The following is a 144,179-nucleotide window of genomic DNA, read 5'->3' as shown; positions in this document are numbered from 1 at the left end:
TCAGGTTATCGATTTCTCCTTGAGTGAGCTTTGATAGCTTTTGTTTTTCAATGATTTTATTCATTTCATCAAATCTACCAATCTTAGCCACCAAATGATTTATGCTATTTCCTCACTATCTTTTTAATGTTTTGTATAGTATAGGATGATGTCAGTTCTCTCATTCTGAATATTGGTATTTTTTGTCTTCACCCTTTTTTTCTGAAATTTTACTGAAATTCATCAATTTTATTGATTTCTCAAGGAACGATTTTTAGTTTAACTGATTTTCTCTATTATCTTCTGTTTTGATTTCCCTGATTTCCATTCTGAACTTTATTATTCCTTTCTTATGTTATATTTGAGTTTAACCTACTCTTTCCTTTCTGGTTTCTTATGGTGAAAGCTTGGGTCGTTAACTCAAGAACTTTCAGTGTTTTCTTAAGGGGAAGATGAGGTTATCAGTTTGAGGGTTTGTTTTTTTATCTTTTCAGTGTAGGAATTCAGTGTTATAAGTTTCCCTTTTGGTACGACTTTCGCTACATCCCACACTCTTTGATATGTTGTGCTTTATTTTCATTCACTTTGAAATACTTTCTAATTTTCTTTTTGATTTCTTCTTTGATCCATCGGTTATTTGGAAGGTTATCATTCAGTGTATATTTGGGGATTGTTCTAGACGCCTTTTTGATAATGATTTCTAATTTGATTTTATTTTAGTCAGAAAGCAACCTTTATATGATTCATGTTGACAGATTCACTCCTTGGTTAGTAATATATAACTTCTCTATCAAAATTATGAGGCACAACTCTATCCTTCCATATGCTAAATTACATGGACTTATTCTCTTTTTATTGATATATAATTGATGTATAACATTTTTTTTTTGTTTTTTTAGTTTCAGATGTGCAACATAATGATTCAGTATTTGTATCAATTGTGAAATGCTCACCACAATAAGTCCAGTTAACCTCCATTCATGGACTCATTCTGATAAACAGTTACACTGAGAATTTTTAAAAATCTGCAATAAAGTAATACTACCCTAGTATCTTTTTGTATTTAAGGTATGGAAACTCTTTCTAGTTTTTTCTATGACTGGAACATGAAGAAATGTTGAATGAGGGTCTAGGATTATTGTAAGTGAGATTATATACACAAATCTAGGTCAGATGATTGTTAGTTATGGAGACTATAGACATAGGACAATGTTTTCTAAACTCTTCAGATATATATTTATTCAGGAATTGGCTACCTGTCATTTGTTTTTAAAAATTAAATGTCTGATTATGAATTTGGCTAATAGGTTAGTCATTTTCCCTCTTTCATGCAAGCTTTTTGGACACAAATTTAATTATGCTTTCTTACACTAATTTAAAATTTTCCTTTCTAGGTTTCCTATAAGCCTTTGTGGTCTTAGTAGTGTTGTGTTGATGTCTTAGAGCCCAGACTTTTGCCAAAATGACATTTAATTTTTTCAAAATGGGCTACACTGATATACTTTTCTCAACTGCTATTTTAAATGCAACTGAGATAGTATTTGTAAGACCTCATATAAAAAACTGCAAAAAATAGGGGCGTCTGGGTGGCTCAGTTGTTAAGCATCTGCCTTTGGCTCAGGTCATGATCCCAGTGTTCTGGGATTGAGCCCCACATCGGGCTCCCTGCTCAGCGGGAAGCCTGCTTCTCCCTCTCCCCACTCTCCCTGCTGATGTTCCCTCTCTCGCTGTGTCTCTCTCTGTCAAATAAATAAATAAAATCTTAAAACTGCAAAAAGTTAATTAATAAAATTTGCTTAAAACTCTACATTTGCAACCATACAACAAAGTTAAATTAATTTAATATTTAATTGAATCCCTTTTCTATCATTTGCATTCTGAGGGAAAGAATGTTTCAGGAAACCAAGACCATGGCCAGAGTAGGTACTGTGTTAACTGTTAACCATTAAGGTCAACTAAAAACAACCCCCCCCCCAAAAAAAGAAAGACAAATCAAAAAACAAAAAGAGATGGTACGACCCAGTCTGAAGTTATATGCTGAGGTCAATATAAGATTTTATGTATGGTTTTATACTCTTCCAGAGGTTGTGAAAATGCTGTATAAGTTTGTGATAGATGTAACACAATAGAACTCTTCGTAGAAAGAATTTGAGGTTGTTCTTTTGAGAATACACTAGCAGCGGTTAGTTCTCTGCAGGGCTATGCTGCGGGTAGCTGTCTAATCCTTGACGCACGTTTTTCATTTCCTCAGAATTATCAGTGGAGACTGATTTTCCATTTGTGCTTAGTGGTCATACACAGTACAAATTTGTATGATTATTCAAAACACGAGGAGACTGGGGGCACAACATTACGGATTGTATCTGTTTGCCCAATTGTTTTTAACAAATCAAAATGCTCAAGAATGCCCAGGACATGATCATTCTGTTATTAAACCATAGGCTTTGTGAACCCTGAAGCTGTAAGCTGGTGCTTGCACTGCATTCATTGATTCATTCATTCAATGGACATTTACTGAGCATCTAGAACTTGCTGGACACTATCCGGATGAGCCGCAGTCGCGCCTCGGATAAACCTCATTGGCTACGATACTGCCTCTGCGCAAAGCTACTGCTGAGCACTAGTCCAGAGGCTGCAACAACAGAAAGTGATAGATGAAGTCTCTGTCCTTAGAACTCCTTGAACAAGCTTCCGGCCAGTTTCAGCCCCTCTCATCCTCTGCTGGGCGCTGTGTAGGAAGCAGGCGGCGGAGGAGCCGGAGCGGGGCTGGAGGCTAGGGGCCAGAGGGCACATCATTGACTCTGGCCATTTTAGCTGCGACCTGAAGGGTGTCCAAATCGTCTCTGCTCGCTTCAGTCTGGAGCACCGAGCTTCCTCTGCCTACTCTTCCCTGCTCCCTGCTCTTGCCACTTTATCTTATGCACCCTTTAAGGTGCAACTAATTGGTTTTCTTCTTCTGGAAGCTTTCTGGGATCTCACAGTCAGGCTGTGTCTGCTGTCTTAGAGCAACTGTGTATTTTCTTAAAAATCACAGTGTTTGTCACATAGTATCTGCATCACTGTCTCTCTCAGTAGATTGTGAGCCATCACTTGTGCCCCAAGGCCATTTTTATCTTGCAGGCTACTTTAAAAAACTACTTTAATTTGGACGCCTGGGTGGCTCAGCCAGGGAAGTAGCCGAATCTTGGTTTTGGCTCAGGTTGTGGTCTCAGGGTCCAGAGATGGAGCCCCGCTGGAGTTTCTCTCTCCCGTCTCCGCCTGCCCCTCCCCTCAGGCTCTTGCTCTCTCTCTCTCTCTTAAATACACTTGAGAGTATTGCCTGGTGTTATTTATTCCATGACTATCTCACACTTTTCTTTGAGCCCTAGTTATTCTAGTCCTACTGACAAATGGCCTGGAGTCCAGATCAGATCTGCTTTGGTCAAGTTCGTCAAACCCCATGGCTGTGCCTGCAGTAAAACGGCTGACCCCAAGTTGTGCGTTGCTTTCAGCAAATGCAACTGTGCACTGAGATAGAAGGTAAAGGAAATCATTCCCTTAGAAATTTCTCTTTCCAAGGCAAGCCATCTGAATCGCGACTGTAAAACCTGGCTGTCCTCCTGGGTGTGTAGACATGTGTACAAGAGTGAGGAAAATGAGAACCTTCTGCATGGGATCTGTAGTAGGAGGTCATGTACAGTGAGTGGAACTCAGGGCACCCAAAACATCCCATCCACCAGCACAGCCCTAGGGGCAACGCCAGCACCTGTAAGTGTTTTGCTGTGGCTGTTGTGGTGGCAGTGGTGGTGGTGGTGGTTGTTATTTTGACAAACCTCGTTTTCGCCTTTTCTACTCTTCTTGCTCTTCGATGGAGTGATGCCTTTCTTGTCCTTCCCACCCTGGTGTGGGATGCACCGTAGGTCAGAGTTCTCTGGGCAGAGACATAGTCAGCAGGAATGCCTTAATGATATTTAACTTCTGTCATATTCAGAATTTGGTTAGTTTCTTTGGCTTCCGACTTTCGGTGTTGAATCTTTAAATCCTAGCACACGCATGCTTGACGCTGTGCCATGTGACTCGCGTCTGGGCTTTGTAGTTGATCCCCTGCATCTAAGAACCTGGAGATAGTGCCTTGGAGTTGGGCAAGTGTTGATTCTCTTGATGAAGTTCTCTTTCATCCAGTTGCAAGATTTGGACCAACTATGTTTATATTAGATGATTTTAAATTAGAAGGAATCAGCATCTAATCAAACTCTCTATAAGTTAATGGGAAGACTTCTCTAAATTCTTTCCATAGCAACTATCTTGGCTGGACCTAGACTTGGTTATTTCTAGAATATCCTTTTGTAGTTCCAGTCTGAAAACCAAATGAACAAAGGAACACACACACACACACACAAACCCCAACCATGGGATTTCTTCTGTTTATTATCACATCATCCATTTTCAAGTTGAAATCTCTGTCTCTGTCTCTCTCTCTCTGCCAATCAGCTAGGCCCTTTAAAGCCACCTCCAGCATTCCCCTTGTGTAATGCAGAGCAGAGATCTTGGAGCTGATCTCTCTTTGGAACTGGATTTTGAATGTTATCAACAAGAGACTGGCTTAGTTGGATTATCTTTTCCAAGTCATGCTGGTTGTTATTGTTTGTTGTTTTCAGTATAACAGAGTGGTTCTAAATGCAGACTTTGGAGTCTGAATGTTTGGGTTCAGATCTCAGCTCTTCCACTTACTGTGTGAACATAGGCAGAGTATTAACTTCTGTGTTCAGTTTCCTCATCTGTCAGATGAGGATAACAATAGCACCTACCTTATAGGATTGTTGGGAGGACCGAGTCCGTGAATATAATCAAAGCCTTCGGATGAGTGCCTGCTACATCATCTAGCATGATACGTGTTGACTGTTACTATTTTCCCCCAACAATATCCTCAGTATTTTTGTCTTCACCTGAAGGGGAATTGGGATAAAGAAGAGAGCTCCTGGACCTGCTGAATTTTCACCTTCTGATACTGATCTGGTATTTCGTTAATTTTCCTGTCCACAACTCCTATTTACTAACTCTTTTTGTTCGCTTTAGTGTCTAGCACCAAAGCCTGACACACAATAGGCAGCTCATCAACATTTGTTTAATGAATGAATGGATTCTTTCTGACTGTACTCTCTGACCTTGGCTACCACTGTCCCGGGTCTGTCACGCATTGTTTCGGCCTCCCTGGATCTGGTCTGGGTTGACATGTCCTCTTCTTAATTCAGGGCTCTTATCACAGGGCAGTCCAATGCGATGCTTGCAAATCCTGCAAACCAGGCCTTTACCAGAACATTCCGTGTCTGCAGCTCTTCTGTGCTTAATCAGGGAAGCCCCCTTGACAAGAAGGATCTCTTCCTTCCTACGCAGGGTCTGACCCGAAAGCAGAGTCCCCATTTGGGCAGTTGTGACACCATCACCACCTTCACACCCCGTAACAGCATTCGGGATATAGCTGTCAAATCATCTCAGTTATCTCCTCTTGATGAGGAAAGGAGCCTGTATGCTGCCCATTCTTCCTGCTCTCCTCCTCCTAATGTTCTGGCCTCAGGGGACCTGCTGGTTGATGTTGGCCATGTTTTGATGGTTTCAATTAATGTTGTCATTTAGCTGCTTCCATTTCGTGAGTTTTAATTGTTATCTTTGTTGATGTGCCCGACCCTATTTTATCACTAAGATAGGACCTCCCGTGACACTTTCTGCAAGTGACTTAAGCACTTAGGTCTTGGCTTCCTTTTCTGTAAATGGAGAAAACTGGCCTATACAATATCCTTGGTCTATTCCAGCACTAAGCTTCTATGAGTAAAAACTAAAGAGATAAATTAGACATTTTCACCATTTTCTTGCATTTTCTCTATTGAACCCTATGAAAATGTGTGGGTGAATAGAGGACAAAGTTAATGTCCTCCCACTTGATTTCTAAGCAATTTCTGTGCTCAGATAGGGACTGGAAATTCACCTCCATAAAGCAGACTGGCAGGTTCTCCTGGCCTGGCTACTGGCCATCTTCTCAAAATGCCGACCTGCTACTTCTCCTTTTGTAGAAACTAATTTCCTGGTCCCTTCTCCTGGCAATCAACACCTGAATATTGCACTACGCAATACACAGAGCGGACAGGGTGATTTTTCAAAAAGGGAATTTTTTCTTGTCGATTCCCACATCTTCCATGTTTCCTACATGTCCCTGCTTGGATTGCCCGAGCCATGCTGTCATTCTTTTAGTTTCTAGGAAGCACTAAATCTTTCTGCCTCAGGGCGTTTCATGCCTTCCCCTCTACCTGGGTTATTCTCTCCTGTGCATCCTCCCTGAAACCCTCTTTCCTTTCTTCACTTCCTCATACAACTGGTTCCTTCTCATTTTTCAGATCTCAATTTAAATGCCATTCTTCCAAAGAGTCTTCTCTGACCACCCGTCGAAAGTAGGTCATTCCCGTAAATCCCTATCGCAGAGCCCTTGGCAATACCAACACCGATTTCATTGTAGTTTGTAATTTGTAACTTTTTGTTTTTAAATGAATTACCTGCTTCTCCTGTGAAACTGTAAGCTCTGTGATGACAGAAACCAGCTATTATTTACCTGCCAGTGCACACCTAAGCCCAGGACATTATACCTGCTCGATAAATGTTTATTGAATGGATGGAAAAGTATTATTAGAAGCGTTTCCAATAACATAATCTGTGTTTTCCGTTGATTTATTAGATTTCCTGCGCTTCCTCAGCTAGGGAGATGAAAGCTATTACCAGGATGAAAAGAACATTTTATGGGGTAAGTATTTCAAGTCATTGTTTTTGAATACTCTGTTTCTTAAAATGTGAGAAATTTCTGCTTTTCTGTCTCCACTTTGTCTGCAGATTGGAAACAAAGGAATCTACAAAGCCATCCGTGAACTGGATATTCTTCTTTGTTGGATTAAACAATTCCTGGAAAGCATCCAGTAACTTAAGGAGCCAAGTACATGGATTGAACTGTTATTTTGAAATATAATGCAAACCACCAGAAATACATTTGTAAGAATCTATTTCTTTAAAAAAGTTTTTGTACAAGTTAGATGATGCAGAACAGGCTATGAGAATTTAACATAATAAAGTTCTGGAGATATGTAAATTGTCACTAATATGTACATTTTCTTTATTTTCAAAGAATGCTTTCATCCTGAGCATGTTTTATTATTCCTAAGTACATTGTATAAATTTAATTTAAAGCTGTATAATCAGAATTAACTCACGTAATATTGGTAGGGGGAAAATGACAGCTTTCTGGGATACGTTATAACATTATTGTGACTTACATAGATGCTATGTATATGATTATTACCTACTTAAGGATTTGATGATTATTAATTATGCCTGGTATGAACTTAGCTCCTAATAGATTTTTATTTTAATTAAATTAACTGTGGTTCTTTCTCCTGGATGTCCTTTCTATGAAAACATGCTAGAATTTCATCGAGTACCATGGGTGACAACCAGATCAGATCACATAGGACAGACATGTAAATGAACTGCTTGGAATCGTTTACCAGGAAGGCCTCTGACAGATAACTCAAGCCACAAAGACCACAAGTTACCAAGCTGAGATGATGTGGAGCTTGATAACGCTCTTTCCAGAGGCTGTGTAGTTAGGAAAGTCAATAGGGGCCAAATCAAAGCCTGAGTGCCGCTCAGATGCCTCCTACAGGAAACCTGTCCGTGCTTAAAAGCCTTCCTTGCCCAGCTAGCCCTTCAGTTAAATGAATAACATGGCCTGACCTTTGTTTTTGCATTACATGGACTCGGCTTCTCAACCACGGCATGCAAGGCCTGGGCCATTGAAGTGAGCAGTGTATGTGATGGCCAGTTCGCTTCCGCAAAGCATTCCTCGTGCCCCCGCGGCACACAGACAACATCATGATTTGGTGTTTTTTTTTTTTAAAGATTTTTTAAATTTATTTGACAGAGATAGAGACAGCCAGCGAGAGAGGGAACACAAGCAGGGGGGAGTGGGAGAGGAAGAAGCAGGTTCATAGCAGAGGAGCCTGATGTGGGGCTTGATCCCATAACACCAGGATCACGCCCTGAGCCGAAGGCAGGCGCTTAACCACTGTGCCACCCAGGCGCCCTGATTCGGTGTTTTGTGATATGAATAGGCAGGGCTTCCTCCAGGCCTGTGTGGATTTTGGCACCTCTTCTTTTTTTTAATCTAACGAAATTTAAATTTAATTTAATTAGAAAAAAATGTTTTAAAGATTTTATTTATTTGAGACAGAGCATGAGAGAGAGAACACGAGCAGTAGGGAGAGGCAGAGAGAGAAGCAGACTCCATGCTGTGCAGGAAGCCCGATGCAGGGCTCGATTTGGGGTTCGATCCCAGGATCCTGGGATCATGACCTGAGCTGAAGGCAGACGCTTAACCGACTGAGCCAACCAGGCGCCCCTGGCACCTCTTCTTTATTGCTTTCCCACCATCCATTTCTTCTTCTCAATCATACGGTGATTATTCTATTCACTACGGATACCCTCTCTTGGATTATCTTATATTCCGAAATTACTTCTTTGTTCCCTGCTCCTTATCTCTGCCTTCCCCAGCAACACCCTGTGGTCCCATGTTTTATCTCTATTCGGGACTCCATTATTAGACAAATCCACAGGGAAGGAGAGGTGTGGAGAGCAGAGGGGAATGGCGAGCAGGAGACTGGAGGACTCTCTTCATCTCATACTATTGATTAGGGCTTCCCAGTGCAGCTCCTAGGTTATCAGTTATGGGAAGCCTACTTTGTGTATTTATTTATATAGAAGTGTAGTTGACACACAATATTACCTTAGTTTCAGGTGATTGACAAGCCTATACTTTATGCTATGCTCGTCACAAGTGTAACTACCATCTGTATCACCACACACCATAACAATACCATTGACTCTATTCCCTATGTTGTACCTTTCATTCCCATGACTTACTCATTTCATAACTGGAAACCTGTACCTTCTACTTCCCTTCACCCATTTTGCCCAACCCCCAACCCCTCTCCTCTAGCAACCATCAGTTTGTTCTCTGTATTTAGTTATGGTTCTGTTTTGGGCACTTTCTTTCTTTTTTTCTTTCTTTCTTTTTAAGATTTATTTATTTATTTGAGAGAGAGAGAGAGAGCACACAGGTGTGAGCAGGGGGCGGGGCAGAAGGGGAGAGAGAGAATCTCAAGCACACCCTCTGCTGAGTGTGGAGCCTGATGCAGGGCTGGATCTCACAACACTGAGATCACGGCCTGAACCAAAACCAAGAGTCAGATGCTTAACTGACTGGGCCACCCAGGCGCCCCTGGGTACCCTACTTTCTTGGGGAACCTTTGGAAGAGCTGGGATCCTGGGGATCAGGAATATACACCCTGGTTTTGCCATGGACTTGAGAGAAGGTGGTGTCCCCGTGGCCTTATTGTCTCACTTTTAGGGCACCTGTGTCTTCTAGAGAAGCCTTCATGGCTCAGTTTGACTATGCTGCACTTCCACAGAGCCCAGGTCTCCAGTCTGGGTTGCAAACCATTCCTAAGCTGCCACGTTACTTAGGGACTTCAATCATAGGAGGGGCTGTGAAATATTCATTTGCTGGTCAGCAAATTTTAGGTCCTTAGGGATAAAATTTCATTTGTGCCCCCCAGTATTTTTGGTGAATGAATTCAATGTTTTTGTGTATTTATTTCCCCAAATCTCTGGTTTTTTTTTTTTGTTTGTTTGTTTTTTAAAAGATTTTATTTATTTATTCGACAGAGATAGAGACAGCCAGCGAGAGAGGGAACACAAGCAGGGAAAGTGGGAGAGGAAGAAGCAGGCTCATAGTGGAGGAGCCATGTGGGGCTCGATCCCATAACGCCGGGATCACGCCCTGAGCCGAAGGCAGACGCCTAACCGCTGTGCCACCCAGACGCCCCCCAAATCTCTGGTTTGCCCAGAACAGTCAAAGGGTGCTAAACTCAGTCAGAAGCACTCTAGGAATGTGATGGTCATCACCCAGTAAGAAACAAATATCCACAGGGTAGTGCCTATTCACAGACTTTTTAAGTACCAAGGAAAAAGTGTGGTTTTAGTGTGTTTGAGTAAAGGCTGGTATATTGAAAAGGCAGCTAAGAAGAGAGAAGCTGGTATTCTTATGCACAGTGAGAAAAAGTGTTTGATGGGGTCACTGAGTTCTGGAGGAAGACTTCTCTTCAGTTTACAATTCTTACTCTGGACTTTATCAGAACCAGAGATGGTTACAATTTGGGAAATGGCCACTACCCCCCAAACACCCACAAGGTGCTCTGTGATCCCTAAAGCCATTTAGCATTTATAGGTGGAGATTTCTTCCAATAGATCCTTCCTTGATCATACCTGGGAGACTAAATTTCCTATGAAAATATGTATGCCAGCATATGATTAGAGCTAAAGGAGTTGCATCTGCTCTTAGCACGGGTACAGCAGAAGGAGCCTGAATACCAGTGTGGAGTGGTGGGTAGAGCCCTCAGTGAGGTTAAGAGACCCAACTAGTCCCAACTTCCTTCAGGCCTCTGCCCACATCATCAGAAGGTCACCCATAGGAAGTATCGACCCCCTCCTAAGCCATCCCCTCACCCCTCATCACTGATCTAAACCACTTCTCTCCCATTGACACACTTGTATTGACTTGTTTATAGGCTGTCTCCACCATATCAGAATATAGGCTCTGTTTTGTCCCCTGGAGGATCCCCAGCACCCAGAACAGGACCCAGATACAGGACTCTACCTAAGCATGTGGTAAATGTATGGACCCAGGAAAGACTGGACTAAGGTCTTGGTCCCACTGCTGTTAGGATGTGTGCCAATGCCAGGTCACTTTGCCTCTTGGGCCTCCATTTCTGGATTGATCCTGACTGAAATTAACTACCACAGGTGATCTGTACCAATGTTTGCATAATGAGGAACTGAGATTGTCCCTTACTCCAGTTCCACTGCTCCCTCTGGGTCTCACACACCCTCTTCTCTTCCTGCCACCTGCTTCCAGTACCACCCCCAAGCCCCAGGTAGCCTGGTTAATTTATTCTGATCCTTTAAGATTTCATTCAAATGTTATTCAGCTGTTAATGGTTTCATTCATGCTTTACTTCTTCACAGAACCTATCATAATTACAATTCCTCTGTATATCTGCTTCTCTCAGTAGACTCTCTCTGATTCACTGCAGTTCTACCCAGACCCTAACACATAGCAAGTGCCCAATAAATATTTGTTGAATGAATATTCAGTGAATGAAGTATTGAATTGAATTAGATAGCCTCCAAGTTTTCTTCTGGTTCTGGCATATCTCCTGCCTTAATTTTTACTGGTCAGTGTGAATCTTGAGAAATATAACAGTGCTTCTTAACTTGAGTCCTCTAAGAGTACCTATACTATTATTTGCATAACAATGGATTTAAATCAACTTACTTTTTTACCTGCCCCCAATAAAAGGTGTAGCTGTAAATTTACTCTTAAAATAGGTTGCTAAACTTAAACAGATACATTAAAAATTTTTTTTTACCTATTTATTTGAGAGAGAGTGAGCGCGAGCAAGGCGAGGGGCAGAGGCAGAGGGAGAAGCCCACTCCCCGCTGAGCAGGGAGCCCAGATGCTGGGCCCAATCCCAGGACCCCGGGATCATGACCCAAGCGGCAGGCAGATGCTTAACCGCCTGAGCCACCCAGGTGCCCCTTAAACAGATACATTCTTAACTACAAATGTTCATTTGCATACCATGTAGAATCATCTTGCAAAACCCAGGTGGAATGTGTCTTACACATTGGGAAACACTGCATTATAATGAATTTCCACTGCCTCATTCTGGTCCAACTTAGAAATTAGAACTTGATCATTTCAACCTGCCCACAGATACCAGTGTAGAAAAAGTCAAGCCACGACGTTCAGGTTTCAAACTGGTTTCAGAGTTTCTGTCATTGTTTCCAGAGAGAGAGGTACGAAAGCACACTGACCCAGTCAGTCATTCCGCGGGGCTTATGACTGAGGCTCTCGGCAGAGGATGCTGGGATAGCAGTATGGCCGCCCTGCCTTCCGCAGGCTCCTGGGAGAGCCGCGTCCGCCCAGGGAGCTCTGGTGGATGCCCTGGGGGATGCAGCTTCCCAGGGAGGAAAGCCACTGTCCTTCCTCTTAAGGAGGCTTCTGGAGCGCTCAGATGTACACACGGTGGTAGGAACAAAAAGTGAAAGCGCAGTCAGGCTGAGCAGAGCATCTCAAAAGCAGACGTGGAATGTGCTGTGAATTACTACCCATCAGAAGAATTCACAAGAACGGAGTCCTTCACCGGGGCTGTGAGTTATTTAACTACAATGAAAACCAATCAATTCCATGAACGCTGATTGAATGCATACTCTCTGCTTGTCACACGGTCATGGCTGAGGTAATAAAGATAAATAAAACTCAGTTTCTCTGGCAAGTTAGGACCTAGGAAGGGAGATAGGTAGGAAGGTAATCACATGAGGAAATACAAGCAAAATGGAGAAATACACGAAGTGCAGTGGGGTGGAGGGCAGGACATGCTGCACTGAGGAGGTGAAGTCTGAGGTGATTTATCCTTTGAGACTCAGCTCAGGTGTCCCCTCTTCCAGCAAGCCTTCGTTGCTTGATTCCCTCCTCCGAGTCCCCACTCCCAGGCTGTGCCCCTTTACGCAGCATATTTTCAGAGTAGCATTTAGCACATCAGATTATAACTTTTGTTTGCTTGCTTATTTCTTTTTTGAAGGCACAGACTGAGTCTTATTCAGTGTTGTGTCCCCATGCTTAACATGGTGCTTGTCACAGAACATTCTGGAATTATTTTTGGAATGAAACATTGGGGAAAAAACAATGACTGCGAGGCTGGAGGAGAGGAAATGGCTTGGGAGATATTTAGGAGGTAAAATGGATAGAACTTGGAGATCAATTGGTTGAGGGGGGATCAGTACTGAGGAAGGAGTCTAGGATGACTCTGGGCTTTACATTTTCTACTGATTTGTAGTAAATGAGGACTCAGAAAAATGCATTGTAATGAGCTTCTAGCATTGCTTTTTGGCCAAACACAGAAATGCTTTGAAATTTGGACTTCATAGGAGTACAGAATCTCATCATTTGAAAGGACCAATCAGACCACATTGTCCAATTTTGCATCTTATACCAAAGCCTTCTTTATAACAGTGTTCTCATCTAGTATGTGCTTGAGCACTTGCTCTTAAGAAAGACAAAATACTTCCCTGGAAAAGCCCTCTCTATCTCTAAACAATCCTGCCTATTAGAAATGTGTTTAGATCGGTCTGAAATCCTCTTAAAACTTTTCATCTATTTTCCTAGTTCCCAAATTTGCAGTTTCCAGTACTTCTGTCCCATCTTCCATGGTACAGGTGGATTACTTAGGAGTTTTGTTTTTTTTTTTTAAGATTTTATTTATTTGAGAGCAAGAGAGAGAGAGTGGGAGAGCACAGAAGGAGAAGCAGGGTCCCCGCTGAGCAGAGAGCCCAGTGCGGGACTCAATCCTAGCACCCTGAGATCATGACCTGAGCCAAAGGCAGACGCTTAACTGACTGAGCCACCCAGGCACCCAGGTAGGTGATATGTTGGGGAAGAGGAGGCTCTGCCCCTTTCTTTTAAAGGTTCAGTCTGGACGTTACATGCAGCCTGTGTGTGAACAGATGAGGGCCAGAACTTACAGAGTCAGACCCAACTCCAAGGGAGGTGGAAAATGCCGTCTGCATTTGGGGCAGCCAGGCAGCCAGCTAAAAATCGAGCGTTCTGTCCTGTGAGAGGGTGGGGGAAAATGGACATGGGGTGACATACCCACATACGAAACACTTGCAAACAGCAATCATTTCCTCCTGTTTCCACTTGAGCTTCATCATCTCTTTCCACGTAATCTCTTTTCCTGGCAATATGGCTTCACATTTCCCCACCGGTTTTCCAGTGGCATGGTTTTGGGTGCTTTCAATATCTGAGACTTATTCTCTTCCAAAAGCTTTCCCAACTGTTCTTAAAGAATCCCTGTTGGGTTCTTGGGACATGTTTTCTCACAATCATTCCCTTGCTTTTTTCTTTTATACTTTGTAACAGTTTTAAAAAATTATAAAAATACTGTATGTTGTTGTAGAATTGAAATAATATCTAGCAAGGCATATAAAGAAAATCATCATCTTTCTCTGCCTCTCTACCTCCACCTTCCCGGTGAGCCAATGATGGTGGTTTGCGAGCTTTTGCCTTTTTTTTTCTTCTTCTATTTTTGTCAACAACAACAATGAAAAATATATATCTTTCCTTTTTTAAGAACCACAAATTAAGTATCACATTGTTTATTGTACCCTTCAACTTTTTCCACTCAACACATCATGGTCATGTATGTGTGTATGTGTGTGTGTGTGTATATATATATATATATAAAATTTGGAAAGGTATTCATTTTAATAACTATAGAATATTCTATAGAATGAGTACAGAATAACTTATTCAGACATTCCAGTTTGCTATTTCGGTTTTTAGTCCATACATAACAGGCTGTAATGAGTGTTCTTGTATGTTTATCCTATGTTTTTATTTTTATAGGAATGCTTTCTAGAAGCAGGATTGCAGGGTCATAAGATATGCTAAATATTGCCAAATTATTTCTTATAATTCTTATATTGTTAATTTCCCCCAAATTCTTGCTAGCACTGGGTATTATCAGTATTTTTCCATTTTTGCCAGCCTGATGGTGAAAACAGCAGCACACTGTTACAGCTCGCATTTCCCTGACAACTTATCAGATTGAGCATCTTTTCATAAGTACACTCCATTTACATTTTCTTTTTGTGAGACATGTACCTCAAAACATCCTATGGGCCATTTATTTAATAATAAGTTTGAAATCTTATCCAAGTCTAACTATAAATGGTACACTGTAATTGATTTTAACATTTCAAATAATTTAATAGGGAGAAGCATGCCCTGGGTAATACGTTGTGCTTTCTTATACCCATCCAAAGTCCCCTCTGCTCAGCAAGAATTGCTGAGCAGTGGCTTCTCCCCATGCCCCCAGGCGAGACTGGGGGGAGGGTGCTGTACCCCAGCTGCCTGCTGGTCTGGGTGTTCCAGGGAGAGGGAGAAGCCCAACTCTTAACTCGGGTGCTTGCATCTGCTGTGGGAAGTAGAGATAGGGACTGAGAATCCTTCAGGGGAAGGAGACCCTATTTGCCTATCCAGATCCTATACAAAGCTTCCTCCAAGTCCTTCTGCTCCCCGCCCTTCAAAAATAGACAACCTGTATCCCAGGTGATTTAGGATGAATCATGCTTGTTCCACTTTCTCAAGAAGGAACTCTGATCCATGCACTCTCAGCAGCCTTTGAGGACCAGGGATTGTACATTGATGTCCCCTGGAACCCCACTTCTCCCCTTGCATTAAATGCCTTCATGCATCACTGGTTGGAAAAATTCTTCACTAATAAAGATAACTAGCATTGAAAAAAGTGTCTAAGAGAAGTGGCCATCCTCTTTAAAATTGCACACCTCCTAGCACAGCACTCCACATCCCCTTTCCCCCTCTCCATAGTATGTATCACCTTTAACATACTATACAAATGACTTCCATATTATTTCTATTTAGTGTTGCCTGCCTCTCTCTACTAGAATTTAAGTTTCATGACAGGAGGGATTTTTGTATGATTCTTTTACTATCGTGTCTCCAGTACCTAACCAGTGCCTTATCCAAGTAGGTGCTCAATACACTGCGTTGAATGAATAAATGAGTGAGTGAATGGTGTATTCAGAGATAAGGGCAAAGAGCCAAAGTAGCCCTGTTGCCGAGAAAGCTGGAAATCCTAACCATGGCTGATTCCTAACCTTACCCTCTCTGACAAGATAGGAACCTCAGCAAGAGAGTGGGTGAAATGGCTTCCCAACCATGTGGTTGCATTTCTTTTAAACAGAACTGTGTTTCCAAAGCAGTTTATCTGAAATGAGGCACTGGTGATTTTCTACTTTCCATTTACCCATATCATGTATGATCGAGTCCTGCCCTGTTCAGATCACGCTTAGAGTAGCTTAGACAGAGAAGGAAGATTTGGCGCTTAGATATGGACAGCCACGAGTGCCAGTGGCTTTTGCAGAGTAAGGTAATCTTTTGACTCTTCGGCACTGGTGAGAAGGTACTCTCTTTGTAGAAATCAGGTCCCTGTAGTACTTTCTAGCCACGGTGATTTTGAAGTTCTGGTGAGAATGTCATGCAAAATACAGGCTATAGTGGATGATGGAGTCCCAGCTTTTCATCCATGTATTAGGGCTCCCTAGTCACCATGATTGATAGAGAATTCTGGAATAAGCCCATGATCCGAGAAGGTCCGGTCAGAGTGAATTCCAGGATTCTCTCCCTGGGCTTGGGGGTGGGGGGAGAGTCTCTCTCTTCTTTATGAGCCTTAAGCTTGAAAGGATATAGGCTGAACTACAGCAGCCAAGTTGCCACCATGAGGTCAGAGCCTAGCTGATAATCAAACTAACACTTCAATCTCCTAGATTCTGGAAATCCACACTCCCCTGGCATTCTTTCCACCTCATTTGGATACTGCTTCTCAGGCCCTCAGTGAGTTTCTATCTGCAAATAACAAATTGAAGGACCCAGGACTTGGCTTTGGGCCTCTGCTAATCCTTGTTAGAGATTGCTATGAGATACGGCCAATTCCAACCCATCGCTTGAAATACTGTCTGTGTGCTGAGGACTCCATCGATGTCTCCAGGCTGACCTATCCCCTGAATTCCATACTCACACATCTAGCTGTGTACTTGACATTTCCATGTAAGGCATCTCAAACAGAATGTCAAAAGCAAAAATTTTGTTTCCACTTCTAGTATCAGTTCATCCTTTAGTCTTCAGCAGCCTGGAAGTACCAGACAGAATGACATCATCGTTAGGCACACAAACTCTGAAGCCAGCAGCGCCTGCATTCAAATGTTGGCTGGAATTTAACAGCTGAGGGAGCTTCATCTCTCTATCCCTCCCTTCCCTCATCTGTATGGTAGGGATGATGGAAATAGTATCTATTTTGAGTGTTGTTTGTGAGGATTAAATGAGGTAATATATGTAATATAGCTAGAGCCACGACTGGCACATAATAAAAACTATAAAGCATGAGTTCTTGTTATTATATGACGAATCATTACCTACTCCATTGCTAAAGCCCACAGTCTAGGGTTATCCTTGGCCTCTCTCCTCATACCCCAAACCAAATTCATCAGCATGTCCTTTTAGTTTTACCTCTGTAACATACCCCAAATCCCCCATTAGCACACCCTGGCCCATGTCACTGGCATCTCTGCAAAAGCCCCCCATCTGACTGGTATCATTGTCTCCACTCATCTTCTGCACCCAAATCCAGCCTTGTCATAGCCTTCAGAGAGAACTTAAAAAGCGTAAGCCAAAACATATGCCTTCCTGTGTGATACCTTTTGGTGGCTTCCCTAGCATTTGGAACAAATTGTATCATCTGGCCTAGAAAGTCCTATGTGAATTGCCTGGACTTTCTCACTGACCTCATCTCTTGACTGACCTGTCTGTTTTTGAAGCATTCAAGGTCACTGTCTGGGACCCTTCTTGCTCCCTCCTCTCCCTGGAGTACTCTCCTCCCGGTGTCTGCACAGCTGGCTCCTTTCATTCGGGTCTCAGCACAAGGGTCCCTTCTGTCCGGATTCATTCCTGACAATCTCCACAAGAACAGAGGTCTTGTCCAGATAGTTTAGGACTCTACCTATCTACTCATTGTTGGCCCTTCTCATTTTTACCTCTATCCCTGGACTAGTTAGATTCCTCCTCTGGATTCTTCGTGCTGCTGCGATACTTACTCTGTGTCACTTAACACACCATATTGTGACTTTTGACTCCCTTGTCCAGCTCTCTTACCCCACCAAGAGCTCAGTAAGAGCAGGGATTATAAACAACAACAACAAAACCGCCCCAAAACACAATGAAATAAAAAGAGTAGGGATTATGCCTTGTTAGTCTTTGTACTGCCAACATCTAATGAGAGCCTAGAACATAGTTGGGGCTCAAAAATTCATAGGAATGAATAAACGAGGCATTATTTATGGGGCAAAGGTTTTGACAAGTTCATCAGAATGAAAAGAGACGTGGTCAGTTCTCTGAGGATAAAAATAATAATCCTCATAATAAAAGATGTTTTATGGAAAATGATTCTTGCTGTTAAACTGTTAAACTGGTCCATTTGAGCAGAATGACTGAAGGACATAGCGACATGCCATAGGTTTGCTTTGTCTATATTTTTCGAGTAGATGGTGGATCTTTTAGACAGCTATTTCCTTAAGTCACTTGTGGTTCTCCACTCAGCAACTTCCAAATGAAGTAATAGAAGAATGTTTCAGGTCCAATCTGGGAAATCTGGGAAAGACTGTCACTTATTTCTAGCAGTTTCTGTTCTTAAAGTACGAAACAGGTCTGTTTCTTGATGGTATCTAATCTATTTTATAGCTTCTCGACTTTCCCCACAATGATGCTTTCTAAATTCTGATGCACTGGGTAATCTTCAGAAATATATTGTTTGTGGCCACCTGGTTTGACGCATGGTCTAACATGAGGCTTTCATCAGATCAGTCTGCAGCTGGGTGATGATACAGATGTATCTCACCAGGGGGTATAGTGGCTTACAGAGCACTCTGACTACAGTATTTTGTTAATCCTAAAAATACCCATGGCATAGCAGGAGCATTTTCCGAATTGTTAGCCTCACATTCAGAGTCCATCATCAAGCCCTCTCCTCTCACCAGTCCTAACGCTAAGTTCAGCACGCAGTAGGTGTTCAATAAGCATTTGTTGAATAGGTGACCGAAGGAGTTTACAAATCCATCACCCACAATTCCTTGACATGTATGCTTCCCTTGAAATTGGTCCATTTTTCAAAAAATTCCCCCGTGTAAGACAAGCTTTTTCTGCTTTTAGGATCTTGTATATTCTGCTTTGTCTACCTGCTATGCCCTCTTGACCCTTCCATTTCCAGCCAAATTCTACGTTTTCTTCATGATCCTCTCCGATCTACAAAGTCTTCTGTGGCTACCTTAGCCCACAGTGACTATTCTCTACCGATTAATTTCCTGATGTTATCAACAATTGGCTATAAATATTTATTGAACTTTCATATGTACCTGATTTTACTGATATTATTTCCAATTCTGCCGATTTATTCTAATGTCACTTTCCAAGGGTTTACATAAATATGACTACATTGCTTTTTTTTAATTCCACTGAAGATTGATTTGTTTTATTTGTTATATTTCAATCTGTTTTACAAGTTAAACAGGTGAAAATACCATTCTGGTTGGGGGAATACAAACAATAAACAAAGAAGTAAATATAGAGGTAACTTATAGAATGGGAGAAAATATTTGCAAAGAGCATATATGTTAAGGGGTTAATATCCAAAATACATAAAGAATTCACACAACTCAGTAACAAAAAAACCAAATAATCCACTTTAAAAATTGGCAAAGCAGTTGAATAGATATTTTTCCAAAGAAGACATACAAATGGCCAATAAGTACATGAAACGGTGCTCAACATCAGCAACCATAGGAAAATGCAAATCCAAACCACAATCAGATATCACCTCACAACTGTGAGGATGGTTATTATCAAAAAACCAAAAGATCGCAAGTGCTGGGGAGGATGTGGAGAAATTGGAAGCTTTGCATCCTATTGGTGGAAATGCAAAATGTGCAGCAGCTATGGAAACTAATATGGAAGCTCCTCAGAAAATGATAAATCTGACTACCATATGATGCAGGATTTCCCATCTGCGTATATATGCAAAAGAACTTAAATCAGGATCTCAGAGAGACAACACTCCTGTGTTCATTGCTGCATTGTTCATGATAGCCAAGATATGGAAACAATCTGAATGTCCATCAACAGATGAATGCATAAAGAAAATGTGGTATATCCATACAATGGAACATTATTCAGCCATGGTATAGAAGAAAATTCTGCCATATGCAACAACATGGGTGAGTTTGGAGGACATTATGTTAAGTGAGATAAGCCAGTCACAGGAGGACAAATACTGCATGATTCCACTTACATGAGATATCTAAAACAGTCAAATTTATGGTAGCAGGAAGTAGAATGTGGTTGCCAGGGACTGAAGGAAGGGAAGAAATGGAAGTTGCTGTCCTGAGCATATAGTTTCAGTTATACAAGGTGAATAAATTCTAGAGATCTGCTGTATAACAGTGTGCCTATAGTTTACAAACTATATTGTACACTTCAATGTTTGAGAGTAAATCTCATGTTAGATATTCTTGCTACAAAAAAAGTAAAAATAGAGTATGTCAGATGATGACAAATGTTAAGAACAATCAAGGTGGGAAGGGGATCAGGGATGGAGGCAAGGGGGAGGTTGGTTCTTCTAAAAGAGTATTGTCAGGAAAAGGCTCACTGATGAGTTAACATTTTTGCACAGGCTTGAAGGATCCTTCCAATGACAAGTAGACAGCAAAGGTATTACTGATTTTGTGTTTTTGTGGATATAGAAACGGAGGCTTGAATATTTTCAATAAGATCATATATTATTATGAAATGGACTAAAACCATAACCCAAAGACTTCACACTTTTCTGAGCTGTCTTTTGTACATTAGTTTCTCTCAGGTTATCTAACGAATTATAATAAACAGCAGAAGGAATTTCTTGAAAACTACATTGTCTTGATTGACCAAACTGTTTTTCTATGTATGTCATAGTGAATGTGTTTTCTGAATCAAAACTTGAAAACAAATTCTGAAAAGTTCTAAAATGCTTAGAGGGACTATGGGACCAAGTAACTAAAGTTGACACCAAATGAAGAATACGTGGCCGCCGTAATAATACAGATCCTTTGGACCTAACAGCATTAAACACAAAGGTGTTCCTTGCTACCAAGAAAAGAGCAAATGTGACAGACACCTGTATTTCTCACTCTGTTCCATGGAGTATTAGCATTTCCTCAACATGTTAATGTACATATTTTTTTAACTTACAAAAGTGTTTTCTTATTTAGCAAGTTTGGGAAAATGATGCAAACTGTATTTTCTATCTGAGGAATTCTATCTTACAATGGAATATTAAAGACTTGGAGGGGTTCTACATTAAAACAACTCCTTAACTTTGTTTCACCTGTTTCCAGAAGTTGTTTGATCCAAGAATATGTTAGCTTTATCACTCAGTAACAGTTTGTGTCTTTGTTTCATAGAAAATAATTTGAGAAACACTGATCCACACAAATGATATCTTGAGATGAGGCAGAGCTAGAAAAGATTTAGTTCTTCTGATCTAACTCTAGATGTCACTCAAAGAAAACAAAATAAGGGTTAAAACTGATTTGCTTTGTTTCTTAAATAATAGAAGTCAATTTGTTTTTTCCAGTTACATTACATTAGGAAAAGGGTGTGCAGTTCACACTTCAAACTATCTTTCTGGATCTCTTTCCTTAGCATGTGATTATGTAGAAAGCTCTCTTCTTACAAAAAGAAACCTTGCCCCATGCTGTCTACCTCAAGCCACAGCCCTATCATTTTTTTTTCCACTTATAGCTAACTTTCCTGCAAAAGCGATCTATGGCTGTCCTCTTGTTCTTCAATAGCCATTCACCATACACACTTCTACAAACATCCATCAGTCATCCATCCATCCAACAAATAGTTATTAATGCCAGACACATTTCTAGGTACAAGCAACAAAACAAAGTCTCTACCATCATGGGGCTTATATTCTTTTAATGGGAAATTGGTAACAAGTAAACACAAGTGTATAACAAGTTGAAAATAAAGCAAGGAAGGAAGATGGGGAGTGAGGAAGGATGAAGATAAATGTTGGTCAATGTCTTTGCCACAGTGAATGGTCCAATCAACACAGGACCAGTGGAATTAACCCGGCTATAGAAATTCATTCAGAGAGAGTCCAATCATTCTGAAGCTCTTAAATTTTGATCAATAACTGAAAGGAGGAATAGTATCCCTTCCTGATGTGAATGATAAGATTGTAACACCAGTTACTATTGTAGGCATCTCATTAACCATGAAGAAATTTAGCCTAAGAATGGAACCAATATGAAGAGGCCAAAGTTTAAAGAATCACGAAGAAATGGAGCTGGCTTCTAAATTAAATGATGCCCCAAACCTGCTCTATGTTTTAGTCAAGTGTTATATAATTAATCCCCTCCATTGTTTTAGGTCAATTTGAATAGAATAGTTTGTTACTTGCAACCCAAATCTTCCCAACTCTACAGTTTAGATTTCAACCCTCTGTGGGATCTGTGGGCCTGGACACAATTTTTGGGATTCTAAGTTATTCTTAGAGATTCCTTTGTTGTCCCTATTTCCATATTACTGCCCTCTCTTTTGACAGCGATGCCGTCAATGTCCAGGTGCTGGGACCAGTTTCTAAGGCCCTCTGGCTGCTTACAACTGTTCTTGGCTTAGGTGCTGGTGCCCAGGCAGCCATGGATCCTGGGCTATGTATGTCCGAGGAGACAGCTTTTGAAGCCTGAATGGCCCCATAGCTAGCCCTTACCACCCATTCAACCTCATCTTGCAACACTCTTTCCCTGAAATGTCCTTACTTTTAGTCCGTTAGATTCTCAATTCCCTCTTGTCACGAACATTTGCAAGGGTCAGAGTTGAAACATAGAACTTGAGCATCAGTCCATCAGAATGGATGGTGGCTTGAAAACAGCTGGCATGCCTCCATTAATGTGTGAAAGCATTAGCCCCAGGAGTCAGAACATTCTCTTCCCTCTCTGCAGAACACATTTTTTTCTCCTTCAATTTTCTTTTTTTTTAATTTTTATTTTTAATTAATCAATTAATTAATTTTTGGTAAAAATCCTTCCGTGGTGCATCCTAGGGGCCAGGCACTATGTTAAACATTTTATGAATATCAAGCTATATAATTTCCATAATAATACCATTATTGTACCCATTTTATAGATGAAGAAACTGAAGCACAGAGAGTGTAAGTAAAGTACACAAGGTCACAGAGTGACTGGCCAGCAGCAGTTACTGGCATCTTGGCGTTCTATCTTCAGGTCCATGCTCTTCACCCCTCTCCTAAGCCTTTGCAACCTCTCACTTTGATCAGAAAAGAGTAGATCAGAATACTAAGTTTCTAGGCAAGGCCTTTGTCCTTTAAGAAGCTGTGTCACTAGAAAGGCCAGAACAGAAACATAATGAATGAAAAGGAAAATTCATGTAACTTCACAAATAACTAAAGAATTTTTACTTGTTCTCAGGACTCCTAATTCAAAATTTCTTCCACCTAATCTTGTATTTTATTAATATCTTGGCTGGATAGAACATGACCCATGGATTATACCTCTGTGTCCTCATATACAAGACCTAAAAAATACAGATACTCCAAAAGAAAAGCTTCTCTGCCCTTCTGGGAATGGTAGCAATACACAAAGGCATAACTGCAGATAACTTTCCAAATGTATATAAAGGACCTGAATATGTAACTAAGTATCTTCCAGTCAAAGTGGAGGTAATTAACTGATCCAAGGTTGATGACCAATTTTGTAAATACAAAGATAAGCAACATCATAAAGAATGATCAGTGGGTCTTATTAAATCAAATTTTAAAAATTGTACTCAAAAAACTCCGTTTAGTGAATTTAAAAGATAAAAGCCATATTGGAAAAAGATTCTTTTAGAGATCATGACAAAGATTTAATATCTTAAATATTTAAAAATGTCTTATCAACAAGTAGGTATAAACAGTGGTATAGATAAATGACATAATTCAATTCAATTAGCCAACATATAGTACATCATTAGTTTCAGCTGTAGTGTTCAATGATTCATCAGTTGTATATAATTGAATTAAAATTTTAAAAAATCACCAAAAATATTTGTGTTGTTTTAAGCCACTAAATTTGTTTTAATTTGTTATTCGGCAATAAAAAACTAATACAATGGCCTTTCCAAAAAAAAAAAAAAAAAGATAAATGACATAAGCTTAGAAGGATTTTTTTTTTCCTAAAAATGTCAGGTAAGGATGCGTATCAGTTTTTTATGGTCACAAAATCCTGTGTAACAAACATCCACCAAATCACAGCATCATACGTGAACACTCATTTGGATCGCAGATCTACAAACTGTCTGGAGTCCATTGACCAAGGTTTGGCTTAGCTAGATGGCATTGCTGTTGTTGGCTTGGCTCTGCTTTCAGTACCTCTCTGTTTGTCTGAGGATCTAAGAGAGGGAGTGTAAAAATGTGAGGTCTCTTAAGGTCTAAGCTGTTAAGGTTCAGGCTCAGAACTGCCAAACTGGCATGTCCTCTTTATGTGATTGACCACTGCAAGTCAAATCCAAAGACAAGTGACAGGACAATATTTCTGCCCCTTTAGTGGGAAGAATGGTAAAGTTCCATGGCAAAGGGTGTTGAAAGATAGGATGAAGAATTGGGGCCAATAACATCTGCAATAAGAAGTTACAGTTTGGAAGCTACATCTAAGAAGTAATCTGTGAAGTAAGAGTAGGTATCAATGACTTGCCTCCATTGGCAAGGGCTGCAAGAGCGTTGTGCTGGAAGAGGGTACTGGAGAGCGTGGATGGCATGGATGGCTTGCATTCTGAGTAATAGTCAAATTCAACATGAATACAAAGTATCAACTCACTATAGGGTTCTTAAGAGAACTTTAATGCAACATTGCTTTGAAGTTATTGGAGTATCAGTGAGAACTTGTTCTGAGACCACCAAAATAAATTCTTGATCAGGTGAATCAGGGATAGGATAGGTTAATTTTCCAGACTCTTCCCCCATGTGAAAATAAGAGTAACTCCCAGAGGAAAAAGGACACAAGTGTCTCTTGACAGAGTTTTATAACCTGCATTTGTTATAGTTGGATAATTGGGGAACTTTCATTGACTGAGCCCTGGTTCATCATACCATGGGCTGCTGGCTTGGCCAAAACCTTCCTCAATTATGCAAATAACAATGACAAGTTCAATGATGAAGAAGACAGAGGGAATAATTTCACTGAGCTTTGATTTTTGAAGTTCTATGTGAGGATTTTCTTATGGTAATGCTGTATAACACTGCCCAAATCTCAGTGTCTTAAAACAGTGTCTTACTCATGGGCCTCTGGGTCAGCTACAGGCTGCTGGTCTAGTTTCAGATATACTCCACACATTTCATTCTGCAACCAACGGGCATGTCCTTCTCATGGCGGGTGACGGAAGTGCAAGAGGACAAACCATATCATGTAAGCATATTTTAAGCTTCTGTTTGCATAATGTCTGTTAAGGTTCTATTGGCCAAACCCAGTTATATGGCCAATCCCAACAACACTAGTGCAGGAAAATAAATTCCATTTTATCTGGTAGTCATGATATAGCAAAGAGGCATAGAAGCATAATTCTAATGTAATGACAAAGTGAAGAATGAGAGTAATAATCTAATCTACTTCAAGGGCTTTACTGAGCGTTAGAGTTTATATCCACTTGTTCTCATTTTATCTGATGAGACTAGCCCATGATATGTAATCCTTTGGTGACTTGGGTGATAGTTCTTACTTTGATTTCTTGTTCTAGCGCCATCTGTGAATGCTGCTATGGTTGTCCTGTCTGTCACGAATGTGCCAGAATTGTCCAGCCAGTTGTGACCTTGGGAAAGGCATTCTTGGAGCAGGAAGCCAGGGAACTGTCATCTTATCAAGACTGACTCTGTCATCATCCTCAAGTCAGTGATTCAAGTCCCAGGTAAGAAGATATTCTCAATTTTAGAACAGAGACCAATTTGGGGGAATGAATCATTAAGAAGTTGTGATTCACCTTCCCTTAAATTTTACCCAGTATTATTTGTAAGGATAAAAATAACAGGAATTATTGCCATGGTAATGTGTTGACACTTTCTCTTGTACCTTCCTATCCTGAAATAGCATTGAGTGGAGGAGTGCATGTGTCTGTGAATCTTTATCTCTTAGAGACCTGCAATTTCACTCACCTCTACGAGGAGCAGAGATTTGGGGAAGGAGAAATATTGTGAGGTCAGCTATGCTCTGCCTTCTGTAGCACCTTTGGAAGTGGTGAAGTTCTGGGTTAGCATTTATATGTTTAGATACCATCTGCTGCTCAGATCTGGCCACATGATGACCCTGGTATTCTGGAAACTCTAGATTTCTCTAGACAACAATCATCTCTGAGACAACTAAGAGGAATATCTTTGAATGCTCTGAGGTAATGCTCCTGCATCATTTCCATCCAGGGAATCTGGGTCATAACTCCACTTCTGTCTAATTTTTAGTTTGAAGAGGTCCTCAATTGATTAGCTAGCTCAAGGTCTCTGATATTGGTTCATTCCCCCCAAATTTCAATATGTTTATGCAATATATATTTATTGAGTGCTTATTAAGTGCTAGATATTATTCTAATACTGGGGAACAGCCATGAAAAGAGACAATACCACTTCGTCAGGGGCTTACAATATACTGGGGAAGCAGAAAACAAACTCGCAAACAAACAACAGCAATAACAACAACAACAGCAACAAAAGAGATGATTTCAGAATGTGGTAACAATGTGATAAAAAAGGGAATTACCAGGGTAATACGATAAACATAACTGGCTGGGGTGGGTGGGTATGCAGAGGGTTATTTTAGAAAGGGTGCTCAGGACAGATTTCCGGAACAAAATGACGTTGATATTTAGGCTGAGACTTGGAAGATCAAAGTTAAGACAGCCATGTGAGTTGCTGGGCGGAGAGACTCCAGGTAGAGGGAGCACGAAGTGCAAGGGCTTTGAAGAGGGAAAGACTGTGGAGTGTTCAAGAAGCAGGACAGGGGTGAGGGCAGCTGGAGCATAATAAGCAACTAGAATGGGACAAATGGTGTTGGAGGAGCATGCAGGAATTAGATCATGTATGACCGGGAGGATAGACTCAGGAGTTTAAATTTTATTTGGAGAGTAAAAGGATATCTCTGAATGGTTTTCTTTCTATGAATATTTTCATCTCTTTATTATAAAATCTTGAAACTTACAAAAAAGGTAGAGAGACTACTGTAAAAAGTACAAAAACAGACAAACTTTAATATACCTAGCCTTCAGCTTTAAAAAGTTTCAACATCTGGCCGTCTTGGTTCACTTGTATTTCCCACTCTCCAACCAGATTATTTTAAAGAAAATTCCAGATATCATCATTTAATGCATAAATGTTTCAGTCAGCCTAAGAAATATGGATTCTGAAAAAAAACCACAACTGGGATACCATTATTCCATAAAAAATTGACATCAATTTATTAATATCATCAAAATAGAAAATCTCACCAATTTTTTTTAAAGATGGTTTGTTTGAATCAGAATCCAAAACAAATGGACAGATATATTTCCTTGATCTATAATGATACCCACATTCTTCTCTCTCTCTCTCTCTCAACATTTATTTGGTGAAGAAACCAGCTCATTTGTCCTATAGAATTTTCTACCTTTTCATTTTGCTGCTGGTATCCCCGTGGTGACATTTAACTGCCTACCTTCCCCCAGAATTTCCTGTAAACCAGTCATTAGATGTGGGGGCATAATCAGATTCAGTTTCATGTTTTTGGCAAGAATACTTGGTGGTGGTGCCGTCAACGGCCTCTTGCATCACTCAGAAAGCACGTAATGTCTGATTGTTTCTCTTTCTCGATGTTAAGTTAAATCAGTGGTTTCAGGTGTTGTCATCCAGATAAAATCATTATGATCAGAGGAGTAGAACACCATGATTTATGCTATAGGGATCACTTTGGCTATTAGGAGGCAAAGGACTGTGGGCAAGGATGGCAATACAAATATTTCACAGCCTGTATGGCATGGGTTTTGACCAGCCACCGTGGCTGCAGACATCTTCTCAGCCTTCCTTGTAAGACTGGAAGCTTGGGAAGCAATCGGAAGGCACTTGCAGTGGTGCATGTGAGAGACGGTGGCAACATGGACCAGAGAGGAGGTAGTGGAGATGGAGAGAAGGTTGGATTCAGGGAGCTCTGGGAAGATCTAGGGGTGCCCGATGTGCAGGCTGTCATTTCTTCCTCCGAGCCATGTACTTACGGGACTCCTGATTTGAACCCCATGCAGCTTATTGTTACTGAGTTTTCTGTCACTGCCCCAGAGCAAAGCCTGGTTCTAGAAACAAAAATGTTCGTCCTTATAGTCTTGTTGAGGTAGATACCTGCTGAGTAGAAAAACAGAAGAATCAGTGTACCATTGATGGAGAGAAAAAAACAATCGATTGGATTTCTCTTCAAAGAAAAAGGAAAACACTTAAGAAAGCAACAGAAGGAGAAAATGTAATAAGTACACAGAAACTCACTTTTATGTTTGCTAATTTGTATTATTAAGCAAAGCGAATATCATAAATGTAAAATTCACTGATGACAAGCCTCAGCTTGCTGCTTCCTGCTTAGCTCATCTCCTAATGAAAAAATGGTGTGTGTCACCACAGTGACTTTAACCACAAGTGAAGAACTAAGTTCTATTTCCTAGACAAAAGTCTAAGAGCCTATGTTATTCACTTTTTTTCTGTTCATGTGTAACATCTTGGGAATGGCCAATGACACTTTCCTACTGAGAAAGAAAATTTTCACGGTAGTGGCAACCACAGGTTCGGATGATTCCTCACATTATTACACTGGTAACATCTTTTGTTCTGCACTCCGCACAAGGGAAAAAAGTGCTGAAAGCAAAACCACAACCTCAGCTGTCGGTGGAAATGATAGTTAATGGCACCTCGCTGCTGCATCAGAGGGCCAATTCTTGGTAGAGAAGTTTCTCTTGAATGAGGTTTCCAAATCCATGGATAAGAGCGAGCTGTGGCAAAAGTTCAGTGATCCATTTGCTTATCACACTTGAAATACAGATTGATCTTCCTGAGGGGTATGATAAATCTGGTTATAAATAAGCATATACACATAAATTATAGAAATTAACATATATGTAAATTATAAATAACTCAAAAAAGCCCAAGGTATGGAATCAGTTGTGCTTTCCAAAAATTATTTCAAAAATTTCCTTATTATTTGGTGGGGCATTCCATCTTTATACGTTTACACATGGTCCAAGCTTTTTCCGGGAACACAGCAAGTTTGCCATCAGCACAGAGAAGCACATTTATTTCTTAGCAGGTGGCTCTCGGGGTGGACACGCAGCCAGCGCTGGACCTGGTGTGACCTGGCCAAGAACACATAACTGAGTCACACCTGGGGTGTGAACAAGTTATGGTGGAAACAATTTGGGGCCTTCAGGTATCAATTTGGAAATCTAAAAGCCTGCATTGGAGAGTTAAGATTATCAAAGTAGCCAAATCAAGTCCTAAGAAATAATAACGTTTAGATAGGAGCCTTCAGGAAAATCTGGATTTATGAAATGGTTTGTCAAATTTCACAGACATCACTGAAACAAAATATGTTTGAGAATCATACACATTTTCTGTAACTATTTTTATACTGGTTAAGTATAATTTCTAAAAATCTTAGGATATGTCTTTTTTTCTGAAACATTGCTAAAACAAAGCTTTTAAGCATATGTTCCACTTGGATTTTTAATTTATCAATAGTTTTTCAAAGAATATTCTCTGAGAATGTTGTAATAGTAAGCACCAAAGTTTATTATTTTAAATTTGTCATGTAAAAGAACATTTTACTTCAGGGCCCATAATTAGTGACTATAGTACCAAATGTACAAGAAAAATCAATTACTACTATCCCGTAATGAGAATTTATTGGTGGCACCATTGAAGCAGCTGCTAATAATAATGCAGTCAACAGAAATTTTAAGTGGATTATGATAAACTTTTTTTTCAAGTAGGCGCCACACCCAGCATGCAAACCCAACATGCGGCTTGAATTAACAAACCTGAGATTAAGACCTAAGCTGAGATCAAGAGATGGATGCTTAAGTGACCCAGGTGCCGCTATGACAAACATTTTAAAACAAGTTTTGCCTATTTCCGATTAATGAATTCCCCAAATAATAAATCAATACTCTATCATTTTCTTTTTGGATAATTATTTTTGAAGTGAGTTTCCCAAGATATATTACATAGGTCCCTACTTATAGTTGGTTTGCTCTACTTTTCTGGACTCTAGTGTCCTCCTCACTGAAAAGAAAACATTCGTTCAGACACTCCTAAGTTCCTTCCGAGCTTCGATATCTCTTCCTGGTTCCAGGCACACTGTCCTTCCTGTATGTCTGTCCTTAGGTGGCCTCTCTTTCTGTGATCCATGACTTCATCTGTAGGTATTAATGAGATGTGACATCCTCTTCCCCAGGTGGTCCAAAAGGAGCCCAGAGCTCCTGTCCCTCTGGGAAATAAGACCATGGCTTCCTCAACTTCCACATAATCATTGGCAGGAGTGAAGAGGGGACGCATATCTCTGTGTTCCTGGTAGAATGCTCAACATTCCCAGCCTCTCTGCCACTCTGGGCTGTGAGACCACCAGAGATGACCCCACGGTGCACTTTATCCCTGCTTAAGACTGATGCCACAAGAAGCCAGGACTCCCAGGTCACCTCTCATCCTCAGACCTTCATGCCTACCATGCTCTACTTCCTTTCCTCTGACCTCATCTCCAACTTTCGAAACCCTTTCATTGTGTCCTCTGAACTCACTGTCTATCACCAAAAAAATCCCTTGTATCTTTAACACTGTCCCTGAACTTCACCTTCTTGCTGTGACTGACCTGACTCTCCCCTGGTTACCTGGCTTCCTTGCAGCCCTCTCTAAAAGTGGCTGCTTTCTCTCCTTTTCCTCTCAGACCCTGAGGCATGGAGGTGGAAGGAGTTTCGGTGCCCTTTTGTGTTTCATCACAAACATCCACACCATTCTTCCACACTTCATCCCAAATTCATTAGCTTCCTCCTGCTTTAAGTATCATGTCATCAGACTATGTCACTCACTAGTCCTCTGGTGGTCATCATATACTGTTCTTTCAGTCACTCCTCCTCATTCTAGAAAGATTTTTCCTATAGGTTCACTGTCATTCTCTCCAGCTCCCCTCCTAACACAAACTCCATTACATAACAACAGCCCTCACTCCCACATTATCACAATTTCACGAATCCTATTCTCTGACTTCCCCTCTAGTTCCCACTCCAGCAATTGCTCAGCTTCAATGAGATTGAAAACCCACTAATACTAGCATCTTTTCATTGTCCTTCACCTCCTTCATTTATTTACTTCTCTCATGTTTCTTGGTCTGTCATTTGCTCTTCTCTTCATCAGATTCTCCTGGCAAAACCTCAGGTTATAGGGGAATTATTTATCTTTTTGATAGAACTTGCATTAGAAACTAAAGCTGTCAAGCTAGCAAGGGCCATTAATAATGATCACCATCATCATCATCAACAACATCTTAGTTCACTCTGTGCCTGGCAGAGCTCTAAATCCTTTAAAAACATCAATATGTTTGTTCTTATAGGTGCTATTAACTTCCCTATTTTCTTTTTTTTTTAAAAGATTTTATTTATTTATTCGACAGAGATAGAGACAGCCAGCGAGAGAGGGAACACAAGCAGGGGGAATGGGGAGAGGAAGAAGCAGGCTCATAGCGGAGGAGCCTGATGTGGGGCTCGATCCCATAACGCCAGGATCATGCCCTGAGCCAAAGGCAGACGCTTAACTGCTGTGCCACCCAGGCGCCCCTAACTTCCCTATTTTCAAATTGAAGAAAGGAGGGTCCTGAGAGGCTAAGTAACTTACCCAAAGTCACATAATGAATGAGTAATGGAGTTAGGACCTAAACCACTGTTTACTGGCTCTACTGTCTGGGCTCTTAATTGCTATCCCGTATTGCCTCCCAACTTAGGATTCACTTGGTAAAAAACATAAATCAAACCAAAACCAAAAAGAAAAGAAAAAGTAGATGTGTTTATGTAGGAATGTTAAGTGCAATCCATGTAGGGAGCCAGCACTCCGAGTACTTTTAGCAGGCTTTGAAGATGGCTTTTTACAGTCACCTTAATGTGTAGCCAGCATGAAATGCTCTACAAACTCACAGTGCAGATCTTATGATGGTTTTTCTACTCTATTTTCCCCCATTATAGGGATGGAACTTTTCTTCTCATGCTTGGTGGGGGATCTCCATGAGTATAACACTCCTTCTCGCTCTCTGTCCTCTCACTCTCTCTGCCCTGGAGGGTGGAGTGTCTCATCTGGCTGCCCTGTTCAGGAGAACAAAGAGAGCAAACATATCCCCAATTCTTTCTCTTCTCTCTTCTTTTCCTCCTGTGAGTGACCTCCTGTGGGGAACACAAGTTCTGTTCTGCTTCCCTGGAGGTTTGGAGGGGGTGTCCATCCTGTGTAGCAATGCTGGCTGGGTAAGTCTCTAACTCTGATGTTCAGTTTCAGGATTCCCCCTTGCCTAGAGATTTAAGCCACATTCACTAATATTGGTTCAATCAGTAAAAAGATAACATTTTGCTTTTCCATTTGTTCCCTCTTTTGTCTTATTTTTTAAAAAATTTATTTATTTATTTTAGAGCAAGAGTGAGAGAGATAGTGGGGAGGGGCTGAGGGAGAGAGAGAAAGAAACTCCAAGCAGACTCCCTGCGGAGCACGGAGCAGATGTGGGGCTCGATCTCACACCCCTGAGATCACCACCTGAGCCAAAACCAAGAGTCAGATGCTTTAATGACTGCTCTACCCAGGGGCCCCACTTTTGTTTTATTTTTTAACTGACACAGAGCCAGGAAGAAAAGAAGGATGCTATTTATTGGGTGTTATTGAACTCTAAAATTCACTCATCTTACAGCAAGAAATCTAGCATTTCCTTCTTACAGGTTCTTCAAACTTCCCTTTACAAAAGCCCTACGGGCTTAAATCCAAAAAGGTCGTTGTACAATGAAGTGGTTCTGAATGGTGATTTCCTTTGCTGCCACTTGGTGTCATTGATGAAGAGTGACCCTACACCGCATGAAGGGCAAGGCCACTGAAGGAGTCCAAGGCAGGCAGGTGATTTCAGTCTCCCTATGATGAACTACCCAAGATGCCCCAACTTCAGCTCCCAACCTTGCTGCCCTTAAAGCTGTTGCTCTCTTCTATTGCTCTCTCCGTTCTCCTTGCTCTCTTAAAGCTCACCGGGCCACCTCTCAGGTTCCCCCAGGCCCAGGAGCACTTCCTCAGAACTGGTTCTAGCATCTGTGCCTTCCGGCGCTCAACCACCCTCCTCTGCCCTGAGATCTGTTTCAGGGCTATGGAAGCTTTCCCTTGTTAAGTTATCAAAATGCAAAGGATCTTAATTTTTTCTCTTAATTTTTGTTTTCCTATGTGATGGCGATATTTGCCTTATCTTGTTTCTCTATGACTGTTTGATCATCTGCAAAGTGGGATAAAAATAGTACCTACTTCATAGAATTGTCAGAGGATTAATGATTTAGTACATGTAGCTGGTATATAGTAAGCATTCATTAAATAATGTGACAATGTCATGACAATTTCTTTTTAGAGAAGAGCTGGTGTTCTTACTACTTTATAATAGGTAATTGGCAGGGGACTGTAATTGACTATCATTGACTGTCCTTTTGGGGGACTGAGTAGAGATGATGCCAGCACCATAGAAAGAGATCACAGAGGAGGAGGCTTGGATGGATCAGTTAATTACATTGGAAATCCTGATTTATGATTCAGAGACAGTCAAGTCTCTGCCTCTGGCTGGAACCACAGGACAAGTAGAAACTCCAGAGCTGTGAGATGGCCACCATTTGTCCTGTGGGGGGAGAAGCAGACAAAATCCATTTTGTGGAAGAGAAAGAATGAAGTAAATGTGCACAGAAAGGGAGAGGTGAAAACTCATGTAGCCTCTAGTCGGAGAAAGCGAGAATGAGTTAAAGGTCTCTTGAACTATGAATGAATCTTCTGCCTTGGATTCTCTGAGCAAAACCTGGGTCCTTAGAATAAATTATCTTTTTTTTGTAATGTTTAATTTTATTTTTATCCTGTTGCTTAAGGTAGCTCAGGATGGTTTTCTAATCCTTCTAAATAAGAGTCTTAAGCAAAATAGCATCCTATCAGTGAAGTCCACATGGAAGTAGGATGGGTGGATCAGAGATTCAGGAAAGAGTTCTTTGCTGGAGGTAGATTGAGGGACCCTGAGCATAAAGAAGTAACAAAACTCTAAGAATAGAGGAGCTCAGACAATGGTTTCTTTATTCAAAGGTGAATGACATTGTGGATATTAAAAGAGTTATAAATGGAGCTTTAAAATATTTTAGTGCTAGTACAAAAAAAAAGATAGTCTGTGTTCTATGAACAAATGAATAAAACTGTAGTGTGAGATGAAGTTGGAAGAATGGCTAATACAGACAAGTATATGAATAAACAAATAGGTTTTACTTGATAAATGCTAAGAGTAAAGAATGTTTACCTGCAAGAGTGCTTTTCAAGCCTTGATTTTTGACATGCACTTGATAATGAATGAAAAAGTCTAATTTCAGACTTTTTTCCCCAGTATAACTCATCATAGCTTTGAACTTAGTGCTTTTATTTATTTATTTTTGTTCTGAGAATGCTGTGCATTTTTATGGTCCTAGGATATAAAAAAAATTAACAGTTAAATTTTAACATGTACACCTACAGGATAATGGTAGTATCTTGAAAGCGATGTTCTATGTATTTTTTATTTTAGGAAGAAGATACATTCTTATGTTCAAAAAACAGAAATTTCAAAGCTGTAATAACTTATTTTGTTTACATGCTAATGCTAAAATATAATCCTGAGTTAACAGGATGTAAGTATCTCATTTTATTTATTTATTGCACAGAGAGAAAGTGAGAGAGCACAAGGAGGGGGAACAGCAGAGTCAGAGGGAGAAGCAGGCTCCCTGCTGAGCAGGGAGCCCAATGAGGGACTCGATCCCTGGACCCTGGGATCATGACCTGAGCCAAAGGCAGACACTTAACCGACTGAGCCACCCAGGTGCCCTGTAAGTTTAAAATAACCACTTTTTTTGAGGTAATTTGGAAACTGAATGTATGTGATAGGCACGTCTTATTTGTCTATCATCTTGTCTTCCTCCATGGAACCTGGCTTATGTTATATACATGATCTACTGAGGATCGCCATATATTTTTTAAAAGATTTATGTATTTGTCTGAAGAGAGAATGCATGCACACACATGAGTTGGGGGGAGGGGCAGAGGGAGAGGGAGAATTTCAAGCAGATTCCCCGCTGAGCATGGAGCCCAATGTGGCCTGGTCCCAGGACCCTGAGATCATGACCTGAGCTGAAGTCAAGAGCCAGATGTTTAACCAACTGAGCCATCCAGGTGCCCAGAGGATCACCATATTTTTAGATGACTCCACAGTTAATTGTTTCTGGGGTGGGCATCTGACTCAGGTTCAACTCAAGCTTCCCACTTGGATTTTTCTGGATGACTTCAGTAGCCTCTTAATTGGTCTCTCAGTTTCTATTTTCATTTCACTGGAGCCAAATTTCCTGACCATGTTAAAAACATAGGTTATATCATTTCACTCTCTTGCTCAAAACCCAACAGAGACTATCCCATTACCTCTAGAATAAAATCCAAAATTCTTGCCATGGCTGTGTGATCCGACCCCTGGCTATTTCCCTTCAGGTCCAGCCACACCACTCATGTGATATAACTCAACTCTGGCTAAAAGGGTTGTCCTCAACCCTGGAGGATATTATGTCAAGTGAAATAACGCAGACACAGAAAGACCAATGTTGCATGATCTCACCTATATGTGGAATAATACATTTTTAAAAAGGCAAATGCAAAAGAAAAAAAAGTATAAATAAATAAATAAATAAAAATAAAAAACCAAACTTTTAATGACAGAGTAGAACGGTGATTAATTGAAATGGGAGTATGGGGAGGAGGGGGAAAGGTGGGGGAAAAAAAAAGGAAAGTATAAGGGTGGTTGCCAGGAGCTGGTGGGTAGCAGGTCATGGGGAGTTATTGTCTAATGAGTACAGAGTTTTAGTTTTGCAAGATGAAGAGTTCTGGAGATGGATAGTGGTGATGGCTTCACAACAATATGGATGTAGTGCTGCTATTAAGCATTTACACGTAAAAATGCTTAGGATAGTAAATTTTATGTCGTGCGTTTTGCCATAATAAAAAAACAAATAAGACAGCACTACCTCCTTCTCCTACTTTAGTTTTTCAGACAATAATCCCTACCTGACATTATTTTGCTCAACCGTGTGTTTAGGTAGTGTCAGTCTCCTCCACCAGAATGCGGGATCCATGGGACAGGGGTTTTGTCTCTTTCCTTATCACTGCTGCATCCCCAGTGCTCGAATGATTAGACATCAATGAGTATTTGATGAATTTGTTTCAGTGTTTCGAACTGGAATTAAAAAAGAAAGTCTATTTGGGGGGGACAAAAATCTGTGAAATATGAAGCTTTGGAAGAATGTCCTGACAGCCAAGTGAAGGATGGTGCTCTGTGTAGGCAAGATTAAAATGATCTCATCAAGGGAAACAGAGATGAGAGCCAGAGAGACAAGTCCTGTCAGCAGCGGAGTCCCTGGTTCCAGCTGTCCCTGAGGTTCTCCCTCTGTTACTCATGATAAACACTCCTCTTGGATTAAAATAGTGTAGCTGGAATTTCCATCGCTTGCTATGCAGGCAGCCCTGAAAAATGCAACTTGTCAGTGTACTATCACTACTACCCAAAAATAAAGGACATAATGAAAATGAAAAAAAAAAAACTATTAGGGATTAAATTTAAAGAGTGTTCACAGAATTCACCATTGTAGATGTGGCCTGTGCCTTGCCCCCATCTTCTCAGGAGGCTCCCTTGCTGTCCTTACCCACTGCATTGAATTGTAACAAGTTACTGCTCCTGAGGGTTTCTTTGGAAGTGCAAGGAAGGCAATGTCCCTGGGTAAGAGGAAGAGAGTTGGAAAATAAATACCCACAGTTCCTCGCCCATTGGGTAGGACATCTTTGAGGTGTGTTCTATGCCATCGTCTAGAGGTCTATTGTGGGGTGAATCCCAGGTGCCCACAGTGGCTCCTTTTTGTAACCCCCTCCCTCCACAGACTTCCTCCCGCTCCTGAGTCACCCTGCTGCTCCCCGTCCCTGCTTCCAGGCATCAGCACCCAAATGATCCTTGGCTCGGCTCTGCCTCCGATGTCACTCAACCTAAGATAGTTTCCTATAGAGAAAAATTCCCATTGAACATGAACAAATAAATAAAAAATGAAGAAATGTATGAATATAACTTATTGTAAATCAGTTTACAAATGAAAAAACATGAAACTAAAATAAAAACAGTGAACACACATCGTTCTTATTGTAGGCCAAGTATTGTTCCGAGAGCTTCACGTGTATCTTTTTGATTGTCACAAAAACCCTGTGAGGTAGATGCCATTATTTTCAGCTAAATTCAGAGAAATTTTTTTTAAAAGATTTTGTTTATTTATTCGACAGAGATAGAGACAGCCAGCGAGAGAGGGAACACAAGCAGGGGGAGTGGGAGAGGAAGAAGCAGGCTCATAGCTGAGAAGCCTGACATGGGGCTCGATCCCATAACGCTGGGATCACGCCCTGAGCCGAAGGCAGATGCTTAACTGCTGTGCCACCCAGGCACCCCCCTAAATTCAGAGAATTTAAGGAACTTTCCCACTTTTACAAAAGCTGGTAAAAGATGGAGCCAGGATTCACATGCTGTCTGGTTTCTGTGTCTGTGCTGTTAGCCATGACACTATATTGAAAAGTAATTTTTTAAAACAGATGTTCATAAATGCCATGCTATCATGCAAGTATTATGCACAATTAAATTCCTTATATATATAAGCATACATATATGTTTCTGTTATTTATATATACTTATATATACGTATATATAACGTATATATAAATAACATAGAAAATTAATGACATTCGTGGTCACTATAATCTCAAGGAAGAGAGGGTCCTCATATAAATAGGAGCAGTTATGACATGAGCACTTTCCTGAAACCCATGCGAGTTAACCAGTTGTCCTGAGAGTGGCTTGTCGTTAGCATGTGACTGAGTGGACGTGAGCAGCAGCCTCGGTGCCTGGGGTAGTGGAGCTCTTTAGGAAAACAGCGCTCAGGCATAGTATAAAGCTAAAAATCAGCACGCGTCGTGAGGTATCCCCCTGTTACCCAGATGGATTTGGCGCTGAGCTGCCGCTAAAAAATCGAGATGTCTTCAGGCTTGCAGCCCTGGCTCGGTGGCCTTGCTGGCTTCGTCCTCCAGGCTTGGGGGTCAAGACTCATCGGACACTGAACGTAGCACTGAGCGGGCCGCCCTGCGACAGACGAGGAGGCTAAGATGTAGAGTGTGGCTTCTAGGGCCTTAACGTCTAGTGAGCGAGGCAGGCATATAAGGATAACTTGGATTTTTTTTTTCTTTTTTACGAGAGAAACTCCAGGTGCCGCTGTTCGGAGCGTTCGAGTTCACGTGGATTTAGGCGCGTCCGCACGGCGTGTCTTCCTTGGCTTGAGCTCTTGCAGCCGTGGCGGTCGGTGTGACTACCTCACAGGACGGGAGATGCAAAACAAACTCTGGCAGCCCTGGGAGCTCTGCAGGTGTTTTTCTTAACGTTCTTCAACTAAGAGGAAGTCAAACAGCCTCCTGACTCGGTGACAGAGAATGCGGCCCTGCCACGCTGTCACTAAAAGGCTTTGTCCTCTTGCAGAAGCTGACGCGGCTGTGAGTGGGCCAGACCCTGTGCTGGAGAGGGAGAGGAAGTGGAGGGGGATAAGAGCGATTTCCTTCTTTCTTGGGGGACCCACAGGAAACAGAGGGGAAGTCAGGTCAAACTGGCTTGACACCTCTGTCCTGGGAAATCCTATCAGGTGACTGAAAAGAAAACTTACCTCGCCAAGTCACCGCTCTTTGCCAAGAGATGGAAGGCAGCTTGGGGGAAACCCCCGACCACAGGCCTATAAAACCAAGGGGCGCTAGCATTGCTGAAAAAAAGACTAGAAAAGTATTTCTTCAACTTCAGCCTGGAGTGACAAATATTTCCATCTTGACTCTTTTCACTTTCCTAATGGAAGTATAGACTGAATGCTTTGTAATATGTGATTTAGATTTCCCCTCTTTCGGCTGTTTGGGTTTCTTTGTGTTTTGTTGTTTTTTTTTTTTTCATTTTAGGAAGAAAATAATCTGAGAGAATGCAGGGCATTTGTGTGTGTGTGTGTGTGTGTGTGTGTGTGTGTGTGTGTGTAAAAGGTTTCCTAATGAAAGTACAAATGCGACCAGCATACAAGTCATGAACAATGACTCCAATTAACAAATGATGTCTCTAATTTTCAAGAAGGGCAAATCATATATCATTCAGTTTGAGGATGCTGAACCTTAATTAAAGACATTGACAAATGCTCAGAGCTGTCTGGAGTAATGAATCTGCTATAATTGGAAAAGAAGCAAGTTTACCAGGGGCGCCTGGGTGGCACAGCGGTTAAGCGTCTGCGTTCGGCTCAGGGCGTGATCCCAGTGTTATGGGATCGAGCCCCACATCAGGCTCCTCCGCTATGAGCCTGCTTCTTCTCCCACTCCCCCTGCTTGTTCCCTCTCTCACTGGCTGTCTCTATCTCTGTCAAATAAATAAATAAAATCTTAAAAAAAAAAAAGAAGCAAGTTTACCTGAAGAAGAAGAAAGATGAGGACTTAGTTTTCTTGACGTTTCTTTCAAAATTAAAAGGATGGGCAAAACCTTTAAATGTCAATCCCTTCAAATTCTTTGTGGAGTGAGGGAAACTAAAGTTAAAATGAGCAAGCAAACAAACAAAATACAGGAAGAAAACAAGAAAAATATTGAAAGTAAAGACAAAATTTAAAAGTTCAGTGAGTAGCAAATAAGCAGAATGGCCTTACAGACTTCTCCAACTGAAGAAGTCTTGGGGCACCTGAGTGGCCCAGGTGGTTGGGCATCTGACTTTTGATTTTGGCTCAGGTCCTGATCTCTGGGTGGTGAGATCAAACCCCAGTTCTGGGCTCTGCACTCAGCATGGAATTTGCTTGAGATTCTCTCTCTCCTTCTCCGTTTATCCCTCCCTCTGCTTGCTTTCTCTCTCTTTAAATAAATTTTTAAAAAAGTCTTTAAAAATAAGAAGTCTTAAGAGGTAATCCTCAGAGGAAAGTATATGAACAAACATACTTTAACATCAAGAGTAAATATGAAGAGAATGGGTTTTAGGAACAATATAATCTGAGTATGTAGTGACAGTATTTGCTTTAAAGCCTTTAAAATGCATTTAAAATTTTACTTTAAAATACTAAATACACATTCATCTTTATTTAGGTAAAAGCTGGAGTCAAGGTATGGGGTTTGGTAGCTGTATTAGTTAAGGTAATGTGAATGCCTCCAAAATGTATTAATGGCCAAAACCTAATAGAAGTTCATTTCTTTGTCATGCAAAGTCCAAAATGGATATATCAGAGCAGTGGGTATCTTTCCTCTTAGGAGCCCAGGCCCCTTTCGTTCTGTGGTTCCACCATCTTCAATACTTAGACTGTGAGGTCACTGTGCACATTTGTATCAAGCTGGGAAACAGATAAGAAGCAAGGAAGATTGCACATGGAAGGGGGCAAACATCACTTCCACTCACGCTCCAGGGCCTAGAACTCAGCTCTCTCTGTGTCTACACATAACTGCAAGGAAAGCTGGAAATTTGAGCTCTGTGCCAGGAAGAACTGGCTTGGTGAACGTCAAGCCAGTTTCTGTCCCAAAGTCTTCTCAAGTGGAATGTACATAAGCTGTTTCAGTGCTGACCAGTTACTGCAGGGATGAGCCTCTTCTGTTCATTCAAGTGTCAAAAGGTTCAAGGATTGTCCTAGAATGGTAAAAGGAAAGGCATTCCAAAATTCCACTGAAGGTCTTGCCATTCCATGAGGTCCTCCGAAGGTCCCTGGAGAGGTCATTTTTCCTCTTGTGGCCACCAAACATCTTCCCCCTTCCTAATGGCACTCTTGTTTCCTTTTGGAGAGTCTCATCACCTCATCATAGGTGTAGTCAGCCTGGTAAATCTGGTTTCCTATAACCTCATCATGAAATCCAAAGGGGTACCTGGAAGATCCTTCTACCAGATTTTCTCCCCCCGCCCATCACTGTAGGATCGACTGTCAAGGGGCAATCAACTGACCCAAGATGAGCCAATATGACCCACTTGCTCAGGGTTAGTTAGGGTTTGATGCAAGGATAGGAACAAAAGCTTTGGTTTCCTGATTCATTCCTTCAAGGTGCCCTGAAGAAGCGTGGAGTCGTTTTTGAGGCTGAGACGTGGGCTCGCCAGGTACGGCTTACCTGTTTTACACATGGTCCTTCAGCTTTGTGGTCCATCGGGGAGCTTCTCCATATGCCTTCAATACGTGCTCTCTTTTAGCTAAAATTAGGCAGGTTTGTTTTTTAATAGGTGTAAACAAAGAACCTGAAATGATATACTATAGAGCGCGTCAGGCTTTCAGGACCTCGTGAGGGATCAGCGAGCCTTAGGTTTTCTGTGATCGAGGGCTGGCTCGGCCACACAGGGTGGTTAACAGCAACGCAGAGGACTCAGCCACACAGCTTCGTCGCTTAGTAACTCGGCCACCTCGGACGAGCTGTTTAACCTCTCTGAAAGCCTCCATTTTCTCCTCTATAGAACGAAAATCAGTTTGTCTTTCTTAGACAGTTGTCACCATTAACACGAGATGACGGACATAAAGTACGAGCCGCGGGTAGCTGTTACTCACATTAGGTGCCATCACCTTCCCTGGCAGAGATATTTGGCAGCACAAGCTCTTCTCGCTTGTTTCAGTTCCCTGAGGCTAAATACAGATTTACTGAGATTTTCTTGCACTTTGCTGTCTTCACACTGAGGTTAGAAGCCTTCAATTTATATACTGTTTTGACTTACAATGGCCTCAGCTAATCTGAGAAATACTGTAACATACACAGGAGGCTCACCCTAAGTAACCACAACAAAGTACCAATAATGACTACATGTATCACTTAAACAACATTTTAAAAATAATTTCTATTTTTATCAAAGTAATACATGTAGAGGCATTGCTGGCTTAACACATCATATTTTGAAAACTTCGTGTTCTGCAAAATCTCTAAAAATAACAGGGTTTGGGGGGACACGTAGGTTTGGGACAATCTATATAATACCTCTCCAGCTTTACACTCAGAGCATTAACAAAAACAACAAAAATTCTTTTTTTTTTAAAAAAAAGATTCTATTTATTTATTTGACAGAGATAGAGACAGCCAGCGAGAGAGGGAACACAAGCAGGGGGAGTGGGAGAAGGAAGAAGCAGGCTCCCAGCGGAGGAGCCTGATGTGGGGCTCGATCCCAGAACACCAGGATCACGCCCTGAGCCCAAGGCAGACGCTTAATGATTGAGCCCCCCAGGCTCCCCAAAAACAACAAAAAATTCTAATCAACACGCAAAGATTGTTAAATCTCCAGAGAAGTTTCCACCTAGCATTACAGTCCTTTGTAGCCTTAATAATCTGGCTGCAGCTTCCGCTTTTGAGATGTAGGGCCCGAGGACATTTGCCTTTGATAGGAAACATTTTTGCTCCAAGTAAAAACCTATCTGGGGTGCAAACATTTTAATTTATCCATTGTTTGTAAATAGGAGGAACATCTTTTCAGTTTCTTCATCTGTACTCCCTGCTTTCCAGAGAGTGGAAAGTTAACAATTCTTGAATCCATGAAACCAATCACCACCTGCCCTAACGTAAAACACATCTGTAACTTTTTGACTTCTTTTTCCTTAAGGTCTTCAAAAATCACAAAGGTTTTCTTGCGTAATGGTGAGAGAAGTTGTACTTAATTGCCTTTTCCCTTAAAACTGGGAAAAATCCAGGATGAACCAAAGTGAATTCCATATTTTATCAACATCATTTTCTTACCAATTGGGTATAAGGTAATCATAAATATTATACATTTACATATGATTATATTATACATATTATATATGATATATAATGTTATAGCAGAACAAACTGTATAAAGAGAAAAAAAAATCCCAAATCGTATTACCCAGTAATGGATTAACCTTGTCCAAAGACAGAGGTGGCCTTTGCCCTCTGCAGCTGGGTGGTAACCTCTAAGCCCTCTTTGATGAGTTTACCTGGGGCCTTGGGCCATGTCAAATAGTCTATGCTAACAATGTGATTTATGTTGGGGGCCTTGGGCCACAAGGTATCAGCTTGACCTCTGGAAGGGCTGTGATAGAAGGTCAGTCATGCAGGTAGTCAACTAAGTCTACAAAAGCCCCAATATAAGTGTTGACACTAAGGCTGGAGTGCCTTCCCTAGTTGACAAAACTCCATGCATACTGTCACTCTCACGACTAGGAAAAGTTTGCACTGATCACGGCTCCACTAGGAGAGGACAAATGAAGCTCTGAACATGGAACTTTTCTGGACTCTGCCCTTTGTGCCTCTTCCCTCTGCTGATTCTAATCTGTATTAAAATTTTGCTTATAAGAAACCTAACCTTTTGCATAATAAACTGTGGATATGATGCCTTTTCTGTGCTCTGTGAGTCATTTTAACAAACTGTTGAAACTGAGGGTGGTCTGGGGACCCCTGAACTTGCAGTTGGTGTCAGAAATGAGGCTGGTCTTGGGGACTCTAAAACTTAGCAAATACTTATAAAGCTTATAACAAAGCTTATAATACTATAAGCTCCCTGATCCATGCATTTCCATTTCTGAAACACACTTCTCTAAGGCAATCAGTTTCAGTTCATTTAGCTTCAGTTCTCAGCTATTTCACTAACCATTTCTTATATTGCATTTTCCCATTTTTAGATAGCATCAATATCCTTCCTTCTATGAAAAATTATGATTTACTTATTTTACTGTATATGCATATATTTAGCCTCCCCTCTCTCCTATCTTCCCTTTATAGCTATTTTACATTTTTTGGAGTAAAGTTTGCATTATTATGATTAGGTAAATATTGTTCGCGTTATTTGTTGTATGTTTTTGCATTTATTTCTTGTACGATATTTGTTTTTCCTGGAGTCTGCTGTTATTTGGTTGGTTTTCTCAGTTTTCCGCACGCACCTTATTAATTCACCATCTCCCAGCCCCAGTCTCTCACAGGGATGAAACTTCTATGTAGTAGAGGCAAATACATATTCATTACTTTTTTAAAATATTATTTATTTATTTGTTTATTTGAGAGAGAGAGAGAGTGAGACAGTGAACAAGAGAGTACAAGCAGAGGGAGCGGCAGAGTGAGAAGCAGACAGGGAGCCCGACGTGGGTCTCTATCCTAAGACCCCAGGATCATGACCTGAGCTGAAGGCAGACACTTAACCCATTGAGCCACCTAGGGGCCCCTTAATTACTTTTTTCTTGGAAATGTCCTCTGGTTCTCCTCAGTCCTTTGGTTCCAACCACTGCTGGTTATTCAGTAGCCCTGCTACACAACTGTCTTCTTGGGACTACCTTCATAACTTGCTGGAAAATCTTGAGGCTTCTTCCCTGTGTTGGATTCTCTGTTTCTTGGAGTCCAGGTCTTCTTCCTTAATTGATTTTTCATTTTAGTTAAACATTTTCTCAACTTTCTTAAAATCCTTCATGAGAAAGGGTACATGGGAAATAAAGCTATGAGATCTGAAACGAATTTTAAAAAGTCCTTAACCTAACAGTTGATTGATAGTTTGGCTGAATATGAAATTCTAGTCTGGACATTACTTATTCAGATTTAATCATGTATTTGAAGGTACTGCTCCTGCTCTAGCTTCCAGAATTGCTGTTGAGAAGTTAGATGGCATTCTATTTCCTCATCCTTTGTATGTGATCTGTTTTTCTTTCTTGAGCCGTGAGGATCTTCTCTGAATCCAGGATTCTCTGAAATTTAATAACGTAGCCTGGATCCGTCTGTTTTTACTCACTTTGCTGGGAATTCATTAGGCTTTTCATTTTGGAAGCTAATGTTTTTTAGTTATGGAGAAATTTTTTAAGTAATGTCCTTGATAATTTTTTTCCTTTGATGTTTTCCTGTCTCTTTCTGGAGCTCCTATTACTTAGGTGTTGAACTTCCTGAATCAACTCCTCAGTTTTCGTAATTTTCTTAGTATTTTTCCAGTTCTCAGTCATTTTGCCCTTTCTTGAGGAATTCTTCAACTTTATCTTACAGCCTTTCTATTGCTTTTTAAACTTCTGTTTCTGTATTTGTAAGTTCTAAGAGGTTATTAGTCTATAAATGTTCTTGTTTCATGAATCTTCTCTTACTTTTTGATCTTTTTCTCATTTTTTTTTAAACTCTGCTTTGTCTCTTTTTCCTTGACTTTATTATTTTTTTCTATTTGTTTTTTGGAACTTTGTCTTTATCCTACAGTGTTTTCTGAAGTGCTTTATGGTCATTTGTGTTTTTGTGTTTAATAATAAGTTCCCAGTTATTGGAATAGGTACCTTATTTGCATAGATAGAGCTTCCTGACTTACAAGTATCCTAGCAGGTGATGCTTGAAACTGTCATATTTCATTAGAGGAGACCCTAGCTGTCAGTATGTCTTTTCCTTTGGGCTAATCAATCTTCTTAAAGACAAATCTTTTAATCACTTGCCTGGCAGTTATAAGCTTGACAGTAAGCATTTTGGAACTCTGTCTTACTGTTCAGTGTAATGGCTTTCAATTAAATCTTAATCTTATCAAGACAATTCCTTCTCAGCTCTGCTAGATATCTAGGACCTTTCTGGAAAGCAAATGTTCAGTTTTCAAACAAGGGGTAGCAGGGGTAGTGGCTTGACTGAGTGGGCTGGAAGGGATCTAACTACATCTTACATGTATTTCAACTAGTTGTCCTGTTTTCAATACTACCCTGAACTTCCTGTTTCAAAGATTGTTGATAGACCAATTCTTGAATCTTCTGCACTTTTACAATGTGAACTGATTTTCATCTTGTTCAATTCCTCCGCTCAGTTGTTTGTCACAGTGGAGAAACCTTAAGTTGAAGGCAATTATCACATGCTCAACCTCTGTCCATCTTTTATAACTTTATTGGCACTTCTCATCTGCTGGTGTCTTGTTCTTTCTGTCTTTTAGGCTTTATAAACTTTTTATTCCTTTATATTATTATTATTATTATTGTTATTATAGGCATTCTGAAAGAAAGTAGAAGTAACATATGTATTTGATCTTCTGTGTTTCATCTCCATAAAACATATGATTTCTACCATAGCGAGGGAAGAGAGAACTAGAAGTCTTCCCAGGGGCTCAGCCTTTGGCCCAGAAATAACACACATAGACTTAAAACAGACTGTCCAGGAAAAGTCACAAGATTGCATTTAACGGCAAGAGGCTGTGAAGTGTCCCATGTTGTCAGGAAGAAGACTAGATCAGGGTATTGGAAGATGTAAGTGAGGTTGACTAACATTTATCCAGCTCTTACTGTATGTCGGGTATTGTACCCTTACACATATTAATTTATACTCGTGAAATCCTTTGAGACAGCTACAATTTGAATCACCTTTTTATATATGAGGAAACAAAGCACAGAGAAATTAAGTAAATCACTTCAACTTAATAGAGAGTGAGGAGCAAAGTCATGACTGAACCCAACAGCCTGACTCTGGAGCCTTCGGGCTTAAACACTGTGTTATTTTTCTTCATATTGAATTAATCCACATTAGTTTATTGAGGAATAATTTTGTGCCAGACACAGTGATAAGTATATAGAAAAAAATATGAAATAATCTGTACCAAAGTGCTAACAGTATTTGCTTATGGGTAGTAAAGTCATAGATGATTTTTTCTTTTCTTGTGCTCTTCTGGGTTGTCTGGTTTTTTATTTAAAAGATCCCACTTAATTTTATAAGGATGGAAAACTTTGGGGCACCTGAGTGGCACAGGCATTGAACGTCTGCCTTCAGCTCAGGGCGTGATCCCGGTGCTCTAGGATCGAGCCCCACATCAGGCTCCTCCACTGGGAGCCTGCTTCTTCCTCTCCCACTCCCCCTGCTTGTGCTCCCTCTCTCGCTGGCTGTCTCTCTGTCAAATAAATAAATAAAATCTTTAAAAACAAAACAAAACAAAAAAACACAACTTTCCATTGAAAAACATATAGATAGGAATGTGGTTCAGGTACTTCAAGAATTGGTTCATGGAATAAGGATACAGTAATAATGACTTATCAAACCCTAATTTAAAATACTTATTTATCGAATGGTTATGGATGCAGAATTCCTCCTGCACATAGCCTGGGGAAAATCTAAATGTACTTTATGGAACTTTTATGATGAGAGATAGAAAGGTATGTCTCCTTTGGAAAAATGCACATGTTTTCAAAGCTTACTGCCATTTTTAGGGACCATCTGGAGGACAACTCGATTTGTGGGATCATTGGGAAAAGAAGCACATGGCCTTTAGGATTAACCACAAACTGTGAAGAGTTATTCCTTATCCGACCTTACAAATTCTATATATCTTTCAAGGCTCAGTTCAAATTCAAAGCTCAAATTCACCTTAAATTCAGAACATGAGCCACTGATGAAATTCCTCAACTTTTCCATTATTCAGACAATTATTTCTCTTTGAATTCTTAAGTTTGTTGGAGTTTGTACCTCATTTACCTTAGTTGTTAGTAATGTCTTACATTGTTTGTAAATCATAGTCATAGAAAAATAGAATGTTAGAAATGGAAGAAAACACAGTTCATTGGATCCAACTCTTCTTTCAAAGATGATATAGCTGACATGTAAGGCACAGGCAAAGTCTTTGCTTAAAATTCCACATCATACCAGTAGCATATCTAGGACCAGAACTTGAGACTCCTTCCTGTTAGGCCAAAGATCTTTACCCGATATTACTTCATGAGTTGTAATAATTTTCTCTAATACTAATGTTCTCAGAGCAAGAGATAATGTCTTTTACTTCTTTGTAATTTGAAAGAATTCATCTAGCAAATCTAGGTAAGAAGCATAGCAACAAGTAATTCTTAGCCCCTAGAAGGAAAATAGATAATGAAACATTCATGAATTGGCAGTACCTACATAGACCTCAGTGTTGAAGAGGATTCAGAGGTTAAAGTTAAGCTTTGACATAGAAAAGAATGCCATGATTGACTAGTGACACCTGCCATAGATACAGGAGGAGAGAACGCAATGCATATGTGAGGCATGGCACAATGACCAATCCTCTTCTAGTGTATGAACCATCCCCTCCCAGAAAGGATACACGTGGAGAAAAGAAGGAGAATACGGATACGTACTCCGTATCCGGAATGGAGGAATCAGTCCTAGTTACCAATGCAGTGACATATGCTCCTGCTAGATTGTCTCACTGTTAACTTCTTTGTAATTCCTAAAACTATAGGCATGTAGTAGGTGCTCAATAAGGACTTACTGATTGATTGAAATTAGGATATAGCATACTTTCACAACAGAGCTCTCCGATCTTTCTTTGATTTCCCATGCCAATCATAGTCCTTAACACTTAATAAGTGCTTTAAAATTCCTTGTGGAATAAAAACATGACCTTCCAAGCATGGCCTTAATCTCTAGTTTATCAATACTCAGTCCCATCTCATTTACAACTGAGAATATTGCGAGCCGATGACTGTTACATTAGTGTCTTCTATATTCTTTGAACCACCTCTCAAAGTTGCCTAGATGGCATGAAAAAGTCTAACATATGGGATTTTATGAGTCAAATTGCGGGGAAAATCTGACTCCGCATGGACTTCCATTCTGTATGTCATTCTTCTTCCGTAGGCTCACTTTGCGTGATGTCAGGAGTTCCGGGAGTCAAAATAGCGTGGGGGCATAGATCCAATATTGACTCATACTCGGTGGAAGAAATCTACACCAAAGTCTGGATGAGATAATTTGGTTGTGAGCACTAGGGATATGACTGCTGATCACAGAGGAAAAAGGGTAACCAAGGTGTAAATTTTGTCTTACGATTACCTACTCAGTAAAGAATGAGGATAGCATGAGATACGATCAAAAATCTTGCTGACGCCTAATGCATAACCATAGCCAGTTTTCAGAAAGAAAGTCTAGCTGAAAAGAAAAAAGAAAGTTTTCAGCCCCTTTGTTTTAGTAATATGGTCACACTTGGGCTTCTGGTGGGTTTGTAAAACTTTTTAAAGGATATCTTGGTGGCGAATTATTCTGCAGTCTCAGTGTTGGCTGAACAAACAAGGTGTGAAACCTCTAGTTTGCATGTGTAACATAAGGTGTTTTACAGGCAGAAAAGAGAGAGAAATGTCTTCTTTGGTAAAGTTGACAAGACAGGAAAAGATCACAAAAGGAAATACTATTGTAGTGACAACATTCTGAACCAAGGAATCATATGTCGAAAGATAAAAGTCTAATTAAATGTGATTCAATTCTAGCCTGGGACACAGGACCAGTTACATAATTTATAGAAACCAGTGTGAAATGAAAATGGAGCCCCTTGTTAAAAAATTATTAGGAATTTTAAAAAAGTAACAAAGGAGCATTTAAAACTAAATGTAGGCTGTTTCAAGTGCAGAATCTTGATAGATTGTGTCTCATGTCCATGTGGTCTCATGTCCATGACGTTGGACCTGACGGAATGTCTAACTGAGAATTTTAAAACGTTTATTTACAGTCTTACTATCTTTTAAGAAATTAAAGAATGACTATCATCTCAAAAATTCTACAAAAAAAAAAACAATCCCAGAAACCAAAGCCTGATAGGATGTAATTATTTGAATTCACATACCTAACACAGTTATAGACATATGCAATAATCTTAATGGATATTGACTGATTGGGGGACAGGTAGATTAGGGAAAAGATCTTGGTTCTAGACTTGGCTCTACATTATCCAGTTGAATGAATTTAAGCACATCACTTTGTTTTTCGGGATCTTGATTTACAAATCTAAAAAGTGAGGGAATAGACCATAGATAATCTCTCTAATTCCATAATTCTGTGCTGTGCTTGGTCATGTTATCAAGTTATTAGAACTTGGATTTTAGTCATGTAGTTACTAATACCAAACACCTGACCATATTGTAAACATATTCTTAATATATATCTGTAATTTTGAATAGGCATACCGAATTTACAAACACCCAGATAATATATAATTCCCAATTATGGCCCCTACTGCTCTTAACTCCTCACCCCCAATGCCATATTTCAGTGGATTAATCAAGGGATGGGCAAGACCAATCCTTTCTCCTTTTGAGAAAGTTGGGAATATTCCTTCCAGTACCTAGATCTAGAAGTTTGGCCATTGGTTTCCTAGATGGTGGTGAGTGCCTACAGAGTGTCTCAAGGTTCTGATAAGGCTTTCTTGCCACTATGTCACCCTGTGAGCACATTATCTGTATTTTTTTTTCTTGAGGAGAGCTACAATGGAGCTTTACGGCCAGCACTGTAATTTCTATACTTTTTACTTGTTTAACATGAGGCTTTTTTCCCACAGATAGGTTTCGATCTTGTTTATTCTCTGGGAAGATAGCCCCTCAAAGAGTTTTCTAGCCTTTTGCACGTAAAAGAATACATGGGATTATCCCAGTAAGCAAGAGTTGGCTAAAGAGGCATAGCATCGTGTTTCCAACATTGACCATAAATCCCATTTAATTAAAAACCAGTTTCCTACAGGTTAGGTCTGACAGCGTTATGATGAGAACTTGAGGGAAAAGAACTCAGAGTAGATCTTCAGATAAGCATTCAGATTCACATTTATTCAGAGCTGTCTATGGGTACATCTCCATGTTGAAATGCTTTTAGGGAACAAAAGAAGGTTACATAAGCAATACAACAATTTCTGGTTTTAAGGAACTCGGTCTAGCAGGGGAGATAATACCTGAGTAACCTGAGAACGAGGGGCCAGGGCTCTTAAAAAAGTATGAAGGAAGTGCTAGGCCTGAAGGGAGGATATGGTGTTAATTTTAATAAGGAAATTTGGGGAGAACTTATGGAGATAATGGTTTTTAGCCTGGGCTTGAATGGATGGGTACCACTCCGAGGGGCAGATGACGGGGAAGGTAACTCAAGGCCAAAGGAATAGCATAAGCAAAGGTTCAGGGTGTGTTCTTTTTAGGAACGACTGGTCATCTAACCCGCCTAAATAACAACAGATAACTTATTGGGTGTTTACTGCGTGTCCGGCAAAATTCTTAGCACTTCATGCGTATCAAGTGGTTTAACTTTCAACTGAAGTCTGGAAGAAGAACTAATATTAGTCCCATTTTAAAGACAAGGAAACTGAGTCATAGAAGAGTTAAGATGCTTCCTCAAAATCACATAGCCAGATAGTCATGGAGCCAGGATTCAAGTTTGCGCCCATAACACAACACTCCAGTGTGTACAGAGTGCGGGTTGAAGAGCAACGGGGGTTGGAACCAAAGAGGGGAGAGCCTTCTGTGCCATCCTGAAGTGTTCTACTTCGTAAATGAATACTGGGGGAGGAGAAAGAATCCTACGTTTTTATTTTTTGGTATGTGGAAGGAAAAGAAATAAAAAAGAAAAGAAAAAGACTCTCCATTATTAATGGTTATTTGGAACAATTGATCATCCGAGCTACCCTTTTCAATAGGGTAGCCTCTGGCCACATGTGGTTATCGAGCATTTGAAATATGACTAGTCCAAATCGAGATGTGCTGTAGGTATAAAATCCATGCTGGATTTCTAGGATTTGGTATGACAAAGAAAGGTAAAATATCTTACTAATAATTTTGTGTGTTTGATACATATTAAAATGATATTTTGGATATATTGGATTAAATACAACATATTTTAAAAATTATTTTTACCTGTTTCTTTCTACTTTTCTTCTTCTTTCTTCTTCTTCTTCTTACCTATTTAGCTTACATTATATTTCTATTGGACAGTATTTGTCCAGGACAATGCAAAGTTGTGGTAGACATTTTACTAACCAACTTTGATGAAGGACTTCCTTACCACCTTGGTCTTTTAACCACAGTCTTTCCTTGCTTTCTGGTCATTTGCAAGAAAAATTTTAAAAGGCACCCCCCTTTGTAAAGGTTCGAGCTCCCCTAGAATTTCCTTTTTTACCTGCTCCTGACCACAAACAAATGATCGATGCGCTCTCTGTGGATAACGACTCAACAATTTACAAGGGTAAAGGATGGAGGTGCAAAAAAGTTTCCAATCCCTGAATGGTGTGAAGTAAAAGTGCTTTCAAAGGATCCCACAAGAATGGCACAGGTGGGCATAATGGGTCTGTCTCATCGTCAAAAGACCCAAGGAGTTGAAAGGAAACTCTAACTACAACACCAAAATGCCACAAAACCATAGTTATTAATACAAACTAGCATCTCCGCCTATCTGTCACCATCTCATCTAAAAAAAAAACTTGTGAAAATACGTAATCCTGAGGACTTCAGCTGGGTATAAATACCAGCAGCAGAAGGAGATGCAGTACATTTTTCTGATTGCCTGTAGGTCGGCTATTAGAAAAGAAAGATCAGCTAAGTCCTTTGGACCTGATCAACTTAACCCGGCAGCTACTGATTTCAACTACTTCGGCCGAACTACGAAACGATGAATTATACAAGCTATATCTTAGCTTTCCAGCTTTGCGTGATTTTGTGTTCTTCAGGCTATTACTGTCAGGCCATGTTTTTTAAAGAAATAGAAAACCTGAAGGAATATTTTGTAAGTATGACCTTTTAATAACACTTGCTGTGGTTGAAATGACTGAATGTTGACTGGGAGTTGTCTTTCTGATACGCTGCCATCTCTAGGCCACAGTCATCTTGAGAAGACTTGGTGTTATTTTGACTGTTTACGAGATGTATTTTTTAACTAAATGATCTGATATTGCTTTTACCTTCTGCTCAACTTGCTATAGAGACCTAGGGGGCTTTTGCGTATCTTCCAAAAGATGGGAATAATATGGGTATAAAGCACGATGATGTTGACAATTTTGTGGTGAGAATCCATTCAACTGTGATGTCAAGTAGTATGCATATTGAAACAATGACTAGCTATTAGTTTTTGACTTCTTAGAGTACTACGGGGGTGACAATAAAAGGTCAAGATTAGCATTAAATATGGTAATCTGAAATGATCAATTAAACAGTGGGAGGTCCTTCGAGTTTTGGCTTAAAAAATTATAGGTGTTTTTCCAAAAAGTGGTTTTAAAGTTCTACTGCCCCATCTGTGTTGTCTATGAATTACTCTCGAACTCAGTCACTTGCCGAGATTTTGTAGTCAGGCCTAAATTAAAATTTTTGTTTGTTTCCTTTGTGTCACGAGCTTTAAAAATGTTATTTGTGGTTAATTAAAATCATTTTTTTCATTTTAAATATTTTATCATTTGTCCAAAATGTAGCTATTATAATTGGAGCTATTATATTCAAGCATTCACAAGTTATTTTATTCTCACATCGTCAAAACTGTCTCTCACACGCACACATTTGGAACTGTCTGTTAAAGCTGATAATACCATATAGGAGGTCACGAGTAGATGTTATGGAGACCAGTACCATAGGGGGGCAGTATTTTATAGTGAGATGATTTTGCTGATTTTTTTACTAGGCTTGAAGATACTTCCTTTTCCTTACTATAGTTATTTGGGACAATCGAAGTATCCCTGGGCTTGTTGAGTTCTTTTGTAATATTGCAACTTAAGGGATATCCTAGAAAATAAGAAGTTAAAATGGCATGATAGTCTTTGGTTATAATCAACATACCAGCTTTACTAAATAGCGTTGAAAAGAAAATCAGTGGATATTGCCAACAATAAAACTTTAAGTACATTTTTAGGGAAATTAATGGACTAATTGAAAACCATTTTTCTTTCATTTTTTTAAGAATGCAAGTAATCCAGATGTAGCGGATGGTGGCCCTCTTTTCTTAGATATTTTGAAGAACTGGAGAGAGGTAAGCTGAATATTTCCATTTGGCTGATTTTCCTGTTGCTTATTTTCTGATGCATAAATTCATAGAAACTTTCTTTGCGCTCTTTTCTTCCAAGGAGAGTGACAAAACGATCATTCAAAGCCAAATCGTCTCCTTCTACTTGAAACTGTTTGAAAACTTTAAAGATAACCAGATCATTCAAAGGAGCATGGATACCATCAAGGAAGACATGCTTTTCAAGTTCTTCAACAGCAGTACCAGTAAGCGGAGTGACTTCCTTAAGCTGATTCAAATTCCCGTGAGTTGATCTTAATTCTTTCTTTGGTTCATTGCAGAGGCTCTTGTAAAATACTGATTTTCCAGAAAGTCGATCAGCTGCTGGGTACAGTTGTTAAAACTATGAAATGAACCCATGGCCAAAACTCCTCCTTAGTAATTCCATTTGTGCTTTTGGGTGACTTTGCCAAGTCAGTATGGAAATCATTTAATTTTGTGATTTGGGGGGAAATGCTGGTGTTATGTTTATTGTGCAGAGACAGGTGAATGGACAGATCCAGTGAGGAGGAAGTAGTGAAGGAGCCCGGGGGGGGGTACTGAGAAGCATTTCTCTCATCGTTCCTTGTTTGTGTGTTGGAAATTCTCCTGCTTCCACAGGAGACTGCAGGTCTTAATGGAAAGAGCAGGGGTGGGTGGGAATGGAGAGGATTTGTGCCCTCCTCCCACCTTGGCCACCAAGGAACCTTGTGACCCCAGATGAATCAAAGGCTTGGCTAGGGCTCAGTTTCCTCATCCTGAAAGGAGGCTTTTGGGGTCACTCTAATTTCTATGGTCTCCTTTGCTCTAAAATTGTACAGTGCCATGGATAGAAAGAGAGAATGAGATAGCAAAGGCTCTGGCCTTTGAAAAGGCGCCAGGCGCATTCTCTTGCCTGGCTCTGGTCAACCTCTCATATGGTACTGCCTAAGTAGCAGCAAGAGTGTTTGTTCTTAGAGAAGAAAATAGAATTTATATCTTATGAAGAAATTGTTCTATCAACTTTTGCATCCTTCCCTATCTTAGCTGGAGAAATCCTTAGGTTCTCAAGCCTTATCTCATGAAACTGCCTTGCATGTTTAAAGTTATGGCTTCTAGAACCTGAAAGTTAACTTTGAAGCATAAAGATAAATCGCATTTTCCAAAATTTTATCTAGGAGACAAGGGCCACTGATTCCTTTGGGTTTGGCTTTGACGTACAAAATTTGAATGAGAAAGGGTGGGGTCCTGTGATGACTTGTCCTCTCAGGATGTGTGGCAGCTATCATTTTTCCCTGCCCTGCCTCTCACCCCTCTCAGATCAGATAAGTGCTTGTTCTTCAGGATTTCTCTAGTCTTGAGTATGTTAGATGGTACAAAAGTGGTTTGGAAAATTATTAAAACCATTACCATGATCCACTGATAGTGTTTTCCAATGGTCAGCGGATCCCCTCTGGCCCCAGGCTAGACACCGAAAAAGCACTTGTTCCTGACCCAGGGCTGCCCCTGGCTTGCCGTACAGTCCTAGATGAGTCTCTTGGTTTCTTGGTGATACCCAGCACACTGGAAAGTAGAATTTATCACTGGCAAACACAGCTGGTAGAAACTTTTTCTGACTCTGCTGTAACTGGGCCGTGAAAAAAATCTGTGGTCCCATCCTTCTGGAAGCTCCAAGCCTGCTGCTTCATGATGGGTGATTTTGAGTGAGCTCTCAACCATTGTCCCTTCCCCTTTGGCTCACTTGCTAATATATAAGAATGTTATGCTTTTTAATAATTAGTCCTGAAGCCTAGAATCCCTCTAGTTATTCAGAAGTGTGGCAAGGTGGTCACAGTGTTTCCAGTATTAGAAAGAAACATAGTGGCAGAGCCAAGATGAAAGTAAATGGTACCCATTTTATTAAACGTGAATTCACCTAAATGGTCCTGTGAGTTAGAGTGAGGAAATATTCCAATTTGCTGGGATGGAAAGGTGCTGGGAAATTTGCTGCAATTCCTGATTTTAAAAGTTAATGGCAGTAATTGCTTATTGCCATATGAATATGATTAGTGTTTTTTTTAAATCCCATTGTGGAAATGATGAAACTGACCAAATTGGGGGGAAATGAGACATGACAGTATTCATCTGTCTTAGGCTTGGTGTTTACAAAGTACTGAACCTATATTGGTGATTCTCAAACTTTGGTGAGTAACAATCACCTGTAGAGCTTAGTGACCATACGACCGCCTGGGTCTTCTCTCGCTTCATGCATCTGGGTCTCTGAGTTCCTCATTAGGTCTCCAGGTTATTCTGCTACACACCAAAGGTGAGAACCATTGACCTATAGCAACTCATCTTATACTTACATCAGTTGAAGTACAAGGTGGGTAGGATTGGTAGGGAGTCTAGAGATGATTGAAATAATCTCCTCATTGTTTCGATGAGAAAACAGATGTTCAGAGAGGTCGAGTGACTGGTTCAAAGTCAGAGTTATTACACACAGGATTCAAACCTACCTTTTTTTGTCACTCCACTTCAAGGCTCTTTCCACTATATAATTTTGAGGATTCTATGGCAGTAAACTTAGGGATATATCATGCACCCCATCTTATTACAGCACAACTAGCAATTTAATTATAATTTTAGTCTTAATAAGTGAAGAAACCACCATTGTATATTAAGGTAATATATTGCCAATGAAAATCATTTGTTTTGAAGGAATACTTCCATTTTCATGATATTAACAGCGTAATATCCTGATGGCTTGTATGCCTGGAATTAATTTTGCTGCTTTCCTTCCCAATAGGTGAATGATATGCAGGTTCAGCGCAAAGCGATAAATGAACTCATCAAAGTGATGAATGATCTCTCACCAAGATCTAACCTGAGGAAGCGGAAAAGGAGTCAGAATCTGTTTCGAGGCCGCAGAGCATCGAAATAATGTTCATCCTGCCTGCAATATTTGAATTTTTAAATCTAAATCTATTTATTAATATTTAATATTTTACATTATTTATATGAAGAATATATTTTTAGACTCATCAATCAAAGTATTTATAATAGCAACTTTTATGTAATGAAAATGACTATTAATATATGTATTATTTATAATTCCTGTATCCTGTGACTATTTCACTCAATCCCCTCCCTTTTTTTTTCCTGACCGACTAGGCAAGACTGTGATTTCAAGGCTTAATCTCAGGGACCAAGTAGGCAGCCAACTTAAGTAAGACCCTGTGGGTTGTGCATTTATGTCACTTAATGCCATGAGCACTTATAAAGGAAACAATGCCATCCAGTCCCTGCCTATTTGGGAACATGCCTGTGTAATGAGCCACTGCTCTAATGGCATGTTAGACACCACTTGAATGTGTCAGGTGATACAACTTGTCTCCTGATTAAGAACATAGCACTTCTTCTCATGCCTGGTGCTTCAGAATACCACTGACAACTATGACTGTACCCAAATGGAAAGTAATTAATTTGTTTAGTTTATCAATATTTAATATATATGAATAAAGCAAAATTTCATAATGACTTGTGCTGTGTCAGACTTTTTCCAAGTGAGGACTGGGGTAAATGAACTACATTCTAATGAGTTAATAGGAAGAAAGTTATTTTTTAGCTGTGGAAATCTTAGAATTGAATGAAGCCCCAAATGTGGTGTTTCTCTCCACTGGCCATTTGTTGCCTCCCCCACTCCATCTGACAGCTGTTTGAGTTATCTTTCCAAAATATAAATTTAATAATGTTACCATTTACTTCAGAGATTCTGCCATGGAAAATAGTCCAAATTGTTTAGCTTGACCCTCAAAGATTTATTTCTACCACTCCCTCAACTCCCTATCGCATCCTTTACCTAGGTATCCCCCATCTCTTCTGTCTACCTTGGGCAAACACCATTGGGTATGAAATAGTGAGTGTGAGCTCTAAAGAGAGAGGCCTGGATTGGAATCTTGGTCCTGCCATTACAGGTAGTGTAACTTTTAATGAATTCCAAGTTCTAGTTTCCTCATGTGATAAAAAAGAATAATTGTGCCTTCCTCTTAATATTGTGGTAAAAGTTCATTCTTTCACTCAAGAAATATTTATTGGAGCAACTATGCCTGGTGATGTTCTAGGCACTGAGATACCATCATGAACAAAACAGACAAAAGTCCCTGTCCTTGGAAAACTTGAAAATTAGCAAGGGGGAGACAGATAATAAACCAAATGTGTAAAATGTTAGTAAATTGCATGCATGTTAGAAGGTGTTAGGTGCTATGCAAAACAAAGAAAGCAAGATGGGGAAATTGGGAAAACAATAAGTAAGACCAAGTGAGTGGTCTAGAGGTTTAAATGGAGTGATTAGAGTTGACTTCATTGAAGAGATGACATTTGAGGAAGAACTTATAAGAGGTAAGAGAGATAGCCATTTGGATTCTAGGCAAGGGAAAGAGCCTTGTAAAGGCTCTAAAGTGGAGATTTGCCTTGGGTGGTAAAAGAAAAGCCAGAAGACCAGTGTATTGGAGCAGAATGAGTCAAGAATAATTCAATTTTTTTAGCTGAGCAACTAAAAAAATGAAGCTGTCATCAACTGAGATGGGAAGCTGGAGTGAGCAGGTTTGGGGAGGAAAGTCAGTTCAATTTTGAATATAAAGTTTCAGCTGTCCATTAGGATTCTAAGTGGAGCTGCTGAGGAAGCGACTGGCTAGATCAGTCTGGAGTTGGGAGAAAAGACTGGACAATTGACATAAATTTGGGAGTTGAGGCATAGAGAGGGCCATTTAAAGACCTGATACCATGTGAACTCATGAAGATCTTGAGTTTACAGAGTGACGAAGAGTGCAAGGATTGAGTCTGCAGGCATGTGATCATTAAGAGGCTAATGAGAAGCCAATGAAGGAGACTGAAAAGAAATGGCCAGTGAAATAAGAGGACAACTGAAAAAGTGAGACATCCTGAAAGCCAAGTGAAGAAAGTGTTTCAGGAATAAATTTTGTCAAGTGCAGATAGGTCTAGTCAGATGATGACTGAGGACTGACCCCTGGATTCAGCAACACAGAGGCCATTGTTGATCTTGGACAAGAGCAATTCTGATGTAGGGTGAGGTCAAAAGCCTGATTGCAAGGAAATTAAGAAAGACATTAGAGACAACAAACATAAATACTCTTCTTAGAAGTTTTGCTGCAAAGGAGAGCAAAGGAAAGGGTAGCTGTCAAGAAACGAACAGTTAAAAGAAGTTTTAAATTTTTTGGTTGTTGCTTTTTGATGGGAGAAGAAACTGCATGTTTATGCATTGATGGAAATGATCTAAATAAGGAAAAAATAATAGATGATGTAGGACAGAGAGGGGAGACCTGCAGAGTGATTCCATGACTAAGTAAGAAAGGTAACTGAGGACACAGGAGGAACTGGCTTTAGGCAGATGCATAGAAAGTTTATTGTTATTAATAGGTGAGAAGGCAGATTATGTCAATTCTGATTTTGGCAGGTGGCTAAATGTGATGGTGAGAAGTTTTGGAAATTTTAGCTAGTTGTTTAAAGTTTTCTTAGTGAAATAGGAGGCTGAAGTTTACAGAGGACGTATTGGAGACTTGGAAGGAGGGGAAGAATGAACAGATCAAGGGAGTGCAATGTGGACTGTCAGCCAGCTTTAAGGGCCCACTTGAGGTCCACAGTTCATGAAGTTAAGGGACATCAGTTGGTGTAACTGAGTGTTCTTCTCCATCTGTATAGTGCTGTGGGTGAAGATACAAAGATAGTTACATTTAGCAGACTTGGCTAAGGAAGTAGGACAGAGAAAGAGAAGACAAGGAGGTCATGGGAATAGTAAATTGGTGATAAACTCTGAGCTGCTTAAAGAAGGGAAAGAATATATCCACATTGCTGAAGGAGGGTGAAGAAATGATTAGAAGAAAGGATATCTGTCACACCTCCAGGGTCAAAAGATAAGAGAAAGAAAACCAGCCATCCTTTGAAGGAGATGAGGGGGAAGCAGTGTCTTTGGGGGAGAATTGGCTTATCTTTTGAATACGAGAAAGTTGAGGTATGATGGATTTGGTTGGTGCTAGACTGTGAATTCCAAAAGACCCAGTGACTATGGGTAGGAGGGGAGGTTATAGAAGGGAAGGTACATAAGGGTGTGTTGTGAGTCTTGGACTTCTTATGATCACTAACATAAACAACGATAATGGATATAATGAGATTAGTTTTGCTGGCTTTAGTGGCAAGGTTGTGAGTGTCAAGAACAGAAAGGGGTAGGTGCCTGGGGCTTTCTTCTCAACTATTTCACTTAACCCTTTCACAATAGTAGGTAATAGTGATGAATTAAGTGAAATAGTTGGTTTAAAGGAGTCACTTTAGTCCTTGACAATAGTCACTGGTCATTATTTTAATTATTGGGTAGCTAAGTAACAGTGGATGAGACTTGATTCAAAATTTTCAATCTTGATGAGGCAAGGTTGAAAAGAAATTGGGCTGCTCTTGGCACAGCTGCAACTGATATGAATTGCTGTTGGTGTCTCCACCCATTAGTACTTAAGATTGATTGATGCAGAATTTTTGACATCTACAGATGGAGGACTACTGTGAAATTATCTTGTTTGGACCATAGAAGCAGACCATACTTCTGTGGAAAGGGAGAGATTCCAACTGTCCATTGTCTTGAGAAGTGATTATGATGAAATGGAAAATGAAGCCCCAGGAGGTGGGCCTTGGTTTAGGGCTACATAAACCATTCTCCTCTCTGAGGTTGGTGTGAGTTTGGTGCAGCTTTGAGACATGGAGTGATACAGACTGTATTAGGCGATGTGATGAAGACTGGGAATGAGACAGAGAAGATGCTATAAGAGAACTTGAATGGGCTTATGCCATAGTTATACATTATTCTCTATATTGTATGTTTTCTCCATTATGTGCATACCTAGTCTAAGAAGTACTATGGGGCTTAGAGAAAGGGTAGCCTGTGCTTTAGACTAAGGGACCTAGGGAACACCACTGATTCCTGGTTCAATGCCAGTAGGGGCAGTCATCTCCTTTGGCTCATGAGCAGCAGGGGCAGCAGCCTAGGCCTGGAATGGGAGAACCCTCTTATATAAAATCCCACCCTTAGTGACTCCCCAAAATAGCTGGTATACCCTTGCTGGCAGGGTACTTTTGGGAATTAAGCAATTGGAAGTCAAATTTTAAGCAAGCTGAGAAGAGTGTACATGTAAGGAAAAAATCTGGTGTAGATGATATTAGAGACTAGAAGAATGTGGAGAACGTTCAAGAAGGGATGAGAAGTATATTAGTTCTGTTGCTGTCGTGATAAATGATTATAAACTTAGTTGCTTAAAATAACACACATTTGTTCTCATCATTTTGGATTGCTTAGCTAGTGGCCTCCTCTTCCTTCTTCAAAGCCTGCAGCTTAGCATCTTCTAATCTCTTTTTCTCTCTCATTCTGACACTCCCACCTCCCTAAGGACCCTTGTGATGACATTTGGACCACTTGGATCATTCAGGATAATGTCTCCATCTCAAGATTTTTCCTTAATCATATCTGAAAAGTTCCTTTTTGTATGTAAAGTAACATTCAAGAATTCCAGGAATTAGGATGTAGACATCTTTGTGTGTGGTGCGGGGTGGTAATTATTCAGCCTACCAAGGGAGGCAACATGAACTACAGCACAGCAAATATCATTAATAATGGGATAAATGAAAGGTGTTGCTACATGATAGGATGCAGTGAAATGAATGCAGCCTATCTTGTGTGGTATCTCTGTGAAAGATGCATAACCTGTTCTAATCATGAGAAAACATTTTACAAACACAAATTGAGGAATAATCTACAAAATAACCGGTCTGCAGTCTTCAGAGTATCAAAGTTATGTTAGTTAAGGAACTATCAAGGACTGAGAAACCATTTTATGCTGAAAGGGATTATAGAGATATGACAGCTAAATGCAATGCACATTCTAGACTGGATCATTTAGCTATAAAAAGCATTTTTAGAACAACTGGTGAGCTCGAATGGGGTCTGAGGAGGTAATGGTAGTAATACATCACTTTTAAAATCCCTGATTTGCATGGTTGCATCATGGTTATGTAGGAAATGTCTTTGTAGGGGAAATGCACACTAAAGTATTCAGGGGTGATAGGGCATCAGGTCAGGAACTTACTCTGACACAATTTAGGGAATAGAAAGCTTTTCTAACTCTTCTGTAAGTTGGTGATTGTTTCAAAATAAAAAATACGAAAAAGCCACTGTGAGATTATTTCAGAGTCACAAGCTGGTGAGGTATAAATTCTTAACTTATTTTGTTCCCATCACACTAGATAACTTAGAATTCCCATATACACGTGACAAATTGAATTTTCCAAAGATGACCACATCTATATATTTACTCCATCCCCACGCTATTCTTACAAGGGGACTGACATTTTTCCCACTGAGAGGTGAGGTGTATGTCCCTGCCCTAAATGCTAGGGCATGAGCTTGCGACTTACTCTATTAGTGGAGTGTATGTAAGTGATGTTCTGTGACTTCCAAGTCGAGGATGCAGCTTTTGCCTGGCTTCCCCCCACACTCCCCACCACCTCTCAAGACATTCACTCTTGGAACCCAGTATCATGTTGAGAAATTCAGGCTGCATGGGGAAGCCACGTGAAGATGTTCTAGCCATCAGTCTTGGTGAAGCTTCCAGCCAACACCAACATTAACCACCAGACGTGTGTGAACAAGCCTTCAAATGATTCTAGCTCTAAACATTTGAATATTCTAGCTGAGTCCTCAGCCACCAAGCTGCTTGTGATAAAAAAAAGAAGAAAGAAAAGAAAGGAAAGAAAGAAAGAAAGAAAGAAAGAAAGAAAGAAAGACAGAAAAGAAAAGAAAAGAAAGGAAGAAAGAAGAAAGAGAGAAAATCATGGCAGGCTTCCAGTTTCAGTTCTGACATATAAAGAGCTTGGAAGTTGTTATTCCAGTCCTTAGAATAAGAAAAATCTGGGCAAATTGAAAATTGATGACTTTTCTTGGTCCCATCAGAAAACTGAGTTTGAAGGACAAATTGCCACCACAAAATCTGGAGGGACAGGCAAATTCAGAGAGCCACAGCTAGTATCTGCTTATAGGAAGCAGAAAACCCTGGAACTAAATGTGTCCAGAAATAATGGCCTTCTCTCCAGGGGAAAAGACCTTACCAGATTCTTCTAAGAGAGCCATGGGGGATGCACCTCCAACTCCAGACTCCTCTAGTCTTCCTGTCTCACCTATAAGAAGAAACATGTGTGAGGATCACAGCCCTAAGACACAGGCCTGCTAAAACATTGAGATTTAATGGGAATATCATAGAACACCCTTCCATTTCGCCATATCTCACTGCATACTACTAGGGCTCTGGCATAATATTAATGGATTACAATGAAAGAGCTTGCATGACACAGACTCGCTCCGAGGGTTGGTACTTAGGGAAGCACAGACATAAAGAAAAGAGACACAAGCAAAGACACTAGAGGCATCTGAAGGCTTTGGCATGCTAAGAGGTAAGAAAAAACACAAGCTGAAGAGATAAAGCAAGCATCAGAACCAGACTCAGATACGAGATATGACACAGATGTTGAAATTATCAGGCAGGAAATTTAAAACAACTACAATTAATATGTTAAGAGCTCTAGTGAATGAAGTAGACAGTATGCAAGAACAGATTGGTAATGTCAGCAGAGAGATGAAAATTCTAAGAAAAAATCAAAAGGAAATGCTATAAATAAAAAGCACAGAAACAGAAATGAAGAAAGCCTTTGATGGGCTCATTAGTAGATTCAACCCAGCCAAAGAAAGAATCAGTGAGCTTGGAGATGAGTAAATAGAAATTTCCCGACCCAAAATGCAAAGAGAAAAAAAAGTGGGAAAAAAAAGTCACTCCAGAATGAAGCATCCAAGAGCTGGGGGACAAGTTCAAGAGATGTGACAAACTTACAGATCCTCAAGAACACGAAGCAAATTCTCATAAAGCTGTCAGCAGGAATATCATACTTAAGCCACAGAAAGATAAAGACAAATAGAAAATCTTTTTTTTTTTTGAAAGAGCATGTGAGTGGGGGTGTGTGCAGAGGGAGAGAAAGATAATCTTAAGCAGGCTGTACACCCTGGGTGGTGTGGAGCCTGACATGGGGCTTGATCTCATGACCCTGATACCATGATGTAACCCAAAACCAAGAGTTGGACACTTAGATGACTGAGTCACCCAGGCGCCCTGACAAATAGAAAATCTTGAAAGAGGCAAAGGGAAATAGAAACTCCTTACCTAGGGAAGAACAAAGATAAGCACTAAAACAGTGTTCTTGTCAGAAACCATGTGTATTAGTTTTCTACTGCTGCTATAAAAAATTATCACAAATTAACTTGCTTAAAACAACACAAATTTATCATTTTACAGTTCTGGAGACCAGAAGTCAAAAATTGGTCTCAGAGAGCTAACATTAAGGTGTTAGCAGGGCTGTGTTTTTTCTGGAAATTCTGGGAAAGAATCTATTTCTTTGCTTTTTGTAACATTCTAGAGGCTGCCTACGTTGCTTGGCTTGTGGCGCCTTTCCTTCATCTTCACAGCTGGAAGCATAAGGCTGAGGCCATCCCCCTAGTTCTGTTTCTTCTGCACCCCTTTTCTACTTATAAGAACCCTTGTGACTAAAATGGGCCACCCAATAATCCAGGGTAATTTCTCCATCTCAAGGTCAGGTGATTACCTTAGTTCCATCTACAATCGTAATTCTTATCTTCCATTGAAACTAACAAATTCACAGAAGAAAACAAAAGGTATACGGATGAGAAAAAAAGAAATAAAACTTCACAGATGACATAATTGTCTCTGCAGAAAATCCCAACGAACAATTCAAATTTGAAGAGCACAGAAACAGACTCTCACAAATAGAGTCAACTGATCCTTGACAACAGAGTAAAAGCACTTCAATGGAGAAAGGATGGTCTTTTCAACAGTTGGTGCTGGAACAATTGAATGTCCGTATGCAAAACAGTTAAGTTGGAAATAACATGGAATCATGACCTTTTTTAAAGGGTCATTCCTTGAGGTCACTCTGTCCTACCCTGATTGTTCATGTAAAAACAATTCATCAGGCACCTCCAGTATCTAAGATTTTGGTCTTCTTCACTAAAAAACAAGGGCTCCTTGAAGAGATATTGAGACCATATTTGGAATGGAAAAATTCAAGTTGAGCTCAGGATATTTTGTAGCCTGTTGTTTGTTGCTTAACATTTTGTTGATATTCCTGTCATTTTTGTAACAACTATGCAAGTTGACTTTATGTTGCCTTATTTATTATATACTTGATACATGCTAGGCTCTGCACTATACCCTTTATTGTTACTGTGAGCTCTTGACTCCTTTAAAAAAAAAAAAAAGCCCCTGTTGACTAACCAAAGCTAACGTTATTAAACCCTCTGCATAATGGAAAGAAACCTTGAAAAAGTCTAACTAATGTTGCAGAAAGGGGAGGTCAATGATAGATATTAATAGGGCTTGGGGAGTATGGGCTCAAGTGACTTGAGAAGACTCAATGAAAGGGGATTGAGTTCGGGGAATTTTGTGTTATAATAGTTGAGGTCTAGTGGAAAGAGTGAGGCAAGTTTCCATCAAATAACAAAAATATACCTGAGTAAATTTTAAAGATCTAATTGGCTTTATTAATCACTTCATGAATTGGGCGCACCCAATCTAGCAAGTAGAGGGGAGCTCCAAAGGGCTATAGAAAGGTCTTTAAAAGCAAATGAGGAAGTCATACAGAGAAAAAGGTTTTTTTTCAGGTGAGATCACTTCTGTTTGGAGAGAAAATGGTCTCAGTAGGTAGATTATTTTGTCTTCTTTTGGGAGATGAAGTGGACCCCTGTGACAGATTACCTTAGTGGTGCTGACCAGATAATTCCTGAAGACTATATTTTTAGGGGTTGAAACTGTAGTTAGGTTAGGTATTAAGTCTCGGTTTACTGACTTGAGGCCTTAACCTAAGTGATGCCATTTTGAGCCTGTGGTTTCTTTAGTAGTTCTTGAAGGAAGTCTTGATATGTGAGCAGTTATTTGATTATCTGTTTACTCAGGTGAGCAATCTATTTTCCTGAGAAGAAGATTGTTTGTCCTAAATTGATTTTTGATAATTTCCTGAAGGAAACAATGAAATTATTTACTGGTTTATAGTCTTATTTTCCTGGGAAAGAATTTCCTAGAAGAAATAGTTAAGTCACCTGACTCAGGTGGTTTCAGTCTCATTCCTGCTAGTTAAGCTATGTGGATGCAGGAGGTCTCAGTTCTCACTATGACATAGATGTCATGGATGTCCTAGGACCTCTGACTCTTTTATCGATGTGTGGGGATATTTTTGACATGTTCTAACCCAGACCTAGAGCTTGGCTCCTCAAACTAACACACTTGCACAAATGCATTAATACTCATTAATTCAGGATGCATTCTAAAGGTTTCATAAGGCACTGAAAGCAAGAACAACTATACATATTCAGGAGATTTCTTGTTTTCCAATTTTTCTTTAACTGTACAATCACAGGGGATAGGGATTTTCCTCTTTTCTCCACACAGAACCCAGGTTTTTTGTTTTTTTTTTCCCCCATCAGCATTTCCTTGGAGGAACTTTCAGTTCCTCACCCTTTTATTATGGAGAGTTTTTTTTTCCTCTTTCTTAAAGTTTGACTGGCATGGAATCCATTCTCTGGGGCTCAGCTTCCAGTCTAAGGTTTATCAATCATTTCCAACAAGATCAGATTTCCCCATTAAAAAAGTCATTGTGCCAACTACTAAAAAGAATGTGGTTTTCCTTTCCAGTTTTATTATCTTCTTTTATTTTTAATGATAATTTTATGTGCTAGACATCATCCATAATTACTCTGAATGGATAGCTGTTGGAAGAATTAAAGAGAATTGAGGTAATCTTACCTTATCTGGAATGTAATTGGAATCTGAGACCTTGTAAGGATGGAAAAACGTCTTTTTTCTTTACCCTTCTAAATTGTTGACTCCTTGTTCCTCTTGTAACAAAAGACAGATTAACAAGAGAAAAGCATATTGTTCTGGTTCTAGATGGTGAGGTAGGAAGAACTTGAACTCACCCATCCACAGAACACACCAAATTACACCTATTAACAGAACAGTTCCTCCTGAGGAAGAACTGAGGCCTGGCTGAACAGCTACCGAACAACCAAAGATAGAACAGCAAGAGAGCGGGAAAGACGGTAACAAAGGGAATGGCCAGCAGTAGGGAGGGATAGTGCTGAGGGACTGGGAGAAGATCTCTCAGTCCTGGGGCACAGGAAAAAAAAAAAAGCTATGATTTAATAGAGCAACTAACATCCTTTGAACTCTGTCAAGTGCTGGAGGAGCCGTGGGAAAGCTCTCCTGGTCAGAGGGACTGGAGAATGATATAGTTTCTATTCTCATCCCACCTTAAAAGCCTAGACCAGAGCAGGGTCTGTATAATGTAACGGGTGGGTCCAGTCAGCTCAGTGAGCTTGTGACTTTGGCCAGCTGAGGGTCCTCAAGCCCACACCAGCTCTAGTTATGTTGAAGTTCACCAATACAAAACTGACAAACCCTTAGCCAGACTTATCAAGATAAAAAGAGAAAGGACCCAAGTAAATAAAATCAGAAATAAGAGAGGAACAGTAACAGCTGACACCACAGAAGTACAAAGGAATATGGGAATACTGTGAAAAATTATGTGCCAACAAACCAGGCAACCTAGAAGAAATGAATACATTCCTAGAAACATATAAACTTCCAAAACTGAATCAGGAAGAAATAGAAAATCTGAACAAATTCATTACAAGTGATGAAATTGAATTGGCAGTAAAAAAAATAATATATATATATACCCCAAAATAAATGTCCAGGAATTCTACCAGACATTTAAAGAAGAGTTAAAAACAACAACAAAGCAAGAAGACAAGCCACTGAATGGGAGAAGATATTTGCAAATGACATATCTGATAAAGGGTTAGTACCCGAAATATATAAAGATCTTACACAACTCAACATCCAAAAACCAAATAATCCAATTAAAAAATGGGTAGAAGACATGAACAGACATTTCTCCAAAGAAGACACTTTTCATCAGGGAAATGCAAATCATAACTACAATGAGATATCATCTCACACTTGACAGAATGGCTAAAATCAAAAACACAAGAAACAACAAGTACTGGCAAGGATGTGGGGAAAAAGGAATCCTCGTGCACTGTTGGTGGGAATGTAAGTTGGTAAAACCACTATGGAAGACAGCATGGAGGTCCTCAAAAAATTAAAAATAGAAATACCGTATGATCCAATAATTCCACTATCAGGTATTTACTCAGGGTAAATGAAAACACTAATTCAAAAAGATATAGGCACCCCTATATTTACGTTAGCATTATTTACAGTAGCCAAGATGTGGGAGCAACCTAACTTATGAGGAATGGTTGAATGGATAAGGAAAATGTGGTATATACACAAAATGGAACATTACACAGCCACAAAAAGGATGAGATTTTGCCATCTGAGATAACATGGATGGACCTAGAGGGTATTATGCTAAGTTGAAATAAGTCAGTCTGAGAAAGACAAATACCATATGACTTTACTCATAAATGAAATCTTATCTATGGAACATAAGAACTAGGAAGATCGGTAGGAGAAGAAAGGGATAAAGAAAGGGGGGTTAATCAGAAGGGGGAATGAAGCATGAGAGACTATGGACTCTGAGAAACAAACTGAGGACTTCAGAGGGGAGGGGGGTGGGGGAATGGGATAGGCTGGTGATGGGTAGTAAGGAGGGCACGTGTTGCATGGTGCACTGGGTGTTATACACAACTAGTGAATCATCGAACTTTACATCAAAAACCAGGGATGTACTGTATGGTGACTAACATAATATAATAAAAAAATATTATTAGAAAAAAAAAAGAAAATTGAGGAGGGACAGCCACCACAGATTCATTGAAGAAATCTTTCTTAAGCCCATTTATTAAGCTGGGCATTATGGTGAGCCCTGAGACAGAGAAGTGAATGGATTTCTGAACCAAAAAAAAAAAAAAAAATCAAAATCAAAGTATTTTTCTAGGGAGAGATCAGAATGTGAGTATCCTGTATTGTTGAAGAGATTCACATGCTATGGCTACAACCTGAAAGGAGTAATATAACACTTTGCTGTGGAAAGTAAAAAAAAAAAAAAAGAAATCTTAAAAAAAATGAATAAAGAAACAAAAAACCAGAATCAGAACTACAAATACAGAGAACAAACTGATAGTTGCCAGAAGTGGGGCTGGTGGGCAAAATGGGTGAAGGGGAGAGGAAGATAGAGGCCTCTAGTTATGGAATGAGTAAGCCAGGCAAATAAAAAGAAGTGCATAGGGGCACCTGGGTGGCTCAGTCCATTAAGCTTCTGCCTTCGGCTCAGGTCCTGATCCTGGGGTCCTGGGATGGAGCCTCACATTGGGCTCCCTGCTCAGCGGGAAGCCTGCTTCTCCCTCTGCCCCTCCCCCTGCTCCTGCTTTCCTGTGCTCTCTCTTCTCTCTCTCTCCGAAATAAACAAATATTTTTTTAAAAAGTGCATAAGGAATATAGTCAATGCTATTGTGATGTAACGGGACAGACGGCAGCTATACTTGTGGAACACAGCATAATGTAGAAACTTGTCAAATCACTAAGTCGTATGCCTCAAACTAATGTAACATGGCGTGTCAACCGTACTCAAATAAAGAAAAGAAAAAACTAGAACATTTAAAAAACAAAGCATGGAGCTTTCTCAAATTCCATACAAACTTCTCAAATTCCTTTGGCTTGAAATATTCAATACATTAAGGTGCCATATTTTGGGGTGGTGTGTACTGAACCCTGTCTTGCTCATAAAAGAAAATACAATGGGAAGAGTTTCTGATCCTGCTCTTTACCTGGAATAAGAATCTGGCAGCTCCATGACAAGGCTTCTTTTGGGCATATAGTGATAAGGGATCGCAGGTGAAAGTGACACCAGCATCTGAGTGGCAGACGTAAAGTCATATCAGAGGACCACAGGCATCCTGGGTATGGCCACCTCCTGGGCTGTGTGCTAGGCTGGCATAAAATAATACTAAGGAGCAACTAGTGAATGTGTGCTGTAGTTAAGAGACCTTGTGCAGGATTCAGTAGACTAGATTTCATCAGGTGCAAAACTTCAGGAATGGTATTTATTGCATTCAAGACTCATTTTTTTCATCGGTAAAATGCGTCTCATAAGACCATGGTGAGGATTACATTTTAAAAACTGCATGGAACATGCCTGGAAGAGAGACAATGCTGTGTCAATAGTAAATAAATATTATTGCTACTTTTGTTGATATCAGTGAATCATTGGTAATCACCTTTCCCACTGTGACAAGTGCTCTTTAGTTTTTCTTGATCTGAATAAATTTTTACTTCTACAAGAAGAAAAGAGAAAGAAAGCAAGTAGTCAAAGAAAGCAGTCAAGAGCCATTGATTTTGTTTTAATTGTGTTTTCATTGACAACATGTATTATTACTTAGGCTAATATGTAAGTTGTGAGGCCTCCTGTCTTGGTGTTATCAGGGAGAAGTGGGCCTGGGGCGTATAAGGCTTAAAAAACTGACCTGGCTTCAGAGACTTGGGTGCGGAGCATTTTGGAAGTTAGTGAGAGGCTGTGACATAGCAGTTTGAGGAGGGAGAGTGGGGGGCATCTGGACCGTAATTCAAACCTGGAGACAGGTGTGGCGAGTGTGATTTTTAGAGGTCTCTGCATAAAAGGCTGGACCCCTGACTGTTGACCTGGGTCTCCATGGCAACATCTTGTCCTGAGCAGGGAGCTTGCACGGGTGAGGGGTTGAAGTGCGGACCTGAATATCTGGTCAATTGCACTGCAACAAAGCAGGACGATGAAGGGACGGGGAGTCTTGGGACTTGAGAAGTCAAAAGAGTGTCAGAGCTTCTCTATTGTATCAGATCCCTGCTAAGCTTCTGGGGCTGTAAAAATGACAGGACAATTATGTCCTGCCCATATCTGTATTGGCTATTGGCGCAGGCCCGGGGCTATGGACGGGCTGAGATTGAACCCACAGCAAGCTGGGAAAGGCCAAGATAGGGACCTGACAGCACTCTTTAGATGGGAAAAAAAAAAAAACATGAATTTTTTTTTAAAAGATTTTATTTATTTGTTTTTGAGAGAAAGAGCAGGGGGGAGGAGCAAAGGAGAGAGTAAAGCAAACTCCCTGCTGAGCCCGGAGCAGGGCTCAATCCCAGGACCCCAGCATCATGACCTGAGCCAAAGGCAGATGCTTAACTGCCTGAGCCACGTAAGCACCTAAGAAACATGAATTATAAAGAGCTTTGTAAGAAGTCCAAATGAATCAGCAGCCATATTAGGATAAAAACTCTATATAACTGAGGTTATGACTCTTCTTGGAGTACTCACTTTTCAGAAATACCGATTATTTTTTAACATCTGGCACCATTAGGCATCACCTGTGTGACCTTGACTAACTCAAAAGATATTGGGGGGATGAAATGATGTAACGTTTGTGACTGTCGAGTACAAAGTTCTGTGTTAAATGTGAGGTAGTGGGATGCTAACACAATTCCTGGGAGGAGCTCTATCATACTTTGGGGGCCAAGACTCATGAACCATATGAGATGAGGAAATACAGCAAGTTTTTTGCATTTTGGGCCTTAATCACTTAAAGTCTAATTCCTTAACACTTGTCAGCTCGTACTTATAAAACTAGTCTTAAAAAAGGTATTGTGGTTCATGTTTAAAGAACGTATTGTATAATTGTTTTGAATCTTTAACTCACTTGTTTTCTTTGTATTTGTTTGACCTTGAACCTTCCCTCCCATTGAAAAAGATCATTCTGTGCTTGTCACAGAGAAGAGATGTAACCATGGAAAATGGAGAAAAACCAGTCTCCACTTGAGTTTCAAAAGTCTAGGATGTTAAAAAGTGAAAAAAAAAAAAGAAAAAGAAAAAAAAAAGATTTATGATATAGACAACTCAGGAGAGAAAACATCACGAGCTAGAACAAGGCTGACCCCAACCCTGAGATCAACCCAGGATCCCCTTGGCTAGAAGGCAAAGGGAAGACTAGAAATAAAGTGGTGGGGGAGAAGTGGTGAGCTCTGGGATAACAAAGAACCTGAGAAAATCATTGGACCGGAACCGAGTTTCTACCTACAGGTCAGCCAGCTTCTGTTTGAGCAAAGTAACCGTACATCACCTAGACTCAAATAGCACTTTTCTAAGGGACATTTTCCTTGATTTTCACAAAGAATTCTGGGAAACCCACTCAATGTCAGGCTAGAAAAATCTGTTGATGTCTCACCAAACCCTAGTATATGATTTTGTTTCCTAATAAACAATTATGGTTGATCTTTTTCTTATTCCTTGTCATTGCAGCAGTTAAGGACTAGTGCAATGGATGCAAGCATGCCAGAATAGGAGTAATAGACTTGTTCTTTGACCCTGAGAAAAAATAGTGATTAATGGAAATAAATGTCTCTGTTCATATAATTTGCACATACTGCTGTGGTTGCATCAAAACATTTATTAGTATAGATAGAAAAAAAAAGGATAGTAAACAACAGCAAAATTATGGATAGAAATATGGTCATTCCTATGCTTGGAGAGGCTTTTGTGGGCTGGAGTATGTTTTTGGTAGAATCCAACAGCAATGTTTATAAGTCTGTCTCTTCTCATCCACCCTGCTTGGGGACACCCACTAGCAGATACTTAGACTTACTGTTATTGTTTGCACATCATCAGCATTAAGAAGGTGAGCTTGTTGACTCTAGCAAGTGCTAGGTATTAGCATACTCGCTGGGGCCTAGACTGCCTCCGCATGCAACTTATTACTTCTGAGTTTTTACAAATGGGTGGACCCACTGCTGCTCAGGTGTTCTGAGGACTTGGCCTAGACTGCTGGAAATCTTTCTAAAAATTAAGGCACCCCTTGGTGAGCTAATAGAGACCTAGAACATAATGATCTATAATTTAGGCCTTCGGGTGCAGTGACAATGAGCCAATATTTATATTATGGAAACTTTTTTTAATGCTAAATAAATATAAAGGAACAGGTAGGGTTACATGATTGCGTGGGTGGTCCTACTTTATCTCAGATTGGTGAGGTAAGAGTTGTCCTCTGCTTTGAAGAGCAGATGACATAAAATCAACAAAGAAGCCTCAGCAGAATAGACTTCAAACATGGGAAAGCGAAGTAAGCTGACTCAAGGGAAAAGTAAACTCGTTTGTCTCTAAGGTGAGAGTGTCCAATCAAGCTCACACCTCATGAGAGGGGTAAGTAGAGGACCAATCAATTCAATGGGAGTCTTTCACTAATTGCTAATAAAGGTATTGCCCAGTGCAGTTTAGTTACAATGTTTAGTCATTAAGATTATGTGGGAAAGCAGATTCCATTTTTATTCCTTTCTGCAGCTTATGTAGTTTTACAACACTTCTACTTGACCATAGGGATTAATTAAACACCTTGACCCTGTGCTGCTTCCAAAAACCCAGGAAAGGAGAAAATTCTTCCTTTGGAATCCATTCAAAGACTGCAATATTTCTTGCTTGAACCAAATAGAACTCAATATTTGTCCTAATATATATCCTCTTAGGAAAACAATTTACCTTCAGGTCCATTACTTATTTGAAGCTTATTTGCCAAGCACAGAAAGCCTACTAAGACATAGCCTACTGTTCAAGTACACTTGCAGTAAAGAAAATAGAAATGTTTCAATTTGTGGAGGAAACATAAATGAATCTTTTGTATCTCATGAGATTTTACCTTGTGATTTAAAAAGAAGTGGGAAGTGGAAACAATATTCCTAGAGTGTCATAAAGGCATACTTGGTGTACCCCAATAGGATAATGACTCAAAACTATCTGAACACAATTGTGAGCTTTACATGAACTTTCAAGGGATTTTCTTAGATTTTATGAATGTTTTTCTTTCCATTTGAAAATAGCATGAGTAATTAATCTTTGAGCCTTTCTAGGAGAATTTTGGTTTCCAAAATGATTGCTCACTACCTTACCTGGTGACTTCTCTTTGATGTTGCAGTGAAGGTCTCTAGAGAGGCTCTTTATGTGCCCCATGGGGATGTGAACAAGCCAAAGAAATTGAAAGAGGAGTACTATCTGGATATGTTGAAACAGAATAATTAATTCTACAGGTAGAGTTAAAAGCAATTAGGAAGAATGAATCCTTCTCATTAACCTCCAGAATAATTTGTTAGATGAGGATTAAAGTAGTATCTATAGGATCATTGCATAAATTAGGGGAGATAATATATATAAGTTGCATGGGAAATGGGGCAATTCTTCATTGCACAGAACTGTTTCATGCATTGCAAGACTTCTAACATCCTTGGCTTCTTCACCCGTGAAATGCCAGTAAAACCTCTGGAATCATTGTGACAATCAAAGTTGTCCATGCACATTTCCAAAATTACTTTGGCAGGGGTGGGTTGGTATCAGTCATTTAGCCCTAAAAGCACTGAACTAATTGAATTTTAAAGAGCCTTCTAGATCTGTACATGTGTGAAACCATAACTTCGCAGCTTTGGCTTTCTCTTGTTTCTAATCAATGGTATATGATTAATTCCCCAGTGGGTTTGACAAGATCATTTCAAATATTTTCCATTCAGTTTTTTCATTCACTGACAGTACTGTGCACTGAGCAATACACATCGAGGGCACAAGACACTGAAAACATCAGGGGGAATAGGAATCACAATTGCAAGTAACTGTTCTTAGGTGAGTTGAGGGATACCAGAAATCTTGGGTAACTGAGTCTTAGCTATTTTTGTTTTTGTCATTAAGTTGAGGAACTATGACCCAAGTAGAAAATGCTGCATAATTGGAAAATGACATGCTGGAAACTCTGGTTCAGGAGTTAGGAAATCCCCACTGTCAGTTTCTTTGGGCTACCACACTGGGGCTGAAGTGGGCCTAGCTGAAGGAGCCAGACCCCAGAGCCTTATCAGTCTGCAAGTGTGCCCATGTATATATGACAATGGGACCATATGGCACCCATCAGTTTATGGAATAACATCAGTGAAGACGGCTTGTCATAATGTAGTTAAAAGCAATGATTGTTTCCCTGAGTTTGTTTTCTACTCAATTTTAATTCCTGACTCAAAACTACTGTGAATGAATCAGAAAAGCAGAAAAGATGGAGAAGGCAGCAACCAGTAGGAATCACACCATGAACAACCGGAATCCTCCAAAACGTCCACACAACTTTCAAATGGTGGTTGCAACACCTGGAATCTGGCATTTTTCCAAGGACATCAAGTTCTTAGATTTTTAACCTATGTGCATATCTGAGAGAAATGACCCATCTCATGTAATTCGGGTTTGACTTCTGTTTCTGTCATATTTCAGCTTTTACAGCTGAGTCTGTGACCGCTTTTGCTCCAACAATGCTGTTTCCTGCCCATTTCCCGAGAGCTCACATTGCAGGGCACAGAGAAAGCCAGACAATTTGTTATTGACCCGTCACTACTATTTCCATGCTGGGCCAGTGACCCAGAGTCCCTCTGGGAGTGGGAAGAGGAGACAAGAGGCGTGAGGAGCAGCTCTGAGGGCACAGACAAGGGAGACGGGCTTCACAGGTCTCCATTTCTGAAGTGAGAAAGATTTCTGAGTTGGGAAACAAGACTTTACTCTTATGATTTTTTTTTTCCCTGCCAAATATCTTAAAGGTCACATAGCTATTAGTATAAGAATGTTTTTAACCACACAAGTTTCAGTAAAATCAAAATCAAGCGCTATGAAGGAAACCAGGGCTTTTTTGTTTTTTTTTGTTTTTTTTGAAGACCGGGTTAACAAATAAGGAAAATCGCAGCCTAGAGGGCTGGATGACTTGAGGTTCTGAATGGCATGACAGCACCAGGGAAACCGCAGACTGGGTTTTCTACCCCAAAATGTGGAAACATACTTACCTTCATCTTTTTCCTATTTCAAAGACTAGACCAGGATATTGGTGTCAAAACCCTATTTTCATACTGCTCACCAAACCAGTAACACCCCAAAATGGCAAAACACAAAGGCACTTGCTCCTGGCGGTACAGGGACTTCAGGTGTGACTGGGGGAGGAGCTGTTTCCGGATTCTGCTGACAAGGAGGGCTACGTGTTTGCTTTCTGCTCCTCATTAGAGACAGTCAGTGGGAAAGAGGTAGTCTTTGAAGAGATGACAGGAAACGGCTTCTCAGAAATGAAATGAGAGGCCGTATTTAGATTTATTAGATGGGAGTGGGAGGGGAGACAGGAAGGCAGTCTGGTAGAAGATTCGAGACTAAATGAAGGAGGGCTAGCGGTGCTTGGTTGGATGGTGGAAGGCAGGGGCAGGACAACGTGGTTGGATGAAATAGGCACTCACAATTGAAAGTCATGATTTTACCATTACCATTTTTCGTTTTAGTGGAGTGTTTTATTCCCAGCCTATTGGAAGGCACAAAGTAGCTTCTTAATTTATACTTGCTGCTTGGATGATTAATTAGAGTAGCTGCAGGGGTAATAACGGTAGCAAAAATTTATTTTGTGCTTACTGTGTGTGCATATACTTACCATGTGCTAGAAGTGGTACTAAACCCTTCCCATGTAACTCTTCACGTGGAGGTCTATGAGAGGAGTGTTATTACTATTCCGTTTTTCACAGATGAGGAAACTGAGGCCCAAGATCCCTCAGCTAGGAAGTGGCAGAGCCAGGGCTCAAGCGTTGGGAGCCTGGATCCGGAAATCACGCTCTCCAGTAGGACACACTGCCCACGCCGCAGGAGAGAAAGGGAAGCTAGTCAGGAGGAGGATTCTGGCACCTGCTGAGGGCTTGTGTCTGGGCTGAAAATCCTGGAAATATACTTAACAAAGATGAAGTGGGCCTCCCTTGCATTGCAGAGAAGCCCTTAGCCCAGACAGCAGCTGGGAGCGGAGGAGGTCTACAGGGCCAGAGCCAGAGAAGTAGGGCCAGTAGCTTTTTATTCTCTCTCTCTCTCTCTCTCTTTTTTTTTAGATTTTATTTATTTATTTGTCAGAGAGAGAGAGAGCGCGCGCGCGCGCCCAAGCAGGGGGAGTGGCAGGCAGAGGGAAAAGCAGGCTTCTTGCTCAGCAAGGAGCCTGATCAGGGACTCGATCCCAGGACCTCAGGACCATGACCTGAGCAGAAGGCAGACACTTAACCGACTGAGCCATCCAGGCGTCCCAGCAATATCTGTTTATTCTGCCGTGATGTGACCTCTGCGTAACCTGCCCCACCTGCCCCCGCATTCCTGGGGCCCGCAGCTCCTTGTCACAGCCTCTGAAGCGAAAAGAGGAAGCAGCGTGAATAGATGTTGCAGCAACTACAGCAGCAGGAGGGCGAGTAATGCAATCCATGCGGAAGCAATAATTGCAAGGTCTTAAGCAGGGCTTCATGGGCCTGGACATAGAGGAAAGGTGAATCTAGGTGGGAAAGAAAATGCCTTGGGGAGGGGTGCCTGGGTGGCGTCTGCCTTTGGCTCAGGGCTTGATCCCAGTGTTCTGGGATAGAGCCCCATGTCAGGCTCCTCCCGCTGGGAGCCTGCTTCTTCCTCTCCCACTCCCCCTGCTTGTGTTCCCTCTCTCACTGGCTGTCTTTTTCTGTCAAATAAGTAAATAAAATCTTTAAAAAAAAATGCCTTGGGGAATTTGCAATGTAGGAAACATGCATCTTGTGCCCACTCACTTCCTCTTTGTGAGTCTCCTTCCTGACACCTCAACCCGTTCTGGACCTCAAAGCCCTTTGTTTATCTAGGATTCCACAGTGCCATAGTTCACTTGGGTCTGCTCTCCTCCATCTACAAGACCTCATGCCTAGCGTGCAGTCTTCTTGTTTTTCCTATCACACCTTTTACTTGCTCTCTAAATCTCCTACCTGCTGCCCCGGTGGGAAGAAGTTTGAGAGGCACTTTTATTCCGTAAGGAGCTGGATTAAATGCAGGTCTTTGAGTGTCTTATCCTAAAGGATGTTAATGTTTTCAAAGAATATTCCTGAGTGTCAATGGCTTTCTAAAATAACCAAATTCTAAGGGAGAGCTTCAGGCCCTATAGCAGGGGGCGGGAGCATTATTGCACATCCCATAAATTACAAGGCACCAGTGATGGAATCAGTTCGCTCATCTGCAAAGCTGGAAGCTCTCAATGGGAAGTATTTTAAATGAGATGCATGGTCTAAAATGCATTGGATTTTAGGCTCTCTGTGCTATTCTGTATTTTTTTCTAGTAATTTTTTATTATGCTATGTTAGTCACCATACAGTACATCCCTAGTTTTTGACGTAAGGTTCCATGATTCATTACTTGCGTATAACACCCAGTGCACCATGCAATATTCTGTATTTTATCTCTCAAACGAATTATCAGGTTTTGGGGGACAGGAACAGTTTCTCATACATTTCTTGTACTGTGTAAGGAAGATATTCAACAAACAAATGTCCCTCTGTGTATCAAGTGGGAGTAAGGTAAGCTCCGCAGGAGGATTCATTTTAGGATAGACAAGCTTAAGAGGGCTATAGCCCAGGGCAGTTCCATCACAAAGATGTAGCCCTTTGTGAACTCCAACAAATTGAATTCAATCAAATCCAAATACTGCCACCATCACCTACAACTAGATTTAACCCTCTAAAAAACTGAACGAGGTTTTCCTCTATTCCAAAGTTTACTGAGCACCTCCATAACCAAGCACTGTTACCTGCACTGGGGTTATTGATGCTTGTGAGAGGTGATTCCTGCTCTGAAGGAAATCCCAGTTTAATGGAAAGGCAGACAAGCAAATGTATAATGTAAGTTTCCTACAAAATCACAGATAGTCCAAGTGTTACAGAGTAACATTGTCTTGGGAGAGCTGTATTTTATTTTATTTTATTTTATTTTATTTTATTTTATTTTATTTTATTTTATTATTTTATTTGAACTGCATGTTAATAGCAGCCTCTTTAATTCACCAATTATTGAGATCCCATTGTCTCCACGAATCTTTTTTTCCTGAGGAATCTTTTTCCTCCCCATCACTAGAAGAGGGGGTGGTGCTGATAAGACCCTGTGTGATTCAGTTTCTGGTAAAAGATAACAAAGACCTGCCAGAGTGACAGAGATGCCATATAGTCGTATGACAAAAATAGTTGTTCAAGTTCTCTTTTATGAACTTGCCTCTTCCTAACCAATTCTTCCTTGTAAAATAGTAATTTATCACTAACCTCATCTTCCTAATACAGTTCTGGAAAAAAAAAAGGTTTGATGTTAATCAGAGTATTATCTTTTTCAGCACATACCTCAGGACCACTTGAAAGAACTTCACTCTCAGGGCATCTCGGAGGCACAGTTGGTTAAACATCTGACTCTTGGTTTCGGCTCGGGTCATGATCTCAGGGTCATGAGCTCAAGCCCCGCATCAGGCTCAGGGTGGAGTCTGCTTGAGATTCTCTCTCTCTCCCTCTCCCTCTGTCCCTCCAGCTCTTGCTCTCTCTCTCTCTCTCAAATAGATAAATAAATAAATCTTAAAAAAAAAATAAAAGAACTTTACTCCTAAATTCAATTTCTGCCACCATAATCCTGCAAGTAGATTTTGACTTCTCTGGAAATGAACTAGGTTTTTACGTATTCAACAAAAATTTCTAGAGCACCTCCATAACGGAGCATTGCAGCATGCACTGGTGATATGGATACTTCTAAAAGACCATCTGTGCCCTGAAAGAACTCCTAAGCTAATGTCAAGGCAGGCAAGTAAACATAATTGCAAGACCATAGGGAGGTCTGTTGGAGATGCCAGGGGAAGATGGGCCACTGGAAGAGTTAATGAGGTGAGACAGAAGAGGAAGAAACTTCCAGGTACAAGACAATAGATTTTGTTTTCCTCTCTTCCTGAAATCTGGCATATCCCAAATTTGGGATAATGAAAGAGCATTTTTATGGCATTCAAGATGAGGATAGAGATGGAGATTCTTGTAGTATGATAACTTTCAAGAGAGTACACCAAAGAAGAAGTGGTTATAGACTGAATGCTTGTGTTCCTCCAAAATTCATATGTGGAAATCCTAACCTGCAGTGTGATAGTATTTCGAGGTAGGGCCATTGGGCGGTGACTAATTGTAAGTGTGAAGCCCTCCTGACTGGATTAGAACCTTCGTAAAAAAGACCTGAGAGTTCCCTAACACCTTCTGCCATGTGAGATTATAGCAAAAGGACGGCTGTCTCTGATTCAGGAAGCGGGTTCTCACCAGACTCTGAATCTGCTGGTGCTTGATCTTGGTCTTCCCAGCCTCCAGAACTGTGAGAAAGAAATTTCTGTTGTTTATATGCCACTCAGTCTATGTAGTTTGCTATATCAGTTCAAACAGACCAAGACAGACATTGATTTTGGCAGTATGGAAAGTCTGGTTATACTCCTGAAGCCCCTTCAAAGACTCTCCCCATTCCCCATTTGGGAAGGACCAGGAGGGAAATGAATAACAGGGAGGGCTCAGAGGGAAGAGAAGAGAGCGTTCAAAAAGAGGAGGATAGACTGCAGGAGGGGCAGCCATGTAAAGTGCCTTTAAAAGTTGAGATTGAAGAATCCCATCTTGTAGATTGTGGAGGATGCTAAGTAAATTGGAAGCTAATGACTCAATAGGAAGTTTTGCTTATTTTTTTACAGCTCATGTGGTGGGTGTTTAATGAGAAAGTATTACATCTCCATTCTGCTGCTGCTGGGGTTATGCAGCCAGGTAGAGCAGCATGTACAAAGGTAAAAAGGAAAAGAGAGAAATGATGTGTTTCTGGCTTCTCAGTACATCCTTTATCCCTCAAGCTATGATCCCTGAAAGGCTCTGGGAACTGCCCCCTCCATCTTCTTTCTTACCCTGTGTACCATCCTTCCTCATCTCCTCAAAGCCTTTCTCTGTGTCCTATGGAACCTGAGGTGTATCCTCAAAAACATCCTCTATACCTTCAGCTTCTTCTATGAGTGTTTCTCGCTTTCTACCTGAAACCTGTCTTCCTGCTGATACTACCTCTTCTGTGAAACTGTCTCAAAGGTGACTGTTTTCTCTCTCACAGCCCTCTTACCTCTGAGCCTGGAGGAGGGGTTGCTAGGGATCCTCTTTGTTTCTCACTGCCTCATTTCCTTAACTTCCTCTCTTCTGATGTTCTTGTCTGTCATGCTACCTCAGTCACTTACTCCCTAGTCATAACTTAGACCTTGTCCTTGCAAGCAGTTGGGACGTTTTCCTAATAAGGTCAAACATTCTGTTTTCTGACCATTGTGTCTTCTGTGTTGATGACTCTAGATTTATTTCTCTAGGCTCATGTTTCTTATGAGTCCTAGATTCAATAGTTGTTAGCTTACTTAACTTCTCTACTTAGATGTCTAACAGACATTTCAGATTTGCAGTGTCTAAAACAGAATCCTTGAACCGCCTCTCCTCCCCCATCTATTACTCTTTGTATCACCCTCATTCTAGCAAGGGGCACCATTCTCTGTTCATCTAGACACAACTCTAGCCATCATTCTCAATGTGTCCTTTTTACTAAATACTATTATCCTGTCCATTAGCAAGTCTGGCTCTTTCTACGCACAAAATGCATTCTTAAATCTGTCCACTTCTCTCTGTCTTCATGACTACCCTCTAGTCTAAGTCACCATCATCTTTTCCCTGGACTTTGGCCCCAATTGCCCCTCCTTCCACACCCACTTCCTGCTCACCCAGTCATCCCACTCCCCCGGTCTAACACTTAAATTTCCATTGCACTTAAAGTCGAAATTCTTTATCATGGTTACATGGGTCTTCAAGCCTCTGACCCTCTCTGCCTCTCAGCATCTGCTATTGCCCTCTCTTTTGTTCACTGGGTCCCAGACACCAGCCTCCTTTCATTTACTTCTGTACATCATGCCTTCCTACAGCATGAAATCTGTGTTTGAGTTTGATATTTCTCTGTCTGGAAATCTTGTCCTTCTCTCTGTTCCAAAGATAGCTTCTTGTTATCCTTCAGGTTTTCTTTTGTACATCAGCCTTTCTGATTTGCCCTCCTAGATCACACTCCTTAAAAACAAGCCACCCAAAGTACTCTCTTTTACTTCCATTTCTCTATTTCCTTCATGGCATGTCTCATTTCTCTGGTTGATTATTAAACCACATTGTTATGTTGTGACTTTCTGTTCCACACGAAGTGCAGTCTCAGGATTTTATGGACCCTGTTGTCTGCCTGTTATATTTGCTTAATCTAATAGATTACTTAACAGGACTCTCGGGACAATCTGCTCCAGATTCTGTTTTAAAGATAACGAAGTCTAAATCTCTGCTGAGCTTCTTCATTTCAGTATTGCTAGGATGCTATACAAATCTCTCAGTTTATCTCTTATATTCTGACTGATGTTGATGGAGTTATTAGCTTCAGCAATCTTCATTCTGAACTCTTGCCAGTTAAAATTATATTGTTCTCTTCTTCCTGCAGCTAAGAAGTAGATTAAGTTACTTGACAATGGGAGGGGTTCTGTTTTACACATGTGTGCTCTTTCTTTCACTGAAAATTTAGAATGTGAGCTTGTATTTTTCTGAGTTACCTGGTACCATTATCCTAATTCAGTTTCGCTGCTACACATGGAAGAAAGATATTTGGGCTTTTGGTTTTGACCAACCTCTACATCTACCATCTTGCCCTATCAGAACAACAGTGAATGTATTCATGAAAACTGATAAAGTGTTGAAAAGACATGATGAAAGATATCAGAAGATGTGAGATTTTGACAAATTTCTTATAGTAAGAAGTAAACAGAATCATAATGAGATAAAACAGTGCTAAGTAGGCACAGCCCAGAACACATGAAAGGCCACAGTGTAGGTGGTAGAAATTCACCCCTACCACATACAAAGAACAGGAATGGGAAGTAGATGAGAAATCAAAAAATATAATTGAGGGCTGTGAAGAGAATACAGCACGTATCAGCCTCCATCCATTACGGATGCAGTTGGAGGGTTTATCCCTTTGTTGAATCTGGGGAATACTCTTTCAAAAAATCTGTCAGCTGTGGGCCACTCCTGCCCTCATACAAAGCACTTGGAATTGGCAAATTCTACAGAAAAGATGGATGACTAGATAATGTGTTGGCATCTACAGAGGAACACATGCCAGCTACTTAGAGTAATCAACCTGTTCCCTCAAGTGTACATTTGAAAATACACAAAGAAGTGCCAGTTATTTCAGGAAATCAGGAGTACAAATAAAGACCAAGGTAATCAAACAGAAAAACTGACTCCAGGGACCAGAAAAGAGCTTTAAACAGTTTAAATGAGTGCCCTCAGAACAATTTGAGAAGGTATTATATTTATAAAATTTTCAAAGTTAACAAAATTGTATTTATAAAATTTAATACATGTAAATGCTAAAATTAAAAATAAAATCAAAGGAATGCCAGAAGAAAACTTTGAGGAAATCTCTTATAAAACAAAATGATGAAGAAGATGGAAAAGATGAAATAAAATTAAAAAAACTTGAAGGGCAATCTAGGAAGTCCACCATAAATTTAACAGGACTTCCGGAAAAGTGAAAAGAGAAATTAGAGAGAAAACAATCAACAGAGAGACAATATAAGAAAGTTGCCTATATCTAATCAATAATATGGCTTTGCATTAAAATAACCCACTGAGTTGCCAGCATTTTGAATTTTAGGAATTCTACATCCAGACACACATGAAATTCCAGGAAACCTGAGGTAAAAGATAGGTTGCATCATCTTCCAGAGATTTAAAAAAAAAAAAAAGTCACTACAGAGGAATGAGAATCAGATTGGCGTGAGACTGCTCACCAACTGGCAGACATGAAGTTCTGAAAAATAATTTTTAAGTATGGAATTATGTGCCTAGTCAAACAATGAATGAATGTGGAGACAGAGTAATGATATTCTGGAATATACTAGATTTCAGAAAGTTTGCTTTCTATACATCTTTTCTGAAGAACATTATTTGAGATGGACCCTGGCAAAGCAAAACAGAAATCCAGGAAAAAAGGTAGGGATGGGATCCAATAAATTGGGGATTTAATCAAGAGTGCCATGAAAAAAATAAAATTCCAAAATCACAGTTACATAGATAAATTAGTTCATATATGAACAAATAGTCATAGGCTACGAAAGAACGACTTTGAGAAGAAAGTGAATTTTCTATAACAGTAAAATTAAGAAACTAGAGTAAAAAGATCATTAGAAATCCCAACACAAATCAAAGCGTAATATGAAAAAAAATCATTGCCTAATGTAAAGAAAATCAAACAGAGTAATTATAGAGCTGTAAGAAATGAGAACAAATTTGTGCATGATCCATCAAGCAGCTCATTTTTAGTGACATAGGGTTACATCTTTTTTTCTTTGGGATCGATCCCATTATTTGTTGACTAATAGATGACTATAATAATTATAATATTTTGAACATGAATTGGAATCAATCTGTGACAAACCTCTGAAAAACTCACTTCCTTGTAACAGATTGTAAACATTATAAGCCTTGACAATGTGAAAAGTAGAGTTACAGATAACAGGTTGGATAGTGAAGTGAAGTAAGGCAAGTAAATTATCTTATTTTACAAACGGGAATCAAATGTTGCGTCAAGAAATATCTATATTGTTACAAATAAGAATATGACCATTAAAGAAGTAAAAAGAAGCATTGCTAAGAAAAACTGGGAGGAAGAAGCAAAGGTAGGTAAACATCTTTCTCTTTCATATAAAGGAGTCCAAACACCTGTTTAAAGTCGGTCAACCAATGAGATAACTCAAAATAACAAGCATTTATTTAGAATTATAAAAAAAATTAGAACTAAAAAAACAAATAATTAAAATGGTTTTCTTTGGGGAGTGAAACTAGGTAGAAACTAGGGGAACAAGGAAAGGATGACTTTAGCTTCACGTTTTGTATTTTGGTATCGTTGGATCTTTTACTTCCATATGAACATACTACTTTAAAGCACATTAAAAATTAGACTAGAAAATCGTTTCCAAGAGAAGGAGTGAGTTTAACGGTAATACACTAAATTAGAAAGTTTAAAACATTCCTTCAGGTCAGCACAGTGTGTCTGTTCTAGCACGGCAGATGGTTTTCCAATGCGGGTGGGGTGTGGGGCAGCAAGGTTAGTGTTGCGTGTACGTCGCGCCGGGGGTTGCGCACCTCTAATCCGGGACGTGCGTGTTCTCCCCGCCGGAGCGGAGCGGCGGAGCGGGAAGCTTCCGCACCACCTGGCCCGGCGCCATCTTGCGAGCGCCCGTGAGGCTCCGAGCCCCTCACCGTCCGGCAGCCACGGCCTCCCTCCACTCCCGCGCGCAGATTTCTTCTCATTATGTTCAAAGGTAAGGCTTTTGTGTTTACCTCGGTATTTCTTTATTACACATTTTACATTGAAAAAATGGTATTGCTGCCTTTATTAGGATTGTTATTATTTCTCTCGGCGCTTTGGTTTCGAGGTGGCATGGTTCTAAGTGGTCTCCACCTCCACCTTTCCTCCACAAATACGGTAGTTTTTGGAGTGTGATTTGAGGTTTCTATGATATCCCTTCCATTGAATTATAGTAGAAAAATCTGTATTTCTTTCTAAACGCTTTTTTATTATGAAAACTTTCACACATGTACGGAAGGAGACACAATAGTATATTGAACACTTATGAACTCGTTATCCTAGTCAAACAATAATCAGCTCCTAGCCTATCTTGTTTCATCTATAGTCTTTTATCTTCTCTCTCACAGTATTTTGACTTAATCCCAGAAACTTTATCATTTTATTTGTAAATATGTATCTCTAAAATGTAAGGATTCTTTCTGTAACATAACCATAATTCCATTGTGATACCTAAAAAGATTAAAATAATTTCTTCAGCCAGTCAATACCTGTATTTGTAATATGTGTATGTATTCGACATAAATTAACATAAAATTATTACTGTCCTAGTATTAGAAAACAAACTATGTTTGAATTGAAACTTTAAGTTGTGACTCCTCTTTCACGTCCAAATTGAGCTATTATTTCTATTAAGTCTAACTCAGAAGGGCATCTTCTTACTCTGAAGATACTGGGCAAGAAACATTCTATCAAGACAGCAACTTATGCCAAGGGTAGCTCAGAGGCTGGTATAGTCAGTGATAACTGTGGCTCCAGTGGCCAAACTTCCCAGAGACCTTGGGAGAATGGAGGTGAGCCTCCAAAGGGCAGTTTGCTTCTCAGCAGTTTCACCATTCCAGACTTCTGTGATACTTCAAATTTTCCAAAAGGGATGACCGCCTTCAAGAATAGTTGGATTTCTCTGCCAGGTAAAAACCATCCTTGCTCCTCTCACTTTTGTAAGAAACTTAGTTTTCAATTTTTCATTTTTTCTCACATCACCTCACTGGTCTCATCATTTTCTCAATCCAAAAATAAATAAATAAATTAATTAATAAAGACAAAACACCAGGCAGATGTGATGCCCCAATATTTCCTTGTTCTCCTTAGCACTTCAGTACCCTGATGTTTTGTTTGTGGGATTGATTTTACTTTGACTCTAGTTTGAAATAAGCAAATACATATAGATATATTTTCTCTCTCTCTCTCATATGTATAATATCTGACATCTATCATCTATCTAAGATCTGTTTATCTGTTGGGAGAGTTCTGGTTTTAAATTACAGACACATCATTTCCTAACCACGTTAAGTTTGGGAAAGTTATCTAATCTCCTTCTCATTTGTCAAATTGGATAGGGTTGCTGGGAAGATTACATGAGTTAACGTGTAAAGTGGTTCGTACAGTGACTAGAATATAGTATGTATTCAAGGAAAGTTCCTAATATTATTAATTATTTGCCCAATAAAAGTAGTGTACTGCTTTTATTGTAGCTGCTTAAAACTTTAAAAGTTGTCAGTATTGATTTTTCTTCATGTTAAAACTACCAATCATGGAGTAGTTTCATGATTTACTTATTTTAGCTTCTATCAGTGGATGTTGCCTATGATAATTATTATTGTGATGTTCTAATGATGCTTAATTTCCCTTATTCCTTCTATGTTTATTAATTGTTTATTAATTAAATTTCTTTCTACAGAAGAGTTGTCCCTTCTCCCCCATTTATTTACTAATTTAAATTATATATTAATATCAGTATAGATTCATGGATGCTTAGTTTATTGTTTGGGTTATAATCCAATAGTATCATCATTTATTTTGTTATTTTTCTAACTTTGGTCATTAGGAGCTGTTGTCTCCTGCTGTGCCCTTTCAATATGTTTTGTTGGTTTTTTTGTTTGTTTTGTTTTGCCACTTTCTTACTTTCTGGCAACACAAGATGCTCCAGTATCCTTTACATTTTCTCTACCCCAGCACTGGAGTCAGCCAGGAAAATACCATCTTGAAGAATGATATTTAGAAACCAAGGTCTGGGTGCTAGGTATGCTAAGTATCACTGTTTCTGGTTTCCTTCAGTGAATGGAAGTAGGAAATATAAGTAGGTACACTTACTCATGCGTGTACATACATATATATTTCTGTTTCTCTCTCTCTGCATACATAAAAATAATACTATGTGTTATATTCTTGCCTTGACACTTATTTCTTTTTTCTCCAACAGTGAGAAATCTTCCTTCCATTATCTGCAGTGTGTTTGTGTTTTTGTTCACCTAATATACAAATAAAGTAGTTTTAGAATTGCAAATCTATACTCTTGGAAGAAACAAAGTTGTCAATTAGAGTACAGTGTTTAAATTATTTTTGTTTTGAGTCTTACAGTATCTAGCAGTACACTGTTTTCCAAAGTTACATCAGCAACTTTTTACTCCGTTCTCCTTCATTGTGGTTATGTTATTCATTTGTAATACTCACAGTCTGCATTGCATCTTTCCCACATCCTCACCGATTGGTTTTAATTTATGGAAAGCAAAATTTACTCAGTGATGTACAGTTCAGTGGATTTTTGCCAAATTCATAGAGTTATATATCCTTCACCACATTTCCATTCTATTCCATTAGCCCCCCCCAATTCCCTGTTCTGTTCCTTTGTAGTCAACCCCTCACAGTGCCTGGTGTCTACTTATTTGTTTCCCATCCATGTAATTCCAGAGCATTATACAAATGGAATTATATGAAGCCTTTTCATCCTGGCTTCTTTCACTTAGTAAAATGCATTTAAGATTTATTCGTGTTGTTATGAACAGTTCATTGTTTTTTATTGCTAAATGGCATTTCATTGAATGTGTGTACCACATAGTTTGTCCATTCATCAGTAAAGAACCTCTGGATTATTTCCAGTTTTGGGTGCTTATTAATAAAGCTGGTATAAATATTTACATGCAGATTTTGTGGGAACATAAGTTTTAATTTTTTCTGAATAGATACCTAAAAGTGGATTGTTGGATGAAACGATTGGTGTGTGTTAATTTTTTTTTTAAAGATTTTATTTATTTATTTGAGGGAGAGAGTGAGCACGAGCAGGGGGGAGGGGCAGAGGGAGAAGCAGACTCCTTGCTGAGCAGGGAGCCCAACTCGGGGCTCATCTGAGGACACTGGGATCATGACCTGAACTGAAGGCAGATGCTTAACTGACTGAACCACCCAGGTGCCCCAGTGTGTGTTTAAATTTATAAGAAACTGGCTGTACTTTTCATTCTCAAGAGCAATGTATGAAAGTTCTACAATGTACCTTTTTGTCTTTCCTGTGAATACCCATTGGTCTTCAGGAAGAAAGAGCCTTCCAGAGGGTTCACAGTTCTTCAACTTCTGGGACTCCCAGGGGCTTCACACTGTTCCACTACCCCTCATTTGACCTTCACCAGTTTGTCAGTTATTCTGCTTCAACTCTTCTTCCATTTGAGAAAAAGAATATAAAAAATGAAGACAAGAATGAAAAAGCACATGGAATAACAAACATCAAATTAAAAGTAGTGATTATATTTGCTAGAAAGGAAGAAGTGCAAGTGGAGATGGAAATGTGAAAAGCTTCGTTATATTGCTAATGTTCCATTTCTTGAGTTGGGTGATGATATAATTATTATATTATCCTTAATGCCCTCAGGCATGTTTAAAATCACATGAAATTAAATAATAAACAAATACAGCAAAATAAAACTAAATTGTAAACCCCAAGTAGAAACCAATTTAAAAAATAGATTCATGGGACATTTTTTCTCCCTTATGTATGTCTATATTACCTTAATTTAAATATTCACATATTATTTTTGTACTTGGAAAACACAAATATATTTTTTAAAAAGTACGAACCCTAGACTTACTTTTGTAACCCTTGGGCTTCCCATGTTTCACACATTTCAGTGACTTCGTTGATAAGAGAGGTGTCATAAAAGCCTTCCTTGTTTATAAAAAGATCAGGGGAAATCAGTTATCACTATGATAAAGAGTTGAAATTGGGGCAGAGTTTGGGGCTAGACTGATGTGGAAATTTTCCAGAATGTCACAAATCTTGGGTTTACTTGAATCGTCCCCTATACGAAAGCAACATGTTTTGGAATCAGAGATACCACAAAGAAAAATCTGGTCTTCCTTTCTCACTGCATGAAGTTAAATTTTCTTAACTTCCATTTCCTTAGCTTTTAAGTGGTAATAATAAAAACTCCCCTGTACAATTATTTTGAAGTTTATGGATATCTGACATGTGACCCAGTTGTGCCCCTTGCTCACGGAGTTCCAACCATAGCTGCCTTCTCTTTATTTCTCCAGCGCCCAGCTTTTTTCTGCCTCAGGACCTTTACACAAAAGTTTTCTTGGCATGCAGTGCTTTTTCTCCTGATCCTCCCATGGCTGCCTCCTTTTTACCATTCAGGTCTCAGTTTACATGGCATTCCCTTAGAGAGACCTTGCCTGACTGTTTAGTCTAAAGTAGCTTCCACGTCATTCTCTGTTAAACTCTGCATAACACTTACTACTGTGATATTTTCTCATTTATTGAGTTCTTCATCATCTGTTACCGACCCTACCCCGTCTCGACCATCTTGCATTCAGAAGAACACCTAGCACGAAATGAAGAGTCAGTGAATATTTGTGGAAAGAAAGAATGAATAAATAGTGGTCATTCTTTTGTTACCGAGTTCTTAATATTGGTTGGTTCCTACAAGATGCCTTAAGATCGAGGAATAGAAGTTATTCCTTATTCTTTCCCTATCTGCATTAGTCCCACATTCTTTAAAACATTGTTTTGATCAAAGTTTTTTTCTAAAGTATATAGAACATTGAGCTTTTTCAGGAGAAGAAACATTGAATGATGTAGTTTGAGGCAGGCAACATAAGAGATGATCTTCATAGACCCCAGAGGTTAAGAACCACAGAATTCTCCTTCTCTCATATAAATCAAAAGTGAAGGAGGAGAGGAAGAGGTAAATAGAAAACAAGCTAAGGAGCAGAATTTTTATCACTGATTCAGTGTAGTAGGTAAAGGATTGAGAGAATCTGAAGAGGTCTTGAGGTTTCTGATTTAGGCCACTGGATGGATGGTGGTGCTCTTTGTTAGGATAAGAGTATGGGAACAGGAAGAAAAGGAGAACCAAGGGCTGGAGAAGTAGCAAGAACCAGGTGTGGTTCTCCAGGATGCAGGTGGATATATCAAGTGCTCAGGGTCTGGTCTAGACTGATAGATCTGGGGTTTCTTATCCTCCTGGTGATGGCTGAAGTGGGGGTAGCTGAGATCACTAGGTGGTGTGTGTAGAGAACAGGGACAAGGACTGAACCTTCAGTTACAGGTAGCATTGAAGGACAGAAGGACAAGGGGGCTAAAAAGAGGTGGCCAGGGTGTCAGGAGGAACAACAGAACAGCTTCAGAGAAGCCAAAGGAAGAAAGTGAGGCGTGGTCAACAATGTCAAATACCGAAAGGGGGCAGGTTCTAAGACTGGAAACAAGTCCACTGATTTGCCAATTTGTGGTCACTGGTGACTTTTGGCAGTCACAATTTGAGAGGTGCTGGGGCGGGGGTGGTACAGAACTTAGTTAGCAGTGGGCTGAGCAGGGAGGTGAGAAAGAAGAGACAGATCTAGTTTGTCTGGTTCTTTAAGCTGTGGTAATCCGGCGCAGTGCTGTGGTAGTGCTGGGAAAGTGCTGCTTTTTGGCAAGCACATTACTTGCATTGGCTCATTTTAGGCATGATCAACTAGGATCTTTCTCTCTCTTTTTAAACCTAGGTAAGCCAGTGCCTTTCTGTCCTAAATGTGTATAATCATTTTTTAAGAAACGTAAATGGATATCTTTAACAACCAAAAAGCACCTTGTTAGTTTAAGTCAAATTTTCTAAACTCATTCTGAAACCTGATTTCATCACTATTGGCTTTATAGTCCTGCCTCGACCCTGCTTTTTGAGCTTCCCCAACTTCCCCTAGGGAACTGGAGATGAAGGTGCTCCTGTTACTGTAACTTCTGGGCATGGAAAACAAGAATGAGCTCATTTTTATTCCAGGAAAACAAAATGAAACAAATTTTAACAAGTGTTACATTTAGTTACTCAAGGAGAAAAATATACCCAGGAGTAGACAGAAACATTTTTATAGATACCTCAGCCAATTGTGTGAAATTAGTGGTAGTGAATTTTGGTGGGACCTGGAACGCTGGTTACAGTGAGGCAGAATGTGGGCAGAAGATGCTTCCTCTGGCAGACTGTTCCTGCACCACTCTTGTCTTTTTGCAGACACAGGCTCCGTGTCTGTACCGGAAGAACCCTGAACCCAGAGCTGGGGAGGTGTGGACCGTGCACCCACGCCCCCTGGCCTCTGGCATGCTGCCAGTGCATGTTAGCCGGAGTTTGTTTGGGAACTTGCAGCCTGTGGACATCAGATGAATGGCCAACATGCTTGGATGTATGCTGACTCATTTTAGAACAACTGATTTAGAGAGCTGCTGGGGTGTGGGTGTCAGGGTACTGTGGTTGATTTTCCAGCATGCTACCAAAAAAGCAGCTGATGGAAGTGGCAAGTGATGTAGCCAAAGCACAGTTAGGGTACTGTTCAGAGTCTTACCTAGTAGTGCTTTCCTCTAAGTCTGTCTTTTGGGATGCCCCAGTAAGTAGCACCTGAATTTCAGCGACATTTTAGAAATAATGAAATATGAATAGTAAAATTTTTGAGCACTTACCAGATGCCAGGCCTGTTTCTAAATGTTTCATGTGCATTAAATAATTTACTCCTTACAGCCACTCTCAGAAGCAGATAAATTGTCAGGTCCATTTTGCAGTCAGAGCAGCTGAGGCTTGGGGATAAGAAATAACTATCCTCAGGATACTACAGAATCCATGGTGGAGCATGACATTGAAACCCAAGTCTGATTTAAGTCTTTGTTTTTAACTATGAAATGCTAATGAGAGGTTATTTTCATTTAAATAGAAACCAGTGGGCTGTGCTTAATATTCTGCAAGTGCAATTTCTATATCTCTTCCTGATTTTTTGCACATACATGTACACAAAATAGAAGATGAGTGTCCATTTACTCTGAAAATGTACACTAAATTGTGATTAAATTAGGTGCATGAAGAAGGGACTATATTCTTTTTACATGTGATGAATAGATGAGTCCCTTTATTTTTTCAGGTGGTTAATTCCTGCTCAAGGATGTTCTGTAGGTCACCTCTTGCTCTGGAGGGAGAAGCAGGTGGGCTTCCTTGGGTGGGGCTGGACCTTGCCTCTGGGGAGGCCCAGGGATTCCTTAAGACAAGAGTCTATCAGAGAATCCTGGCTCCATAGAGAGAGAACAGTTAGCAAGAAGAGACAGCTGAGGGTGAGCAAATTACTCCATTGGCATAATTTAGTATTTCAGACATGACATGTAATTGTCTGTAAAGTCTTTTGTTGTTTGTGTCTCAGAGTTATGGGAATCTTTTTTCAATGGGCCTACTGCCCTGTGCAGTCTGAGGTGGGGGAGCAGTTAGGGGCAGAGGACTTTTACCCACATGTCTGAGGCATCACTATGATTCCAAAGTAGAGACATCTTTTTAATTAAACAATTTTTTTTAACTGCTTAAATTATTAAAGTGTGAACAGCTACCCTCTTTTTGAACCAAATGCTGGAGATTAGCGCCACCTGCCTAAACTGTTCTCCCACTACACTGAGAACTCTCTATGAGGAATCTTGCTCCCCACCTACTTCTTCTAGGTCCCTGGTCTTTCCTTCTCCAATCACCAACACGTAGGGCTGGGCAGCTCTGGTCACCCTGTCATCTCTTGGGGACCATCTTCACACTCTCCCCTTGACCCCTGTTCTCCCATTTACCAACCTGTATGAACTGTGGGGCAGGCCCTTCCATAATTCCCTGTAACACAACTGAGACCAAACACGTAAGTAGTAAAATTTAAATAACTGCTTTTCTAACTGTGGCTTTTCTTAGAGCCCTCAAAATTGCTTAGCTTCCAGTTGGCCACCACCTAACAGAGACCAGTTCCTCCCCATCACCCCACCTATAGGAAGTTCCCAAGCAATGGAAACCCTGCAAAATTCCCCTAGGCCCCAGAGACAGGAAACAGTTTCCCACATTCTATGTAAAGTCACCATGGTACTCTACTGGAATTAATGTCTCTCCATAGTGAGTATCCAACTGGGAGTATCCATTTACTTAAAGGAAAAACCTACCCCTATTTGGTGTAGGTTTAACCTTCAGCTCCCCCAAATCATCAGAACACCAGACCCACACATTTGTGCTTCCCAGTTTCTGGGCTTTTCTTAAATAAAGTTTCAGTAGGTCTCTGCACACTACCCTGGGTCACAGGGTCCCAAACCCCACCAGTGTCCTTTTCATGGTCTTTCCTTGAGCAGGACAGAAAGGAGGTTCAAGCTCACACTTCCTCTTGTAGTTTTCTTTCTCCCAATATCCTGGCTCCTACAAAGAACTCAAACATCAACACATCGCATTCTGCAGGGAGGCCCAAATAGGACATAGGTTTAATAGGACAGACGGCATGCTTACTGAGAAGGAAACATTTCTCGCTCTGAAACATAATTTGCAGGAATAAGGAGTTGTTAGACTCTCCCAGGTGACATTATATGGTACACTGTCTCATTTTGAATGGTGACCAGCACACAGAGGTACTCAGTGAATATGGAGTGAATAAAGGTAGTGTTGACATTAGGGATGTGTCACTGCGTTTGGGTCTTCCCCAAGCAAGGTGGGTGGATGTGTGCTTCCTATCTGCATAACAGCAGAGCCTCTCTCAAATATTTTTTCTTTTGCTTTTCCCAGAACAAAGGGACTGTCTGACACAAAAATGAATTCAAATTTCTAGTCTGGAAGACAGAAGTTTGCTAATTTTAAAATGGTTATTTCCCTCATTTATTTCAGAATCCGCATTTACTAATATTTTTGTTATTTTAATGTAGTTGAAGTGGAAAGAATAGCAGATGTGGAATTGTTTGATCTGGATTTGGATCCTGGTTCTGTACTTCATTAGCTTTGTGATGCTGGACAAATTATAACGTCCCTGAAGTTCAGCCTCTTCATCTTAAAATGGGAATAGTTATATCATGAAAACTAAATAATAATATGTTATTATTTGGGAAGAATAAAGTGATATACATATGTAAATTATTGTTGTTATTGTTGTAATTACTCAAGCTTTCAGTCATTTCTGGGCTTACAGCTTCATCATATTTTGAGACAAATTGCTCCAGGAAGAATGTAATGGAAGGCTAAAAGTTTCTATTTCCACTTTTTAGCTTACATGTCTTGTTATTTTTTTTTCCCCAAGGTGTTATTTATTTACTTGTCAGAGAGAGAGAGAGAGAGAGAGAGAGCGCGTGCGCACACGCAAGTGAGCACAAGCTGGGGGAGCAACAGGCAGTGGGAGAAACAGGGTTCCTGCTGAGCAAGGAGCCCTGTGTAGGACTCGATCCTAAGACCTGGGATCATGACCTGAGCTGAAGGCAGACACTTCCGACTGAGCCACCTAGGTGTCCCAAGTGTCTTACCATTCTTTATCCCAAAGACATTAGTAAAGCTAGTTGATGCTCCTTTTCCTCAATTGAATAACTATTTATTGAGCAGTTACTATAGACTAGATGCTAATCTAGGTGTTGGGGGAAAATATGAAGATAACATATAGATTGTTCCTGACCTTGTGGGGTTATAATCTATCTGGGAAGGCAGATTTTGACCATGTAATTCCATAATTAACTAAGTGCAATTGAGGCTCGTGTTCTGAAAGAAAAGAATTGAGAACAGTGTCCTCTGGTGGCTAGTCTGACCAGGCGTCTGCTGCGGTGGGTTTCCCTCATTTCTGGCCTTGCCAGTGCCTTCTGTGGCAGTACTTGGGAGTCTTTGGTCACATCAGCCCCTTGCATCAGAAGCTCTCAGGAACTCCTCCCAGGGCCAGTTAGCCCCCATCGAGTCTATCTCTATTTAAAATGGCTTCTGGGTTCTTTGCAACTTGGACAACTCCATGTTTCCTATGCTGCTCAGGATAAGCTTGTTTCTGCAGCTATGTGTCTGCAGAAAGTTTTAAGGAACTTGCTCAAAGCCCTCTTCAGTTGCACTGGGGATGTCTGCCAGTGCAGTCCTCTGTGGCATCTTGGGACAGGGATCAGGTTCTTGACTTCTTTCTCTGCTCAGGGTGAGCCATCAGACTCCAGAGGTCAGGAGTGTAGAGCCTAGGGCTTACGCCTCAAACTGTAATATGATCCAGGGTTATGAGATGTTCTATTGACTGACATGTAGAAATGTATTCATGCCAGTTAGGGATGATGTGGGTTTATTGGCAAGAGTACTGGACTAGTTATCAGCAGACTGACCTTATCACCAATCAGTTCTGTGACCTGGAGCAAGACTTCAGTTCTGTGGTTCTCAAGTGTGACACCTGTAAAATGAATATATTCATCACTTAATTGATGTTTGTTAAATTGTATGGTGTGACTGGACTAGACATTTATATATACACATATTTTTTGTAATCTAAATTATTTCAACCTTGGATTTTTTATCCTTAGAATATGTATTATTTAGTGACTGGAAGAACAAAATGACATATGTGCTTCATGGTGCATGTTATAAATTGAATATTTATGCCCCCCCATTCATAAGTTGAAGCTCTTACCCCCAGTGTGATGGTATTTGAAGATGAGGTCTTTGGGAGATAATTAGGTCTGGATGAGGTCATGAGGATAGAACCCTGGTCTGATGGTTTTAGTGCTCTTATAAAAAGAAATACTAGGGATCGATCTCTCTCTCTCTCTTTCTCTGTCTCTCTTTCTTTCTCTTTCTCTCTCTCTGTGCATGCACAAAGAAGAGATCATGGGAGCACATGGGAAGATGGCTGCCACTTACAAGCTAAGAGAAAAGGATTCAGAATGAAGCCAGCTTTGCTAGCACCTTGATCTTGGACTGCCCAGCCTTCATAACTGGAGAAATAAATTTCTGTTGTTTAAGTCTTCCAGGGCTCTGATAGCAGCCCAAGTGAACTAATACAGTGTATAACAACATCTTCAAATATTGATTATAAAATAACTAACCAGACGATCATAAAATCATTTTTTTCTCACCCAAACGTAGGCAACATCATGATAGAGTCATAAATATCTTTCAAATATTCTAATCCTGCTTTCTCTTTCAAGAATTCACAGTGACTGGGGCGCCTGGGTGGCACAGCGGTTAAGCGTCTGCCTTCAGCTCAGGGCGTGATCCCGGCGTTGTGGGATCGAGCCCCCACGTCAGGCTCCTCTGCTATGAGCCTGCTTCTTCCTCTCCCTCTCCCCTTGCTTGTGTTCCCTCTCTCGCTGGCTGTCTCTATCTTTGTCGAATAAATAAATAAAATCTTAAAAAAAAAAAAAAAAAGAATTCACAGTGACATCAACCTCCGGGGTGGAAATGCTGAATTCTGCCTAACAGAATCTAATTAATAAAATGATAACATAATCATCAATGCACTTGGTAGGCTTTAACACTGGTATATTTTTTTTCACTCTTCTGCTTTCCACTTTTTAAAATCATGGTGGGGATCATGAATGCCATTCACAAGCAAAATTTCATAGTTCCTTTTAAAATGTCAGTGAAGAAAGAAATTTACCCTTTGATCTCCTGCATTCTTTTCTCTTTCTTTGGCCTAGTAAATTTCATTTTAGCAAGGGAGAAGCAGTAAGAGAGGAGATGTCTAATAAAACTTTTGGAGCTCCAGAAAGTGATGAAAAAAGGCTATAAATCTTAATTGCATGGGCTTCTCAAATTAGACCAGAGGTAAAATGATGTGCTTTGAGTTTGTTGTTCCATAAAAAAAGTTTTCTAGTTTACATTGACTATTTGTTGGGAATGTAGTTAAAATAATTCATGTAAACTATCGTTTCTTACTAATGGGTGGCTAGGCTATTCAGAGAGAAAGATGAATGAAAACAGAAATGCATAGATGCCAGTGATACATAATATATTGTTTTCTTTACTTTCCTACCCCATGATTTGCATTTTCTTCAGTTATGAGTTTGGCTTTATACATACTTCTTTTTCTTTTCTAAGTCTTGATTTGTGATGTAAATATTCACCTTATATTAACAAAGGAAAATTTTTCTCAGTTTTATTTTGAGATTTTCATTGCCTGAATTTTTTGTATATAAAGGAAGAAAATGAGAACTTTAAGACCTTACTGCTGATAAGAGTTAAAAATTTTTGGATATGTAAGTTAGTTAAATGGCTAGTGGTGGAAGCGAGCTTATTTCAGATAATCATAGATTCTGAAACTATACTTGATATTTTTATAGACGTGACTGTTTTCTCCCCAAGAATTGAATATTAAACTGCGAACAGAATTCTTTTTTTTTTTTTTAAAGATTTTATTTATTTACTTGACAGAGATAGAGACAGCCAGCGAGAGAGGGAACACAAGCAGGGGGAGTGGGAGAGGAAGAAGCAGGCTCATAGCACAGGAGCCTGATGTGGGGCTCGATCCCAGAACGCCGGGATCACGCCCTGTGCTGAAGGCAGACGCTTAACCGCTGTGCCACCCAGGCGCCCCAGAATTCTAATCTCATATCAGGTGATCAGGTACAGAGGAAGAACTATTCCATTGCTTGCTTTCTGAGTCAAAAAATCAAACAGCAGGAAACTTCCCACCCATTCTAATTTATCACAGTTCTTACTGCTGTATTATAACAAGGCCTTATCACCCATACCTTATTTATATTTTCATGTATATACAAATCTAAAGTTACAGATTTGGGGTTGGTTTTCAATCTGGAAACATCTTAATCTCTTTTCCTTCTGAGAGCTCTGGACAGATCAACACATTTATAATGTAGCATCAGTTATGTTTAACAAAGGAAATATTTTTCACTTTTATTGTGAGACTTCTATAAATGTTTTTGCCCATATCGGCATCTAACTTCTTTTTTATGATGATCTAAATTCTTTCTCTTTTTATTCTTTTTTTTTCAGTTTCCTCTAATTACATCTTTACATGATGTATCACATCAAATGCATGAGCGTCAAGCTGATTTGCCAGAACAGAGAGGTTGCATTTCATTCAGAGCCACATTTATCAGAAGGAATATCAACTCAAACTTTTTTTTTTTAAAGATTTTATTTATTTATTCGACAGAGATAGAGACAGCCAGCGAGAGAGGGAACACAAGCAGGGGGAGTGGGAGAGGAAGAAGCAGGCTCATAGTGGAGGAGCCTGATGTGGGGCTCGCTCCCGTAACGCCGGGATCACGCCCTGAGCCGAAGGGAGACGCTTAACCGCTGTGCCACCCAGGCGCCCCTCAACTCAAACTTTGACCATCTGGTTGTTAATGTAGCTTTTGAAAAGATTTCAAATCCTTACAATTCCAATATTTTCCCCTTTCACCCCATTCAGTTGACTTGATTTCTCCTCTCCTGTTCTCCACCTTCTTTTTCATCAACTTTCTACTCTCCTTTAGTTTCCTCTTTGCATCAGAAGCAATCTTTTAAGAAATCCCTACTACTTTCCCTGAGGTAGGACCCTGAAGTGAAGGTTGGGTTAGCTTCTGAAGCCAGCTGAAATCTACTCATGCTCATTTTGATCTGAGTGGGAGCTTTGGATCTTATTGGAGCTGGTATTGAGACATTTAATAAATATTTATATGCCAGTATATAATAAATACTATATGCCAGGTATACAGTGGGAACCAAACAAATTGTCATATCCTCTTGGGCCTGTGTTCTGATAAGGGAGACAGATAATAAACAAGTGTGTAAATGTGTACTGTAACGGGAGGTAGCGATGAGAGCTGGGAGGAACAGTCAAGTAGGATCGGTTATCGGAGAGGCAGAGTCTACCTGAGGAGATGACCTTTGAGGCTGAGTGACTGGGAAGGAATCATTCAAATATGTGGGGAAGAAGTGTTCTGAATGAGAACAGCAAATGCAAGGTCTCTGAGTAAGGGTGAGCCAAGAATGTTTGAGAACCAGCTCTGAGGCCAGTGTTAGAGGAGGGAAGGGGGAAGACTGTAGCTGAGAAAATAAGCAGACTTAGAAAAATAACAAGAAACATTATGTATTACAACGTAAGAATTCATTTGGGACAACATAGATGAGAATGCTACCGTATATTCAAAAAGGGAAGCATACTGTAGTCTGGGCATCAGTGAGGAAGGCTTCCTGGCAGAGGATGGCCTTGAGCTGTTCTTCATTCATTTACTCATTTTGTATTTGTTGAGTGCCAAATAGGTGCCAGGTTCCGTGGTAGGTAGTAGAGATATGATGAGCAAAACAGACCAAACCTTTTGTCCACGAACTTTCTACCTAGTAGGGGAGAGAGAGGTAAAGCAAAGAATTACGCAAGTAAGTATATAATTACAGACTATGAAGAATGCTGCACAAGTACGATGTAGCACATGTACAGGAAGAGTCTAAGACCTAATGTAGCCTGGAGCATGGCGGACCATGGGGAAGGTGATGCTCAGAAAGGGACCACGTGACTAGGAGCTGGCCAGGCAGGGGTGTGCATGAGCCATGTGGGGAGAGGCGGCAGACAGTAGGGAGGCCCAGGTGGAATGAGTCAGACCTGTTTGGAAAACTGAAATGCAGTAGTGTGGCTGAGCACAGCAAGGGGAGGTGGGGTTTGACTTCCCCAAATGGGGCTACATCAGATCATGTGGAGTTTTGGATTTTAAATTTTATTCTAAAAACAGTGGGAAGCAATGAAAGTAAGGGAGCATCATAATCAGTTGATGGTTTGAGATGCTCATGTTCCAGGCTCTATAGCAAAAAGTACTGGACGAGGTCAAAAGAGGAAGTGGGGAACTAATTGAGAGGTCATTGCAAGAGTTCAAGTTAGGATGATGCTGGCTTAATCTAGAGTGGTGACAGTGGAGATCAAGAGGAAGAGGTTTGTTTTTGAAATATTTTCATAAGGCAAATCTCAGGTGACATGCAGAATTTTCATTTATGTGGTGAAAAATGAGAAATACAAAGAGAACAAAAGGCCCAAACTTAAACATTCTAGTGTTCTAACAATGAAATGTACTTCAGCCAGAAATCCAGGCATTGTTACTGCATATTTTGCATGTCCGCAATAATTGTTTTATTTTTGTGAAATCTTTTTTTTTTTAAGCTCTCTTTTTTTTTTTTAAAGATTTTATTTATTTATTTGACAGAGATAGAAACAGCCAGCGAGAGAGGGAACACAAGCAGGGGGAGTGGGAGAGGAAGAAGCAGGCTCATAGCGGAGGAGCCTGATATGGGGCTCGATCCCATAACACCGGGATCACGCCCTGAGCTGAAGGCAGACGCTTAACCGCTGTGCCACCCAGGCGCCCCCTATTTTTGTGAAATCTTTGAATTTGATTTGCTGCTTTCATGCAAATTGAAAGATAGCAATGCACTTATTGTTCAACAAATATAACAGGTACAAGTGCTGGGAACACAGTGATGAGTGAATATGTCAGATCTCTTTTTTCGAAGAGCTTGTATTCTGGTAAAACTTAGCTTTCTGTGTATTCTTTTAAGAAATACATATTTTGACCAAAAGAATATGAGTGGTATGTTTCTTAAATACCTCAATTCGATACAGGAAGGTATAAAATAATTTTTGAATTCTTATTAAAAATTAAAAAAATTTAAAAAGTTGGAGCGCCTGGATGGCTCGGGTAAGCATCTGCCTTTGGCTCAGGTCGTGATCTCCGGGTCCTGGTATTGAGCCCTGCATCAGGGTCCCTGCTCAGCAGGGAGTCTGCTTTTCCCTCTCCCTCTGCCTCTCCCCTCCCCCTGGCTTGTGTTTTCTCTCTCTCTCTCTGTCTCAAATGGATAAATAAAATCTTTAAAAAATTTTTTAAAAATGTAGAATTTAAATTAAAAGAATTTAAAAGTAAATAAATTAATATGCAAATAACTTACTGGGAAAACATTTTCCATGAAACTAATGAAGAAACAATATTATCGTGGAAAGATCTTGCATAAATCATTAAATAAAGTAGAATCTCCGAACAGAAAAGCTGGCTAAAGACAAAAAAATACAGTTAAAATAAATAATACAAATGTCTTCCAAATAGAAAAAATTGACCTTGGTAATAATAAAAGAAATCAACCAGGTGGTATTTTCTCCTTTAACACTAGCAAAGATTTCTCCTTTTGAATCATGATAATAAGTGGTAGGTGGGAGTGGCTGAACCAGTGTGATTTGGGGTAACTTTTCTGGAAAGCGGTTTGGCAATATGCATGGTAGCCTTAAAATGTTAAATCCTTTTTCTTAATTCCACCTTTAGGTATATCACCTAAAATAGTCAACGATATTGACAAAGCTTTCTATAAATGTAAGTGGGTAAAGCATTCAAGATAGAACACAGGTACTGAGCTTGGGAGGTCAGAAAACTGACATTGTGATCTGAATTGTAATTAGGTTTTTCAGAACTTCCGGAGATTTCATTTTGATCAACTGTGAATGGATTGAACAGCCTCAGGAAAAAGCTACACCGTCCAAGTTGGAATCACCATTTCCTGTTTGGGCGAAAATGTTATACTGATTTAGTCTCAAAATAGGACTGTAGAACTTAGGGCTTCCTTACTTTCCTGCCTTCAAAGAGCTGCACCAAGCTTCTTTTAGTCAGTGATTGGGTCAGAGCCTAAACATACCTGCTAGAAGCTCTCTGCTGCCATCTCCAGTCCTCTCTCTCTCAGTCCTACCTTCCACCTCCATTCCAGGTTTTAGAACCCCACCAGACACACACACACACACACACACACACACACACACACACACACATGCCCACAAGGGGGAGTGGTGGTAGAAATAAAACGGTGGATTTGGAATCAATATTAATTGGTAATGCTTGTATAGTGTATATGTCAGGCACTGGGTATATTATGTGTATTATACATACATACTATTTACACATTTTTATGTATTAACTAATCCAGTCCTAACAATAACAAAATAATAGTATCATGAGGTAGAAGCTATTATGATCCCCATTTTACAGATGAGGAAACTGAGGCACAGTGACTTAACCAAGTCATACAGCTAGTGTGTGGCAGAGCTGGGATTTTTATGTAGCAATCTGGATCCAGAATCCTGCTTTATAAATCACTAGATCATTCTGCCTATTTAACAAAATGACTAAAAGTTCACGTCCTGACTCTCACTTAACCAGCTAGCAGTTAGGAAAGACGCCAAGCATCTCAGAGCCTGTTTATCTACTGTGAAAAGGGTATCTGTTAACACCAGCTGCTCTGATGCGTTGCAATGATGGAATGAGATGAGCTATATGAAGTTCCTGACATGTAATAAGTATTCAAGTATTAAGGACATTATTATTCATAAGTACTTATGATTTTATGTAATTTCATGCCTTGACTTTGCCTTAATATTTAAGTACCCTTTGACAATGGATTACAAAGACAAAATTGTACCCTCCTGAAACTTTTTTGGGCCCATTTCCTGTGTGGCAGCATTTGATGGTTATGTAGCTCACCAAAGAGTACTGATCCCTGCCTCATCCTCAAGTTGTCTGGACCACCTGTATGATTCAGACACCTACGACTCTAGACCAGGTCTCTGCAAGCTGTGGAGTCCACAGCAGTGAGTTGGACAAAAACTGTAGGCAATTCCCTTTTGCTATAGTGAAGTGGCAGCTAAGGTTGGGTATAAAAGACCTCATCAGTATGTTCTATACTGTGGGTCTTGAGATGCAGAATTTAAAAATGGGCTTGCCTGACTGTCTGATCCCGTGAGCTGGCTTCTAAGGAATGGCTGTGGTACAGAGTTTTATGTCAGTCGCAAGAATGCAGTTATAAGCACATTTTAATTTACTTTCTTACTTATGTGGTCACCGTTTGCTCATTTTGATCCTGCAGAGTAAGGGTTCTACGAAAAAGAGAATAGTTTCCTTATATACCCCCAGAGTAGAAGTGGAATTGAAAATGTTTGAGTAAGTCTATCTGTACAATGTTTAACAAGTTTCTGTGTATCTTCATGCAAAATACACATCTGCTTGTTTTCTTCAGTTTCCTCCTTTTTTTAAAAGTATGAATTAACTGTATTTAACCTCTTCCCCAATATCCCACTTCTTATGTTTTATGGCTGTGTAGATCTGAGTACATTTGGAACCAGCTGCACATCTGGCTCTACTGTTGGCTGAGATTTTGAACGGGTTACTTATCTCTGTGAGCCTTACCTATACACTGAAAATAATAATGCCTAGTCATGGGTTTGATAAAAGGATTAATGGGATATATATATAATGCATTTTGCAAAACGATTAATTTTTAGTAGGTAATTTACAGGGCTACGGAGCATAGCAATATATAAAAGAGGAAACATATGTAGGGATGAAAAACAGACTAGAACAAAGGAAAGGAGGAGAAAGTACAGGAAATAACCAAATAGTAAATAGATAAAAGAGAAACATTTTATTATGGAAAAAAGATACAAGCTCAGAGTTCAAAAGAAGATTTTGTCATTTGCCACACACTGCATAGTCAGAAGTAGAAACTAGATTACTACCACACCTGAGACCAAAATCAGTCTTTCTTTTTACATACACCAAATATCTCAGATATTTCCTCCTTCCAGGAATCTTGCCTTGATGTCATCATGGGAGGAAAACCCTTAAGAAAGTCAGGTAGAAGAGTAGAGACCTTTGGTACTTACCAAGAGAGAGGGTAGACATGTTAGCCAATTTCAGTAGGTCATTTCAATATTGAAAGAGGTTATAGTGTTTGTCCAGTAAGGATCCGTCTTTGTTAGGAACTAATTTTCTTTCTTTAATTATTGTCATACAGTGTCATATTATTATGAAGGGGTATATTTCTTCATCATAGTGAAATAGATGGGCAGGTACTACTTTACAGAAGTACTGAAAAAAAAAAGAGACAATATCTGCTCTCTATCCAGCATGTACTCATTGGGTAGCTGTTCAGATATTGTGGATACACAGGCAAATGAAATATGGCTCTTGACATGGGAAGCTTTTTAAGTTAATTTAATAATGGTTCCTTATCACCAATTCCCAAACTTGATGGCTTAAAACAATAGCAACTAATGGGGCACCTGGGTGGCTCAGTCGTTAAGCGTCTGCCTTCAGCTCAGGGCGTGATCCCAGAGTCCTGGGATCGAGCCCCACATCGAGCCCCACATCGGGCTCCCTGGCAGCCTGCTTCTTCCTCTCCCACTCCCCCTGCTTGTGTTCCCTCTCTTGCTGGCTGTCTCTCTCTCTGTCAAATAAATAAATAAAAAATCTTAAAAAAAAAAGAGCAAACAATAGCAACTATTACCATTTTTTGTAATTCTGTAGGTGACTTTGTGGTTCTTCTGATGTTTGTTGATTTCTCTTATGTGGTTATAGTGAAATGGTGGTGACTGTGACTGGAGTCATCTGGAGGCTTATTTGGGATGCTGGGATGAATGGGCTTTTCTCCTTTTACATATAATCTCAAGACTTCTTCCTCTTCACATGAACCTGTTCAGTGTCCATCTATCAGGTAACTGATCTTAATACATGGTGGCAAATTCAGTATTCAAGGGGAGAACGTAGAAGCTGCCGGTCCTCTTTGAAGCTAAGTCCAGCATCGACGCAAAATCTTTTCCCCTGCGTTCTATTTGTTACTGTGAATCAGAAGGAGAGATATTGCAAAATTCACTCTCCCAAAAAACAGAAAACTTCCATTAATTTGTAACATTTGCTAATTTTCCTAGTGTAAATAGTTCCACTTTGGCTGATTTCAAGCCAAGGTAACATCGATGAACACAGAATTTGGAAGAGAGGAGCACAGTTGATTCTTTTTTTTCTTTTTAAAAATTATTTATTTATTTATTTATTTATTTATTTATTTATTTATTTATGTTTTTAACTTAAATTCAATTAGCCAAGGTATAGTACATTATTAGCACGGGGTGTTATATAGAACTAATGAATCATTGAGCACAGTTGATTCTTGAGAACTCATGCAGGCTGGCTACAGCATATCACTGGTATACACCAACCAAGGCTCATTGTGGGCGAGAACTACACAAAGATAAGAACGCCAGAATTTGAGGTTCATTGAGGGCCATGTTGGGATACTACCATAGAAGCAAATAGTCTAATGGGAAGGACGATTCATAAATAGGTCATTACATTATTAGCATTCAGAAGGATATGGTAAAAGGGCATATTAAATGTACATTTAAGGAACACAGAGAAAGTTAAGTGTCTGTGCCCGGGTATGTCAGTGAAGATCCGTTCCCCCTAGAGGTGATGATGAAGTGGAGTCTTGAAGAATAAGTAGGAAGGAGTTCACCAGACAAAAAAGGAGAAGACATCCAGTTAAAAGGGACATTTATAAGTCCAACAATTGTTACGGTAAAATTACTTAGTGAATGGCAAAAATGTCTTTTTTTTCCCCATGTGACTGTAGTGAGTACATTTTGGCTATTGAAGTATTCTGTCCCGTTGTTCATATTCACCAAACCCTAACATTTTGATGTCTAAATTATGTCTCCTCCCAAATTTTCATATGTGAAAGTTGCACAAAATTCTTTGTCAGACCATGTGGCTCAACTTTTGAAAAGAAATTTGGTCCCTATTACTAGAAGTTCCTTAGAGGGCAGGAAGAGAATGAAAGGCTAAAAGTGTCTTAGTAGTTAGATTATGAGGGTTCTTGAATGCAGTTTAGTAAGTCTGGAATTTATCCTGTAGGAAATGAGAATCCCTCAATTTCCAAAAAAGCGGCTGCTTGAATGTATTCATTTTCTATGGCTGCTGTAAAAAATTTTGATATAATTTTTTTAAAGATTTTAAGTAATCTCTATACCTAGTGTGGGGCTTGAACTTACAGCCTCAAAATCGAGTTGCATACTTTTATCAGCTGAGGCACCCCTAAAATTTTGATGTTTTTAGGGCTCCTGGGTGGCTTAGTTAAGTGTCTAACTCTTGATTTGGCTCAGGTAGTGACCTCAAGGGTTGTGAGATCCACCTCCGCATTGGGCTCTGTGCTGAGAGTGGAGCCTGCTTGAGATTCTCTCTCCCTCTCCCTCTGCCCCTCCTCCAACTGGTGCACATGTGTTCACTCTCAAATAAATCTTAAAAAAAATTTTTTTTATATTCTTAATGGTTTAAGACAGAACAAATTTTTTATCTTACCGTTATGGAGGTCAGAAGTCCAAAATCTGTCTCACTAGGCTAAAATCAAGGTGTCACCAGGGCTGCATTTCCTCTGGAGGTTCTAGGGAAGAATCTGTTTTCTTGCCCTTTTCGGCATTTAGAATCCACCTGCATTCCTTGGTTCATGATCACTATAACCTCTTGCTTTTATCACATCTCCCACTATACACTTGGATCCTTTCACCTCTTTCTTACCAGGACCCTTGTGATTACAGTGTGTGCTTGCAGATAATACAGGATAATCTCCCCATCTCAACATCTTTAACTCACGTCACATCTGCAAAGTGTCTTTTTCCTTATAAAGTAACATTTACAGGGGGGCCTAGGTGACTCAGTCAGTTAAGCATCCAACTCTTGATTTTGTCTCAGGTCATGATCTCAGGGTTGTGAGATCTAGCCCCACAGCTGGCTGTGTTCTGAGCATAGAACCTACTTAAGATTCTCTCCCAGGGGTGTCTGGGTAGGCTCAGTTGGTTAAGCGTCTCCCTTTGGGTCAGTTCATAATCTTGGGGTCCTGAAATCGAGCCCTGTATCAGGCTCCCTGCCCAGTGGGGAGTCTGCTTCTCCCTCTCTCCTTACCCCTCTCCCTTGTTTTTGCTCTCTCTCTCAAATAAATAAAGAAAATCTTAAAAAAAAAAGATTCTCTCTCCCTCTGCCCCTCCCCCCACTCATGCTTGCATGCTCCCTTTCTCTCTCTCTCTCTCTCTCTCTCCCTCCCTCCCTCCCCCTAACATTTACAGGCGTTAGGGATTAGAATGTGGACAACTTTGGGGACACCATTATTCAACCTACTCTACACAATAATATTTATGTTTTAGAAATATCACTTCTGATCACATGCAGAGTTGATTTAAGAAGTGTGACACAGAAGTTCAGGAAAATAAGTTACGGGCTGTTGCAATAGTCCATATAAAGCCTTGATACAAGATGTATCAATGGGGAGAGAAAGGGACATTACAAATTTCAAAGAGGTCTAGGAGTTGGGATTAACAAAGATTTCATGACCAGTAAGGACTAGGGAGTAAAGGGGAGAAAAAATGTTGACTCCAATTTTTGGCTTCAGTTAGGTGACTGTGATATAATTAAACTACAGAGAATATGTAAGAAATGGTCTAGGGGACAATTCATTTAGTTTGGGCCATGTTGTTTGAGTAGCTCTTAGAATATTGTGGTGGCGAGGCTAGAGACCATTGGAAATTCAGACTTGGAACTGCCATAAGAAAGAGATCATCCATGGAGAAAATGTTGATTAGGAAGAGAAGTTCAAGACTATAACTCTAGATCAAAAATAAATAAATAAATAAATAAGGAGATGGAATGTACAGCACGGGGAATACAGTTAGTAATATCATATTACCTTTGTGTGGCAATGGATGGTAACTAGACTTATTTTGGTGATCAGTTCATAATGTATATAAATGTCAGATCACTGGTGGTGGAGCCCGGCTTTGACCCCCAGTTAGTCTCTGAACCCTGAGCAGTGCTCTTAGCCACTCCACTACAGGACCCCCCCATCCAAAAGTTTTGTTTATAATATTAGGCTGAGAACAGATATAATAACATGCAGCTACACTCTCACTGAGCTTGGACCCCAGTGGAGTGACCACAGTTTGATCCCACTATTAATGTGAACCATTCTCCCCTAGATCCATAGATGTTTAGAACTGTAGGATTATTATATTAATAATGATGATCACTTTTTGTGGTATATTACTCTTTTAATATGCTTCAGGATAGTTTCCAACATTCACTATTATAGGAATTTTTTTCTGCATAACAACCATAGTAATATTGCCGCTAGTTTTTTTTTTTTTTGTCTGTAGCATTTTTGTTAGATTTGGTTTCACTTTGCTGATTTTACAGAAATAATTTAGAAGCTTTTCTTCCCTCATCTGTGCTCTGGAACAGTTTAAATAATATTCTAGTTACCTTTTTCTTAAAATTATGATGGAATTTACCTGTAAAACTATGTGTTCCTAGTTTCCTTATTTCTTTGAATAAGCTTTCTGCCTCTTTGAATAAGCTTTCTGCCTCTTTCTCTCTCTTTTCCTTCTGGGATATGTAATGGGACACGAGACTGGAGAACTACATAGGGGGTCAGACCATTGTGAATCCCTGAGGAACCACTGGAAGATTTTGAGTAAATTCTAGACAAGATCAAGTGAATCAATGAACACTCTCACAGCCAAGCTGATCAAGGGCAGGGTGAGGGGTGTGACTGGAAACAAGTCAACAAATTAGAACTCCATCATTATATCTCAGCCAGAAATAATGAGGGCTTGTATTAAGTCTATGACAGCACAGATGGAGAGATAAAGATATTTAACATGTACAAATGATTGTAGGCTGATAGGCATAGAATTTGGGTGGAGAAAAGGACTATCTATAGTAACTCCTGGTTCAAAACTGGGACACTTACTTGGACTGAGCTGGACACTGGACTGTGGTGCTATTGATTGGAATATAGCACCTAAGAGGAGGAGCAAGTTTGAAGGAAAATATGATGAGTTCTGTTGTGAACATGATGAGTAATAAGTGCCTCTGAGATGCCCTGTTATGGCTAACGGGCAGGTGAAAATCAAGGCTGGAATCTGAAGTTGAGAATTGGGGCACCTGAGTGGCTCAGTCGGTTAAACGTCTGACTCTTGATTTCAGCTCAGGTCATGATCTCAGGGTGGTGAGATTGAGCTCTATATCGGGCTCTGTGCTGGGTGTGGAGCCTGCTTAAGATTCTCTCTCCCTCTCCCTTGCTCCTCCCCACCCCCAAAAGTAAACAAATAAACTGGGACTCTTGTGTATGGGTAATGGCCAAAGTCATGGAGTGGTATGAAGCTACCAAGGGAAAGTATACAGCTGTATTGTCCAATATGGGAGCCACTAGTCACATGTAATTATTTAAATTTAACCTTGGATTAGTTCAAATAAAACAAAAAATTTGGTTTCTCTGTTGTACTAGCCACACTTCAAGTGCTCAAAGACTGTATGTGGCTTGTGGCTACTGTATTAGACAAGCATAGATTATAGAACATTTTCATCTTCAGAGAAAGTCCCATTGGACAGCACTGGTATACAGAGTGAAAAGAGCAGAGGTGTGAACTATATCAGGACCCTGATATTACTGGTATCTGTGTGGTCACTGAAAGAGCTCATCAAAAACAGGCTGAGGAGGTGCATCCATCCACTGAATGCTTTCGAATGAGCTTGGCACTACCTGCTATCTCTGATCTCCAAACTGTCCTATAGTAGTGGCAGTACTAATTATTTTTATTAAGGCTTATTAAGGTTAATTTTCTCAAGACCCCAAGAGCTGGATTTGTAACCCAAATGTCTATAATATTCCAAATCCAGTGATTTTTCATTTGCTCCAGGCTGCCTAGCCTAGGAAAACACAGAGACAATGGTGCTGAGAAAAAACAGAAGGGAATTTTATGAATGTGAATGACACATGGCACCACAGGTTCAAGTCAAGGTCAGGTCAGAAAATTATGAGTAAAGTCAGGTTATTCAAAAATTTTGTTGAGAACAATTTTAGTGTAGTGTAGGGGCTGAAGCCCTTTCAGAATGTACTGAGTATAACTGTACCCATGTAGAGCATAGGCCAGTTGAGCCTGTCCTTTTAAGAAGTTAGATTTGGAGATTCTTCTTGATACAAAAGATCGTTTACTGAAAGATATTTCAAGTTTTTCTAAATTACATATTAAATTCCTTAAGACTGCGTCTCTCATCTTCGGAACAGTCAGAAGACACTGAAGCTTTTGATATACTCCTTATTGCTTAGTTTCCAGCTTTTAACCTTGGTCTGGTCACTAAACTTTCCAGAGTGTTTTCCCCCCCCCAATCTGTGAATGAATTTGGAAATATGCACCTTGCTTACCTAATAGGGATGTTTGGGCATCAAATGAAATGATATATTTGATAGTGAACTGTGAAGTGATATGTAATATAATATGCTATCCCCAACCTATCAGGCAAAAGTAATGTTTAAACTCCATAGATTTACCCACAAAGTTTTATGCATCTAGTGCACATTTTCATTTAAAGGTATTATATATATATCTGGAGAAGAATAGAAAAATGTACGAGCATGTGTTGAATTTCCCCAGCCCAGCCTTCCAGCTTGACACTTGATTTTTGAAACCAATAATCATGGGTTCCTGTGGCCAGTTGTGATTTAATCTTTATTATGCCCTGGCTAACTCCATCAAAACTGAGAGAAAGGGAAGAGACATTTCCCCTCTCTAAGATGTTTAAGAGAAAAGAAAAATGATTCAAGCTTCCTATCGAAGAAAACTCAGAGTATATAAGATAGGTATTTCTAATTGTTTTGTTAACTAGATGAATACTTTTATCTAGAACCTAATAAGTTTGTGGAAAAACTTACCATTAGTTCCTGAAGAAGCAAATCCCATTGATTACCTTTACTGGAGAGCTCCTCAAAATCTGTTTGCTTTTGAGCTTTGCTGATGACTGGAGGTCAGAGTGTTCCTAGGAACCATTGTGGTTCAGTTAAAGTGAGTGTAAGCACCGGAAGATGTGTTTTTGTCACTAGACTATGGAAAACCTAAAAGGTCTTCTTGTGCTTCTCTGGATCTGGACTCAGCAGCTGAAAGTATTTTCTGCCCAACAAAAATACTGCTAGGTTCCTTAATTCCCAGAGTTTGAACACTTAAGTCCCACCACATCTATCCCAGCTATGTCTGAAGTAACTACAAGGAGAATCTGTAATATTTTTGGTCAGAATAAATCAGAGGAGTGTAAATTATTTGTCAATAAAGTAGTTCTCAGTATACTCTGGTACTTTTCTAATTAGCCTCGAGGCATATTGAACTCACAAGAAGTTACTGGAAATGTCAGTTATTAAATAGACATTTTCCGTAATTGAATGTTAGTGTCACACAGTTCAGACCACAGGCCCTGGCAGCCCAGAGAAAGGGTTGCTTGTAGCAAACTGTGCACTGACAGGAAACAAACTTCTCAGTGGGTCCCACCACAGTGCTTTGGCCTTAACTTGCAGGAGGGAAAAATTATCAACCACCACCCCAGCTGTTGCCACTAAGTTGCTGTCACTGAAATAATCTGATGGTCAGGTAAACTATGAAGAAAACCAAAGTCCTGGTGGGATTTTTAAAAATGCATTATTTTATTTTATTTTATTTTTTTTGCTTGAGGTTTATTATGTTACTGATAAATGGTCAAAGAAAGGTGCAGAAGAAAATCCCTAACCCCAGTGGTGGGGTTAAGCCATTGACTTGGACTCTGCTTACTGATATTTTAGCAGAAATGATATGAAACTCATCTGTTTTTCAAATGTGTGTTTTTTTAAAACTGAGATAAAATTGTTATATAACATTATATAATTTCAGGTGCATAACATAATTTGATATCTGTGTGCATTATAAAGTAGTCCCTACCAAAAGTCTAGTTACCATCCACTGCCATGTAATTGAACCTTTTCACTCATTTTGCCCACCTACTACCCCAATCCCCTTCCCCTCTGGTAACCATCAGTCTGTTTTCTGTGTCTGTGAGTTTGTTTCTATATTGTATTATTTGTTTAGATTCCACATATAAGTGAGAACATAAAATATTTGTCTTTCTCCATCTGACTTATTTCACTTAGCATGATAAACTCAAGGTCCATTCTTGTCACAAATGGCAAGATTTCATTCTTTTTAAAGAATGAATAGTATTCCATTGCATATATATACCACATCCTCTTTATCCATTCGTCTGTTGAGGGACATTTAGGTGGTTTTCATATCTTGGCTGTTGTAAACCATACTGCAATAAATGGAGGACCGCATATACCTTTTGGAATTAGTGTTTTTGTATTCTTTGGGTAAATACCCAGAAGTAAAATAGCTGGATCATATGGTAGATCTGTGTGAGGAATCTGAATACCGTTTTCCATAGAGTTTGCACCAGTTCACATTCCCACCAAGAGTATGTGAGGGTTCTCTTTTCCCCACAGTCTCTCCAACACTTGTTATTTCTTGTCTTTTTGATAATAGCCATTCTAACAGGTGTGAGGTGATATTTATTATGGTTTAGATTTGCTTTTTTTGTGATAATGAGTGAAGATGAACATCTTCTCATTTGCCTGTTGGCCATCTGTATGTCTTCTTTGGGAAAATCTCTGTTCAGATCCTCTGCCCATTTTTAAATTGTGTTGTTTATTTGTTTTTAAGATTTTGTTTCTTTATTTGAGAGAGGGAGAGAGAGAGTGCACATAAGCGGGAGGGAGGGGCAAAGGGAGAGGGAGAAGCAGACTCCCTGCTGGGCAGGGAGCCCAACGCAGGGCTCAATCCCAGGGTCCCCGAGATCGTGACCTGAGCCGAAGGCAGATGCTTAACCAACTGAGCCACCTAGGTGCCCCTGGGTTATTTGTTTTTTAAATTTTTGAGTTGCATAAGTTCTTTATATATTTTGGATATTAACCGCTTATCAATATATGATTTGCAAATATCTTCTCCCACTTAGTAGGTTGCCTTTTCATTTTGATGATGGTTTCCTTTATTGTGCAGAAACTTTTTAGTTTGGTGTAGCCCTATTTATTTTTGCTTTTGTTTCCTTGCCTTTGGAGTCAGATCCACAAACATGTCACTAGGACCAATGTCAAGGAGGTACTGCCCATGTTTTCTTATAGGAAATTTATAGTTTCAGGTCTTACATTCAGATCTTGAGCTAATTTTTGTGTATGGTGTAAGATAATGGTCTTGTTTTATTCTTTTGCATGTGACTGTCCTGTTGCCCCAGCACCATTCATATGTGGTTTTAAGTTACCAACTAAGGACCAAGAATCCTTACCTAGTTGAGTTTAGTCTGCTGACTTACAGACAAATAGGAGAAATTGCCATCATCTATGCCCAAGATAGAATGCCATCATTGTATAATGCTGCTGTAATTCTTGATCAACTACTATGCATCCCTAGTCCTAGTGGTGAGATTGATGTATGAAGTTACGCTTAATTAGCCCTTGTGACATTGGGGTTTCTTCCCTTCTCTTGAGCGCTCATCCTCTTCTCTGTGCCCATAGCCCCATCTCTGGCTTCCTCAAGATCCTCTACAGATCATTCCTCTGATCCTCTGTATGTACTCAGTCTCCTCCATCTTAAATGATACAGAGAAAAAGCAAATGAACAAATGATCCTCCTACAAGTTTTCGCTCACCTCTGTTAATAGTATTTATCTTAAATGTCAAACCCAGTGACATCATTGTCTAAGAAGAAGAGTGTTTCTACTTTGCTAACCAGACACTGCATCTACTATACTAGTGTATCCCTCTATCAGGGATGAGCCCTGCATGCTTTCGTAGTCTTTAAGTAATAAGTTTACTTGACCTCACATTAAGTGAGCCCAGAGGGCACACTTAAGCTTCTTCCTTGATCCTAGTCTGTCTTATCTCCCTGCCAAGTGGTTCAAGGTCACTTCTATGATTGGTGATCTACCATAAAGCCCATAGGGACCAGCTCTTACAAGTCCTCTTTCCCTAGGGTTTGGGTTTTGCATCTGGTGGGAATTCCTAGTACAAAGGAACAGATTTCCTGGGGCATACCACTGTCAGACTGACTATTACATGTCACACATTATGTAATTTCATATGATGTGTCATGTCATATATCCTATCATTAAAATAGAGAGTTAACTACTATGTGTCTAAAGTCATTATTAAAAAGAAAATAGTGTTGGGGCTTCACTGATCAATTTTTTTTCTTAGTCACGCGGTAAGCAAGGGAATAACAAGCTTTAGCACTCAAAGAAGCTGCAGTCTTTTATCTACCCTTACTGGGATTATTAGATCTGAATGGCTGAGCTCTTGCCACTTTAAAGAAAAAATGGTACTCCAGTTTCCTTTTTGGGAGCCCTACTCTGAACCCAATTCTTTTTGGAAGGAAGCTTGGCCTGGCCATTACCAGCCCTCAACACTGGATAAAGCACTCTTTTAAGTCAAGCAGACCCTAGAACAGCAATGTCACTACTTACCTGGCTCTTAGCATTATGATTGCCAGGTAACTCCTGTGTTCTGGTGACCAATGGGTTACTCTTGGCTTCCTTTGCATGTTGAAGTCAGCTTGGACGGCATCTGCATTTGTCGTGCATGTGCCTTTGTAATTATGCTTTGGGGTGCTGGCTGCCTGTATATCAGGTATTATTCATAAGCTTAGTCTCCAAAACCTAGGCCTACGTCTTTCTAGTTTCCTCTCTTCACCACTAGCCCAGAGGGGGACACACCATCTAGAGTATGACCATTTCCTCTTCCAGATTCTGTTCCAAATTTAAAAATGTGTGGAAAGAAAAAAAAAATGTAGAAAGACACTTTAATAAGCAAAAAAGGTTAATATAGGCATGATGACGGTTATTCACTTAGAGAAGACATGCTATTATCTGTTAATTTTGAATTAGTCAATAATAACATTAATACAATAATAGCAATTAATGCTGGTAAGTTACAAGTGACACATAACTTACATGCACTGTCTCATTTATTGTTTAGAACATCCTATGCTGTGAGTATCCATGTTTTCCTTGTTTTATAGAAGAGGAGCCCAAAGAACTAAGTCACTCGGTCTAAGCCATAAGTCAGTAAGTAATGGAGTCAAGACTTGATTTTAATTTTGTTTAGATTATATTATGTAAATGAGCTCTTCACTTCTACACTATAATTCCACCGTAAATAAACAAATGAAGCAGAGTCCTAGCAAGTCGTGATGATGGCTGGGTAAGCAAAGCCAGTTAAACCCCAGCCTGAGAAGTTTGCATTTGATCCCATAGGCAATAGATAGTTAACACAGATTTTTGAGCCTGGGGTTAATGTGGTAAAATTCACTTTGTATTAGCTGGATATTGATGGCCAGGAAAGACATGCAGATGAGTAAGAGATATGAAGACCATCTGAAAGTCTATTACAAAAAGAGACATAAAGCCTGAGCCTGTCTGTATGAGAAAATTATAAACCTTCATATTGAAAAATATTAAAAACACCTAAATAAATGGAGAGGTATACTGTGTTTTTAAACATTTATAGACAAGAAGACTTACCACTTTTAAGATATCAGTCTTTTCCAAATTAATCTATCAATCTCTAAAATTTTTCTTCCATAAAAAATTTTACCAATGAAATTTTAATTGGTATCTCACAGATTTTTTTCTAATGGATCTTGATAAATGGATTCTAAAATGAATATGGCAAATTAGGGCCAAGAGAAACCACAACACTGCTGAAGAACAATAACTAGGTGGGTTATAAGAGATCATGACTTATATAATAATTAAGCCAGTGTAGTGTTTGTGCATGGTAAAACAAAATGACCAATGGCAGTGAAGAGAGGCCAGCCACAAAACAAATGATATACAGAAACTTGGTATTACAGAGTTGGCATTTCAGATCATTGGGGGATGGTGCTCAGGAAATTGTGCTGGGACAATTGCTTATAAAAGAAATTGGATTCCTAGTTCACAAAATACATAATTTTTTTTTCTTGTATGAATTAAGAGCTTAAATATGAAAAACAATGATTTAAAATGTTAGGAGAAAATATAGGAGAAACTTTTCTCACTATGATGTATGGGAGAATTTCTTAAATTAAAATTTCTAAAAACATGAAATATTAAAACAGAATGATATATGTAACTACATTAAAATTAAGAACTTCTGTTCTTTGGAGAGCCCATAAGAAGGTAAAAGGATAGACTGACTGTAACTGGGAGAAGCTGCTAGCTACAGTATTATCAACAATGCAGTAGTTTTTCAAGTATATAAAGCACAAAAATTGGTGAGGAAATAACTACTCAGTAAATGAGCACAATAAGAAAGTAGGTATTTGACAGAAGTGGTATATAAACCTATAAAAAAAGAGGGTGCTTAACTTCATCAGTTTTAAAAATCCATAATTAGGCATTTTAGAGAAACTGCAAGATATTTATTTCATTCATTCATTGAACAAATACTTATTGAGTTGAACACTTACATTTGCCAGACAATTTTACAGCATTAAGGATACAATAATCAAAAGATAGAAGGAAAAGCAAAACCCTCCCTTCATGGATCTTATATTCTAGTGTGTGTGTGGTGGGGGAGGGGGCATTAGACACAAAATAAATAAATAAATAAAATATATAGTATGTCTGAGGTGATAAATGCTACGTAAACTTAGCAAAGAAGGGAGGTAGGCAATGTTGGAGGGGTAGTCATTGTAATTTTAAATTTAGTTATCAGGTAAAGTGTTCCTGAAAGCCTGAAAATTAAGCAAAGGCCTGGAAGAGGTGAGAGAGTGAGTCATGTGATTCTCTGAGAGACAAATGCATGTGTAAAGGCCCCAAGGCATAAATATGCTTTGTGTGCTGGATGAATAGCAAGAAAGTTATTGTGGCTAGATCCAAATGATTAAGAGGAAAAGAAATAAAGAGATAAAATCTTAGATGTAGAGGAGCACAGCTCATTTAAGAATTGTGTAGACCACTGAAATGACTTTGTCTTTTACTCAGAGACAAAGGAAAAGCCATTGGAGGCTTTTAAATAGATAAATGATATTGTCTGATTCAGAGATAACAGGATAACAATATCCTTCTGGTTACTATGTTGAGAAAAGATGAATTGAAGGAAGGTCAAGTTTACGCAGGGAGAACAGCTAGTAAGCTATTGTGATTAAGCCAAGCAAAACATGATAGTAGTTTGGAGCACTGTGGATGGCAAGAAGTGATTGAATTTTGTATAAATTTTGAATGTAGAGCTGATGGAATTTCTGAAGAATTGAATGTGGGGTCTAAGGAAAATGATTATTTTTTGTCTTAAGATAATGGAAAAGTAGTGTTGCCATTTAGTGAGATGGGGAAGACTGCTGAAGAACATGTTTGGGGAAAGGGTTGAAAACCATGTGCTCAGATTTAAGCATTTATTATGTTTGAGATGTTTCCAGAGGAGGTATTTAGTAGACAGTTGAGTGTGCCAGTGTAGAGCTAGAGAGAAGTCTGAATCGGAGATATAATTTTGGGGTCATCATCATGTAAGTGCCATTTATAGACATGAAACTGGCTGAGAGATCCACGAGAGGGGATAACAGGAGAAGGGGCCTGAGCATTCCAATGTTTAAAGTAAATATCTTAAAGGCAAATAGAAAAGACAAGTCACCTACAAATGATCAACAATTGGACTTAAAGATGACTTTTCAAGAGCAACAATGGAAGCCAGGAGAAATGGAGTAGTATCTTTAAAGTGATGCTAGAAAGAAAGCAAAATTATAGTTTTAGAATAAGGATGAAATAAAGACATTTTCAAGAAAAGCTGAGAGAGTTTACCCACCAATAGACCACTCTTTTTTTTTTTTTTGAAGATTTTATATACTTATTTGTCAGAGAGAGAGCAAGAGAGCTAGCACAAGCAGGGAGAGAAGCAGACAGAGGGAGAAGCTCTTTCCCCACTTAGCAGGGAGACCAATGTGGGACTTGATCCCGGGGTTCTGGGATCATGACCTCAGCTGAAGGCAGACGCTCAGCTGACTGAGCCACCCAGGTGTCCGAATAGACCACTCTTAAATAAATGTCTAAAGGATACATTTCAGGACCTAAGGAAGTGTTTCTTAGAAAGAACATCTCAAATGAAAGAACAATAGAATGGCAGGGGAATTAAGAAAGGCCCCAGTGTAGTTGACAGATGTCTCAACAATAATACTTTAGACACCAACCCCTTTAGATGAAATTGGAAATTTTTTGTTTGTTTATTTTTGTTTTTTAAAGGTTTTGTTTGTTTGTCAGAGAGAGAACGCACGCAAGCGCAGGGGGTGGGGGACGGCAACAGGAGGAGGGAGAAGCAGGCTCCCCGCTGAGCAAGGAGCCTGATGCAGGACTTTGGGATCATGACCTGAGCTGAAGGCAGATGCTTAACTGACTGAGCCACACAGGCATCCCAGAAATTGGAAATTGTTTGCAGGTGTATCAGAATTGCTCATTTCTAGAGGCTAAGCTTCTGAGAATGTAGATTTCTAATTGATCTTGAAATTAATCCTCTCTTACTGTCTATCTTCAGCATGGTTAGCAAAATGTCTATGCTGCTTCTAGGTGTTATTACTCATTAGCATTACTTAAATAAGAAAATATAATTTACAGTTTTTTTCTTAATAAATTGATGGGAAATTTAAAACTATTTTTTTTACGTTAAAATATTAACCAATAACTTAAGCTCTCATCAAATCACTTGCCTTCAGGGAAAGCATTTCATATAATAAACTGTGTGTCTATTCCAAGGGGAAATTTGGAAAATTCCTATAAGGCAATAAATAAGAAAAGGCAAGTAAAGACCCATACATACATAAATATCTACACGGATTAGATAAGTACCATTTCAGGAATGTAGTGTTTTGGATAACCACTTAAATAGACCATACATGGCATGCTAAGATCTTGAAAAAAATTGCTGATAAATTAATAACTTGTATTATTGTTTTTGTCAAAAGGAAAAAATTACTAGTGAAATTCCTTACATTAACTAGAAGAGAGGAAGAAAAACCATTTAATCAGTATTAAACAAGTGTTTGTCAAACTTCAACATTGATCCAATTTTTCTAAGTAAAAACTTCTTAGCAAACTAGAAACAGAAAAAAATTCTTAGAGAGTACGCTAAAACACTACAATTATCATAAGCTTAAGGACAACACATTCAACTCATCTGTATTATAGTGAGAAACAAACTCAAGATACCTGGCATCATAGTTACTGGTTAATATTGTTCTAGAGGACCTATGTCATACCAATGTAAAAGTAGGTAAGAGACATCATTGTTACCAAGAAAGATACAAGACATTATTATTTAGATAATATGTTTGGTAGTGTATATAGAAACTCCTAGGGAACCAATGAAAACATTATTAGAACAAACTGGAGAGATTAAAAAGGAGTATGGATCAACATATAAAAATCACCAGCTTTTTAAAATTCCAGCAATGACCAATTAAAAATGTATTAGGAAGAATATTTATAATTACCAAAAAAATACAGAATATCTAGGAATAAACCCAATAAAGAAATATGCAAGATATTTATGGAAAAACTATAAAATTTATTGAGGAAGACCTGATGTATTAAAAAAATATATACAACGTCTGAGCATGGGAAAAGATATCACTTCTACCCCAATGACATTGTGAATTCAAGAAAATCCCAATCAAAATCCTAAAAGAAATGTTAAAAGCTAATTCTGAAATTAATATGGAAACATAAATGCCCAAAAATCACCAAGGAAATTTAAAAACAAGCAAAATGAGAACAAAAAAAGGAGATTATACCCTACCAGCAATCAAAATACATAGCGGATCTATGGTAATAAAAATAGTATGGTATTCAAGTAGGAAAAAACCCCAAAAGATCAATAGAACAGGATTCAGAGTCCAGTAATGAGCCTGTGTATATATAGGACAATTAACTATCGATTTTAGAAAATACAATAAAATTATATCAACACCTAATACCATTCATTAAAAAAATCCAGGTGAATTAAATAATGCTGAAAATTATAAAATATTAAAAGAAAATATAGGAAGATATGTGTATGACTTTGTGGTAGAGTGATCCTCTTAAATATGTAAATTCATTAAGAATAAAATATAATTTTTTAGTACATTACCAAACTTCTGAATAATACAAAAGACCACACCAAAAAACCCCATAAGAAACAATGATAGGTAGGAAAAGTATTTTCAATACACCATAAACAAATGAACAATATTCAGAATTTATAAAAAGCCAATGATAATATATAAGGAAAAGACAATCCAACTGAAAGAATATGAAAATAATTCACAGAGGAGGAGTTACAAGTGGACCATAAACATATAAAATGACTCTACTTCTGGTAATCAAGGAAACCGAGAATGATGACATTCGCTTACCACATTGGAACATTTTTTAAGTTTTTGATAAGTTATCTCTTTTTTTCACAATGTAATCTAATGTAGTTAAAAAACAATGGAATAAATCTATGCATAAGGATACAACAGCTTTTCAAGAAAACTGTTGCTTAAGAAAACTAATGATAAACACATTATGTTAACGTTATATAAAACTTGCTCTCATGCACATGTACAGTTATATAGACGTACACTATCTTAGCTGTAGAAGCAGAGTCTGAGATGGTGATTCTTCTTCAAGTAATTCATGGAGAAAGTGCTCCCAGGAGAAGTGGAGTGAGAGAAGCAGAGTAGGACACAGGCAGAAAGTGACTGTGGTCCTGAGCAGAGACCAGCTGCCTGATTTTGCAGGGATTTATATCCCTCTGTCTGTTATTGACCAAATGTGGCCTGCCGCCATCCCAAGGGATATGGGGAGTTGTCACAGCATCTGTTTGGCCACGGCAATTCTCCAGAGAAAAGGGAAGCTGAGTTACTATCAGCTCCAGCAGCAGCAGAAAAGGGGATCTTGGCAGGGCAGCAAGATCCCCTTTTAACACACATGCAAGCAAGAGACTCAAGGAATTCATACAAAAGTGGTCAAATGATTACTTCTAGTGACAGGCCTGAGGTTGAGGAGTGTTGTCAGGGTGGGCTTTAGTTTTATATTTGTTTTTTTAATAATCACAATATGTTATATTATGCAATTAGAAGATAAGCTTTTAAAAAAAGAAGCATTTTACTTTCTCACCTAGGAAAGGACTCCATTATCCCACCCTTTCAAGCCTGCCTTGACTTTTTTATACTTAGTACAAATATAATTTATTTGAGGGAACCACACTAAGATTCCAGTGAACTTTTTTAATATGGCATTTCATAAGTCAAGACAATTACAGAATTAGTTTTTTTTAGGCAGATGTCATTTCAGTTTTCTATTTAATAATGTGATCATTCACAGACCAGTTTGTGAATTATGAGAAACATATGCATATATTTAATGAAACAGAAATCTAGTGAATATACAATTTCATTCTTCTAATACTCAGTGACTTTGAGCAGAGTTTCTTACGTTGAATGTCTTGATGAAGATAGCAAACAACTACTTATTAATCAGTGTCCTTTTCTGTTAAAATGAGAAGGGAATCTGATACTCATACTCTACCTTTTAATATAGATGTTATGAAAACCCATTGCCTTGCCCTCTTACTTGTTTAACCTGCTCATCAGAGTAAACAAGAAGGGACCTCAGCCTTTAAACAGGTCCCTCTTGCTTCTCTACTTAATCATTAGGTATGATCTCATCCAGATACCATGATTCGGCTGAGTCCTAGACATATAACTTTACTTTGACCTTTTTCAAGAATTCTGAATTCAACTGCTAGGTTGAATTTTCATCCTGGACATCTTTAGTTAGCATCTCAAACTAAAGAAAACTCTAGATTCCCCCTCCACCCTCAATTTCTACACACCTGTTCCTCATCCATCAGTAAAAGACATCATCATTTATTCATTTGCTTAAGCCACAAATCTGAGTAATCCTTGATTTCCTTCTTTCATCATTCCCCCATGCCTGATTCATCAGAAAATCATCTTGATGATACCCTTAGAACTTCTCTTCAATCTGTATTTCTCCATCTCTGTTAATGCTCCCTTCATCCAAGGAACATAATCTTTCTTAAAGACTATTACATGTATATCCATGTCCTGTTCCATTATTACAATAATCTAACTACTCTCTGTATTTCACTTTTTGCTTTCCCTTTCACACAATAGCTAGAGCAGTCTTTTAAAAATGTAAATCAGCTCTTTTCTCCAGCCATCAAAGATGCCAAAGGAAAGAAGGTAGCCCTGGCTCCTTTTGTTGTGAAGAAGCAGGAGACCAAGAAGGTGGTCAGTCTCCTGTTTGAGAAAGGGCCCAAGAATTCTGGCATCAGACAGGACATCCAGCCCAAAAGGGACCTCACCCACTTTATCAAATAGCCCTGCTACATCATCTGCAGTGATAGAGGGCTTATTCTCTATAAATGTCTAAATGGGTGATGGTCTCTTGGTGTGATGAATGCTGGTGGTTATATGTAAGTGATGAATTACTAAATTCTACATCTGAAACCAATTTTGCCATATATGTTAACTAACTAGAATTTTAAGTAAAAAAATTGAAATAAAATAAAAGTGCCTCCCGTGATTAACCAGTTTACCCAGGCCTTAGATGCCATACAGCTATTCAGCTGCTTAAGCTGGCCCACAAATACAGATGAGGGACAAGGCAAGAGAAGAAGCAGAGATTGTTGGCCCGGGCTGAGAAGAAAGCTGCTGGCAAAGGGATGTCCCTCCCTCAGAGGCCGCCTGTCCTTTGGGCTGGGGTTAATACTTTCACCACCACCATGGAAACCAAGAAGGCTCAGCTGGTAGTGACTGCACATGCTGTGGATCCCACTGAGCTGGTTGTCTGCCTGCTTGCCCCATTTCATCAGATGGGGGTTCCCTACTCCATTATCAAGGGAAAGGCCAGGCTGGGGTGTCTAGTCCACAGGAAGACTTGCGCCACTATTGCCTTCACACAGGTTAACTCGGAAGAAAAAGGAGCTCTGGCTAAGCAGAGGAAGCTATCAGGACCAGTTACAATGATGGATAGAATGACATCTGCAGTCACTGGGGAGGAAATGTCCTGGGTCTAAAGTCCATGGCTTGTATTGCCAAGTTGGAAAAGACAAAGGCTAAAGAACTGGCTACCAAACTGGGCTAAGTGTATGCTGTTGTGTATTTTCTGTACATAAAAATAAGTTCTCTTAAAAGAAAAGTAAATCAGATCACGTAATTTTCCTGGGTAAAACCCTGTGCTGCAGTTAGAATAAAATCCACATGCCAACTGTGTGTTCCCCAACCCTGCTGTTCTCCCGCCTCATCTCATATCATGTTCCTCTCTCAGTATGCCTTGGCCATGCAGGGCCTCTGCTGGTTCCTTTGTACGTGCCAACCCAGCTCAACAGGTCCCCATCTAGATATCACCTTCTCAGAGGTCTCTGACCACCTAATTCAATATAGTCGCGCAGTTCCTCTTTCATTACCCTCTTTTAATTCTATCATATTTGTCACCTTTTGTATTTTTCTTGTTTATTTACTATCTCATCTCATTCAAATTTAAGCCCTACAAGAGTAGAGAGATTGTACAGTCCATATGCTCAGCCTGTGTGTGGAATGGATTTTGACATACAGTAGGCTCCTAATACACATTAGTTGAATAAATGGATGAATAAATGCTTGCAAGCATGGGCACTTCTGTAAAGGAATTGTGGGAGATACATGGTAGCTATAACAATGGTCCCCATCATGTATGGAGCTTCCAATCTGCTTGGGGACCCAAATAGTACAGGCCCACATGAGTAAGCACTAAGCTGTGTGGTATTGACAATAAGTGAGATGGGTTCAGAGAAGACTGTGGGAAACGCAAGAGACCTAAGCTTGGGGCCTCTGTTCCAGTATTTGCTTACTGCTCCAGTATGCAAATCATTTAACTGAATGTATAGAATTTCCATTCCCATCAGTGTGGTTGCAGCAGGAGTTGAATGGTGCTAAAACTGTCCAGTGATAGTTTGATAGATAGGTGAACAGCCTGTCTGGACAACTTTTTCCAATGCCTTCTCATTTGAGTATGCTTTCAACAGAAATATTTTGAGTAGGTTTTAAGCCTTACCCAAATTGGGTAAATAATTGAGCAAACTTCTGCTCTTGCTAAACAAGATGCAGGTTTGGGATGACCTTAAAGATTTTTCATAGTAATTCTTAGGCAATGAGGTAGGAGGCACAGTAAAAACCTGATGGCACTGGCATACCAAAGAATACTTGACTGTCCCCCCCCCCTTTTTTTCACTTAAAATTAGCTTTTTGGGGCCCTTAATTGATGATACTACTTTGGCTTTTTGAAGGATAGCCTAATTCTTTTTAGACTCTCTTATTACTCATTGGTCCATGTGGAACTTGCTCTCATGTACCATGGAGTTCTTCGTGTTTTATACAGTAGAGATAACAGTGAACACAATTAAATGCATACTCGTAAAGGCTAAAAACAATTGTCTTAACTTTATAGACTCCTGTTGCAAAATAAGGAAATAAGGTTTAAAGAGTCTGCCTGAGAGAAACAAATAAGCAAGGAAGACACTGAAAGGGGAAGCTCAGTTTCTTTAACTTCTCTTTTCTTCTGGAGTAATCCTAATATAGTGAAGGCTTCAAGAATTTACTGCCTTTGCTTTTCAAATAAATGACTTGGGTGTGAAAAGCAGCACATCCGCCCTGTGGTTGAGCTTTTTTTTTTTTTTCTGTGAGTGGCTTAGCTCTGAAATTCTCTGTAGTGGTGGGCTGGTGGCACTCCCCTGGCCTCTCTTGGAGATTCCTCTCTTCGTTCAGTTACTTTCAGTTTACTCACAGACCCCAGGATGGCCCAAGGACGATCTGCTGGTCTCATTTTCTGACTTCAGACTGCAGTGATCACATCTTCGAAAGTAGAATTCTATGTTTAGGAAAGCATACCCATGCCCTATTCTATCAGGAAAGCAAGATCCCAGTTTATTGCATTTAAAACTTGTTACAATGAAACCTCCAATCATAGAACCCACCAAACCCAAATCTTTAACAGGTGTACCACCCCTCCCCCCCAAATTCAACTTAGGGGAAAAAAGCAGAATAGCAACTGTTTCAGGAATATATTTACTTTTAAAATGTTCTATTATGGGGGCGCCTGGGTGGCACAGTGGTTAAGCATCTGCCTTCGGCTCAGGGCGTGATTCCGGTGTTATGGGATTGAGCCCCACATCAGGCTCCTCCGCTATGAGCCTGCTTCTTCCTCTCCCACTCCCCCTGCTTGTGTTCCCTCTCTCGCTGGCTGTCCCTATCTCTGTCGAATAAATAAATAAAATCTTTTAAAAAAATGTTGTTATGATACATAGCCATACAACATAATAGTTAATTTAAAAAATGTGACTCCAAATTTAGTTCTTTTTATTTGTAATAAAGTGATATTATTCACCATTTCCTCCCATCCTTCAGGGTTCTAAATAGGGGAATATACACTCAAGCATCATACTTGGATGAAAGTCAAAGTATTACTTTATTAATATTAGCAAAAACCCTGTAATGCCTAAAGTGGAATAGCTTCTCATAAACAAGTGAGGTCCTCAAAAACTGGTGTTTAATATATACTTTCTTTCCTATAAATTGATGAAAATAGGGCTGTAGTGCCAACTCCCTGATTTACCCATCTGCGTATAAGAAGTGAAAAGATGGCGGCCTCTTCCCATTTCTACTTCTAATCAGGGAAGGCCCCGACCAGGTGTGCAGAAACTTGAAGAGGACTTATGGCCCCTGGGCAGAAAGAGGGCCTCCATGAAATGGACAGTGACCTTACTTCTCCAGTAAAATATGCAGCAATAAACATTAGGCCCAGCAGATTAGAGCAGGGAAGGCAGGATTGCTGGGGGTGGCAGTGAGAGGTCTCACGTACAGAACTTCACCAGGTGCAGAAGGAGGAGTCAGGTCACCATACATGAAGGCACAAGTTGTGCACTCCATCACTTTAAGGTGTGGAGGGTTCCATTTACAGAGAATATGATGCCACTGTGTTCCTGAGGGTTGTACAGCAACAGACTTATACAAGAAACTAGTTGTTTTACCTTGGCCAAGTCATTTAATCCCAATTAGCTTCAATTTCCTTGCTTAGAGATTACTATTTTCCTACCCAGCTGTCATTCTCCCTTACTTCCTTAGTGATAGACCGCTATGCTGATGGGGATAGATTTGTGTCCAGATTAAGAAAAAAAAATTCAAAGACATTTTCTAGCTTTCCTTGCAGATAAGAGTGGCCAATGGGAGATCTTTAAATGAAAGTAGCTCAGCTAGGATATATACCCTTTCTTCTTCCTCCTACTCAGAGCAAGATTGTAATAACTGGAACTCCTGAAACATAAGGTTGCCATGAGGTCACCTTCAGGATGGAAACCACCCACTATATATGATGAAGTAGAAAAGAGGAGTCTGGGTTCCTGATATCAATGGAACCACCAGTTCAGCTTTGCCTTTGCAGGCGTCCTATTCACATGGGATGAAATGCAGTCCTATATTGATTAAGTTACTGTTGGTTGAGTTTTCTCTCACGAATGTGAGAGAATCATACATATCAATCATAATTGATAAGTACTTTATCTGTAATAATACTTGTGTGGGTGCAGAGAAATAAGAAAGAAAATACCTGGAAACATTTTGTTGAACAATAAAATGCCACATTGATGTAATAGCCTTGTGAGAACCTAGGGTCAAGCTCTGTTGCTTTGGGCCACCCATGACAAAGACTAACACAGAACTGTGCTGTGGGTCATTCTCTTCCTGCCCCAAGTCGGCCCCAGAACATGGTGTAACTTCCTGAGGGCTTGGGATGGTCATGCTCTGAAAACAGCTCTGCCGGAGCTGATAGTGTTTTCTGCACCTGAGGCAGAGTCTGCCGTGAGACCCTTGGCAGGAGCTGAGAGAGAGCAAGTATAGGAGTAGGCAGGTCCTGAGCGCTGAAGACTCCTTCCCCGAGGGTTCCCTGGAGTAAGAGTCAGAGCTAGGGTAGCTGACAGGAAGTGTCCTGAAGCTGTGCTGATGAGACTAGAGCCATAAATACTTCTGTACATGACCTGGAGAATCCTTAGACATTTGGATACAGTAACTCGGTCATCTGAGAAGTGATATGCCACACTAATCCCAAGTGAGAAAAGGTGAAAGACTTATCTCTTCCTGGAGATGCCACGGAAGCCTCACTCATCCTTGGTCCTAGATGTTAGCCAAGAAGTCCATCTGCCCTTGTAACAAAAGAAAGAGGGTATGTCTGTATGGTGGAATGTTGGTCCCCCAAATATTGCTCAGGACAGGAGATCAGGGTGCCTTGGAGACAGTTACAGGAATCTCTTCTGCAATATCCTCAACGAGCTGACATCTAACCTGTCTGCATACCAACAGGCTAAGAGATAAAGTAGTAGGAGAATTTACTACCCCTTTCAAGAGACCACTCTGCTTTTGAATTTCTTTCCTTTTGGAAAAATGTTTCTCCTTATAGTAAGCCCGAAAGAGCTTCTCTGGAGCTTCTACTCTTGGGGTTCAGCTCTGTTTTTGAAGACAACAAGGAAAGTCTAGTCCTACCCATCTGTGAGCTTATCCTTAAAATACCTGCAAACAGCTCTCACGTCTTCCTGCAAGTCTTCTCTTAAGGAAATGTCAAGTAAAGGAAAGAAAAATACAAAAAATGCAAAACCTAGATTCTAAAATCAGTTTGGGGGTAAAATATGAGCTTTATCTTCCTAATGGCTGTGTGACTTAATTTATCTAACTTTTCTGAGCCTGTTCTGCCTTCTAAAAATGAAAATAATGATTTCCAACTCCTGGAATTACAACAATGATGATATTGAAAGAGACTGTGGACTCTGGAAAACAAACCGAGGGCTTCAGAGGGGAGGGGTGTGGGAGATTGGGATAGGCCGGTGATGGGTATTAAGGAGGGCACATATTGCATGGTGCACTGGGTGTTATACACAAGTAATGAATCATGGAACATTGCATCAAAAACTGGGGATGTACTGTATGGTGACTAATGTAACAAAATAAAAATTATTATAAAAAAAAGAGAAAATAGTAGCTAACCCTTAGTGGCTATAGACTATAGCTGAGGCATATATATTGTTTCACTTACTCCTAACAAGAGCCCCATGAAGTGGGGACCATTGTTAACCCCATTTTTCAGATGAAGAAATTGAGGCAGAGATGTTTAACAAGTTACTGATGGCCACCCGGCTGCACTTAACCACTAACCCATACAGCCTTCGTGTAAGATTGAGTCCCTATCAAAGGAGAGTCAGGACTGATCCTTCTCAGCTTCAGAGATCAGATAAAATGAGGCATTCTAAGGAGGTAAGGTCATAGAAAATAAATGAGCTAATGACTATTAGTGGCTGCTACAGACCTGGGCATATTAATACATGTGACTTCATCTTGCCTTCCTTTTCCTCTAGCTTAAGAAGCCACAATTCTCTGAGTCAGCTCAAAGGGTGATAAAAATTAATTTCAGTAACATTGAGGGGGGAGATCAGGAAGATATTTCTTCCCTCAAGGCTCATAATTACTCCTAAGTATCCCCAGCTAACTTTATGGAGACCTAGTTACGTACCAAGCTCTGTTCTACATGGTGTTTGCATATGTTAACTAGTTTGCTCATCGCCCCAGTCCCAGGAGGTGGGTAATGTCATTATCCTTGCTTGCCATAGGTCCAAGAGGCACATCAACTTTTCCATCTTTGTGAGACCACCATTCACTCGGCTTCCAGAGGTTCTTCCCCTGCCCCTCAGCCTCTTCTCACCATGCTGTGAAGGGGGATATAGTTGCTCCAATGAAAATTTCTCTTCATTTTAAGGGTTTACGCTAATCATAACAGGAAGAAGTTGGAGGATAACAAAAACAATATGGGTCAATTAAAAAGCTTATGGAGGTCTGGCAGACTTCTCCAGGTATGTTCCCCGGGGAAATAGAGTCCAAGAGTATAACAGAAGACTTATTGGACTGTGCTTCTTGATTTGATTCTGGAGGGTGGGGGTCTCGAAAATGTGTCTGGTTAAGACAGTGTTCATGGAGTTTTCAAGGGCAACAGAGGCTGAACCCTAGGTGCTCCCTGTCTCAAGATGTGACTTTAATTTCTGGAAACCTCCAAATAATACCCACTTCACTGAGTGCCCTTTTTCACAGAGTAATGGTCTTCTTTGGGTATTTCCTTACATTAAGAGAGTTTTTGTATTATTTATTTTTCATGGGCTACCTAGGAACCCAATTAATTAACATTTATATAATGCTGTTTCTTCAGAACAAAAATTTTGATGTCTAAGGAATCAACTTACACGTGAGTGTTTGGAACTCAAATTTTGAAGTCAAGGCATTTATGTATTGACTCACTGTGGACGTTAAATTTCTAGGGAGAATGATAACCTATTTTCAGTTCATGTATTATGTGAATACCATTATTTTATTCCTTATTTTGTAAAATTACCCAGTGCATTTTAAGATGTCATTCTACAGATGACAATTTTCCATCAAATTAGTTCATAGCTTTAACGTCAAACAAAATTAAAAAAAATTTTTTATTATGTTATGTTAGTCACCATACAGTACATCCTTAGTTTTTAATGTAGTGTTCCATGCTTCATTGTTTGCGTATAACACCCAGTGCTCCATGCAATATGTGCCCTCCTTAATACCCATCACCGGCCTGTTCCAATCCCCCACCCCCATCCCCTCTGAAGCCCTCAGTTTCCGAGAGTCTATAGTCTCTCTTGGTTCATTCTTCCTTCTGTTTACCCCCCTTCATTCTTCCCTTCCTTCTCCTACCAATCTCCCTGCTATTTCTTATGTTCCATAAATGAGTGAAACCATATGATAATTGTCTTTCTCTGCTTATTTCACTTAGCATAATCTCCTCTAGTCCCATCCATGTTGCTGCAAATGTTGGGTAATCATTCTTTCTGATGGCTGAGTAATATTCCATTGTATATATGGACCACATCTTCTTTATCCATTTGTCTGTTGAAGGGCATCTCGGCTCCTTCCACAATTTAGCTATCAAACAAAATTTTTAACATTCTTTTCAGAACTAAACCAACTCGTTTTTAAATTGCTTTGGAAATTAAACAAGAAAAACATTAAGGCATATTTCAAAGAAAATGAAGAATAATGGGAGAAGACAGATCCTAACAGATAGTAGATTATGTTATAACAATAATAAACAGTATAATATCAGTGCTAAAGTTATCTGTTTAGTGAAATATAGTAGAAATTCTAATCAATTTAGTTTACAATAGTAGATGTATGATCAAGTTTAGACTATAAAAAACTTTATTAAATGTTATAAAAAGTAGATAGTAATATGGAAAAAAATTAAGTTAGAGGTATGTTCCAGAATACAACATAGTAGAGTAAAAACATTGAATTTTTTTTAAAGTAGAGTAAATTCCCAGGTATGTCAGAGAGATAGATGCTTTTGAGAGAATTAAAGCAATAGAAGAAATGACAGGGAAAAAGATGGACAATTTTGGTTAAGTAAAATTGTTTATAAAGTTAAAACCAAAAAAACAGAGGATTTGGTAGAATGGAAAAATGGTAGCCTATAATGGGAAAGAAGAAGGTCCAGGAAGGGTGAGTAAAGTAGGGGCGTTGAACTCAGACCAATGAGTCCAAATCCTGCCATTTTTCCGTGTGTAAACATGTTCAAGTTATTTAATTCATCAGTGTCTCAGTTTCTTCTTCTTGAGGCTAATAGTATCCAGCTTGTAGCAGTGTTGGAGGTGTGAGATGCATGAGTATAGAAAAACCACTTAGAACGATGTTAGACTTATAGTGACTGGTTAGTAATTGACAGCTGTACCTGTCATGATCTATGACAGTGTCCCCTACCTGGAGCAGTTTTGCTTTCCAGGGACATTTCACAATTTTTGGAGACATATTTGACTGTCACAACTTGGGGGGGGGGTGTGGTGCTACTGTCATCTAGTTGATAAGGGACCTACTCAGCATCCTGTAATCACAGGACAGATCTACACACACACACACACACACACACACACACACACACACAAAATCGGCCCAAAATATCACTAGTGCCATGAATGAGAAACTCTGTGGTATGTGCAAAGCTCACACAACTTAAGAACTGTAGTGATATTCCAGTAGATACATGGAAAAAAGGGCACGGACAATTCACTTAAAAAGTTTGGAAAATAAATATTTGGGAATGCATTCAAATTTGCCAGTAATTAAAAATGATTAACTCAGACAGTGAAGAATTATTTGAAAATTTCAAGAGTTCATATTAAAATCCAAAGTCATGGGACACCTGGGTAGTGCAGTCGTTAGGCGTCTGCCTTTGGCTCAGGGCGTGATCCCGGCGTTTTGGGATCGAGTCCCACATCGGGCTCCTCTGCTGGGAGCCTGCTTCTTCCTCTTCCACTCCCCCTGCTTGTGTTCCCTCTCTCGCTGGCTGTCTATCTCTGTCAAATAAATAAATAAATAATCTTTAAAAAAAAAATCCAAAGTCAGGGATTTACCAGGAAAATGGGTATATTCATACTTTGTTGGTGGCTCTGCAAATGACTATCAGTCCTTAGGAAATAATTTGGTAGAGAGCCATGAAAATGTGCATGACTTTTAATCCTTTGGTTTCCTTTCTGAAGATTCATTCTAAATTAATTATTCAAAAATGACTTATATGGGCCAATATCTTAGTGCATACTGTAGTATTTCTTACATTAGCAAAAACTTAAGAGCAATTCAAATGAACATAAAAGGGAAACTGTTAAGCAAATTATATAATGAAATGGACTGTTTAATCGCCACTGAATTTATGATAAAAAAAATATAACTGTGCAGAAAATGTAATGCTCAAAGTAGTGCTAAGTGAAAATGAGTAAAACATTTTATTCTATAATTATATAAAACAAATAAACATAAAAAGCAAAACTTGTTCAGTGAAATTGAATGAATTAAAAAATAAAAATGTGATGAGTGGTATATATGCATTTTTTCCATTTAATATTTTTCAATATTGTTTGAAAGTTGTCTAAACAAGTAGAAAAAGCAAGCAAAAATTCACCACACGTGCCTACATTTTATAAGTTAAAGTTAAGTCAGAAGCACAAATGGAGGGTGGTCTTCACATAGCCACAACTCATATGGCCAGTGATCTTCAGCAGTCTGTGGTATTTCTAAGTACATAAATATCAAGAGTTTCTGCTCAGCAGGTGGCCGCTGCAAACTTTGCATTCAGCTTGGGACAGGATCATTTTCATGATGCTTTTTTTCCCATTTCCGTTAAAATCTTGGGGGGATCCTTAAGTAAAAGCTGTAAACAAGTAACCAGACTTATAAAACACATTTTTAAGGATTAAGAATAAAACAATAATGTGTTTGTGATTGTATAAAGTTGGTCATGGGGAAAATTCTTTTTTTCTTAGGGAGTTTTGAATAATGGTCCTTGGAAAAAAATAATTCATAGGTTAATTTTTTTAAATTGCTTTTTATATTTAGAAATCAAAGTTTTGACAGCAGTTTTCTTCTTTAATTTTATATCTAAGAAGGCATTGTACTTTATATATTTACAACTTTCCTAAGCTTTTGCCCTTGGACGAAACAGTATAGATAAAGAAAAAGGCACAAAGTCACTTTGGAATTGGCTCTGAGAATCTGTAGTAAGGAGAAAGTGCTACTGATACTGTGTTTTGCTCAAGACGGGACATCAGTGCTAAATATCACACCATGTCATCATCTTGCAATCATTTTCCTGCAGATAATTTTTGGGTACAACAACCCACTGGTTACCAGAAAAAAACTACAGAAACACTCTTCACCCCCCAGAAGATGGAATGTGTTTATAATTTTGGAGTAGCTGTTGGGTTTTTAATATTCCTCTTTATTAATTTAAACCTGAATGTACATATGACATCTTCTGGGTAAAATATAGTTTTCTTACAGTTACCTTGCAGTAATAACAAGTGAGAAAGCTTTACCTGTCCCAGCCCTTACCGCTGGGGTAATGTGATGAAAAACCAGGTAAAACAGGTCAAACTGTAGGACACAATGAGTTGGCTATACGGATTTTCCTTGTTTATAGGAGTAAAGACAGCTATTCTTCTCCCATTCTGAAAGGAGAGAGAGATAACAAAACCCTTTGCTCCTTCTAGAAGGTATGGAAAGGGTCCTTGGTTCTCACTCTAATCTTTTGGAATGTAACTATGCCTTGTAAAGGAGCACAGAAATGTTGGGTGTCTGCATCTTTCATGACCTAGATATGTGTTTAAAATCTGGGCTTCTTCCTTTTTAAAATGTAATTACCTATGTGGAAAGAGCTCCCATTTTCCTGACCCCCTGTGGCCTTACCTGGGTACCTAGCCCAGGCTGTATCCATTTGGCCCTCTTGGATTAGAGCAGTTCACTAGACAAATGGCTACAGATCTGATTCTCATGGTACGTGTGGAGCAAAATCCTTCTAGGGGAAGTGAAAATAAACATTCCCTATCTTCTGTATTTCCGTGTGTTAGGAGGCTTAGGACTTTTTACAAAAGCACTGAGAAATTCAGGGAAATTTTATTTTCCTATAGTAGAGAATATTTTTCTGAACAGAACACAAAGGCCAGAACCCCCACCCACCCCAAAAATTTTGACGGATTTGACTAGGTAATAAAAAACTGAGAAACTAATGATGACCTGTAACCCTCCCCCCTACAGCATATATGCTAGGCAAAGAATTACAATCTTCTGACTCTTAGAAAAGCAAACAAAAAAGACCTTTAAAAATTGTGCAAAGGGCACAGATTTTCTTCACAGAAGAATAAAAGTTTATATGCTTAGACTCATTAGTAATCAATTAGGTGCAAGTAAAACCATGTGATATCATTGTCCACTGACAAATTGGCAAAATGAAAAAAAAAAACAAAACCCAACAATGCCTAGAGCTAGCAGGGTAGTGGTGAAAAGTCCTTTTCATACTAGATTGGAGTATAATGCTTCTACAGGACACTTTGGCATTATGCATTCTGGGAGGCAGAATGATAAATCCGTAGATGGCCACATCCTAATGCCCAGCACCTGTGAATATGCTGTTAAAGGGCAAAAGGGAATTGTGGTTGCAGATGGAATTAAGGTTGCTTATTAGCTGACCTTAAAGGGATGATTCTGGAGTACCCAGGTGGGCCCAATATCATCACAAGGTCCTTAAAAGTAGAAGAGGGAGTCAGGAGAAGAGGTCAGTGACGCAACGTAGGAAGGATTTACCTGTGTTGCTATTTCTGAAGATGGAGGAATGAGGTCTCCAGAAACTAGAAAAGGTAAGAAAACAGGTTCTTGCCCCGAGCCTCCATAAAGGGACATGATGTTGCTGACACAGTGATGTTATCCCAATGAGACCTGTGCCAGACTTCCAACTTATAGAACAGTAAGATAATACATTTGTGTTGCTTTAAGCCACTAAATTCATGATTATTTGTTATAGCAGCAATAGGAAACTCATACAGCTAGACTTTGAGAAACAATTAAAAAGTGTGTGAGCTGAAAGCAGGCTATGAGCCATGATTAAAGTCTCTTTTCAGCATCCCCACTTGACTCTCCTGTTTCTTGCTTGCCTTGTCATATTCATATGGAAAAACCAAAGTCCTGCTTCACTCCTTCACCCCCATAGCTGGACATTGCTGGACAAAATCCCACAATGGTACTGGCTGGGTTCACTTTACAGCCATGATCATGAAATCTCAAAAGACATTTGAGGGCTGCCCTGCAGCCATACTGCATTTGTCTAGTCCATTATTCTCCCAGTCTCTCAGGTAGCCAGTTTGCTTTTGTCCTCTCTCCAGTTACCTCCAACACCTCCTCCTGGGGTCCCACTCTCAACCAAGAACTTGCTTGTTTTTCACTGGAAAAGCTGAAGCATTGGAAGTGAACTTCCACGTCCCATACCACATCTTCCCACCATTTGCCTCTGTGCTCATATATCCACCCTGTGTTCTGAATCCTTTTCCCTCTTGCTGACTCAGTGGTCTGCTCCAGTCCTTGTCCTATCCTGCTCCTTCATCCACAACTTTTTCCTTAATAATGAATTATTCTTGCTAGCATACAAATATATTTTCACCATCTTAAAGTCTTAACTCTACTTCTTTGTTCAGCTGTATCCCCAGTTTTTGCTCACCTTGAGAGTGAAACCTAGCAATGAGTTGGCTATACTCACTGTCCCAATTCTTCTCATTCTATCTTGAACCTGTTCTAGTCAGACATTTCTCCTCACTGCACCACTCCACAGGAGTCACTGATAGATAGGTGCCAGGTTCTCCAAATTCAGTGGTCCTCTGTCCACCCTCAACCTATTTATGTCAGCATTTAACATAATCCATCACTCCTTGCTTCTTGAATTTTCTTCACTGCCTTACCAGGCATTATTCCTCGTTTTTCCTCCTACCTCAGTGACCACCTTTGACTCCTTTGCTTGGACCTCTGTATTTCTCCAATCTCTGAATCTCCATGTATTTGAATCCTTTACTGAATTAAAATTTTTCATGGGAGTCTAAATTGAATCTCAAATTAACATGTTCAAAACAGATCTATTCTAACTTGCTCCTCGTCTTCCCCATTTGCTCAGGGAAAGATTTGACTCTTACATGCTATGTCCAGTTCCTTAACAAATCCTGAAAGCTCTAATTTCAAAATATACACAGTAACTGCCCAAACTCTTACTCTCAAAAGCTTTTTAACTGTTCACTGCTGTTTTTCCAGTCTCTAGAATAGAGCCTGGCACACAGTAGATTCTAAAAAGATTTATTGAATGAATAAATAAGTTGAATGAGCCCAATGGTAGGAATATAAGGATATTATCAGGTATGTGCTAAAAATGTGTGAGAGGTTTCTTATTAGTGAACTTAATTTAAAATTTAAAATATTTGTTGAACATTATGTATAGTAATTCAAAATTGTAAGCCTCTTATATGTCCATTAATAGGATTTGATTCAGTGAATGGTGATGAACATCTGTAATTTTGTCTGCTCAGTAGCTCTGTTCTCATAGGACCTTACCTTTGCTCATTCAGATGGCTTCTGTGGGAGTTGCCATATTCCAGTAGCTAGTTGACACAGGGGTGGAAATTAAGTAATGAACATCTTCCCTGAGATTTTGAACTTTGTACTCTGAAAATTATATAGGCAGTACAGTTAGAGCAATGTTTCTTGCTATGTGGAAAAACCCATGCTAGAGTGAAAGAGTGTGAAGTAGACCCAAGAAAGAAAATGGATCAGGAGAACAGAAGTCCCAATACTGTTGGGATCCCTGGTCCTAATTTTTCCTGAGATTTCATTGCATCCTTGCTCTTTCCTCAATTATTCAACCTTTCCTTAGTTCCCACAATCTGATTAGCTTCCTCTTTTATTCAAGTCCATTTATATTTGGGTTCTGTCACTTGAAGCCAAAAGCACAAACAACATAGTACAGTGTAGGTATTGGAAAAGATGATGCGTAGCAATATTCACAGGTTGTAGGAAAGACTCCATGACAGAAAAGAAAAGCAAGGTGTAAATAAAGATGACCCTGTTAACAAAAGAATATATATTTCAGAAACTGTATGAATTTAGAAAGGAAGGGAAAGGTATATGTATATTAAACTGTAGTTATCTCTGGGTGGTGAGATTTCTGAGGACTCCTGGTGGTTGTTTTTTTGTTTGTTTGTTTTAATATCTCCTGTATTTTTTTGAGTTTTCTATGGTAGACATTGTAACGATCATAAATCTTTTACATACAAAAAAATAAGCAGAACTTCCTCTTACCTAATTTATTATCCTGGTATTTTTACTCAAAATACATTCTGTGTAGGAGAGAAAATGGGGAAATTTAGCAAAAATTTTTCTGGGACTTGATCCATTTACCTCTTGAATGCTTTAGTAAGTTGATACCCATCACACCCCTCCCCCAGCACCACCACCAATTTACTAATGAAAAACTCAATTGAAAGTGCAATTCGAACATATATCTTCTGAAATGTTGTACTTTTTTACTTATTTCTTTTTGGATTGGAAGTCTACATATAATCATAATTTAAGAGATTATTATTTTTTCATGTTTCAGGTTGGGTATTAAGTACAGGTTGGGTATTAAGTACAGGGTATTAAGTACAGAGATTATTATTTTTTCATGTTTCAGGTTGGGTATTAAGTACATATAATCATAATTTAAGAGACTATTATTTTTTCATGTTTCAGGTTGGGTGTTAAGTTTCAGGTTGGGTATTAAGAAATCAAGGAACAATTCATTGAGCATCTGCAATGTGAGAGGCTATGCTAGTTTTGTGGGGAATCTAAAGAAGTATAGTTCTGCCCTCAAAATGCTTAGAGACCACATGGATTATAATACAGAAATACTTAAAAAATATAACTACCCATGCCAGACAGTGAATGCCAAATAACCTGTAAACATCAGGCCTTCAGAAGTGGGAAACAGTAGTTCAGGGCAGTAATGGTCAGAAAACCTTTACAGAAGAAGTTAGATTCAAGCAGGACATAGAAGAAAGAAAGGACATTCCAGGTTGGTGTGTGTGAGTTTGTGTTTGGGTGTGTAAGGAGCACTTGAGTGAGCACAGATGAGCATGTGTGAATAGAACAGAACATTTGGAGGGGGGCAGAGAGTAGATGACTTCAAATGGAGCCAAGGGATTTTGGGTAGTTTGTGGTCAGATTGTAGAAGGCCTTTTATGGAAATATAAATATATTTAATTTTAGCTGTTCAGAATTACAGACAATAGCTTTTAGTTTACATGCCAATACAATTAGTAGTGGCCATCTGGAATGCTTTGAGAGGCATCATGAGGCAATTCTGGGGTGGGGGGAAGCACCATCCTTGATGGATGGTGTCTGTCCTGGGTGTGAGAAGTAGGGGTAGCATCAGTTGTGATACATTGGACCCTGCTGAAAACAGTGGGAAGCCGAGGTTTGGCTTTCTTTTATTCTCGTTCTGCCCAATTCCTTAACATTGATCCCTGCTCACAGAGTGAACTTTTAATTCCCATGCAGGTTTGCCCATGCAACTATAAATATGAAGATAGATTTTGTATTGTTTCTAAGATGTACTCATATTCGGTGTAGCTGCAGTATTGTTTCACAGTTGCATGATAAATTAGTAAACCAGCCCCTCTGACCACAAATCCTTGTGGACGGTCAGAAGGTCAATAATAAGCTTTCTGATTATAATTTGACTTTCTATGTAGTTTGATTACAGGTATAGGATGTGCTAATCATGCTAGATGAGTATGTTCTCTTATGTGAGTTGTTTTTTTCATTATGTACATGTACATTGGCATTCTGATGTCTTCCTCTGGCTCATGCATGTTTTAGTGAGCATGAGTAAATCTCCTGTGACTCGTCAAGACAGGTCTCCAGTGCCTGGAAGTGAAAGGTCAGATCTCACCAGACTTTTCTTGGAGGACATAGAATCTTTGTAATTTCCAGAAGGTTGTCTGTTCCCTACTGATTTTAATTAACTACTCTGGCTCAATTGGTCACCCTTTAAATATTTTTATTATACAATATTTGACATATACAAAAGAATGAAGTAACATAATAAAAAAATAAACACCCATGACCCTCCTTTCCAACTAAGAAAATAATTATTAAAAAAATAAGTATTAATGCATTACTTGTATCATGTGTTTTTCTTCTCCTGCCTCTCCCTAAGAGGCATTTTTTTGTAAGTTGTAGTTATCATTCTGTTGATAATTTCAGCACATAAATATATAACAATGTAGGTTTGCTTGTTCTGAGCTGTATTAAAATGGTTTCATAATGTTTGTTGCGTTTTAGAACTTGCTTTTCTCATATACTGCCTTTTTAAGATATAGTCATGTTGTCCATGTAGCTCCAGTGTATTTTCGCCACTGTATGATACAACATTTTTTGACTATACCACTTTCTTTTTTTTTTTTTTTTTTAAGATTTCGACAGAGAGACAGCCAGCGAGAGAGGGAACACAAGCAGGGGGAGTGGGAGAGGAAGAAGCAGGCTCATAGCAGAGGAGCCTGACGTGGGGCTCGATCCCGTAACGCCGGGATCACACCCTGAGCCGAAGGCAGACGCTTAACCGCTGTGCCACCCAGGCGCCCCGACTATACCACTTTCTACCTTTCTATTTTCATTCTATTGAGGTTTTTTTTTTTTAATACATTGCAAAAATGCTTCTATAGGAATTCCTATAGGAACATTTACCACTGTGTCTTCTCTCATGTGCCCTGTGTAAGAGTTTCTCTAAGGTATACATCTGGGAATGGAACTTCTGGGTCATAGGGTATGTGGATATTCACCTTTTATGAGATAATGCAAAATTGTTCTCCAAAGTGGTTGTCACCATTTTATAGTCCCACCACTGTTTATAAAACTTTGTCTTCCTTATGGTTTGGGGGCAGGGAAATGACCTAACAAGATGGCATTTTGAGAAGAGACATCTGACATTTATATGAAGGATGGATTTGTAGGATACTTAAATTGGGAAATCCAGTAAGGAGGCTACTGAAGTAGTACAAATTTGAATTAAGATCCTAATTTAAAGGGTAAGCAATGGGCTTGGTTGACCAATTATTTTGGTCATTGTATTTGGTTATTAAGGTAGGAAAAAAACATTAAAAATAATTCCAGCATCATTAGCTTGAGACAGAATTCATTATTCAAACAGTAAAAATATATATCGAGAATCAACTACATGTCAAGTGGTATGTTAAGCAACAGGAATATAAAGGTGAGACCTTTTCTTCAATAAAAGGAGAAACATCAAGTTATGATCAGTTACAGTATAGAGTCATCGCCATGATAACGAGGATTAGAACTAGAGGATCTTTGAAGTGCAGAGAAGGGTCACCTAATTCAGTCTGTTGGGAGTCTTCTGGAGGAGGGGATCTCTGAACAAAACAATTTGGAGAAGCAGGAATTATCGAGAAGACACAGCAGAAAATGTCTGTTTAGGCCAAGAATACAAATTATGGAACGGCAAGGATGAGCCTGTTGCTGCATTTGAGACACTGTAATTATTTCTTTGTGGCCAATGCTTGATTGGCTTATAGGGGAACTTTTACTTGCAGAAAGATTGTAGCCCTAGGCAGGAGCCGAATCCTGCTGTGCTGAGTTTGGACTTTATGATAAGGCAGTGGGAGGCCTTCAGAGTTCTAGCTCTGTATTTATACTCAGCTCCCCAGGCGTTTTGCCCATCTTCTACTTTTGACTGTGGCTCATCAGCTTACACTTACAGGTTAGTCTAGTTACATCCTCTAGTTCCTACTACTGAAGGAATCCTATAAGAGCCTTCCTGGCTGAGGCATTGAGGTCTTTTTACCTCCAGTATCTTACTACCCCTATCTGGTTTCCAACCCACTTCTTTAACTAGATCATCTGTGTGCCCCTTGAGCCTGCCTGCATTATGACCATACAATTCCTCATCTAAACTGGGCCTCTCTCGAGAGTGAAGCAAGGTGCTATTTTGGTCAACAAGGATAAACCAGGATTGTCTCTGGGTCAAGTGATGACCTGTGATCACCCCCATATTCATCTATAATGCTTTATCTTATCTTTTGTGTGTTTGTGTCCTATAAGCAATTTGCTGAGCTTTTGGTCCCCCAACTCTGTCTTTAATAGCTACATTTTGGACATTTCCTCAGTTGGGCAAACTTACTCATTTAAACTCTTCTTTTTGGATTTGCATTAGATCTTCTTGATGTAATGTCCTTAAAAGTGTCTGGGATCTGCCATTACCTGGTCCTGGCTGTCAGACTGGGAGACCAAGCCAGTGAAAGGACCAAACCCGGATGATGAGTGTGCTTTTGAGAATGTAAATGCCCTCACATAAGTGGGTAATGTTTTTTTATAACTTCTAGGTCCAGGGCTCCCTACCTGTTACTTCAAATACCTTATCTCATAAAAAGGTTATGTTTATACCCATTTGGATGCTCAGAAAGGTTTAACAACTTTCCTAAAATCCCACTGCTAATAAGGGTATGAGCCCCAAATTTCTCCCATGCTCATATCTTTCCATTCTAACACCTCCAGGGATTTGTTTTCAAAAGGCAGCTAAGGTGATGTAAGGACATTCAATCCAGCAGGCAAAGATTGAGTCAGGAGAATGTGGTGCCAGGAGATGCCCAGGGCTCTGAGAAATGTCAGAGGTCCTTACAGTGGGGTGGATGGAAGGGCATGGATGAACCTTGGAGATCCAGGCAGAGAGAAATCGTGGTTACCTTAAGCTGCTCTCCCACAAGGCTGAGTTTACAACAGAAATTAATGAACAAGTTTACGAAGGTTTAAGGCAACTTACCTTGAACGTGAATAATGTACCATTAATAAGATATAGCTGACTAAAAAGGTGTGCAACCAAAATTTCTCCAGGCTTCATTATTAGAGTGCATTAGAAAAGATACTAATTGTATAATATTCAAATCCCTCTGGTTAATTGTCCCCAATTTCTGAAACAAAACCTGAAGACCCTGAAAAGTTTCCTCCCCACCAGCTTTACCAGCTTTCTGGGAGCCCTCAGAGGAGATGTTTAGAGATATATATGCTCAACTGGGACCTGCAGACTTTCTGGCATGCACCTGCCAGTCGTCCTCTTAGGAGATTCTCCATGGTCTCCTGGGTGTCACAGACTCAGTGAGCCTTCCTTCAGGCACCATCATTGAGTCCTGCAAATTGACTTCAAAGTGGGCATAGGGATCTACAGGGGTCCTCAGTGAGCTCCAAGTCCCACCTCAACCAAAGCAGTCCACTTTTATCCAGTTCATATGGGGTCTCTTTCTATGTTGATTTCACTAAAGAAGAATTTGTTGTTGGTGTTTTTTTTTTTTGTTTTTTTTTTGTTTTTTTTTTTTTAGAATTTGAACTTCTAACAGGTGTTTGAGGACTATTTCCCCAAAGCCTCCCTGGTGCCAGGACTCTGCTGATTCCAGGGAAAAATGGGCAAGAGGTCATTTTCCTGCTCAGTGTAGAACTTTGTCACCTGGCGAACAAAGTACTGCTGTTCAGACTCTGAGTATCACAAAATTGCTTATTAAAATAATTTCTGCCATTCTGGCTTCCAATTCCTTTCTCCAGAGCTATCAGACCTGATCTGTGGGGCAGACTGGGAACAACCGCCCTGATTGTCTCTTGTCAGAGTCTTCAGTTGCTACTAATTGTAATTTAGTATGAGCAGAAAAGGAATTTATTGAATGTAAGATTTCCCAGAAGGCCAGAAACCAGGTTGGGAGGCCCTGGCCAGGACCAGTGCCCAGCATCATACCAAAGAATTGCTCTGGTAGAAACAGTTCTGTTGCTTCTGCCAGGCACACACACATTGCTGGTGCTAGGTCTTGGCTGGTATGGAGCCTTGGCCACCCCTCCCTCTGGAAACTGATTTACCTGTTGCCATTCTCACCAGAATGGACCTCAGATGGCACTTGTTTCTCGGCAACACATGCTTCTGATTCAAAACCTTCCTCAGGTGTGTGTGATTGTCAGGACCTGTGTTCTGAGACCATGGAGAATCTCACTGGCCTAGCCCAGCGTCCTAGCTGCAAAGGAGGTAGGCAGTTCTCCAAATGTAGGAAGCCTGTTTGATTGCACTGAGAAGCTCAGAAAAAGTGGTCCTTAGCTGAGCTCCCAGCCAACAGCCAGCATCAACTTGCTGATTGTGTAAGTCATTTGGAATGTCTGGATCCTTCTTGTTAGCAGACTTGCTTGAGTAACTGCTTTTGTCTATACTGATATCTTTATTAGCAAGAAAAAATGGCAGGCTATATGCGTGACCCTGAGTTCAGCCTCCATGTTGCGTGGTTCATAGAAGGCTTCTCCCTGTTTTGTTTTGTTTTTCCCTCATCAGAAGGTGTATTTTCCTTGCTAACTAATGTGAACCTGGCACTTTAAGCTTTCACTTTAGTTCTTTTTCCTCTGCTGCCCTCTAGGGGCCCCATTTAGATCTTCTATGTGCCAGGCAAAAATCTTACTGCCTGGTGGGAAGTATTCTAAGCATCTCACATACACCTACTTCTTTATTCCTGACAGTTTTCTGAGGTGGGTACTACTTTTAGTCTCCTAAGAAAACAAAGATGCAAGAATCAGGTAACTTGTTCAAAGTCCTGTAATGGTCCAAACTGGCGTTTGAACCAAGGCAGTCTTGTTCTATAGTCTATGTGCTGCACTATTCTGCTTCTCTTCTGGTGTGGCCAAGTAGATCTGTTAGGTATCTATGTGAGACTTGTTTATTTCCATAACTTTGCTTTGCAATGTGGGTTTTTACCTCTTGTGTGGATTATGGTACTAGTGGCCTTACTGGTTTCCCTGTTGTTAGTCTCTTCCCACCTAATAATCTATTCTCCACACAATAAACTGAAGGATCTTTTTAAAAATGATAAAATGCATTCATTTCTTTTACCTCTTTTTTATACAGGAAAAACAGAAGAACCCACCTTACCAAGGGGTAGATTAGTCAACTAAGCAAATGGGGTTCAAATCTGCTAACAGTCTAAAACCACAATCTAAAATGGAGTCTATTGATGTGTGGTTATAACACTTAATACACAGTGTTTATTTCTGAGTAATTTTAGCATTTATCTTGTTCACAATCACACTTTTCCTGCAAGGAAGAAAGCATGCCTTCTCTCTTTAGGAGCAAAATTCTACAAGTACTCTGGCTTCGAGTCACACAATAAATGTGGTGTGGTAGAGGGTTGGCACTGTTACTGAGACTAGAACTGTGACTCCTAAAACCTAAATGGTTTTCAAAACTTGAATGAGGTGCATACCGTGGAACCCTTTAAATATAATCTGAAACAGAAGGTTACTATGTATAACAGATAAAGCTGCTTAACTTGAATAGGGTGCAATAACTGTAGGGGGTAGGTGCTTGGCCATTTGCAAAGACTGGAAGCAGAGCAGAGAAGCCTCTTGAGCTCAGCTTCAAAAACTCCTGGAAAGCACGTGTGGTGAAGAGCCATTTTCAGCGATGGAGATGGGGATCAAGAAGTTGCCAACCCTAAACCCATAACAAACCCGTGTACTTCTTTCCAACATCTCAGTTCCTTTGTTTATCTCTTGGCATTCTAGTTTTCTATGTCATGTGAAAGAAAAAGAGAAATGTTGAAATTTACACAAAGTTACACTTATGACCTCACCTACAGAACTGTGGCACCTCCCAGCCAAGACCTCCAGCTTTGCTCCTTCTGTTTTCCACTCTATGTTGAGCAGAAGAGACTTTACTGAGATTTAAGCTCCCTTGCCTGGTGGGTGGGAATGGGGAGGGGGGATGCCAATGAGGAGGTGGCTTACCAAGTTTATGCTCTGGGGGAATCAGAGCTGTCTTACCTGCTGACTTGTCAGCTGATAATGTAAAAATAAAGAGTCAAGAGAGTCAAGAGAGGCTGCAAGATACTCAATAAGGGTTCTTAGATGAAAATACCATTTCTCAAGCTCCTGGCTTCCCAGTCCTTATTGCTGAGAGCAAAATCACCATATTCAGCTTCAGTGTGAATCTAGATCATGGGGGGAGA

At 39.7% G+C, this 144,179-nt stretch overlaps 2 protein-coding genes and 1 pseudogene across 2 annotated transcripts in view; all 3 read left to right on the top strand.

Moving 5' to 3' along the window:
* Positions 1–6,921, top strand: part of IL26 (interleukin 26) — a 15,184-nt gene extending 8,263 nt beyond the window's left edge. Inside the window, exons 4-5 of the mRNA XM_002918327.4 lie at positions 6,683–6,748; positions 6,835–6,921. Coding sequence (XP_002918373.2) covers positions 6,683–6,748; positions 6,835–6,921 — 153 coding nt within the window. The remainder of the gene's footprint in view (positions 1–6,682; positions 6,749–6,834) is intronic.
* Positions 6,922–52,398: 45,477 nt separating this feature from the next.
* IFNG (interferon gamma) lies at positions 52,399–56,653 on the top strand. The gene is made up of 4 exons (NM_001304863.1): positions 52,399–52,512; positions 53,674–53,742; positions 53,837–54,019; positions 56,519–56,653. Exons 1-4 carry the CDS (start codon positions 52,399–52,401, stop codon positions 56,651–56,653), a joined length of 501 nt encoding a protein of 166 aa, NP_001291792.1.
* Positions 56,654–79,621: 22,968 nt separating this feature from the next.
* LOC109489485 lies at positions 79,622–122,839 on the top strand (annotated as a pseudogene).
* Positions 122,840–144,179: the final 21,340 nt, after the last annotated feature.

This window comes from Ailuropoda melanoleuca, chromosome 15, assembly GCF_002007445.2.
Source record: "Ailuropoda melanoleuca isolate Jingjing chromosome 15, ASM200744v2, whole genome shotgun sequence".
Taxonomy (NCBI): Eukaryota; Metazoa; Chordata; class Mammalia; order Carnivora; family Ursidae; genus Ailuropoda; species Ailuropoda melanoleuca.
The sequence above is the reverse complement of the archived record's forward strand: the minus strand, read 5'-3'. Positions and strand labels throughout refer to the sequence as shown.

Excerpts from the sequence above, each read along its gene's own strand:
- IFNG (NM_001304863.1), top strand. The coding sequence starts at position 52,399 with ATGAATTATACAAGCTATATCTTAGCTTTCCAGCTTTGCGTGATTTTG. Across the intron at positions 53,743-53,836 it reads TTTTGAAGAACTGGAGAGAG|GAGAGTGACAAAACGATCAT; the intron begins GTAAGCTGAATA and ends TTTTCTTCCAAG. Across the intron at positions 54,020-56,518 it reads TTAAGCTGATTCAAATTCCC|GTGAATGATATGCAGGTTCA; the intron begins GTGAGTTGATCT and ends CCTTCCCAATAG.